The 115,790-nt window shown below is 41.7% G+C and overlaps 2 protein-coding genes and 1 non-coding gene across 9 annotated transcripts; 1 reads left to right on the top strand and 2 right to left on the bottom strand.

Moving 5' to 3' along the window:
- Positions 1–21,798: 21,798 nt before the first annotated feature.
- UBXN8 (UBX domain protein 8) lies at positions 21,799–115,538 on the bottom strand. 5 transcript variants are annotated; one of them, XM_077849057.1, is made up of 10 exons: positions 115,411–115,531; positions 112,154–112,225; positions 53,950–54,392; positions 49,859–49,981; positions 45,294–45,364; positions 37,554–37,676; positions 34,636–34,773; positions 32,438–32,479; positions 26,189–26,263; positions 21,799–22,905 (listed from the first exon to the last, which is right to left on the bottom strand). In XM_077849057.1, exons 3-10 carry the CDS (start codon positions 54,035–54,037, stop codon positions 22,738–22,740), a joined length of 828 nt encoding a protein of 275 aa, XP_077705183.1. In that variant the 5' UTR covers positions 54,038–54,392; positions 112,154–112,225; positions 115,411–115,531; the 3' UTR covers positions 21,799–22,737. The 5 variants fall into 5 exon arrangements, with proteins under 5 accessions (XP_077705183.1, XP_077705185.1, XP_077705187.1 ...); XM_077849059.1 differs by lacking the exon at positions 26,189–26,263 and having other exon boundaries at positions 115,411–115,538; XM_077849061.1 differs by lacking the exon at positions 37,554–37,676 and having other exon boundaries at positions 115,411–115,538.
- Positions 65,540–113,215, top strand: GSR (glutathione-disulfide reductase). Of its 3 annotated transcripts, none has more exons than XM_077849056.1 (13): positions 65,540–65,608; positions 83,438–83,464; positions 86,130–86,218; positions 88,298–88,367; positions 91,320–91,467; positions 94,843–94,897; positions 98,670–98,769; positions 100,273–100,359; positions 101,617–101,775; positions 104,972–105,083; positions 107,853–107,984; positions 109,808–109,941; positions 112,035–113,215. In XM_077849056.1, exons 1-13 carry the CDS (start codon positions 65,555–65,557, stop codon positions 112,182–112,184), a joined length of 1,317 nt encoding a protein of 438 aa, XP_077705182.1. In that variant the 5' UTR covers positions 65,540–65,554; the 3' UTR covers positions 112,185–113,215. The 3 variants fall into 3 exon arrangements, with proteins under 3 accessions (XP_077705182.1, XP_077705180.1, XP_077705181.1); XM_077849054.1 differs by lacking the exon at positions 65,540–65,608 and adding an exon at positions 65,980–66,297; XM_077849055.1 differs by lacking the exon at positions 65,540–65,608 and adding an exon at positions 77,770–77,850.
- Positions 105,705–105,777, bottom strand: TRNAD-AUC (transfer RNA aspartic acid (anticodon AUC)). Its single transcript has one exon. It is a non-coding gene; the product is annotated as a tRNA-Asp (tRNA).
- Positions 115,539–115,790: the final 252 nt, after the last annotated feature.

Raw genomic sequence — 115,790 nt, 5'->3', positions numbered from 1 at the left:
CTCAGTCGGTTTAGCATCTGCCTTCAGCTCAGCCTGGGATCCTGGGATGGAGTCTGCTTCTCCCTCTCCCTTAGCAGCTCCCCCTGCTTTGTGCTCTCTCTCTCAAATAAATAAAAATCTTTTTTAAAAAAAATTAGGTAATTTGTGTTAATATATTCAAGTATGGAGTATATACTAAAACTGTAGAATGTTCTGTAGCTTAGAAGACTCTTAAAAGCCAAAGTATATTTTTATCCATTGGCTTAGAAAGAAGAGGAAATTAATCTCCAAAAGAAAATTTAGTAGAAGTAGTATACTAATAGCACCATTACTAGCGTATAATATAAATTCCAAGTAGGAGGAGGAAATGTTGAGGGTGAGTGGGAGGGTGGAAGACACAACTAAATTTAAGTCTATAGAAGAAAACAAGATGATAGAGTAACAACAATGGACAGAGTTCTCTAGTTAAAAGAGGGCCAAATTTGATTTTTTAAAATCCAACTATAGGGCTGCCCTCAACTCTATTATTAAGTCAAAGATGTAGGTATTTTTAATAAGATTGTTATAATAGAGGGGCAACTGGGTGGCTCAATTAAGCTTCTGACTTGATTTCAGCTCAGAATCATGAGATCGAGCCCCACATCAGGCTCCACTCTCTCTTCCTCTCCCTCTGCCCCTCCCCATCCTTGGCAGCAACCTCTTTGACATCAGCTGTAGCAACTTCTTACTAGGTACATCTCCAGAGGCAAGGGAAACAAAAGCAAAAATGGAATATTACGACTTCATCAAGATAAAAAAGCTGCACAGCGGGCAGCCCGGATGGCTCAGCGGTTTAACGCCTGCCTTTGGCCCAGGGCATGATCCTGGAGACCCGGGATTGAGTCCCACGTCGGGCTCCCTGCATGGAGCCTGCTTCTCCCTCTGCCTGTGTCTCTGCCTCTCTCTCTCTCTCTCTCTCTCTCCCTCTCTCTCTCCTGTGTCTCCCATGAATAAATAAATAAAATATTAAAAAAAAAAAAAGCTGCACAGCAAAAGAAACAACAAAACTAAAAGGCAACCTACAGAATGGGAGGAGATATTTGCAGATGACGTATCTGATAGAGGGTTAGTATCCAAAATCTATAAAGAATTTACACACTCAACACCCAAAAAAACAAATTATCCCCAGTTAAGAAAAGAGCAAAAGTCACATTTTTCCTTTAAAAAAAAAAAAAAAATTTTATTTAGGGATGCCTGGGTGGCTCAATGGTTGAGCGTCTGCCTTTGGCTCAGGGAGTGATCCTGGGGTCTGGGATCGAGTCCCACATCGGGCTCCTTGTGGGGAGCCTGCTTCTCCCTCTGTGCTGCTGCCTCTCTCTGTGTGTCTCTCATGAATGAATAAATAAAATATTTTAAAAAATAAAAGATTTTATTTATTCATGAGAGTGTGTACACAGAAAGAGAGGCAGAGACACAGGCAGAGGGAGAAGCAGGCTCCTCACAGGGAGCCCAATGTGGGAGTCGATCCCAGGTCTCCAGGGTCACACCCTGGGCCAAAGGCAGGCCCTAAACCGCTGAGCCACCCGGGCTGCCCCACAAACATTTTTCCAAAGAAGATGTGCACATGGCCAACAGACACATGAAAAGATACTCAACGTTAGGGGACTACGAATCAAAACTGAGATACCACCTCATACCTGTCAGGATGGCTAAAATCACAACATGGGAAACAACATGTTGGCAAAGATGTGGAGATAGGGAAACCCTTACACTGTTGGTAGGAATGCAAACTGGTACAGCCACTCTGGAAAACAATATGGAGGTCCCTCAAAAAGTTAAAATTAGAACTACCCTATGACCCAGCAATTGCATTGCTAGGTATTTTCCCAAAGGATACAAAAATACTGATTTGAAAGGATACATGCACCCCGATGTTTGTAGCAGCATTATCAACAATAGCCAAATTATGGAAAGAGCCCACATGTCCACTGACTGATGAATAGATAAAGAAGAAATGGTATATGGGGCATCTGAGTGGCTCAGTTGGTTAATCATCCAACTCATAATCTCAGCTCAGGTGTTGATCTCAGACCCAGGGTGGAGCTTACTTAAAAGAATAAAAAGGGATGCCTGGGTGGCTCAGCAGTTGAACGCCTGCCTTCGGCCCAGGGCATGATCCTGGAGTCCCAGGGGTCGAGTCCCACATCAGTGTCCCTGCATGGAGCCTGCTTCTCTCTCTGCCTATGTCTCTGCCTCTCTCTCGCTGTGTCTCTCATGAATAAAAAAATAAAATAAAAGGGTTTTATATATATTTATATATATAAAATAATATTCCATTATCTCTCTCTACCGATAGAGATTAACCAACTTAGCCACTCAGATGCCCCATATACCACCTCTTCTTTATATAGATATCTATATATACCTAGAGATAGATAGTGGAATATTATTCAGCCATAAAAAGAATGAAATCGGATCCCTGGGTGGCGCAGCGGTTTAGTCCCTGCCTTTGACCCAGGGCGCGATCCTGGAGACCCGGGATTGAATCCCACATCGGGCTCCCTGCATGGAGCCTGCTTCTCCCTCTGCCTATGTCTCTGCCTCTCTCTCTCTCTCTCTCTCTCTCTCTCTCTCTCTCTCTCTGTGTGACTATCATAAATAAATGAAAATTAAAAAAAAAAAAAAGAATGAAATCTTGCCATTTGCAATGACACAGATGGAGCTAGAGAGTATAATGCTAAGCAAATAAGTCAGAGAAAGACCAGTACCACATGATTTCACTCCTATGCGTAATTTAAGAAACAAAACAGATAAACATGAAAGAATAAAAGAGATGAAAACCAGAAAACATACTCTTAACTGCAGAGAACAGAGGGTTACTGGTGAGTTGCTTCTAATTTGAGCTGAGGAGGGCGCCTGGGAGGCTCAGTGGTTGAGTGTCTGCCTTTGGCTCAGGGCATGATCCCGGGGTCCTGGCGAGTCCCACACGGGGCTCTCTGCAGGGAGCCTGCTTCTCCCTGTACTTATGTCTCTGCCTCTCTCTGTGTGTCTTTCATGAATACATAAATAGTTTTAAAAAAATTACAAAAACAATCTTGAAACAAGTAACATTGTGAAAACACAATGGTCCAAAATTTTTGGGATGCAGCAAAGAAGTTCTAAGAGGGAAATTTACAGCAGTATGTGCCTACCTTCCCGACAAGAAAAATCGGGAACCCTGGGTGGCACAGCGGTTTGGCGCCCGCATTTGGCCCAGGGCGCGATCCTGGAGACCCGGGATCGAATCCCACATCGGGCTCCCGGTGCACGGAGCCTGCTTCTCCCTCTGCCTATGTCTCTGCCTCTCTCTGTCTCTCTCTCTCTGTGTGACTATCATAAATAAATAAAAATTAAAAAAAAAAAAGAAACAAAAATCTTAAGTAAACACAACTTAACCTTACCCCTAAAGCAGCTAGAAAAAAAACAAAGCCAGTGGAAGGATAAATATAATAAAAATTAGAGCAGAAATAAATGAAATAGAAACTAAAAACACAATAGAACAGATCAATAAAACTGGGAGCTGGTTCTTTGAAAAGATCAACAAAATTGATAAACCTTTAGTGAGACTCATTAAAAAAAAAAAAAGTGAGAGAACTCAAATAAAATCAGAAATGAAACCCTGGGTACCTCAGCGGTTGAGTGTCTGCCTTTGGTTTGGGGCATAATCCTGGGTCCAGGGATCAAGTCCCACATTGGACTCCCTGTGAAGAGCCTGATTCTCCCTCTGTCTCTGTCTTTGCCTCTCTCTCTCTCTTTTATTCATGAGTAAATAAAATCTTTTATAAAAGAAGTGAAAGACGAGAAATAACAATTGACACCACAGAGATACAAAGGATTATAAGAATATTATGAAAAACTATATGCCAACAAATTGGACAAACTAGAGGAAATGAATAAATTTCCTTCCAAAACTGAATCAGGAAGAAATAGAAAATTTGAACAGATAGGTTACTAAGCAATGAAGTTGACTCAGCAATCAAAAAACTCCCAAAAAACAGAAGTCCAGGACCAGATGGTTTCACAGGTGAATTCTACTAACAATTAAATATGACTTAATACTTCTCAAACTATTCCAAAAAAACACAAGAGGAAGGAAAGATTCCAAATTCTGAGGCTGGAATTACTTAGATACCAAAACTAGATAAAGTCCTAACAAAAAAAAAAAAAAAGAGAGAGAGAGAGAGAGAGAGAACTACAGGCCAGTATCTCTCATGAGCATAGATGCAAAAATCCTCAACAAAATGTTAGTGAACTGAATCCAACAAAATATTTAAAAATCATTCACCACAATCAAGTGGGAATTATTTATTACAGGGATTTATTTATTACAAGGGTGGGCTCAATATTCACAAATCAATCAACATGATATATCTGATATATCAACAAAAGAAAGGATAAAAAACATATGAACATTTTAATAAATGCAGAAAAAATTTCAACAAAGTACATCTATTCATGATAAAAACTCTCAACAAAATAGGTTTAAAGGAAATATACCTCAACATAATAAAGGCCATATATGAAAATCCCACAGCTAACATTGTATTCAATGGGGAAAAATAGATTTTCCTCTAAGATCAGGAACAAGAAAGGATGCCCACTCTCATCACTTTTATTCGACATAGTACTGGAAGTCCTAGCCCAGCAATCAGATGAGAAATATAAGGCATCCAAATTGGTAAGGAGGAAATAAAACTTTCACTATTTGCAAATAATATGATGCTATATATAGAAAACCCTAAAGACTTCACCAAAAAACTACTAGAACTCATAAGTGAAATCAGTAATGTTGCAAGATAGAGTGTTAATATACAGAAATCCACAGCAGGGGTGCCTGGGTGGCTCAGTTGGTTAAGCATCTGACTCTTTACCTTACCTCAGGTCTTAGTTCAGGGTTGGGAGCTCAAGCTCATGCTAAGGCACAGAGCCTACTTAAAAAGAAAGAAAGATGGGACACCTGGGTGGCTCAGCAGTTGAGCATCTGCCTTCAGCTCAGGGCTTGATCCTGGGGCCCGGGATCAAGTCCCACATTGGGGTCCCTGTGTGGAGCCTGCTTCTCCCTCTGCCTGTGTCTCTGCCTCTCTCTCTCTTTCTCTGTCTTTCATGAATAAATAAATAAAATCCTTAAAAAGAAAGAAAAAAGAAATCCACTGTCTTCCTATACACTAATAATGAAGTAGCAGAAACAGAAACTAAGAAAAAAAAAACATTTACAAGTGCATCAAAAAGAATAAAATACTTAATAAACTTAACCTAGGAGGTAAAACACCTGTATTCCAAAAAAACTGTAATAAAACAATGATGAAAGAAATTGAAGATGACACAAATAAATAGAAAAATATCTATGTTCATGGATTGGGAGAACTAATATTGTTAAAATGTCCCTACTACTCAAAGCAATCTACAAATTTAACGTAATTCCTATCAAACTACCAACAGCATTTTTCACAGAATCAAACAAATAACTGTAAAATTGGTATGGAACCACAAAAGACTCCAAATAGGCAAATCAATCTTGAAAAAGCAGCACAAAACTTAAGTATCATAATCCCAGATTTCAAAGATGTACTAATCAAAACAGGAGGATATTAGCACAAAAACAAACACACAGATCAATAGACTAGAGCGTCTAGGGCAGCCCGGTTGGCTCAGCAGTTTTGCGCCACCTTCAGCCCAGAGTGTGATCCTGGAGACCCCCGGGGATTGAGTCCCTTCATGGAGCCTGCTTCTCCCTCTGCCTGTGTCTCTGCCTCTCTTTCTGTGTCTCTCATGAATAAATAAATAAAATCTAAAAAAAAAAAAAAAAAAAAAAAAAGAATACAGTCCAGAAACAAACCCATGATTCTATGGTCAGTGAACCTATGACAGAAGATGCAACAATAGGAAAAGGAGGGGCATCTGGACAGCTCAGCGGTTTAGTGTCTGCCTTTGGCTCAGGTCATGATCCTGGGGTCCTGGGTTCGAGTCCTGCATCAGGCTCCTCACAGGAAGCCTGCTTCTCCCTCTGCCTATATCTCTGCCTCGCTCTCTGTGTCTTTCATGAATAAATAAATAAAATCTAAAAAAAAAAATAGGAAAAGGAAAGTCTCTTCAACAAATGGTACTGGGAAAACTGGACAGCTACATGCAAAAGAATGAAACTGGGCCACTTACACCATACACAAAAATAAATTCAAAATGGATTAAAGACCTAAATATGAGACCTGAAACCATAAAATTCCTAGAAGAAAACATAGGCAGTAATAACTTTGACATCAGCCATAGAAACGTTTTTCTAGATAGGTCTCTTTTGGCAAAGGAAATGAAATCAAAAATAAACTATTGGGACTACTCCAAAAATCTTTTGCACAGTGAAGGAAATTATCAACAAAGCAAAAAGACAATCTACTGAATGGCAGAAGATATTTGTAAATGATATCTAGGATAAGAGGTTAATATCCAAAATATATAAAGAACTTAACTCATTACAAAAAAAAAAAAAGATCAAATTAAAAATGAGCAGAGAATACAAATGGACATAGTTCCAAGGAAGATACATAGATGTTCAACAGACACATGAAAAGATGTTCAATCATCACTTACCATTAGGGAAATGCAAATCGAAACTACAACGAGATACCTGTCTTAAACCTTAACCCTATCAGCATGGCTAAATTAAAAAACAGAATAAGTAAGTGTTGGCAAGGATGTGAAGAAAAAGGAAATGATGGAAATGCAAGCGGGTACAGCCATTGTGGAAAACAGTATGGCAATTCCTCAGAAAATTAAAAACAGAATTACCAGGGCACCTGAGTAGCTCAGTCAGTTAAGTGTCTGCCTTTGGCTCAGGTCATGATCCCAGGGTCCTGGGATCAAGCCTCGCGTTGGACTCCCTGTTCAACAGAGAGCCTACTTCTCCCTCTCCCTCTGCCTGATGTTCCTCCTACTTATGCTCTCTCACTCTCTCTGTCAAATAAATAAATAAAATCTATTTTTTTAAAAAATAGAATTACCAGGCAGCCTGGGTGGCTCCCCGGTTTAGCGCTGCCTTCAGCCCAGGGTGTGATCCTGGAGTTCAGGGATGGAGTCCCACGTCGGGCTCCCTGCATGGAGCCTGCTTCTCCCTCTGCCTGTGTCTCTGCCTCTTCCTCTGTCATGAATAAATAAATAAAATCTTTTTTAAAAACATAGAATTACCATGTAAGCCAATAATTCCACTACTCGGTATTTACCCAAAGAAAATGAAAACACTAGGGACGCCTGGGTGGCTCAGCGGTTGAGCATCTGCCTTTGGCTCCAAGCATGATCCTGGGGCCCTGGGATCAAGTCCCACATCGTGCTCCCCATGGGGAGCCTGCTACTCCCTCTGCCTGTGTCTCTGCCTGTGTGTGTGTCTCTCATGAATAAATGAACACACAGAGAGAGGCAGAGACACAGGCAGAGAGAGAAGCAGGCTCCCTACAGGGAGCCTGATGTGGGACTCGATCCTGGGTCTCCAGGATCACACCCTGGGCTGAAGGCAGCGCTAAACCGCTGAGTCACCCGGGCTGCCCTAAATAAAATCTTAAAAAAAAAAAAAAAATAGAGTACACTTATCTTGATGAGCATTGAGTAATATGCGGAATTTATGAATCACTCTATTGTACATCTGAAACTAATATAACACTGTATGTTAATTATACTTGAACAAAAAAATAACAAAAGTTGTGAATGTAGAGAAATTGGAGCTCTCTTATGTACGATGATACAGCCCCTTTGGGAAATGTGGCAGCTTCTTAAGTATAAAATTACCTTATGACCCAGCAATTCCACTCCTACATCTACCCAAGAGAAACTAAGATAAATGTTCACATGAAGACAAGTATGTAAAATATTTATAAAAACATTAATTGTAAAAAAAATAATAAAAAAACATTAACTGTAAAAAAAAAAACATTAATTGTAACAGGTGAAAACTGGAGATAATCTAAATGTCCACCAACTGCTGAATGGATAGACGGAAATGTTATATTCAGGGACGCCTGGGTGGCTCAGTGGTTGAACATCTGCCTTTGGCTCAGGGCATGATCCCCGAGTCCCAGGATCGAGTCCCGCATCCGGCTTCCTGTGTGGAACCTGCTTCTCTCTCTGCCTGTGTCTCTGCCTCTCTGTGTGTTTCTCATGAATAAATAAAATCTTTTTTAAAATGTTATATTCATACAATTATAAAGTACCATTAGTAAAAAAGAGTGAACTGAAACATATTACAACATGGATGACCTTCACAGCATGCTGGTGACATGAGAAACTACATATTTATGATTCCATTAATATGAAATACCTAAAAAAGATAAATTTAGGGACAGAAGGAGATTAGTGGTTGCCTTGGCTGGCCATGGGAATGAGAAGCAACTGTAAATAGGCATGAGGAGTCTTATTGGAACAATGAAAGTGTTCTAAAACTGATTTATGGTCATAGTTATTTCTCTTGGTAAATTTATTTAAAATATTTTTAATTTATTGTATTTAAATGCAATTAACATATAGTATATTATTAGTTTTAGAGGTAGAGGTCAGTGATTCACCAGTCTTACATAACACCCAGTGCTCATCACATCACATGCCCTCCTTAATGCCCATCACCCAGTTACCCCACCCTCCCACCCCCACCTCCCCAGTGACCCTGTTTGCTCCCTATGATTAAGAATATCTTATGGTTTGTCTCCCTCTTTTTTTAAAAATTTTATTTATTCATTCGAGACACAGAGAGAGAGAGGCAGAGACACAGGCAGAGGGAGACGCAGGCTCCATGCAGGGAGCCTGATATGGGACTCGATTCTGGGTCTCCAGGATCAACGCCCTGGGCTGAAGGCAGGGGCTAAACTACTGAGCCACCCGGGCTGCCCGGTTTGTCTCCCTCTTTGATTTCATTTTTATTTTTCTTTCCCTTCCCCTATGTTCATCTGTTTTGTTGCTTAAATTCCACATATGAATGAGATCATATGATAATTATCCATCTCTAACTGGCTTATTTCATTTAGCATAATACCCTCTAGTTCTATCCACATTGTTGCAAATGGCAAGATTTCGTTTTTTGATGGTTGAATAATATTCCATTGCATATAAATACCACACTTTTTTATCCATTCATCTGTCAGTGGATATCTGAGCTCTTTCTATAGCTTGGTTATTGTGGACATTGCTGCTATAAACTTTGGGGTGCAGGTGTCCCTTCAGATCATATTTGTACCTTTGAGGTAAACTCCTAGTGGTGCAATTGCTGGGTTGTAAAATAGCTCTACTTTCAACTTTTTAAAGAAATTCCATACTGTTTTCCAGAGTGGCTGCACCAGTTTGCATTCCTTATAAATCTTTTTTCTTTTGAAGATTTTAAGTAATTTCTACACCTAATGGGGCTTGAACCCATGACTCCAAGATCAAAAGTCACATGCTGTAATCACATGCCAGCCAGGCATCCCCAAAAATCTTGTGTTGTACCCTTGAAATGGGAAATCTTTATATATAAACTATACCTTAGTGAAATTATTTACAGAACAAAATAAAACTTGCGCAATGCAACCAAACTATGAATGGAAAATTTATGACTAAATGCTTGTATTGTAATAAAAGAAATGCTGAAAATTATGACCTAAGTGTTTTTGACTCCAGACAAAGTAAAAGATTGGAGCAAATATAAAAAAAAAAAATAGTTTCCAGGGTGCCTGGGTGGCTCAGTGGTTGAGTGTCTACCTTTGGCTCAGGTCGTGATCCCAGGGTTTGGGATCAAGTCCCGCATTGGGCTCCCTGCAGGAAGCCTGCTTCTCCCTCTGCCTATGTATCTGCCTCTCTCTCTGTGTCTCTCATGAATAAAAAATAAAATACAAATAAATAAATAAATAAATGTATGTATGTATGTATCCAAAGAAAAGAGCAACAGAAGGAAAGTTGGTCCTTGAAGACCAACAAAACACAAAAGAGAAGGGGGCACAAAGAAAACTGTGAATTTGCAAAATAAAAGATACAGAAGGCTAAAAAAAATTAAGAGAGTCTATGAATAATATTTGCCAATAAATTGAAAACAGAAGCAATGAGCAAACTACTAGAGTATCTTGACCTTATGGAACTGACTTAAAAATAAATGCAGCCTAAATACTTATCTCACCATTAAAGTAGTTGAATCCCTCATTTAAATCTTATAAAGAATACACTAAGTACCAATGTCTCTAGCAGCATTAGTCACAATAGCCAAAAGGTGGAAACAACCAAAATGTCCATCCACAGACAAATGGATAAACAAAATGTGGTATAAACATCCAGTGCAATACTATTCAGCCATAAAAAGGAAATTGATTTATTTTACAACATGGATGAACCTTAAAAACATGCTAAGTGCAATAAACCAGACACAGATTGACAAATATTGTATAACTCCACTTACTTGAGATTCGTAGAATAGGCAAATTCATAGAGACACAAAGTAGAACAGAGATTACGATGCCCAGGGGAAAAGGAGAAGGAGGTAATGAGTTATTATTTAATGGGTATAGAGTTTGGGATGATGAAAAAGTCCTGCAAATAGTGGTGATGGTTGCAAATTATTGTAAATATACCTTATGCTACGGAAGTGAATACCTTAAAATCGCTAAAATGATAAATTTTGTGACAAATATTTTACAATGAAACAACTTAGAATCAGCTTTTTTTTTTAATTTTTATTTATTTATGATAGTCACCAAGAGAGAGGGAGAGAGGCAGAGACACAGGCAGAGGGAGAAGCAGGCTCCATGCACCAGGAGCCCGACGTGGGATTCGATCCTGGGTCTCCAGGATCACGCCCTGGGCCAAAGGCAGGCGCCAAACCGCTGCGCCACCCAGGGATCCCAGAATCAGCTTGTTATATTCACACCCGGAGAAAACAAATAAACAAACAAACCTAGTGAGATTTTCACCAGGATTGTATTGCATCTCTATTATTTTGGGGAGAATAGACTTTTTCACAATGTGCCGTAGCATAAGTCAATGAAGATGACATAGCTCCTTTAAGTCTTTCTTAATTTCTCTCAACAATGTATTAATATTTGGTGAATTCCTGCCATATAGTTGATGGTTCTTAAATTTTTATTTATTTATTTGAGAGAGAGAGAGAGAGAGAGAGCACAAGCGGGGAGGTGGGGAGCAGAGGGAGAAGCAGGCTCTCCGCTGAGCAAGGAGCCCCAAGGTGGGACTCGATTCCAGGACCACAACCTGAGCAGAAGGCAGACGCTTAAAAAACTGAGCCATCCAGGCGCCCTGCCATATATTGGATTTTAGAGTGTTGTCGGGATGCAACGACCAGTGGCTCAGCAGTTGAGCGTCTGCTTTCGGCTCAGGGCATGATCCCAGGATCTGGGATCGAGTTCCGCATTGGGCTTCTTGAAGGGAGCCCACTTCTCCCTCTGCCTCTGTCTCTCATGAGTAAATAAATAAAATCTTTTTTAAAAATGTTGTCGGACAGCCCCGGTGGCTCAGCAGTTTAGCACCGCCTTCGGCCCAGGGTGTGATCCTGGAGACTGGGGATGGAGTCCCACGTCAGGCTCCCTGCATGGAGCCTGCTTCTCTCTCTCTCTGTATCTCTAATAAATAATATTTTTTAAAATGTTGTCAATGACCCTTTTCTTTCCATTTATTTTCCAATTGTTTATTGATAATAAATAGAAATGTGATTTTTAAAAATACATATTGTGCCTGTATCCAGTAGCCATACCAGAGGCACTTAATTCTTATACTTACCAAAAATTATTTTAGGGGTGCCTGGGTGGCTCAGTTGGTTAAACATCACTCTTGATTTCAGCTCAGGTCATGATCTCAAGGTTGTGAGATTGAGCCCCATCTCGGGCTCTGTGTTCAGTGGGGAATCTGCTTGAGATTCTCGCTCTCCCTCTGCTCCTCCACCTGCCCTTTCCCCCTCTCTAAAATACATACATACATACTTTGGATTTTTTTGTTATAAAATCATGTTTTCATGAATACAAAGCTTTTATTTTTTCCTTCACAATCTTTATTTTTTTTAATTAAACTTTAATCCCAACGTGGGGCTCAAATTCACAACCCCAAGATCAAGAGTCACACCCTCTATGTGCTAAACCAGCCAGGCGCCGCCCCTTTAGCTTTTCTTATGTGTTTCCTATTGCATTAGGTAAGACAACCGGTATTTCATGTTAGCTGTAGGTTTGGGGGCTATTTATCTATTACCATTATTTATTTTAGACAGCATCTAGTTGGGCATTATTTTTTAAAGATTTTATTTATTTATTCATGAGAGACACAGAGAGAGAGAGAGAGGCAGAGACACAGACAGAGGGAGAAGCAGGCTCCACGCAGGGATCCCGACATGGGACTCCATCTGGATGGAGGATCATGCCCTGGGCCAAAGGCAGATGCCTGACTGTTGAGCCACCCAGGTGCCCCTGGTTGGGCATTATTTTTAAATCCAATCTAACACTCGGTCTTTAACTGAGGTATTTAAACCATTTAAATTTAATGGGATTATTGGTATGATTAGTTTAAAATATATCATCTTACAATTTTTTTTCTATTTGTACCATACATTCCTTTTATATATATATAATTTTGGATTAAATATACTTTATTTTTATTTTAAATATTTTATTTATTTGACAGAGAGCGTGAGAGAGCACAGGCAGGAGGAGAGGCAGAGGAGAGAGAAAAGCAGGCTCCCAGCTGAGCAGGGAGCCCCAGTACAGGGCTGAATCCCGGGACCCTGGGATCATGACCCCAGCAGAAGGCGGTCGCCTGATTGTGACCTCGGGGTCCTGGGATGGAGTCCCGCATAGGGCTCCCCGCAGGGAGCCTGCTTCTCCCTCTGCCTGGGTCTCTGCCTCTCTGTGTCTCTCATGAATAAATACAATCTTAAAAAAAAAAAAAAAAAAAAGGCGGGGCAGAGGGGGGAGGAGGAGGCGGAAAACTAGTCGTAATCAGTTAATTGCTCTACCAGCTGAAACTGAGATCCTAAAAATAACAAGTTCCAAACCATGCAGCAGTTTTGGATTTCTGCTTAGGCTCATGAAAGCTGCAAAGAATGTTTCTCTCAATCTAACAAGGAACAGCTGGATGCTATACAAAATCATAACCTCTTTGCGCCTCAGATTGCTGAGGCTGCAAAGAATCCATGGAACCTGAATTCCAGAGAGGGGTAATCCACCCCCAGGAGAGCCAGGACACCCCCACGTTCTTCCCTTTGGCAGAACAGGACAGAATTGTGGGGGTTCTACAAGCGGATAAGAAAAACCCAGGGAAGATTTTAAACATTTTTTTAAAGATTTATTGATTTATTGATTATTTATTGATTAGAGAGAGAGAGTGCATGAGAGAGCACAGGCGGCGGAGAGGGAGAAGCAGGCTCCCCACTGAGCAGGGAGCCCAATGCGGGGCTCAGTCCCAGGACCCTGAGATCATGACCTCAGCTAAAGGCAGACTCAACCCACTGAGCCACCCAGGTGCCCCAGATTTTAAACATTTTTAAAGGGGTGGGCTATGCTATCACTTTGGAATGGGACTGGCTATTTGTGGGTCTTGGTGCTAAATAAAAATGTGGGAAACCTTGCTGAACAAGGAAGAGTTCAAGATGATGCCGGCCGAGCATTAAATCAAGCATAAGGACCCGCTCAGTGTGGGTGTGTAACTGCCCAGGGCACAGCCGTGGGGCCAGCCCTGCCGCGGCCTCAGCCGCGGAGTTTCCGCTCACCTGAAAGCCCTTCACAGGTGTTCCTGGGACGGGGCGAGAGCCTGCAGGAGGACCCGGGCGGGGGTGGGGGGCACCCTGGTTGCAGATCAGGCGACTGGCGGCTGTGGAGGAGCAAGCCTAAGCTCCCTAGCTTTCCGGGATCCTTCACCCCTACAAAGCCAGAGTCCTAATCCACCGCAGGCGGTTCACCGAGAACCGTGACCACAGGACCCTGGCATGGATTGTTTCCGGAGAAGCTGTAAAAAGCAAAATCGGGGATCCCTGGGTGGCGCAGCAGTTTGGCGCCTGCCTTTGGCCCAGGGCGCGATCCTGGAGACCCTGGATCGAATCCCACGTCGGGCTCCCGGTGCCTGGAGCCTGCTTCTCCCTCTGCCTATGTCTCTGCTCTCTCTCTCTCTCTCTCTCTCTCTCTCTCTCTCTGTGACTATCATAAATAAATAAAAAAATTAAAAAAAAAAAAAAAGCAAAATCGATCCGCCTCTCTCGAGACACAGGTGAAAGATGCGTTGCTGCTGGAGGAAGCGCAGAAGCAGAAGTGTTCTGGTAGATGCAGCCCAGGCCGCTGCTCCTGCGGGGTGCGCACAGCACAGCCACCCTCCGCCGGCCCCAGGCAAAGGCGGACTTGGGTGCCACAGGTGGGAGGAGCCCGAGTCTTCCTCGGGAAGCCTCACCTGGGAGGCCGGAGCGCACCCCCCCCCACCCCTCACCCAGCACGAGCTGGAGGCCGCGGCAACGCGCAGGGTCAGGGCCTGCGGGAGGGGGGCGCTGGGAAGCGGAGGGGAGAGCCCCGCACAGGACACCTAGGCCCCAGCCCGCCCCGCGATTCAAGGTGGTAGCAGCAGCCCCCCCCCCCGTTGGCGGAATTGAGGGCCCTGGGCTCGGAGTTTGGGGAATGATAGAACCCTACCCCTACTGAAAACATGTGCCAAAATGCAACAGGTCAGACGTACAGACACGCAAGGACTTCATCACCCGCAGACTTACCTACAAGAAATATTCTTTAATATTTAATACTCTTTAATACTCTTTTTAAAATAAAAGTCTTTAAGGCAGAAGAAAAAAATTTATGTAAGATTTATTTATTCATGAGAAACAGAGAGAGAGAGAGGCAGAGACATAGGCAGAGGGAGAAGCAGGGTCCCCATGGGGAGCCCGTTGCGGGACTCGATCCCAGGACCCTGGCCTGGGATCACGACCTGAGCCAAAGGCAGATGCCCAACCACTGAGCCACCCAGGCATCTCGCCTCCCCCCTTAAAGGAGAATGGCACAAAAAAAAATTTTTTTTTAGAGATGGCTCTATGCTCATTTTCCCCCATGACAAGATACCCCTTAGTGTCGTAGTCGTAACAGGGCAACCAAAAGTGACATTTATGTTGTTTTGATAACAGGTAGCTATTGTATTACCAAGTTCAAATGAGTCACCTGCCACATGAGTCCATTACAGTGCAGTTTACAAAGTAAAGAGTACCTGGGTGGTACCTGGGTGGCTCAGTTGGTTGAGCATCTGGCTCTTGGTTTTGGCTCAGGTCATGATCTCAGAGTCTTGAGATCAAGCCCCACATCAGGCTCCATGCTCAGTGGGCAGCCTGCTTGAGATTCCCTCCCTCTGCCCCCATGCCTTCACTTTCTCTCTCAAATCTTCTTTTGGAAGATTTTTTTTTTTTTTTTGGAAGATTTTATTTGAGGCCTTTGCCTCCGGACTTCTCTGGGGCCAGCAGCCACCCGACCAGGGGCCCGGGGCTCAGCCGACTCCCGTGGGCTCTGCGTCAAACCAGCAGCCAGCAGGTGGCTGCGCGGTGCCCGCACCTGTAAGTGGGTCAAAGTGCACAGGGGGCTCGGCTTCCTGTCCTTGACCCCGGGTGGGTGTCTGGGGCACCAGAGCAAGCTGCACATGGAGGGCTTCCGGAGCCTGAAGGAGGGTGAGGCGGGGGGCCCACCTTTAAGACGTCTGCTAAAGGCTTGGAGCCTATCCGGGTCACCGCCTGCTGGGGTATTTGTATTGGGAGTGGGAGGCCGCCCAAAGGGAAGAACACGCAGACGTGCAGGTCACCGGGACACAGGTGCTACAACTGTGGAGGCCTAGGCCACCATCCAAGGAGCGCAAGCTGCCACCCCAGCCCAAGAAGAGCCACTTGTGCCAGGGCATCAGCCACAGGGTGGCCTCGTGTCCACTGAAGGCCCAGCAGGCCCCCAGCTCGCAGGGAAAGCCAGCCTACTTTCTGGAGGAAGAAGAGATCCATAGCCCTGCCCTACTCCCAGAGGCCCAGCATTGAGCTACAGTGGGTGGGGGCAATCCTTTTGTGATCAGGAAGTTTGGAGGAGCAGGCGTCAATGGGCAGAGTGGAGAAAGTGGGGACAAGGTGGTAGGGGGCAGCTGGCTCTGCCATAGATCTCAGGCCGGGGTCCCACAACATCACCCCCTCTTCCTTCTTGGCCCAGGGTAGGGGGGAAGGGGTGAGGCAAATGAACTACAACCATGCTCTATCCAAATGCTTATGGAGGGTTCTGGAGAAAATCCCTCCTCATGTGCTTTACCTGAGTCTCCACCCTCAGATTTCCAGCTTTTGAAAGTGGCCTGGATAGGGAAGTTGTTTTCCTTTCAAAGAAGGACATGTAGGGCAGCCCGGGTGGCTCAGCGAAACGTTTAGTGCTGCCTTCAGCCCAGGGCGTGGCCCTGGAGACCCAGGATCCAGTCCCACTGTGGGCTCCCTGCATGGAGCCTGTTTCTCCCTCTGCCTGTGTCTCTGCCTCTCATGAGTAAGTAACTAAAATCTTAAAAAGAAGAAGAAGAAGAAGGAGAAGGAGAGAAGAAGAAGAAGAAGAAGAAGAAGAAGAAGAAGAAGAAGAAGAAGAAGAAGAAGAAGAAGAAGAAGAAGGAGGAGGAGGAGGAGGAGATGTAATAATAATTTTTCCCAAGCCAGAGTGTAGAGTTGAAGCGTGAGACCAGATTGGTGGGCCCCACCCATGAACCACTAGACTCTGTGGGGAGGGAATCTCTAAGGCGTAAGGCAGGGGTTTTCCCACGTCGTATCCCATAACCCACTCTTGGGATAGGGTGTGGAGGACAGTCCCAAGCAATGGGTTGTGATATAGCCACAGGGATTCTTGGAGGAATAGCTACAGACCTCCTGTTCCTAAACTTAATCCCACCCCATTCTGGGCCGATAGGATTTTATTTATTTGCTCCCTTGGACGACAGCACCTTGGGCCCCACTTTCTCCAGGACGCCAACTGCACTAGCTGTGTGCGAATGACGTATCTTGTTCATTTTAACTTTTTTTTTTCCGTAATATAAATATTCTGGTTTTTGTATTTTTGTGTATTTTAATCTTAAGGCCCTTGTTCCTGCACTGTGTTCTCAGGTACATGAGCAATCTCAGGGATAAGTCAGCAGCAGCTCCAGGTCTGCTGCTGGGGCGTGATCCCAGAGTCCTAGGATCCTAGGATCCCGTCCGCATCAGGCTCCCTAAAGGGAGCCTGCTTCTCCTCCCTCTGCCTATGTCTCTGCCTCTCTCCCTGTGTCTCTAGTGAATAAATAAATAAAATCTTAAAAAAATAATAATGAAGCTAAGTTGAAATAGGATTCAAGTTAGTGTTCCCTGGGGCTATTTTTTTTTTAATCTAAAGCTATTTTAAGTCAGCTTTCTCATATATCACTTGACAAATTTACAAGTCTGTCCTTTTTTTTAAATCTTAAGCCAGTTAGTATCATGGAAAATTATACAAAATTAGAAAGAAGCGTGTAAGGTACCCCAATGTATTTTTCCTTAAGCAGGAATACTTTTTTATTACCAGGGAGAACTATTTGGAGTGCATAGCCTATTGAATTACCTCATTTTTGCCAATTAGAGCTGGGTTTTCTGCCACAGTGTTCTCTTGAAACCCCTCTACCTTCAGTGTTTCATGGGAGATGAGGTTTTAACTCAGTTGCCCCATGACTTAATCTCCTTCTAGTGGAAGATTGGAAATTGGTCTAAACAGGAAAAGCTGGTACAGGAAGGAACATTAGGAGAGGCCGCACCAGCTGAAAGGTGCAGAGGGGAAGCCAGGATTAGTCAAGGGTTGTCTATACGTGTAATAAAAGATTCCTGTTCCAGATTTCTAATCCCAGGGCATGGGACTCACTTTACATACCAGATCCATCCCTCGCTGGATTGGGCTAGGCCTACCATGCACAGCAGGGTGTGTGTGTGCATGCGCGCGCGTGTTTTAAAGATGAGTTGGTAAGGATAGGTTTAAGAATAGAAACTCTGGAACCCACCTTGAGCTGCACAGGGATGGGGTGTATGAAGCAAAGGCTAACTTTCTTAACCTTTATAAATTCTGGGCTTTTCTTGTTGACTTCCAGAGAGACCATAAGCCATGGCTCCCTTGCAGTGTCCAGAGCCAGTGTCCTGCACTGCTGCAGCAGTGATTAGGGTCTTGGTAGCTAAAGGATAAAAGACGGTTTTACTTAATATGCTGTGAGATCACCACAAACCTACCTGACGCTGTTGAAATGGGGCAGATGCAATAGAACACATTGGTGATGTGTGTATGATCCTGGGTTCTTGTCTCCCCTGCTTGCTGCCTCCTCTAGTGATTGTATTTGTCTGGGTTTTGTAGGTTTTCATGAATAGCTGATTGGGTGATGGCTAGGTGGCCTGGTTTGTGTAAATATAATGTGTTGGTCTTCCCCCACCCCCGAAAAAAAAAAGGATTTTATTTGAGTGAGAGAACGAGAGAGAGACAGAGAGAGCACATGCGCGAGCATGAGCAGCTAAGAGGGGCAGAGGGAAAGGGATAAGCAGACTCCCCACTGAGCAGGGAGCCCAGCTCGAGGCTTAACCAAATGCCTATCCAGATGCCCCTTGAATAAATAAATCTTTAAGAAAAAAAAGTAAAGCATGCACAGAGATGAAGAGTAATAAAATTAGGAGAAATTAAAGATACGCGGCGCATGTGCTAGAGAGAAATAGGTTGTATAGTGCCCTCCTGGTCATTTTGACTACATGCTACATTTAAATACTCAGAATATTATTTATTATACTTAAGATGTAGGTCTTTTAGTTCTTCAATTTCAGTTCTTCACTCAAGTGTTTTTTTTTTTTTTTTTTTTTTTTACTCAAGTGTATTATTAAAACAATAGGGGCTCCTGGTTGGCTCAGTGGTTGAGCGACAGCCTTTCGGTTTGGGGCGTGATCCCAGAGTCTCAGGATCAGGTCCTGCATCAGGCTCCCTGCATGGAGCCTGCTTCTCCCTCTGCCTATGTCTCTCCCCCCACCCCGTCGCTCATGAATAAATAAATAAAATCTTAAAAAAAAAAAACCAAAATAATAATAAGCAGGCTAAGTTGAAATAGGATTCAAATTAGTGTTCCCTGGGGCTATTTTTTTTTTTAATCTAAAGCTATTTTAAGTCTGCTTTCTCATATATCACTTGACAAATTTACAAGTCTCTCCTTTTTTTTTTAATCTTAAGCCAGTTGGTATCATGGAAAATTCTACAAAATTAGAAAGAAGCGTGTAAGGTACCCCAATGTATCTTTTCCTTAACTTTATTTATTCAGCTAAATCTCTACCTACTGTCCTCTCCCCATTATTTTGAAGCAAAATTTTGCCCTAATTCCTATCATACTGTAGCATGTATCTGTAGAGAGATTCTTTTTTTAGATTTATTTATTTATTTATTTATTTATTTATTTATTTATTTATTTATTTATTTATGATAGACACCGAGAGAGAGAGGTAGAGACACAGGAGGAGGGAGAAGCAGTCCCCATGCCGGGAGCCCGACGAGGGACTCGATCCCGGGACTCCAGGATCACCCCCTGGGCCAAAGGCAGGCGCCAAACCGCTGAGCCACCCAGGGATCCCCTTTAGATATTTTTTCTATCGCACACAATGCCATTGTCACACCTAAAAATAATTCCTTAATTATGTTCCTAACTTTTCCAACTCATTGCAAGAAGACTATAGTATAGAATAGTAGTATTACCGAAGAATTTAAAGATTTAAGGCATCTCTAATTCCCTTCCCTACACCCAGAGGGAAGAATTAGCTTTTGTAACCAAGGAAACAATTAACCATCTATCATTAGCACTTCAGCTATACATGCAACATAGTGTTTTTTGTTTAAAGAAAAATGTATTGCTACGCAAAGAAATTGGCCCTAATGATTTTTGTGTTAGAAATTGGAGGAACAGGGCAGCCTGGGTGGCTCAGCGGGTTAGCACCACCTTCAGCCCAGGGCCTGATCCTGGAGACCCAAGATCGAGTCCCACGTCGGGCTCCCGGGATGGAGCCTGTTTCTCTCTGCCTGTGTCTCTGCCTCTTTGTCTCTCTGTGTCTCTCATGAATAAATAAAAATCTTAAAAAAAAAAAAGAAAGAAATTGGAGGAACAGAAGGAAACTTTATTCCACAAATTTTAAGGACTATTTGTTAATTACTAAAATTTTGGCTTTTTAAATGAGAATTTTTTTTTTAAGATTTATTTTGGTGGGGGGGGGGGCGGGGAGGCCAGAGGGAGATGGAGACTCTCAAGCAGACTCCCCACTGGGTGAGGAGCTCCATCCCACAACCCTAAAATCAGGACCTGAGCTGAAATCAAGAGTCCGATGCTTAATTGACTGAACCATCCAGGCGCCCCATATATATATAAATTTTTTTAAAGATTTTATTTATTCATGAGAGACACAGAGAGAGAAAGAGAGGGGCACAGACACAGGCAGAGGGAGAAGCAGGCTCCATGCAGGGAGCCCGATGTGGGACTCAATCCCGGGACTCCAGGATCAGGTCCTGGGCTGAAGGCAGCGCTAAACCGTTGAGCCACCCGGGGATATATATATATTTTTTATGATAATCATTTTCTGTAGTCTGTATCTTTGGACATGTTTGTGGATGGACAACTGAAAATAGAGCTTATGAAAGTCTGTGATTGGAACAGGTAAATATGGAAGTGTTCATTTTCTTTTGTATTCCTATCTGCATTTGAGTCTACTTCAAATAATAATGGAAGCTTACTGACTCTTCAAAGGAATTCTAAGACAAGTTACCAGCCACTAAAGAAACTAAAGAATCTATCCAGAACAGTAAAAGTCGTTCATCCCAAGGATATCTTATTCCACCCCCCGCCAGGACATCTTTTAAAAAAAAGAAAAAAAGAAAGGCCAATACACAGAGGAGTCAACTTTTTTTTTAAAGATTTTATTTATTCATGAAAGACAGAGAGAGGCAGAGATACAGGCAGAAGGAGAAGCAGGCTCCATGCAGGGAGCCTGACGTGGGACTCAATCCCGGGTCTCCAGGATCGCACCTTGGGCTGAAGGTGGCGCTAAACCGCTGAGCCGCTGGGGATGCCCAACTTAACTGACTCTTAACATAGAACATAAGAAAAGAAAAAGGGAGTGACCAGAACAAAGAGCTTTTTAGACCACACTTGTGAGCTGAACTTGGTATTATAGCATATGAATATACCACTGCAGGAAAATGAAATAACCAGATTTAAATATAATATATATACATATATACACATATATTTAATTTACCTATAATGTTTTCATTGTTTTATTTTTAAAATACTGATCCTGGAACTTGTGAATGTTCCAATTTAATGCAAGGTGAAGTTAAATAAATTTTGACATTAATTCAGTAAACAATTCAGTAAAATTAATTCAGTAAAACATACTTATCAAAAAACTTTTTTAAAACTTTTTTTCATTTTTTTTGTCACCCAGCACTCACAAGGGTAAGTGCCCTCATTAATCCCCATCACCTATTTCATCCATCCCCCCGACCTCCCCTCTGACAATCATCAGTTTATTCTCTATAGTTGAGTCTGTTTTTTTTCCCTTTGCTTGTTTTACCTCTTAAATTCCACGAGTGAAATCATGTATTTATCTTTCTCTTATTTTGCTTAGCATTATACTCTCTAGCTCTATCCATGTCATTGCAAATGATAAGATTTTGTTCTTTTTTATGGCTGAGTCATATTCCAGTGTGTGTACCCACCTCTTTATCCATTCATCAACTGACAGGACACTTGGCTGCTTCCAGATCTTGGCTGTCGTAAATAATGCTGCTATAAACATAAGGGTGCACGTATCCCTTTGAATTAGTATTCTTGTATTCTTTTTTTTTTTTTTTTTTTGTATTCTTGTATTCTTTGGGTAAATACCTAATAGTGCAATTACTAGATCACAGGGTAGTTCTATTTTTAATGTTTTGAGAAACCTCCTTCCATACTGTTTTCCACAGTGGCTGCACCAGTTTGCATTCACACCAAGAGTGCAAGAGGGCTCCTCTCCACATTCTTGCCAACACCTGTTGTTGTGTTTTTGGTTCTAGACATTCTGACAGGTATGAGGTGATATCTCATTGTAGTTTTGATTTGTATTTCCCTGATGATGAGTGATGGTGAGCAGCTTTGCATGTGTTTATTGGCCATCAGGATGTCTTCTTTGGAGAAATGTCTGTTCATGTCTTCTGCCCATTTTTAATTGGATTATTTGGGGGGTTTGGGGTATTGAGTTGTGTAAGTTCTTTACATATTTTGGATACTAACCCTTTATCAGATTATCGAAAAGAACTTTAGAGCATTAAAGACCTTTGAAATGTCTTTAAGGTTTAATTTCTAGAAATACAGCAGAACAAACATTCCTACTTAACAGGCATTAGAGAATTTGACTGAATTATGAAATGTTCAGTGTGACAGGTGGACCAAAGAGGCAGCAAACCGAGTCATATGACTTTGTTTTTCAACACAGCGATAGATGATGTCGGCTAGGAAAAATACAAATCTTTGAGTGCTTACCAAATACATCTTTATCTAATTTTCATTTGGTACACTGTAAAATGGCACATTCCAAAAACTATTATGTATATAGAGTAATCCTTTTCTAATCCTCTGTCCCTATGTTCCCAAGGATATCAACATTACAGTGTTTATCTACTTGAGCTGAATCAAGCCAATGGCGTAATTTCAATGTGAATCCTTTATTGTCCTGTAAGGTCATGGCATAACTGATTTTATGTAGAACAGGTAGTTCTCATTTCTGAATTAGCTGCTCTGCTCTCTCTCTTCCACGTTGAGTACAGTATCCACGGTTATTCCTATGTCCTGCAGTGACCAGCCTCCCCCCACTTCCAGAGGCCGTCTGGGAAAGGAAGTAGAAAGGCTGTATTGGGATGTGTGGTACCCTATTTTCTTCATCCAGTCAAATAAGACCTAGAAGATAAAAAGTTTAGCTATCAAATACGGAGTACAGTTGTGCCCCTCGAGGTCACCAATGATATTTTATAATTCATTCACTGTTAAATCCTAGGGGTAACAGCATGATTACCCCTAGGAGTAATGAAACAGAACCTTCTAGAGTATAAAGGAAAGTAGCATGCCAAGAATCGTGAAATGCAAATACCTTTTTTGTTTTGTCTTTCTAAAGATTTTATGTATTTGAGAGAGAAAGTGAGAGTGTGAGAGAAAGCATGAGCAGCAGGGAGGGGCAGAGGGAGAGGGAAAAACAGACTCTCCACTGAGCAGGGAACCCGATTTCAGGTTTAATCCCAGGACCCTGAGATCATGACCTAGTGGAAGGCAGATGCTTAACTGACTGAGCCACCCAGGCACCCCTGATGCAAATACCTTAAATACCTTTCCAAAGTTTCAGAGAAGGCCTAGGGACTAAAGGCACTGATTGACAGCAGGGACATTTAACACTTAGGAAAGACCCAACCATAGAGAATAAAAAGGTTATTCAATTTAAAAGTTGAGAACAAAAAGTAAGCTTGGAAAAAAGTTATTTAGAACAAAATCTAAGCCAATAGTCCACATCAAAATGACTCAGGAACTTTGTCACCAGAGACCTGTCCAGGCCCCAGTGACTCTGCCTTATGATCCCCATTTTCAATGGGCTATTCCTATAAATTGAAGACATTTCCTGTTATGAAGATTTCCACAGTAACTGTCAAAACTTCCAGGTACTACTGTCTAAAAGTGTCTGCCAAACGGCTGTTTGCTGCTTTCGGAAGAAAGCTGGATCCTAGAATGTTCTTGGGGGAAGCTAGAGTATCAATTACAGATACTCAATTATAGATAATCTCTGACTTCTCCGGGTAACCACCATCCAAGAATCTACTGATATTCCATGTAATAAACATACATCTAAAAAAATAAAAAAATATACATCTAGGTCATAAAGCTTCGTAATTTTCCAATATTTGGTTATGCCTTAATTCAACCAATCCCTATATAAACACACACCTTTGATCATTTCACTTATTTCCATAGAATAGATTCTCATAATGAAATTAATGGGAGCACCTGAGTGGCTCAGTCAGTTAAGTGCCTGCCTTCAGCTCAGGTCAGGATCCCACAGTCTTGGGATAGAGCCCTACATCAGGCTCTTTGCTCAGCGGGGTACCTGCTTCTCTTCCCTCTGCCCTTCCCCACCCTGCTTGTCTTCTCTGGCTCTCTCTCTCAAATAAATAAAATCTTTAAAAAAAATTAATGAACCAAAAGATATAAAGATTAATTATCCTTAGGAACAGAGGCCCAATTTATATTCACATGAACAATTAAGGAGAATCACTGTTTTCTCCACACACAGGCCAAAACTGCGTACTCATCTTTTTAATCTACAACAATCTAATAGGTAGAAAATTGTGTCCCATTTCAGTTTGCACATCTTTGATTCTAAGTAAGGCCAAAATTTTTTATGTCACTTGTTTTTTTCTTTAGGAAATCCTTCATTTTTTTTTTAGCTGCCATTCTACTAATTTCCTTGATTTGTACAATACCTCATCATAAAGAAATGACTATCATATATAGATGTAAAATATTTTTTTCTGAAGTTTTAGTTTTATGAACTTTCTCTCTTTTTTTAAAACAAGATTTTATTTATTTGAGAGAGAAATCACAAGTGGTAGGGAGGGGCAAAGGAAGAGGGGGAAGCAGACTCTCCCCTGGGCAGGGGGCCTGATATGGGGCTTGATCCCAGAGCCAAAGGCAGATGTTCAACCAACTGAGTGACCCAGGCGCCCCTTAACCTTTCCTTTATAGAATTTTATATTTCAGGGCACTTGGGTGGCTCAGTTGGTTGAGCATCTGCCTTCAGCTCCGATCATGATCCTGGGGTCCTGGGATCCAGTCCCATGTTGCGCTCCCTGCTCAGTGGGGAGCCTACTTCTCTCTCTCCTCCCTGGCTCATGCTCTCCTCGCTATCTCTGTTGCTATCTCTGTCTCTCTCAGATAAATAAAATCTTTATTTTTTATTTTTTAAAAGATTTTATTTATTTATTCATGAGGGACACAGAGAGAGAGAGAGAGAGAGAGAGAGAGAGAGAGAGGCAGAGACACAGGCAGAGGAAGAAGCAGGCTCCATGCAGGGAGCCTGATGTGGGACTCGATCCCGGGACTCCAGGATCACGCCCTGGGCCGAAGGCAGGCACCAAACCACTGAACCAGCCAGGGATCCCCCAAATTTTATTTATTTATTCATGAGAGACGCAGAGAGAGAGGCAGAGACACAGAGGGAGAAGCAGGCTCCATGCAGGGAGCCCGATGTGGGACTCGATCCCAGGACCCCAGGATCATGCCCTGGGCCGAAGGCAGGATAGGCTCTAAACTGCTGAGCCACCCAGGTGTTCCAGATAAATAAAATCCTTTTTTTCCCCCAGATTTAATCTTAAAAAAAAAAAAAAAAGAATTTTATATTTCTATGTAGTCAAATCCTTCAATATTTTCCATTATAGTTCTCAGCATGCTCTTCATAGATGGCTAAATCCAACAATCAGGACAGAAAACTGTTTAGACATACTTTTTTCTTTTTTTGGAGTGTTTAGACATATTTCTAATAAAATGCAAACTTAAGTGTGCTTAAAAGTAGAAATATGCCAAAATATTAGCAATCTGCCTTGGTGTCAAACAGCAGATCAAGTCTTTTTTCTATTTTCTATTTTTCTAGATTTTCCAGAATATGGCTAATGAATACAGCATTGATTTTAAGAGAAAAAAAGACCCCTAAAGAATGATCTAAAAATTACATAGAGATTTGAAAGCATCTTGTCTTTTTAAAGATTTTATTTATTTGAGAGGGAGACAGAGATAGCAAGAGGGTAGCAGAGGGAGAAGCAGGCTTCCCACTGAGCAGGGAGTCTGATGCAGAGCTCAATCCCTGGGATCATGACCTGAGTGGAAGGCAGACGCTCTACTGACTAAGCACCACAGGTGCCTGGATTTGAAAGCATCATATCTACCAAGCTGTGAAAAAGTAATTAATAACAAAAACAAAAAATAGGAAAAGAACTGAAAAAAAAGAAGTGTTGCAATCACAATTCAGAAAGATCCAGCATGCCGAATTATCAAATTTCTGCAACACAGAGTACATATAATCCCCTCTACCCTCACCTGAAGGGAGTACCAGACAAGAAAGTGGTAATACCTCCCCCACTGCATGAGAGTAAATTACTGTCAAATTCAACAAAAGAATTTCTCAAAATAGGGATTTCCTCACCTGTGAACTGCAAGACTTCAAAAATCTTCTTCTCAGGACATTCCCGCTTGGACATCGGAGAGCAACAGCAACTACCTAAGGAGTAAAAATGTTCAAATAAGAATTCCAGTGCATAGGGCAGCCCTGGTGGCCCAGTGGTTTAGCACTGCCCTCGGCCCCGGGTGTGATCCTGGGGACCTGGGATCAAGTCCTGTGTTGGACTCCCTACACGGAGCCTGCTTCTCCCTCTGCCTGTGTCTCTGCCTCTCTCTCTCTCTCTCTCTCCATGTCTGTCATGAATAAATAAATAAAATCTTTTTAAAAAATGATAAAAAAAAGAATTCCAGTGCACTGCTCTTGCAATTCCAAAATTGCTACTCTTGTGAAACGTCCATAATTCTAAACAGTTTGTGTGGGGGGTTTGTAGGCATTTAGCTCTGAGAGTAGTAGGCCAACATAAAGATCCACATAAAATTCACTCTGAATATAAAAATGCCTTCTGAAATGGAAGAACATCTTCCTACTGATGGAGATCAGTGACAAAGCCCTCCAGAGAGGACAACAGAAACTACATGCTTCTGTCTGTCCAGATGGTATCAAGGCTGCACGTGGGCTTCAAAAATTCATCTACCAAACCAAGAAGATCCTGTGCCATCCCAGTCTAGAGACAAGAAAAACACTGGACTGGAAGGAAACAGTTTCCCAAGTTACTCTATCATTCCAGCCTGGAGTTGGTCCTAGGAGCTGGGATAGAGCTCCTGCTCTATCTGCATTATGTACTGAGTTTCCCCCATCATTTCTCCTTGAGTCAACAGTTAAATAGCTAAAAAGAGCTTGCAAATGGCTAGTTAATATTAAAAGACATTTAAAGGGCAGCCCCGGGGATCCCTGGGTGGCGCAGCGGTTTAGCGCCTGCCTTTGGCCCAGGGCGCGATCCTGGAGACCCGGGATCGAATCCCACATTGGGCTCCCTGCGCGTGGAGCCTGCTTCTCCCTCTGCCTGTGTCTTTGCCTCTCTCTCTCTCTGTGACTATCATATATAAATAAATAAAAATCAATAAATAAATAAATAAATAAATAAATAAATAAATAAATAAATAAATAAAAAAAATAAAATAAAGGGCAGCCCCGGTGGCTCAGCAGTTTAGCGCCGCCTTCAGCTCAGGGCGTGATCCTGAAGACCGGGGATCAAGTCCCATGTCGGGCTCCCTGCACGGAGCCTGCTTCTCCCTCTGCCTGTGTCTCTGCCTCTCTCTCTCTCTGTGTTTCTAATGAATAAATAAATAGAATATTAAAAAAAATAAAATAAAAGACATTTAAAAAAAAGAAGTAGTCATTTTTTTCTTTTATTAAAAAATAACTGTCAGGAAACCCTTTCTTATGGTTAACATTATCATAACTGTCTTGGGAGTTATGCAGGCATCATAGGACATAGAAATGGTGGTTTTGCAGCAGCACCTATCCTCCACAGGAAAGCCATGTTAGAAAATATTTCCATTCAAGTAGGTATCTGATTCATATCCAAACCAGTGCAATGCTGTGTTGTTAGTACTTCTAATAAGTTTTATAATAAAAAAATCACAAAACAACTAAATCATAGATTAAAAGCCAATTTTGCTTATTTTTAGAAACAACAAAATTTAACCTTTATAGTGAGGTTTCGTTCAAAGGTTAATGATCTGGAAGCAGAATTAAAGCCAAATGGTTTATGAGAAACTAGGGTTAAAATCTAGTGAATTAAAAATATATATTATAGTGAATTAATGTTTCCCATTATGATTAGATTACTCAAGGGAAATCAACTATCATTGTTTGAAATCTAGCAATTCTTCTGTTATTACAATTACTATGAAAGTTGGTTGTGCCATTTCTCCTAATGTTACTGACAGCGTATGGACAAATGAACAGGGGAACACAATCCAAATTGGAAAGTAAATCATTATGCCAAACACAGATTGTTAAATGAAATCTAAATTAAAAGTGGCAGCAAGGATAGCTGGCTGGCTCAGTCTGTGGAGCACCTGACTCTTGATCAAGTTCAAACCCTACGCTAGGTGTAGAGATCACTTAAAATTTTTTAAATATTTTTTTTTAAAAGCAGCAGGAATAATTAAAATTTGATTCCCAGGGACTCCTTAAAATGAAAGATAGTATACATAATGAAAATAGTTGATGGTAATATAGTTACATAATGATTTACAAAATTTTCAAGTCATCTTCAATTCTATAGTTATTGTCTTTTCAATTTAAAAGTATAAGTTATATCTGGTAAATATTCTGGATTCTAGACTACCAGGACTTATTTCCTCTACTCACTTATTTTTTTTTAAAAGATTTTATTCATTTATTCATGAGAGACACAGAGAAAGAGAGAGAGAGGCAGAGACACAGGCAGAGGGAGAAGCAGGCTCCATGCAGGGAGCCCGACGTGGGACTCGATCCGGGGTCTCCAGGATCATGTCCTGGGCTGAAGGCGGCGCTAAATCCCTAAGCCACCCAGCTGCCCCACTCACTTATTTTTTTTAAATTTTATCTGTTTGAGAGGCAGAGAGAGAGAGAGCGCGCATATGTGCATGCATTTGAATGGGGGTGGGAGAGGCCAAGGGAAGAAGGAGAAGCAGACTCCCTGCTGAGCCTGGGGTCTGACCTGGGTGCTGGAGCCAGAAGCAGATGCTTAACCAACTGAGCCACTCAGGTGCCCCTCCTCTCATTTCTAAATTCTTACCATATTATTTTAGAACTCTATGGATGGTTGCAATACTAAATAAATAACAGGCACTTAAAAAAGTCAGAGTGTACTGCTCAAGCGAGAATAGCATTACTTATATTTCAAAATCTTTCCCTTACCTATCAGAAATCCATGGAGTCATTAGTTTGCTCATCTATTAGTCCACTCCTAAATCCAAGCAGCCTTCCACCAGAATAGGAATTTCTTATGGCTCACTATCATAGAGTCACAGCTACCATATACAGGAATATACATACATATATAGTAAAAGCTCCATCTAGTTCTGAAAACCTTTTAAATTAATCTTAGGGGGCAACCTAGGTGGCTCAGTTAAGTGTCTGTCTTTGGCTCAGATCATGATCTCAGGGCCCTAGGATCAGGCCCCATGTGTTCCCTGCTCAGTGGGGAATCTGCTTCTCCCTCTCCTCCTTGCTTGTGTTCTCTGTCTCAAATATATAATTTAAAAAAAAGTTAGTCCCTTCCCTTAGCAATACAGAATTATAAAGATGTTTCTCTATTCTGTGGGTGACACCAGACATTTAATGGGACTAACTTTAATAAGGAAATAAGAGATTTCATGAAAATCATAATTTCCAGCATCTCTAAAGGTAAAATTATTTGTATTCATAAAACAGTTATATAACTTAGGGATTAAAATATATTTGTTATAGGGGGATGAGGGTGGAGGGATAATTTTAAAATATATATATATATATATACACACACACACACATATTTGTTATGATGGAGGCAAACTTAATATATGATGATAGGGGATAATAATGCAATATGATAGGTAATGACTGTTAGTTGCCAGAGCAAAACTGTTAAGCTGACAAAATAGGAAACAGCATTTAGCCAAGAGGACTACATAACTTAACAGATAAATATCCTAAAATCTTGAGTAACATGGTATATCTCTCATTCTCTATTTCAGGCATGCCTGTTTTACTCTGAAAACACTTTATTAGGGTGATAGGATAGGTTGGAAAGGCATACTCCTCAAAAGAGAATGCTTTCTCTCGTTTTTAACTTTTTTTTTTTTAAATCATATTTTTCTGAGAATGGGGGTGCAGGGAGGGCAGAGGGTCAGGCAGTCTCCCCGCTGAGCACAGAGCCCAATGCGGGGCACAATCCCACAACCCTGAGATCATGACCTGAGAGGAAATCAAGTCGGATGCGTAAGTAACTGAGCCACCCAGGTGCCCGTTTTCATCATTCTGAGTAAGTTGGCTGTGAGGGAGGGCAAAAGCCAGGCAGAGAAGTCCAAAGGGACCACACTAACTGCCCAGAAGCAGGTCTTTAGATCAAAGGTAGGATTAACAAGATCTAAGTCAATGAAAGATGGAATGGGACATTTAAAGTCATCTATGGAAGGAAAATTAACAGCCTGAGAATGGTTGGTGGGAATTAAGGATTTTTGCATTGAATTCTTAGAAATCTACAAATAACAGCAACTGCACAGATAGAAAATACCTCCCCAATGAGGACTGATAAAAATATTTTAATATTTATATATTTTTCTTTTTTCTCGCTAGTTTGAGAAATAACTGACATACATCACTGTATGAGTTTAAGGTGGTTTGATTTACATATATTGTGAAATGATAACAGGTTCTTATATAGATAAAATAAAAAGTAAGAAACAAACAAAAAAATTTTCCTTGTGATGAGAGCTGTTATGATTTACTCTCCTGTGTATCATCCAGCAGTGTAAGCTATAGGCATCATGTCACACACAGTTTTTCTCATGTAATGTAGAACAGGCTACAACGTAAAAATATCAAGTAGTACCAGCTGCCCATTAGTGGCATTCTTGACAAAATCTTATTATGAAATCTCAAAGTCGACCGCAATGATTAATACAATATATACATATGGTGCATATATGTTACATGTCATTTTATGTAACGATTATTTGCCATAATTTTATTGACTTGATTTACCAAAAACAGAGCTAAGAGGACCAAAAATGAGTGTAGAGCCAAAGCAGGGAGAAAGAGGTAGGGACAGTGTTGCTTACAGAATGAATACGGGAAGAGCAGAGGCTGAGATCTCCCAGCAGGCACCGGGGACGCTTCCCACCTGTGCCTTCAGCTTTAGGGAAGGAGATGGGATGAGATGGTTTTTGAGGTTCATTCTATGACTCTGACGAGCACTTTAATGAGTAAACACAAAATACCATCTATCAAGTATTAGAAAAGGTTAGAGAAGAACCAAAATGGAATGGCCATAAATAACTTATAAAAAGGGTAGTAGTATTGGCTTGCCTGTTAGAGGTTTCTTTTTTTTTTTTTTCTTTCTTTTTTTTTTTTTTTTTTTTTTTTTTGTGACAGAGGTTTCTAAAGCTTATAGGGTCATAGAGCTGAGATCCTCAAGAAACACCTGACTGCTACCCACCATCACAAAAAAGGTGCAATTTAAATAAAGCACGCATTGACAACATGACCTCTGTGATCCATGCACCTTTGGTGACAGACTGCTGTCCTGTAGGACTGAAGTTATGTGTTTTAAAGCCAAGAGTAAATTCATAAAAAAGTAAATTCATAGACAGGTATTCCCTGTCAATCCTGAGCTATATTTAATTACTTCTGTGTTATAAATGGTCGTCATGGATACCAACCCAGTGCTTGATGAGAAGTGAGAATATAGAGTGTGCAGGTCAGGATGGACAAATCACAGACTTGAATTTGTTGGATATCACAGAAAGGAATTAGAAGTTGTTTTTCTTTTTTTAATTGTGTTTCTCCTGGAGGGTCAGGATCTGGATTGTACACTTCATTGTCTCTATTTTTGTATGACTTTGGGATTTTCCTCAGATGTCCAACATACTCAACTGAATTGCTGAGAATGTGTTGATAAAAATGAGATCCTCCCAGTGGCTTTCCTGGCAGCCTCAAAACCGGTTTTCAAGGAGTAGAACAGCCCAGTTTAGAGCCCTAAAACATGGAAAACCATCAAGGCTTTCCTTCACCTAAAGGACTTTTTGGCTTTAAAGACAGGTGCCCCCAGGACATTGGAGACCCATCTGGAACTCAGCTGGCCAACTGGAGGAAGGCAGCAGACACCATAGCAAAGCCGCCAGGCAGAAGGCTCCTCTACCCTGAGTGGAGGTTCAGTGAGACCCTGCCCCCAAACCCGCACACTATCCTTCAATTCAAACATCTACACAGTAGCTGCATTCTTTAGTTCCTCTATTTTAAGTGGAAAACCACAATTTTAAGTAATCCTATTATCCTGATTCTGTTTAAGTAACTCCTTTGCTGACCTAACGTTCTAGAAAAGCCCAGGTATCCTCCCTCTGCCTGATGCAGTGGGAGGGCTCTGAAACCCTTCAGGGTAAAGCCAGCCACTCCAAAGCAGGTCGGGAGTGGAGGGGTTGAGATTACAGCACATTCAAAACAGGCCTAGTTACAGTGTGATCGCATAAACATGGGTGCTTTCTTCTCTTTCTAAACTCAAACTGAGATCAGACATACTCACTTGATGTTAAAGAAAACAGAGAATATATTTAATTTCCAAAGGAAAAAAAATAAGCTTACTTCTTCAGCTGCTTCAGGAGGTTCTTCAGGTAGATTAAGAACCTAAAGAAAAGTGAGGGTGTGTAAGAGGAATGTAAATATTTTGAAGAAGAAAAAAAATCAGTCACAGTGAGAAGAGTTCCTTTTAATACAGAGTTTAGGTACATTTAAGCTTAGTGAAGTCTTTTAATAGACATTTATAAAGAATTTACAATATGAAAGAGCTCAATAAACATTTTTGGACAAGCAACTTTGTGCTAAGTAGATTATAATAACAGGATGTGAGATGACAGCTACCCATCTATGTGCATGTAAGAATCTTATTTTTATGATTTTCTAAGATATATAATATTTAAAGAAACAAAGGATAAATATTAAGTTTAACAGACCCCAAATTATTTAGGTTCATACATATACACACTTAAAGTGCATATTTTTCTTTATCGGCACTCGTCAGGGGCTGGGTAACTACCATTCACTTTGGTTGTCTTCACAATTTACTCACATTTCCCTAGTTTTACTTATCCATGACAAAACCAGGTGTTCAGACCATTTTCTCTCATTAAACACCGTTGCCAACAATTTCATCTTTGGGGATGCTTTTTGCTTTTTCATACTACTCATGTTTTATAGCATTTTATCTAACCAGCATTAATTGCATTTTATCAAATAAACCATCTGTTTTCCTTTGGTATCAAAAGCATATGACAGTCACCAAAATTTACCATCAACATGAGACAAATCACGTTAGTAACAAAAAGCAAAGTATCCTAAATTTTTACTTAGTCCTCACAATTCATTAGATCTTTGTGAAATGCTAGAAATAGTTCAGTGACCTGATTGCCCCCTTCATGCCCCATTAAGGGGCCAAGAGTCCTCAGACACAGAAGCAATACATGAGAAACTATTTTCAGGGAATATATGGCCTCCCAATTTTCCCTAAGAGCCAGTGCAAAGAGACTTATTTCCAACCTTTGCCACTTCCAAATGAGAGAGAGGAGACAGGATTGAAGATTGTAAAGAACAGAAGAAATAGGGGCAGCCTGGGTGCCTCAGCGGTTTAGCGCCGCCTTCAGCCCAGAGCATGATCCTGAAGACCCAAGATCGAGTCCCACGTGGGGCTCCCTGCAGGGAGCCTGGCTTCTCCCTCTGCCTGTCTCTGCCTCTATCTCTCTCTCATTCTGTGTATCTCATGAATAAATAAATAAAATCTTTAAAAAAAAGAACAGAAGAAATAATAAATCTGAGCACTGTTCCAAAGTGAATGGTTGCTAACCCATTTCCTAGGAGGGCCACTAAGAAAAATGATACTCACGTGTTAATAATATTACCCACTCACTAGGGACGCCTGGGTGGCTCAGTGGTTGACATCTGTCTTCGTCTCAGGTCGTGATCCCATAGTGCCAGGATGGAGTCCCACATTCAGCTCCCCACATGGAACCTGCTTCTCCCTCTGCTCATGTCTCTCTCTCTCTATGTCTCTAATAAATAAATAAAATCTTGGGGATCCCTGGGTGGCTCAGTGGTTTGGCACCTGCCTTTGGCCCAGGGCGTGATCCTGGTGACCCAGGATCGAGACCCTCGTTGGGCTTCCTGCATGGAGCCTGCTTCTCCCTCTGCCTAGTCTCTCTCTCTCTCTCCTGGTCTCTCATGAATAAATAAAATCTTAAAAAAAAAATTACTCACTAAATAGGAGCCAATCATGTCTTAGATACCCACAGGAATGTATCCTTTAGTAATCATTATATTTTTCATTTCTACATAACTGAATTCCTTCATCAAAAAGAACAGAGTATCTTCAGGATGCCAGGGTGGCTTAGCAGTTGAGCATCTGCCTTTGGCTCAGGGCATGATCCTGGGATCCAGGATCGAGTCCCACATTGGGCTCCTTGTGGGGAGCCTGCTTCTCCCTGCCTGTCTCTCTGCCTCTCTCTGTGTCTCTCATGAATAAATAAATAAAATCTTAAAAACAAAAACTGAGTATCTTCAAAACCTATTAGCATTTACTTTCATGTCTTCCTTCTATGTGGGGTTCACAGCATTAATAGCAAATAGGAAAAGTGATTCTCAATGAAGCTGATCCCTTTGTAAGATAGTGGGAAGATACCACCTGGATTAAAAGCCAGTCCTAGTTTTCACCCAGTATACCACCTGGCCCAGAGAACAATATTCCTACTGCACACTGATAAAATTAAATGAATAGGCATTCGGTAATGAACCTCCTTCTGCGTAGGCTGCTCAGCAGATGGTGAAATTTTGGTTAGAGGCTTAGGCAAGTTCCTTCTCTTTGCTGCTTCTCTGTTTGATGTTTCAAAAGATGTCTGGCTCTCATTTTCAAGCCCCAAATCTTCGTCACCCTGGTCAAAAATAACAGACAATTTCTAAATGCTCTCTATTACCACCTTTATTCCATTCACAGTGGTTATTTCTTTCACTATGATGGCATTTCAGTAGAAAAACAGAATTTCGTTGGGGTGCCTGGGTGGCTCAGTCATAAAGCATGGAGCTCTTAATCTCAGGGTCATGAGTTCAAGCCCCACATTGGGCATGGAGCCTACTTAAAAAAAAAAATAGGGATCCCTGGGTGGCGCAGCGGTCTGGCGCCTGCCTTTGGCCCAGAGCACGATCCTGGAGACCCGGGATCGAATCCCACATCAGGCTCCCGGTGCATGGAGCCTGCTTCTCTCTCTGCCTCCCTCTCTCTCTCTCTGTGACTATCATAAATAAATAAAATAAAAATTAAAAAAAAAAATAATTTAGTCATTATTAGGCCCAGAAATTTAAGGTATATCTCCTTAGACAAGAAAACATGGAGTTTAACATCTTGTGGAAACTACCCTTATCTAGCTCTGGGGCTCTCTCTGATAGATAGGCCAAGACAGCTTCTTCCATTTTAACAGATCCCCAAGTTTTTTAGTAGGATGGAAGAAAGAAGAAAATCTGAATATCGTTTTCTCCTTTCATGAAAGGAAGCAAGACTAGTGCAAGGGATTATGCCTTAAAAGGCTGTGGAAATAGAGCATGTACATAAAAACATGTCTGTATGTGACCAGCAATACTTTCATAGCTGAACGTGGCCCTGTCATATATAAACATATTTTAGTTATATATGAATGTATTTTGTTCTCAAATTCAAACTCTGACCTTTCTTTTGAATTAATCACTTTAGAAGGAAAAGGATTTTATTCCAGAAATCATAAAGATTACTTTATTAATATTATTCATTAAAACTTTTTCACACGCAAAAAAATTGTCAAATTCTCAGATACATTTATTAGCTCAATAATGCCTTTTTGCCAATCTACTGACCTGTAAATGTTCCCTTCATCGGATTAAAAAGGCCACCATTTTAGTGGGCTTTTCCCCCATTCCTTTGCCCTAAGAAAACTTGGAAGAAGCAAGGTCAATGGGAATCAGGAGGTCTTTATGCTCAATAATTAACTGGCCAAACTTAGGCTGTCTGACTACAAATTGCCAGGTTTCAGCTGATGCCCATACCTCCTCTTGGCAATTAACATTCCAATTCTCACATTCTCAATTAATTGTCCTAAGAACCTTAAGTCATAACAATGGCAACGGTCTGCTCTGTCCCTGACTTCTTGTCCTCGCTAACTAGATTAAAATATATACTAGAGGGACACATGGGTGACTCAGTGGTTGAGGTCTGCCTTTGGCTCAGGGCATGATCCTGGGGTCCTGGGATCCAGTCCCACATCAGGCTTCCTGCAGGGAGCCTGCTTCTCCCTCTGCCCAAGTCTACTTATTCTCTTATGAATAAGTAAATAAAATAAAATATATACTAGTAGTGCCATGAAGACACAAGGCTAAAAGCAAGGGGCAGAATGACTAATTCACACTGTGACCATTTCCAAAAAAGATGTGGCCAGCTAAAATCAGGCTGTCAGTGTCCAACACCAAAAAAACAAACAGAAGACAGACTCAGAAGTAAAATCACTTCCCAGAGCAGGTGCATTTCACGTTGCACATCTTTCACAGTAATTTCATTACTCACTCTTGATTGCTTTATTACCTATTTAGCATTACAAAATGAATAAAACCTGATTCTGCTTCACTATAAGAATCTTGCTAACCTTTACAGGATCATTTTCTTTACAAGATGGTAAAAGGCATGATAGAAACAGAAAGCAAAAAAGAAACAAAACCCCAAAAAGTGTTTAGGACAGATATGACCTTATACATAAAATCTGTGACCAGTTACTCTAAAACTTCACTCCTTTATGAATATCCCTTTTCCTCTGTAACAAAACTTGAAATTGTTGGGACACCTGGGTGGCTCAGCAGTTGAGCACCTGCGTTTGGCCCAGGGCATGATCCTGGAGTCCTGGGAATGAGTCCCACATTGGGCTCCCTGCATGGAGCCTGCTTCTCCCTCTGCCTACGTCTCCGCCTTTCTCTCTGTGTCTCTCATGAATAAATAAAATCTAAAAAAAAAACAAAACCTTGAAATTGTAAACTTCCAGTAGCAAATGACAAGTTCATACACAATGCCAAAAGCAAAAAAGAGTCAATAGTTAATTTGACTTTATAGAAACAAAGCCAAACATATTGAGTATCATGTGAGTTTATAGTACCAGGAAGATCTTACTTAAGGAAAGATCTGAATTTCCTCATAAAACATATGGTGACTGATCAACAGTTTTCTCAAAGACTACCTTATGTGAGAGCTTCTCAGGCATCTAAGTTATACACTCTTTGGGCAACAAAAGCACTTAATTAGCCCTTCAACACACAAATATGCTCTATATACAATCATAATAAATAAAGACTCCTAAAAAACAGGCCAAAAACTGTTAAACCAACAGTTTAACATCATTTGAAAATTTTTAAAAATCAATATATATGATGGGACACCTGGGTGGCTCAGCGGTTTAGAGCCTGCCTTTGGCCCAGGGCATGATCCTGGGAGTCCCGGGATCAAGTCCCATGTCGGGCTCCCTGCATAGAGCCTGCTTCTCTCTCTGCCTGTGTCTCTGCTTCTCTCTCTTCTCTGTGTCTTCCATGAATAAATAAATAAAATCTTTAAAAATATATGTGATATACATTATACATTGTATGTAATATACATATGTTGCATATATATGAGAATTCAAGAAAAGAGTGAGAATTATTTTCTAACCCCAAGTTTATGACCGGTGCTTAACTTCCAGGTTTCACCTGTCATCTGATAAAAGCGCTCTTCCAGTTTTCTCAATTTCATTTCCTGGTGAGGTTTTAGAACATTCTCTATGTATCTGCTGGCCTGTTCAAAAAAAAAATAAATGAGGCATTGTTACTTTAACATTCCTAAGATTTTACGTCTATAAAGTTATGAAGATGAAGAACCAGGTGAAGAAACTGGGTTTTCACACTAACTCAATTTTGCCAAAAAAGCAGCATCTTCCATGTTTACAGTACTCTCTAAAAATCTACATTTATACATAATGCAGATAGAAACAAATGTTCTATATTTATGCTTATCTGGAAGTCTGTCTCTATAGCCTTTAGTGTGTTTTCATTTCTTTTTGTTTTAATAAGATTTTGTTTTTTAAGTAATTAAAAATGACTTTTAAGTCATTTATTTTTAAGTCATCTCTACACCCAACGTAGGGCTTGAACTCACAACCCTGAGATCAAGAGATCACAAATTCTGTGCTCCACCAACTAAGCCAATCAGGTGCCCCTTGACTGTGTCTTCAAGGCAATGAAAACTAGGTGTTAGGGACATAAAGATGCATAGGATGTGATTCTTGACTTCTAGGAGCTTCACATCAACACCATCTGTTGAAGGCATGATGCCCAACACATGAAGTCACTTGGAAGAACGTTCACTGAATAGCTTAATCATAGGAAAGTTAAACATATTTTTGGACTTAAAAGAAATGGAGAGTCTGGTTTTAAGATGACACAGTGAAATTATTTCTGCCTCCTTCTCCTCTTGAAACTCATCCCTAAAACCAAGAAACAAGAAAGAGAAACCTAAATTCCATCACTGGTGAAACAAAGAAATACTACAGGCACCAAACCCACTGTGTGTAAGGACCTATGGAGGAGTGGGGTAACTGATAGCACACAGTGAGAAAGCTGCAGCCTAAGTGTCTCCAGAAGAGGAGCACAGGAAAAAGAAAGCCAGAGTGCTCCACAGATGCAGAACAATTTAGGAAGAAGACACACCACATACCATGGCTGGGATGTGGGGTGAGGTGCAGAGCTGAAAATGGGGAGTGGCGGAGGAAGCCACACATCAACCAATGATGAGATTGTAGTGAACCACAGATGTCTTTGTATCTGAAGGAAAAAAGGGAGGTAAAAAGGTACACCCAGTACCCTACTGCTACCCAAGGATGGAAGGTTTATTCTCTGGGAATATAAACCAGAGAGGCTCGAGAGTCCCAGATCCCAGGCCGAGTGCGAGCAGGAGTGCAAACTGGAAGCACGTTGTACATGAAAATGTACAGATCGACAATTGAGACTCCCAGCCGCCTTCCCCACTTGACTCAGACTGCTGCCAGTCGGGCTTTCGCTCCCAAGGTGAGAGAATAGAGGTGCCCCTTCTGGAGAAGGTGAATGGCAAAAGAACAAAGAGACAATGACAAAGTTAAACTACTCCTCCATGACCCAAAGGGTAAACTGGTGTACACCCGACACCAGCAGACAACCATCAAACCCTGCCCCCATACACAGAAATTCCAATTAGCTTTATTTTCCTTTTGTTTTATTTAAGTGCAACTTACAAACACTAAAGAATCCAAAGCTTAAAAAAAAAAAAAAAAAAAAAAAAAAAAAAAGAATCCAAAGCTTGATGAAATTTTACAGATGCATATTCCATCAATAAACTTTTTGGTGCATCTTTCTTAAAGCTCAAAGGACAGAGCCAAGAATTACCACACAATTAAAGTCTCCAACACAAAAAATGGAGACTACAATTAACAGAGAAAATGGAACCTGAAAAACCACACTGGAATTTTGAGGTTTAATGGTGCAGTATCTCAAAATTCTAGTGATTTTCAATCTGCAATTCTGTGCCAAATCAAACTATCAATCAAGTGTCAGAAGAGAAGACTTACCTTTTTACAATGCGAAGCCTCAAAATTTTATTTATCAGCAGGTATGTATCTGTACAAGTTGGGCACTTCACCATGCACACAGACTATACCAAGATACTGATTTATTAATTTTCTTTTTTCCAAAGAGAGAACTTCAATGAGTTAAAGACTTTTGCCAAACTAAAGAATCCTAACTTTACATACCCTTAGGAATTACCCATGCCAATTACAGATAGTTGGCCCCTAGATGTAATTATAATACTAATTATCATGGAAGGCTTTACAATTAATAGTTACTTCCACAGGAAATAACATTAAGCTTCAAAAGTTCAAATATTAAAAAAAAAAAAACAACAAAAGTTCAAATATTTACAAGATAGCTTCTTACAAAAAGATCTCACAACAACACTTACTGTTCTAAATTCAGATCAGGGTAGTTACACGTGTAGTAATCTCCCAACCCCTAACAAATACATAGACTTTTACTCTTGTGATTTGTTTTCATTCTTCACTTGTTTACTTAAAAAGGAATCATCTGTTCACCAGAAGAACAAGTTGTTTAGATGTTGAAACACGTTGATAACAAATTGAAAACAAGTTGATAGCTTTCAAAATATTAATGTCCTTGTACTAAGACCTTTGTAAAGAGTTTATGTTTTTAGGGACACCTGGGTGGCTCAGCGGTTGAGCGTCTGCCTTCAACTCAGGGCGTGATCCCACGGTCCTGGGATCGAGTCCCACATCGGGCTCCCTGCTTGGAGCTCGCTTCTCCCTCTGCGTATGTCTCTGCCTGCCTCTCTGTCTCTCATGAATAAATAAATAAAAATTTTTTTAAAAAGTTTGTTTTTAGGGGCAGCCCCGGTGGCGCAGCAGTTTAGCGCCACCTGCAGCCTGGGGTGTGATCCTGGAGACCGGGGATCGAGTCCCACATCAGGCTCCCTGCATGGAGCCTGCTTCTCCCTCTGCCTGTGTCTCTGCCTCTCTCTTCGCTCTCTCTGAATTAATAAATAAATAAACCTTTAAAAAAAAAAAGAAAAAAGTTTGTTTTTAATATTTAGGTGGAAGTCCACAGGAGTCTCCTCTTTCACAAAGGTTAATCATCAATCTGCTAACTACCTGAGTGCTTACAGTTCAAGGTCAAGAAATAAGTGTTAGATAATCATCCATAGTAAATGTAATTCCTAGACAGCAAACACAATCTTCAATAGGATATGGCAAAAGCAATGCTAAAAAGGAAAGTTATAGCTATGAACATCTAATTAAAGAAGAATGATTTTATTTATTTTTATTTTTAAGATTTTATTTATTTATTCATGAGAGACATAGAGAGAGAGAGAGGCAGAGACACAGGAGGCGGGAGAAGCAGGCTCCATGCCGGGAGCCTGACGTGGGACTCGATCCCGGGACTCCAGGATCGCGCCCTGGGCCAAAGGCAGGCACCAAACCGCTGAGCCACCCAGGTTTCCCAAGAATGATTTTAAATCAACAAGTTATCTTTACACTTTAAAAAACTGTAAAAAGGGGATCCCTGGGTGGCTCAGCGGTTTGGCGTCTGCCTTTGGCCCAGGGCGCGATCCTGGAGTCCCGGGATCGAGTCCCACGTCAGGCTCCCGGCATGGAGCCTGCTTCTCCCGCCTCCTGTGTCTCTGCCTCTCTCTATGTCTCTCATAAATAAATAAATAAACAAACAAACTGTAAAAAGGACAAACTGGGACACCTGGGTGGCTCAGCAGTTGAGCGTCTGCCCTGCGCTCAGGGTGTGATCCCAGAGTCCTGGGATCGAGTCCCACATCGGGCTCCCTGTATAGAGCCTGCTTCTCCCTCTGCCTATGTCTCTGCCTCTCTCTGTCTGTGTCTCTCGTGAATAAATAAATAAACCTTAAAAAAAAAAAAAAAGAACTAAACAGAATAGAAAAAACAACCAGAACCAAAATTGGTTCTCAGATCAACAAACCTGACAAAGCTTTAACTTGACAAAGAATAAGAGAAGGCAAATAACTAAAATCAGAAATGTGAGGTTATTACTACCAACCTTACAGAAATAAACAATTGCAGATCATCAAATCAGAAAACCAAGATGAAGTAGACAAATTCCTAGATACATACAAATTGCCTAAACTGATTCAAGAAGAAACAATATCTCAACAGACCTAATAAACATTAAACATTAAAAACCTCCCAATAAAGAAAAGTAGGACCAGATGGATCTATAGGTGAAAGAATTCAAACCTTTAAGGAAGAGTTACCACTGATCCTGTTGAAATCCTAAAACATACAGGTAAGAACAGTTCTTTCTCAATTAATTCCATGAGGTCAACATTATCCTGATATCAAAGCCAGGCAAAGACACTACAAGGAAAGTACAGACCAATATCCCTTATAAATATAGATGCAAATATCCTCAACAAATTCTAGCAATGTAAATCCAATAGCATATAAAAGGATTATAGGCCAGCTAAGTGTGATTCACCTCAAGATGTTTCAACATAAGAAAATCAATCAGTGTAAGACATATTAATAGACGGGGAAAATACGTTATCATCTCAATTGATTAAGAAAAAGCATTTTACAAAATTCAACACTCTTTATAATAAAAATACTCAGAAACTAGGAATAGGAAAGAACTTGCTCAACATAACGAGTGTCTAGAAAAAACCCATAGCTAACATCACATTCAATGGTGAAAGACTAAAAACTTTATAAGACCAGGAACAAGACAAGGATGCCTGCTTTCACCACTGCTATTTAACACTGTTTAGAAGTTTTAGCTAGAGTAACAGGCAAGAAACAGAAACCGTGCCATTTGGGAAAGACGAAAATAAAACTATCCCTATTCTCAGATGACATGATCTTATATAGGCATAAACTGGAGATACTACAGGTTCAGTTTGCAATAAAGTGAATATCTCAATAAAGCAAGTCAAATTAATTTTCTGCTTTCCCAATGCATATAAAAATATTTATACTACATTTATACTATAGTCTACTAAATATGCAATAGCATTACATCTACAAAAACAGTACATACCTTAATTTAAAGATACTTTAATGTTAAAAACAATACTAACCATTATCTGAGCTTTCAGTGAGTTGTAATCACCGATCACAGATTACCATGATAAATAATGAATAAGTTCGAAGTATTACAAGAATTACCTAAATGTGACAGAGACATAAATTTACCAAATGCTGTTAGAAAAATGGCACCTACAGACTTGGTTGATGTAGTTGCCATAAACCTTCAATTGGTTAAAAAAAAAAAAAATAAAGTAGCTGAAAAGCACAACAAAGTACAATAAAACAAGATTTGGCAGTATATAGAAAATCCAAAATATCCACACACAGCAACCATTAGAGCTAATAAATAATGAACAAAGTACCCGGTACAAGATTAACATGCAAAAATCATTTGTATTTCTATACACCAGCAATGAAAAATCAAAAAAGGAAATTAAGACAACAATTATATTTAGAACAGCATCCAAAATAAAATACGGGAAATAAACTTAGCCAAAGGGTGAAAACTATGTACACTGAAAACTGTAAAATACTACTGGAAGAAATTAAAGATATAAAATAAATGGAAGGACATTACAGGTGTATGTACTGAAAGACTTAATATTGGGACGCCTGGATGGTTCAGTGGTTGAGTGTCTGCCTTCAGCCTAGGACATGATCCCGCAGTCCTGGGATTGAGTCCTGCCTGCATCGGGCTCCCTGCATGGAGCCTGCTTCTCTCTCTGCCTGTGTGTCTGCCTCTCTCTGTGTCTCTCATGAATAAATAAATAAAATCTTTAAAAAAATAAAATAAAACACCAATACTTCCCAAAGCAATCTACGGATTTTGTTGTAATCCTTCTCAAAATACCAGTCTTTTTTTTTCTTTAAAGATTTTATCTATTCATACATGATAGACACAGAGAGGCAGAAATACAAGTAGAGAGAGAAGCAGGCTCCATGCAGGAAGCCCGATGTGGGACTCGATCCTGGGACTGCAGAATCACTCCCTGGGCCAAAGGCAGGCCCCCGACCGCTGAGCTACCCAGGTGTCCCCCAAAGGCCTTTTTTTTTTTTCCCCAAAGGCCTTTTTTACAGAAATGGAAAAGCAAAACAAAACAAAACAAAAAACAAAAAAGGAAAAGCCAACTCAAATTCATATGAAATTGTAAAGAACCACAAATAGCCAAAACAATATTGAAAAAATTAAATTGAACCCCTACCTCAAACCATATACAAAAATTAACTCAAAGTGGGTTAATAGCTTAAATATAAAAGCTAAAACTATACAACTCTTAGAAGAAAATATATAGGAATAAGGGACGCCTGAGTGGCTCAGCAGTTAAGCCTCTGCCTTTGGCTCAGGGCGTGATCCCAGAGTCCAGGATTGAGTCCCACATCAGGCTTCTTGCATGGAACCTCCTTCTCCTTCTGCCTATGTCTCTGCCTCTCTCTCTCTCTCTCTCATAAGTAAATAAAATCTTAAAAAAAAAAAAAAAAAAAAAAAGGAATGAATTTTCATGGCTTTTGATTTGGCAATGGATTCTTTTTTTTTTTTTTTGGCAATGGATTCTTAAATAGGACACCAAAAACATGAGGATCAAGAGAAATAAACAGATTTCATCAAAACTTTTGTCATCAAAGAACACTATCAAAAGAGTGAGGGGATCCCTGGGTGGCTCAGCGGTTTGGCGCCTGCCTTTGGCCCAGGACGTGACCCTGGAGTCCCAGGATCGAGTCCCACGTCGGGCTCCCTGTATGGAGCCTGCTTCTCCCTCTGCCTGTGTCTCTGTCTCTCTCTGTCTCTCTCTCATGAATAAATAAATAAAATCTTAAAAAAAAAAAAAAAAAAAGAGTGAAAAGATAACCCATACAATGGGGGAAAATACTTGGAAATTATGTAACTGATAAAAGGCTAGTATTTAGAGTACATAAAGAAAAAGAACTCATAAAAAAAAGATGGGGGCAGCCCAGGTGGCTCAGCAGATTAGCGCCTGCCTTCTGCCCAGGTCGTGATCCTGGAGACCTGGGATCGAGCCCTACATTGGGCTCCCTGCCTGGAGCCTGCTTCTCCCTCTGCCTGTGTCTCTGCCTCTCTCTCTCTCTCTCTCTCTCTCTCTCTTTCTCTGTGTGTCTCTTTCATGAATAAATTAATAAAATCTTAAAAAAAAAAAAAAAGACAGGATGCCTGGGTGGCTCGGAGGTTGAGCTTCTGTCTTTGGAGTCCTGGGATCAAGTTCTGCATTGGGCTCCTTCTGCCTATGTCTCTGCCTCTTTGTGTGTGTCTCACATGAATATTTATTTATGAGTAAATATTTTTAAAAAGACAAAACTCAATCCAAAAATGGGCAAAGAACCTGAACACGGTATCACTGTAAAGATATAGGAAGAGACATTTCTCCAACAAGCACACAAAAAGATACTCATCATCATTAGTCATTAGGGAAATGCTGATTAAAACCACCGTGTTATAACACTTCATACTCATTACAGTGGGTATCTAAAAGGAGGTGGGGATGGGATAATAAATATCAGTAAGGATATGGAGAAATTGGACCCCTCAGAAACTGCTGGTGAGAATATAAAATGGTATAGCTGGTGTAGAAAACAGTTTGGTGGTTCTTCAAAAAGAGAATACAGGGGGCATTGGGTGCCTCGCTCAGTGGCTGACTGTCTGCCTTCAGCTCAGGTCATGATCCCAGGGTTCTGGGATCAAGTCCCACATCAGGCTCCCTGCATGGAGCCTGCTTCTCTCTCTGCCTGCATCTCGCATCTCTGCCTCTCTGTGTGTGTCTCTCATGAATAAATAAAATCCTTAAAAAAAAATTATGCTGTACCTTTTCACCCTGTGCCTCTTGTTGTTTTTTTCTGACAAGTTTTTGCCGTTTCTCATTCTTCTCTTCTTCTTCTAAAACAGCAAACATAAAAGCGCTTTTTATTTCCAAATATCATAAATTGAAAGTTTTCTCTGAAAGTAGTCTGTAGACAACATTTTGGAGACAAGAAGAGACAACCTTTCAAAACACAGACTATTTTTCAAATAATGAAAATGACATATATACAGACAGTTCAAACAAAGAAATCCACAAGTAAAATCTATAAGAAAAGGTCTGAGACAACAATTTTCTGACATGTATTAATATTAAATAGTTGTGTTTTTGGTAAGGAGGCTTCAAGAATGACTATGGGTGTGACTATGGGTGAAGTACCTGGGTGGTTCAGTCATCTACATATCTGCCTTCAGCTCAAGTTATAATCCCAGAGTCCTGGGATTGAGTCCCAAGTCAGGCTCCCTGCTTAGGGGGGAGTCTGCTTCTCCCTCTCCCTCTGCCCCTCCCCACCTCATGCTCTCTGTCAAAACAATAAAATCTTAAAAAAAAAAAAAAAAAAGAATGATTATCTTGGGGAGCACCTCGTTGGCTCAGGTGGTTAAGCATTCGACTCCTGATCTCAGCTCAGGTCTTGATCTCAGGGCTGTGAGTCCAACCCCTACATTGGGCTCCACTTTACTTAAAAAAAAAAAAAAAAAAAAAAGGGACTCCTGGATGGCTCAGGAGTTGAGCATCTACCTTTGGCTCAAGTCGTGATCCCAGCGTTCTGGGATCGAGTTCCACACTGTGCTCCTGGCAGGGAGCTTCCTTCTCCCTCTCTCTGTTTCTCATGAATGAATAAATGAAATAAATAAATCTTAAAAAAAAAAAAGTTGGATTTTTCATGTAGGCCCTTATAGGGCTTCAGCAGCTTCAAGACATGCCATGGAAACTCATTACTGCACATGAAGTGTGGAACACTGCACTATAGACATGAGTACCATTTGGTCACCCTTGGACATGATCATAAAAGCAACATGCCTGGGCACCTGGCGGTTCCAGTCAGTAGAACATGTGACTCCTGATCTCGGGGTTGTAAGTTCAAGCTCCACATTGGATGTAGAGATTTCTTAAAAATAAAATCATAAAATCATTAAAAAAATAATAAATGCAACATGCATATACTCTAAAGCTGGGATGTTTGGCAACTCCCATGACTGAACCAATATTAGGTTATTAGCTAAATGGCAAGAGAAAGGATTTTTGCTGTTGTATGACCTTTTATATTCTGGGTACACTAAGTTAGTTAGTTAGTTAAAGTAGGCTTGAGTTCACAAACCTGAGATCAAGACCAAAGCTGGTATCAAGAGTCGGATGCTTAACCAACTGAGCCATCCAGGAGCCTCTACTAAGTTTCATTTAAATTAATTTCATTTAACTGTGTTCTCTTAAGGAATTATCCATCCTTTTGAAAAATATATCCCTTAATGTGCCTGGCTCCTTATTTTTTTTTAAACATTTTATTTATTTATTCATAGAGACACACAGAGAGAGAGAGAGGCAGAGACACAGGCAGAGGGAGAAGCAGGCTCCATGCAGAGAGCCTGATGCGGGACTCGATCCAGGGTCTCCAGGATCTCCAGGATCCGCTGCACTACGGGGGCTGCCTGCCTGGCTCCTTAAATAGGAGCATGTCCTTTGTCAACTACTTTCTTTCTTGGCAATAAATATTTCCTCAAGTTTATTAAGGGGAAAGATTAGGGCAGTAGCAAACCACATAGGAAATCAGGAGGCCACTAATCTGCTGTGTGATGAGTCAGACTTAATGATCTTAAGACTCCCTCCTGAACTCTGAGTCAAAGAATACAGCTTCTAAATAAATCAGTAACAGGTGGTTAAGGGGCCTTAATCCTTTTTTTTTTTAAGGAGACTCCATGCCCAATGTGGGGCTTGAACTCATGACCCTGGGATCAAGAGTCATATAATCTATCGACTAAACCGGCCAGGTGCCCCAAGGAGCTTTAATCCTTAAAGCCATTGAGAATTGACTACTTCTGAACTTTGATAGACTTCATCATGCAAATCTTTATAAAATATGGAGGATTAAAATTTTGGATGAATCTGAAGTCTTGTATCTCAACATCTGATGACACTAGGGAAGATAGTGTATAAACAAGCTGATTTTTTACTAATTTGAAGAAAATCTGACAATACTTAAGTACTTTATGCAGTTTTAATTACTTCTTTTTTTTTTTTTTTTGGAAGATTTTATATATTTATTTGAGAAAGAGAGCAAGAGCAGGGGGAGGGAGAAGCAGTCTCCCCACTCAGGAGGGGGACCGACATAGGGCTCACTCCCTGGACGCCAGAATCATGACCTGAGCTGAAAGCAGACATTCAACCAACTAAGCCACGCAGGCACCTCTCTCTCTCTCTCTCTCTCTCTCTCTCTCTTTTTAAAGATTTTATTTATTTATTTGAGAAAGAGAGCACAAGCAGCATGGAGAGGAGGAGGAGGCTCCATGCTCAGCAGGGAGCCCAACATGGGGCTCGATCCCTGGACCCTGGGATAGTGACCTGAGCTGAAGGCCGACTCTTAACAACTGAGTCACCCAAGTGCCCAGCTTCTAACACTTTTAATACTATTAAAGGCTTTTAACAGTTAAACATTTTACTCATCAAAAATAAGAACAAGCATGGTTTCCTAAAGTTAGGAGTAAGCACCTAACTCTACAGATAAATAAGTGTAAAGAAAAACTACCACAGTGAAGTGAAAGATAAACTAGATTGAAAAGCCTTTACAAATTAATGGTAGATACAATTACCAATTGTTGAATAGTTTATAAACTGAAAACCTCAAAGAACAATTAAACTGCACAATTTAGGGGCATCTGGGTGGCTCAGTTGGTTAGGCATCATGGGCTCAGGTCATGATGTCAGGGTCTGGACTGAGCCCTGTGTCAGGGTCCCTGCTCAGCAGGGAGTCTGTGTCTCCCTCTCCTTCTGCCCCTCCCCCTCCTTTCCCCAACTCCTGCACCCATACGCATGTTCTCATTCTCTTTCTCTCTCTCTCTCAAATAAAATCTTTAAAAATAAATAAACTGGGGCATCTGGAAGGCTCAGAGGTTGAGCATCTGCCTTTGGCTCAGGTCGTGATCCCAGGGTCCTGGGATCAAGTCCTGCACTGGGCTCTCTGCGGGAACCCTGCTTCTCCCTCTGCCCCTCTCTCTCTCTTTCATGAATAAATAAAATCATTTTTTTATTTTTTTTTATTTTTTTTATTTATGATAGGCACACAGTGAGAGAGAGAGGCAGAGGCAGAGACATAGGCAGAGGGAGAAGCAGGCTCCATGCACCAGGAGCCCGACGTGGGACTCGATCCCGGGTCTCCCGGATCGCGCCCTGGGCCAAAGGCAGGCGCTAAACCGCTGCGCCACCCAGGGATCCCCAAAATCTTTAATAAATAAATAAACATGGGGATCCCTGGGTGGCTCAGCGGTTTAGCGCCTGCCTTCGGCCCAGGGCATGATCCTGGAATCCCAGGATCCAGTCCCACATCAGGCTCCCTGCATGAAGCCTGCTTCTCCCTCTGTCTGTATCTCTGCCTCTCTCTCTGCCTCTCATGAATAAATAAAATCTTAAAAAATAAATAAATAAAAATAAATAAGCTGCACAATTTAAAATTAGAGAATTTGCAATGTATCAATATAGAAATGGTATCATTTCAAATGCATATAAAGGATAATGTACAATTTCCATATAAAGGATAATGTACAATTTCCTTTATATGCATATAAATGTTGGGTTTAGGAGCAACTGGGTGGTTCAGTTGGTTAAGCATCTGCTTTCAGCTTAGGTCATGATCCCAGAGTCCTGGGATTGAAGGCCCACGTCAGGCTCTCTGCTCAACAGGGAGTCTGCTTCTCCCTCTACTCTTCCCTGCTCATGCTCTCTCTCAAATAAATAAATAAAATCTTTAAAAAAAAAATAATGTTGGGTTTAAGGGCATCTGGGTGGTGCAGTCAGTTGAGTGTCAGACTCTTCGTTTCAGTTCAGGTAGTGATCTCCAGGTGATGAAGCCCCTTGTCGGGTTCCATGCTCAGGAAGGAGTCTGCTTGAGATTCTCTCTCTCTCTCTCTCTCTCTCTCTCTCCCTCCCTCTGCCCCTCCCACTCATGCTCTCTCGCTCTCTCTCAAAATAAATTTTTTTAAAAAAATTTTAACTGGCGATTTATCGTCCATTAAAAATCAAGAAGAGGGGCACCCAGGTGGCTCAGTTGGTTGAGCACCTACCATCGGCTCAGGTCATGATCCCAGGGTTCTGGGATCCAGCCCCCCACTTTGGGCTCCCTGCTTTGTGGGAAGCCTGCTTTTCCTTCTCCCTCTGCCTGCCACTCCTCCTGCTTGTGCTGTCAAATAAATAAAATAAAATCTAAAAAAAAAAAAAAAAAAATCAAGACAAAAGTTGCAATGATTACCTTGAAGTGGCATATCACAAATTAACAGTAAATGGTTCTTGTTATGCAAAGTTCTAGAATCAACAAAGAATTTAAGTATAAAATTATAAAAGGGTAGCATAAACAATAAACTTACCTTTCAGATATACTTGAGATGATTTAAATGAATTAAGCCATGAGGTAGTCACAGAAATAATTAAAGTAAGAAGAGCAAGCAGTAAGAAAATCCGACCACACAGCAAAATTAGATCTTTAACTCCTTATAAAGGTAAAGAAAAAAAAATTACTATTAAAATTCAAGACACTTTTCTTGATATTAATAATAAAGAGTAAGGTATTAAGATTATTTAGAGTAGTAAAGTACAGTAAAAGCTAATATATGCAACTGTCTTACAATTTTTTTCATATAGTCTCCTTAGTAAGCTAAAACTCATGGCAGATATCATTACCAAAACAAGTTTTCAGAAAACAATTTTAGAATAGCTTCTGTCTCAGAAATATAATTCAAGTGACTGGCTACATTATAAACATTATGACTATCAATAACGCATAAATTCTGGTTTCCCTCTGTCCAGAGGAAATAAAATTATCCCATTGGGAATTAAATTTTGACAATATCATCTTGTCAAATTCTCATTCTATTTAAAAAGTCATTCTGAGGGATCCCTGGGTGGCGCAGCGGTTTGGCGCCTGCCTTTGGCCTAGGGCGCGATCCTGGAGACCCGGGATCGATTCCCACGTCGGGCTCCCGGTGCATGGAGCCTGCTTCTCTCTGCCTGTGTCTCTGCCTCTCTTTTTTTTTTTTTTTTTTTTTTCTGCCTCTCTTTCTCTCTCTGTGACTATCATAAATAAATAAAAATTAAAAAAAAAAAGTCATTCTGAAACACGAAATTCATATTTCTCATAGTTAAATTATGTTCCTGTATACTTCTCTATTCCTCAATATTAATTCAGTCATTTGCAAAGAAAATTTTTTTTTAAATTTTTATTTATTTATGATAGTCACACAGAGAGAGAGAGAGGCAGAGACACAGGCAGAGGGAGAAGCAGGCTCCATGCACCGAGAGCCCGACGTGGGATTCGATCCCAGGTCTCCAGGATCGCGCCCTGGGCCAAAGGCAGGCGCCAAACCGCTGCGCCACCCAGGGATCCCCGCAAAGAAAATTTCTATATACATCCATGTTTGCCTAGAAAAAAGTAAAAATTCAGTATTTTGTCTCATTTTAAGAATAAATATGAAAATCTGGGATCCCTGGGTGGCACAGCAGTTTGGCGCCTGCCTTTGGCCCAGGGCGCGATCCTGGAGACCCGGGATCGAATACCACGTCGGGCTCTCGGTGCATGGAGCCTGCTTCTCCCTCTGCCTGTGTCTCTGCCTCTCTCTCTCTCTCTCTCTCTCTCTCTGTATGACTATCATAAGTAAATAAATAAAAATTTAAAAAAATATATGAAAATCAAATGAGCAAAAGTGTAATAAGCACCTGCACTTCATGTAACACAATTTGCTATATGGTGAGGGAGCAAAAATAAAGTTGGGTTAAAAATAATTTCTATGCTCCAGGAGTTTTTAGTTTTGTAGCTCTAAAAGTTTCCAGGCAAAGGTACAGAAAAACCATCACATTCAGGGCTGGTAATTAGTCAATTTAAGATTAATGAAGAAAATATATATACAGACTTAAATCTTTCTTTCTTTCTTGAAGTATCATTGACTACACTTGTGATAAAGATTTTATTTCTTTTAATTTAATAAATTAATTTATTTTTAAAAAAATTTTATTTAAGTAATCTCTGTACCCAGTGTGGGGCTCAAATTCACAACTTGGAGATCAAGAGTCACACACTCTTTTGACTGAGCTAGCCAGGTGCCCCATAAATATTTCATTTTTAACTGAAAAGCGATATATGTTATCCTTTTCAAAAATAGCAATTTAAAGTTGTTTAGAGAAGAGATACTTGTTTTGCCTCACAGTCCTCCAATTTTTGCCAGCATTAGCTGTTGATTTAAGTGTTGTTCAAAACAACACCTAACTAAGTCTAGGGTATTAGAAAAGTAATTTAATACCGACAATACTGGGGACCCCTGGGTGGCTCGGTGGTTGAGCATCTGCCTTCAGCTCAGGTCGTGATCCTGGAGTCCTGGGACTGAGTTCCGCATCCGGCTCTCCGCAGGGAGCCTGCTTCTCCCTCTATGTCTCTGCCTCTCTCTCTTTCATGAATAAATAAATAAAATCTTAAAAAAAAAAAAAATACCTACAGTATTGGTATTTAGAGAAATCACTAAGTTATAGGATTTATGTTCCATAATACTGCTTTTGTGTTCTAACAAGCAAGCAATTTGCAAATGTCATATGGGAATATAAAAGAACTAGATTTGTGTGTACATCTTTCAAGTAAAAAATTACTTAATTAAATCGATTTTTTGGATACTTATTCTCAAGAGCCCATGTGCAGGGCAATCAACACTTGTAGTATTTGACTCCTTCCTGGGTGGGGGAGAGAGAAATATACAAAGCTAGGTCCCATCGTGGTCTCTACTTCAGAATTAAACATAAAGGGCAGCCGGGGTGGTTCAGCGGTTTAGCGCGGCCTTCAGTCCAGGGCCTGATCCTAGACACGGAGGATCCAGTCTCACGTTGGGCTCCCTGCATTGAGCCTGCTTCTCCCTCTGCCTGTGTCTCTGCCTCTCTCTCTCTCTGTGTCTCTCATGAATAAATTTTAAAAATATAAAAAAAAAATTCAACATAAAGAGGGAAACATGAAGGTTAAACCCACCACTAATATATCCAAAAACGGACTGATTCTCCACAGGTCCACCATTTTTCCTGTTTTCCCTTTATCACTCCAACAACCAACTACTTAGGGTTGTTCAATTTCATAGGTAGGAGTCATTCTAGTCATTCTTGATCCCTCCTCTCCCATTAATCCATCCACAAATCCTGTTGATTCTACTTTGTAAATATTCCAAATCTGTGGCACCTGGTGGCTCAGTGGCTGAGCATCTATCTGCCTTTGGCTCAGGTCGTGATACCAGGGTCCTGGGATCAAGTCCTACAGGGGGCTCCTTATAGGGAGCCTGCTTCTCCCTCTGCCTGTGTCTCTGCCTGTGTGTGTGTGTGTCTCATGAATAAATAAAATCTTTAAAAAAAAAAAAGGGATTCCTGGGTGGCCCAGCGGTTCAGCGCCTGCGTTTGGCCCAGGGCGCGATCCTGGAGACCCCGGATCGAATCCCACGTCGGGCTCCTGGTGCATGGAGCCTGCTTCTCCCTCTGCCTGTGTCTCTGCCTCTCTCTCTCTCTGTGTGTGACTATCATAAATAAATAAAAAATTTTTTAAAAATCTTAAAAAAAAAAATTCTAAATCTGTGAACATTTTTTTCATCAGTTATCATCCTAGTCTAGGCCATCATCACTACTTGCCTACTTCACTCAGAGCCTCACTTGCTTCACTGCTTCCACTACAGCCTCCTTTCCACACATTCTCCACAGAATCCACTGACTGACTAATAATCTCTTCGCCCACTGTGGAGCTTGAACTCCCGGCCTGAGATCAAGAGTCGCACGCTCCACAGACGAGCCAGCCAGTCCTCTAGTGACTCTCAAAGCCTTAGGGATGCGCTTAACCTCCGCCAAGTCTTGTTTCCTCAAGCGTAGGATGAGGATTCTACTAAGTACAGACACCCCCACCCCCCTCCCCCATAGTTATAATACAGATTGGATAAGATAATGAACAGCACTTAGAGCGAGGCTTGTAACAGATGCCCAGTGACATGTTATCATCTCAAGCCACTCTCCCCCTAAGTCTCCCTGATCCATCAACAGTGGTCTTCAGCCCTTTCCTCCAACAGGTCACAATTCCTTTCGTCTGGAATGTTTGGACTCTGGCTCCGTAGCATTTCCTTATATTCCTTAGAAGGCCTCTATCACCTCACCCTACTTCTTTGTGAGCGTTCAAGACAATCTGAAAGTAGCGTCTACGCGCGTCCTGCGCTTCCCGCCAGCCTGCGTCCCCTTGCACGCGAAACCAGACGGACGCCTCCTGCGCGAAGACCGTCGTCGACCTCCCTCAGAGGGGCTGCGGACCCGGCGCCAGAAGAGACGGGCGCGGTGCAGTCTGGGAATTGTAGTCCCGGACGCCGAAGAAGACGCGACCGCGAGACTGGAATTCGATACAACATTCATGGGAAAGTTATGCGGCTGTGAATGCCAGAAGGGAAAAGACAACACTTACCTAGATCAGGGCTCCCACGCCGGAGCTCCAGACACAAGATGGGGAGAGCAGAGAGGAGGAAAATGCCTACAACCCCACGAGAAGCCATGGTGGCGGGAGCGCCGCGTCCGGGCGGGAGCCCCGCCTCTTCCGGTTGCGCCTTCCTCTGGACGGTGAGGAACGGAGCCCTTAGTGAGGGAGCGGTTTTCGGGGTCGGCTAGACCCTGAAGCCCGGTCGTTGGTTCGGCTACGATAGCCCCTGTTTTTGAACTCATACCCTGTAGCCTTATATCAGAAGAAATGCAGATCATCTCCCCACGTCACATTATGTCCAGAAGAGATGGCGTGCCTGGCAGCCTCCCTCCCTGGCCAGATGTGAGAAAGCAGAGCTTGGGCGCTGGCGGCTGCACCCGGGAGGCCGGCCCGCAGCGCTCGTCCCTCGGCGGCGAGCTGGACTCCGGAAGCTGTGAAAAAGAACTCTGAAGAGTAAAGCGTATTGGAAGATAAAGTGTAGTGTTACTGTGAATGACTTACCTTGGCGTCATGGTTCTATGACCTCATTGCCATCCCATGACTCGCCTCTATGGCGCTTCTGCCCACCTGCAACTCTTAAATGACAGTGGTCTCCACAGTTTACAAAGTTTCTTGCTTTAAAGTTTTGTGTTCTGGCCCATCCATCAGTCCTCCCACCTCACCCTTCTGTGGAGTCCAACACATTTATTGAACTCCACAGTGTGCCTGTTACTGTAGAACTGTGGGAAATTCAAATATATGTAAGTTACTAAATTTGTCCTCAGGAAACTCAATTTACTAGCCCTGCCTGTAAACAGATAAATACAGGGACGCCTGGGTGGTTCAGTGGTTGAGCATCGGCTTTCAGCTCAGGGCAGGATCCCAGTCTGGGGATGGAGTCTGCATCCCGCTCCCTGCAAGGAACCTGCCTCTCCCTCTGCCTATGTCTCTGTCTCTGTCTGTGTCTCATGAATAAATCCAAAACAAAACAAAACAAAACAAAAAACAAAAAAACGGATGAAAACAATACAGCACTTGAGTGCTATGATAGGGATACCCACCCGGTACAATGAAGTCTACCCCAACGGTTTGGGGGGAAAGCCTTCAAATTGTGTTGTAAATGTCAGGAGTTGAGTGGAGGATTGGCAGTGAGGACCAAAGGAAGAGTGGGATTTTTTTTTTTTTTTTTTTTTTTTTATGATAGTCACAGAGAGAGAGAGAGGCAGAGACGTAGGCAGAGGGAGAAACAGGCTCTACAAACCGGGCTCCCGACGTGGGATTCGATCCTGGGTCTCCAGGATCGCGCCCTGGGCCAAAGGCAGGCGCCAAACCGCTGCGCCACCCAGGGATCCCTGGAAGAGTGGGATTTCAAATTTAGGAAGCAATGCAGAGGAATTACCAGTTTAAGTATATAATGGTTTAAATAGTTTAAATATTAAATACTTAATAGTTTAAAATAATGCAGTTTAAAGTTTGAATGGAGGGACAGCTCAGTGGTTGAGCATCTGCCTTTGGCTCAGGTCATGATCCCAGGGGTCCTGGGATCGAGTCCTGCATCAGGCTCCTCACAGGGAGCCTGCTTCTCCCTCTGCCTATGTCTCTGTCTCTCTCTCTGTGTCTCATGAATAAATAGTAAATCTTATAAAAATTTTTTTTAATTTAAAAAAAGTTTGAATGGAGGGACACCTGGATGGCTCAGCGGTTGAGCATCTGCCTTTGGCTCAGGGTGTAATCCCAGGGTTCCAGGATCAAGTCCCAGATCAGGCTTCCTGCATGGAGCCTGCTTCTCCCTCTGCCTGTGTCTCTGCCTCTCTCTGTGTGTCTCTCATGAATAAATAAATAAAATTTCAAAAAAAAAGTTTGAATGGAGATGTATACACAGGTTGGAGGTAGGCCCACAGGGAACTTTGCTTTGTATATGGGCTAAGAACTTTGTCCTGAACCTGAAAGTGCAAAATAGGAAAGCACAATCTCAAAATCAATTCGGTGAAGTAATATAAATTATAACATGACATACCAATTAAATAATTAAATATATTGACTCACTAAGAGATTCTTATTTGTTGTCTGTATGAACACAGGAAAAGAAAGTTCCACAGTTCTTACCATCTTCATTTTTATACAGTTTCCTCCTTTAGGTATTTTTCTTGTTATTGTTCTCTGGCTTTATATATTCCTTTTTTTTTTTTAAGATTTTATTTATTTATTCATGAGAGACAGAGACAGAGAGAGAGGCAGAGACACAGGCAGAGGGAGAAGCATGCTCCATGCAAGCAGCCCGATGCAGGACTTGATCCTGGGACTCCAGGATTATACCCTGAGCTGAAGGCAGACATTGAACCGCTGAGCCACCCAGGCATCCCTGGCTTTCTATATTCCTAATTTCATCTGTTGATAGCGCCAGTGAATTTCTGTCAAGAGAGTAAAGTGGAGGCTTGCAAGTACTCCAGGGTCATACACATTTTCCAAACTTTGTCCATTGTGAAATCTCTCTCTGTCCATTATGATTATCTATGCTAACTCCTTGCAAAAAGACCAGCAAAATAATCCGTTTTAGTAAAACCAAGTTTCCCATCTACTACATTAAGGGAGAATACTATCTTGACAAAGTCTTAATAGTGTCTCAGAGAAAAGGTCAAGGATTTTGAAGTTTAGATTGGAGTGGTTTAAGGTGGGCTTTTCGATTCTTTTGTGGGTACCTCACCGGGATTGGACATAGTGCATGGTATAATAGTTTAGTACTGGTGGGCTGAGCAAGATACCAGACTTGACAGCAGGTGAGTTTCCTTTTTTTGGTAAAGAAGGGGATTTGCCAATTGAGTGATGAGTTCAACTTCTCAGTACCTGAGAGGGAAACTTTTTACCCAGATGAGCAACCTATTGTTCAGATAAATGGATTTTCAGGAAAATTTAAAGTTAATGAGTTATGTACTGACAGCCTACTTACGGGCAAGAATTTCCTGGAACAATAGTAGAGTCATTATGGTGATTTATGTAATTCTTTTTTTTTTTTTTTTGATTGATGTAATTCTAAGTGATTATAACCCATGGGCTACAGATGTCTCAGTTCTCACAATACAATCTTATAAACATCCTTGGGTATAGTATAAGAGAAAGAGATTTTAAAATCTACATACTTCATATTAAATTATTAACATTCTTAAAACACAAATTTCACATTTTTCTTAACAAGTGATGCAACCTGTTCATGTATTAAAAAGTAGGATTGCAAAGAAAAAAAAAGTAGGATTTCCAACATATTTAAAAATTATATGTAATTGGGCAGCCCTGGTGGCTCAGCGGTTTAGCGCCACCTTCAGCCTGTGGCGTGATCCTGGAGACCTGGGATCGAGTCCCACGTTGGGCTCCCTGCTTGGAGCCTGCTTCTCCCTCTGCCTGTGTCTCTGCCTCTGTGTGTGTGTGTGTGTGTGTGTGTCTCTCATGAATAAATAAATAAAATATTTTATTTTTTTTTAAATAAAATCTTTTAAAAAAATTATATATAATCATATTTGGTAAGGGGACTAATATTTATTAAAATGTAGCCTGAATTATATACATTAAGTGTATCCAAAATGCTTTTGTGATGAAATTTTGGAATTTTGCATTTTAAAAACTCAACTAGTTGGAGCGCCTAGCTGGCTCAGTCAGTAGAGCATGCAACTCTTGATCTTGGGGTTGTGAATTTGAGCCCCTGTGGAGTATGGAGATTACCTATTTTTAAAAATACTGTTTAAAATTTTTTTTCAGGGCAGCCCAGGTGGCTCAGCAGTTTAGCGCCGCCTACAACCTAGCGTGTGATCCTGGAGACCCCGGATCGAGTCCCACGCCAGGTGCCCTGCATGGAGCCCGCTTCTCCCTCTGCCTGTGTCTCTGCCTCTCTCTCTCTGTGTCTCTCATGAATAAATAAATAAAATCTTGGGAGGTAGGCGGGGGGTGGGGGTGACTGAGGTGAGCACTTGACGGCATGAGCACTGGGTGTTATTCTGTATGTTAACAAATTGAACACAAATAAAAAATATTATTTAAAAATAAATAAATAAATAAATAAATAAAATATTTAAAAGTAAAATAAAATAAAAATAAAATAAATTTTTTTCAATATTTTATTAAGTTATTTTTCAGACAAGGGGTGCCTAGCTGGTTCAGTCTGAAGAGCATGTGACCCTTGACCTTGGGGTCATAATTCAAGCCTAATGTGGGGAGTAGACATTACGTAAAAAATGAAAAGATTACTTAAATAAAACTTTAAAAAGAAAAAAAAATTTTCAGACAAGAAAGTTAAAAAATGTAGTGAGTATCCATATACCCACCACATTTTATTATACATATTTTAATCACATATCTATGAACCTGTCTTCTCTTTTTTTAACTTGTCTTTTTTTTTGAGACATTGCAAAGTTGTAGACATTAAGGGCTCCTGGTGGCTTGGTTAAGTGTCTGACCATTAATCTCAGCTCAGATCTTGATCTCAGTGTCATGAATTCAAGCCCCACATTGGGCTCCACGCTGGGTGTGGAACCTAGTTAAAAATTAAAACAGGGATCCCTGGGTGGCGCAGCGGTTTAGCGCCTGCGTTTGGCCCGGGGCGCGATCCTGGAGACCTGGGATCGAATCCCATATCGGGCTCCCGGTGCATGGAGCCTGCTTCTCCCTCTGCTTCTCCCTCTGCCTGTGTCTCTGCCTCTCTCTCTCTCTCTCTATCATAAATAAAAATTAAAAAAAAATTAAAACAAACAAGCAAATAAACAATAGGTGCCTGCATGGCTCAGTCAGTTAAGCATCTGCCTTCTGCTCAGGTCATGATCCCCCAGGGTCCTGGGATTAATCCTGCCCTGTGGATTAATCCTTGCTCAGGATTAATCCTGAGCTCCCTACTCAGTGGGGAGTCTTCTTCTTCTTCTTCCTCTCCCCCTCCTTCCTCTCAGGCTCTCTTACTTTCTCTTTCAAATGAATCAATAAAATGTAAAAAAAAAAAAAAAAAAAAGTTGCAGACATTAGTACACTTCCCCCAAAATACTTCAGTGTGCATATCATTAACTGTATGTTATGAATATGTATACTTGACATGATATGCATACTCTAGCATGCCTATCATTAACTACGAAAAAACGTAAATATCTAAACTGTACATTGCTTGAGTTCCAGTATAAACATTGTTAAAAGATAAACTAAAGGATATTAAAAACTTTAGGTATTTATTTGAGCAAAAATCTATTCGAATTGGGCAGCATCCGATCCAGGAGACACAAAGGAGCTCTGAGACTTTTATAGCCAGAGGAAGAGAGAATAAGGAAGTTATTCTAGGCAAAAAATAGGTTGGTTATTGCAAGATTACTTTCCTTTAGGCAATGGCAGGGGTCTATCAAGCAGATTACCTAAGTAGTACTGATGTAGTTTTGGAATATAAGTGAGGTTTAGTGAGATGAGGTCAGGAGCCAATGACCAAGAAAGAATTCTTTTTTTTTAATAATAAATTTATTTTTTATTGGTGTTCAATTTGCCAACATACAGAATAACACCCAGTGCTCATCCCGTCAAGTGCCCCACTCAGTGCCCGTCACCCAGTCACCCCCACCCTCCGCCCTCCTCCCCTTCCACCACCCCTAGTTCATTTCCCAGAGTTAGGAGTCTTTATGTTCTGTCTCCCTCCAAGAAAGATTTCTTGAGACATCTTTGGTGCAAAATGGTGGTTTTATTAAACCATGGGGCAGGACCCGTGGTCAGGAAGAGCTGCTGCCCGGGGCCTGTGAGGGGTGACTGATTATACACCTGGGAGTTGGGAGGGGTTTGAGGATAGTGTACTCTCTAAGGAATTTTGGAAGCAAGATTTCCAGGACCTTGAGGGGGCTAGCTATTGTTGGGAAAAGGTCACTTATTACCATCTAATAAAACCTGAGTCAGGAGACCCTTCAGATGTATATAGGTGGGCCATGTGCTTGGAGGATGATTACCAACACATATCTTGGGGGTTTAGAGATAAAGGGACATTTCTAAAGAAATTTGTTGTTGTTGTTGTTGTTGTTGTTGTTAAAGATTTTATTTATTCATGAGAGACACACACAGAGAGAGAGAGAGAGAGAGAGAGAGACAGGCAGAGACAAGGCAGAGGGAGAAGCAGGCTCCATGCTGGGAGCCAATGTGGGACTTCATCCCAGGACTCCAGGATGGTGCCCTGAGCAGAAGGCAGATGCTCAACCGCTGAGGCACTCAGGCACCCTATTGCTAAAGCTTTTTATGATCTCCCCCTTCTTTCAAAATACATTGCTAACACAATTAAGTAGAGATTCAAAGGGTGAAAGAGCTATTGAGTGTCTGTGTGATTTCCCCCTAGATTTGTCTTCTGAGATAGTATCCAAGTTCCCCACAAAGCGGACTTGCTGTTCTTGTCAGAAAGATTCCTTCTGCTTACTGTCAAATTCTTTGTGTTAATCTCACTTTCAGTTACAGCTATTCTCTATCTCTTCATGATTTATCCTTTCCTCAGTATTACACACTGAAATTGTGTAACTAGTAATATTTGTTTTATTCCTTCCTCATATTATTTTATCCTCATAAGTGACTGCAATTATCTTTACATATGCATCATAAGAAATGCATGTCATTGAGCAACCTGGTTGTGCAAGATTCTTTGTATACCATTATTTCCTGTACAGACTTCTCAGATTGTTTATAGAAGTACTATTACCACCTTCCATCTAGTATAATAGCTCTTGATCTGTAACCTCAAATAACACGAAGTTGTGATATAAATTAGTCACTGATGAGTCATGAATACATTTCCTACAAATTATACTATAGAGAGAATGCAGAAGGAGAAAGAGGCTACATTTTAAAAAAGGGGGGTATAATGCTAAGTGAAATAAGTCATTCGGAGAAAGACAAATGCCATACAATTTTAGTCATATGGGGAATTTAAGAAACCAAGAAAAAATGAACAAAGGAAAAAGAGACCAAAAAAACAGACTCTTAATTCTAGGGAACAAACTGATGGTTACCAGTGGGGAGTAGGGTAGGGGAATGAATGAAATAGGTGATGGGGATTAAGATTATGATGAGTATTGAGTAATGTATGGAATTGTTGAATCACTATAAATATGTAAATATGCATATATACGTATACATATACACATCATTGAAACTAATATAACCATATGTTAATCATACTGGAATTTCAAAAATCATGCACTTGTACCCACGTTCAGTTGGTAAATTTTATGTATGTAAATTCTCAATTTTTTAAAAAGATTTTATTTATTTATTCATAAGAGACAGAGACAGAGAGAGAGAGAGAGAGAAGCAGAGACATAGGCAGAGGGAGAAGCAGACTCCATGGAGGGAGCCTAATGTGGGACTTGATCCTGGGATTCCAGGATCACACCCTGAGCCTAAGGCAAAAGCTTAACCACTGAGCCACCCAGGCGTCCCCCAGTGGTTTTTAAAAATGGGTAAATGAAGAGATAAAAAATGATATTTGACATTTTCTCCTACACAAAATACCATGAAAAAATATTGGCTTCTTTAGTTTTTACCATAGGACACTATCTATAATGGTTTCTCTCCAGTAATTGTTAAGAGAATAGACTTCAGAGTTAGGACTCTAGATTTGAATTCCAGCTCTACCGTTTACCAGCTGTGTAGTCTTGTACAGGCTATTTATCTTCTCTGAACCTCAGTCTTTTCATCTATACAATGGAGATAATAATGGTATTTATTTCTTAGGTTGAGGAAGAGATAACATAAAGTTCTTAGCATTACACCTAATAAAGCTCTTAAGCATAGTACTTATTTATATGTTAGTTGTTGGTTTATTTTTTTTAATAATTTTTATTTTTTTTGAAGATGTTATTTATTTATTCCTGAGAGACACACACAGAGAGAGGCAGAGACACAGGCAGAGAGAGAAGCAGGCCCATGCAGGGAGCCCGATGTGGGACTCAATCCCGGGTCTTCAGGATCATGCCCTGAGCCAAAGGCAGATGCTCAACTGCTGAGCCACCCAGGCATCCCTAATTATTGGTTTATTATTTTGACAAATATTTCACAGTGTCTTGGTGGAAATCACCTAAGTTTTCTAATGTTCGAAGAAAAATTCAATGATGAAATTATTAAGAGATGAAGTAATTGCTTGGGGTTCTGCTATTTTTCACAAAATAACTTAGTTTTCATTCTTGTCTTATTTTAAAAATTTTTTTAAAGATTTTATTTATTTATTCATGAGAGACCGAGAGAGAGAAAGAGGCAGAGACACAGGCAGAGGGAGAAGCAGGCACCCTGCGGGGAGCCCAATGTAGGATTGGATCCCTGGTCACCAGGATCACGCCCTGGGCTGAAGGTGGCACTAAACCGCTGAGCCACCCGGGCTGCCCCATTCTCACCATTTTTTATTTTTTATTTTTTTTTAAGAAAAACTAATTTTTAAAAAGATTTATTTATTTATTTATTTATTTATTTATTTATTTATGAGAGAGAGAGAGAGAGAGAGAGAGGCAGAGACACAGGAGGAGGGAGAAGCAGGCTCCATGCCGGGAGACTAACGTGGGACTCGATCCCAGGTCTCCAGGACCGCGCCCTGGGCCGAAGGCAGGAGCCAAACCGCTGAGCCACCCAGGGATCCCCCAGTTCTCTCATTTTAAAAGTTTGTTTCTTTTATTTATTGATCTCTACACCAAACATGGGACTCAAACTCAAGACCCAGAGACCAAGAGTCACATGCTTTTCCTAATAAGCCAGCGAGTTGCCTCCATTTTCAGCATTTAATATCCTAAATCTACCTCTTATTAACTACCCTGACTATATTTTTAGTATAGCTGATAATTTTTTTCCTTGAAGAAAACTTAGAAACAGTCTGAAATCTTCAAGTGCTTGGGATATGGCTACCTGTTCCCCTTCCCATGTAAGTCAGAACCAAAACGTAAAAACACTTATATGAAAATAAAACATTTTAGTCCCAAACAATACCTTATAAATCTTTAGTTTCAACATATTGCATGGGTTTATGTAATTAGGTGGCAAAATATTCTTTCCTCCTTTGCAACTAGCAGGGATTTATATAGATCTTTACCTTCTTTCATCTTCTTTGTGTAGTTTTATGGTGTCATCTTTCTCTCATATTTCCTGGTTCAAAACTTGTCATCCTTGACTATTGTACCCTCCCTCCAACCTTCACTTAGTTATACCTGTCCAATCTGTTTCTTCCTATCTGTTCTCAAAACGGCCTTGGGATCCTATACAGTCAATTTTAACATCTCCAGTTCATGTCAGATATTTCCAGGGAAAGATATCTCAGAAATTTTCAGCAACTACTTATGGCCTCTGGACTAATGTCTAAACACCTTAGCCTGGGTACAAGCAAGACTTTCCAGGACTCCACCCAACTCCCATTACCCCCTTTTCACATTTCCTACAGTCCAATCTGTACTCCTCTACTGATGTATCTATCCACTCATTATCCTACCCCTATGGACTCATTTCCTACAAAGTTATCCTCTTTTTTTGACATGCCTACCTCCTTTTTGCCAGCCTTCCCATTTCACAATTGAAGAAGTGATTATGACAATGTCTGTGGTAGGAAATGAATCCAAGTTTCTCAGACTTTTGACTCCTAAATACTTCAGTGATTCCTTAATACTCCAGTGTGTATCTCTTAAGAAACAAGGATATTGTCTCACATAACCACAGTACAATGATCACAGGAGGAAATTTTGCATCAATGTGGTACCAGGATATATTATATAGGCCACACTTCAAATATCACCAACTATTCTTTATAGTGAATTTTCCCCAATTCAGAATGCCATCCAGGATCAAGCCTGGTCTTTATTTCTCATATTTCTTCAATATTCTTTAACCTGGAATAGATCCTTTGCCTTGCTTTATTTTCAAGACATTGCTAGTTTCTTTTTTTTTTTTCCTTTTTAAAACTATTATTTGAAAAAAAAAATTATTTGAAAGGAGGGGGGGCAGAGGAAGAGAATCTTTAAGCAGACTCCCCAGTGGAGCATGGAACCCATGGTGGGGCTCAATCCCAGGACCCGTGAGATCATGACCTGAGCTGAAACCAAGAGGGGGACACTCAACTGACTGAGCCACATAGGCGCCTCAAGACATTAACATTATTATTTTTTTTTTTTTAAAGAATAAGGCTAGTTGTTTGTAAAATTCTCCTCAGTGTGGGTTTTTCTGAACCTTACCTCATGATTAGATTCAGATTAGGGGGCAGCCCCAGTGGCTCAGCGGTTTAGCGCCACCTTCGGTCCAGGGCGTGATCCTGGAGACCTGGAATCGTGTCCGGCTCCCTGCATGGAGCCTGCTTCTCCCTCTGCCTGTGTCTCTGCCTCTCTCTCTCTCTGTGTTTCTCATGAATAAATAAATAGGACCTTTAAAAAAAAAATAGATTCAGATTAGGGATTTCCATCAGGAATACTACGTAAGTGAAGTTGTGTACTTCTTACTGCATCACATCACAGGGCACACTATGACAACTGTCTCATTAGTGACAATATTCAACTTCAATCACTTGGGTATGACAGTGTCTGGACCCCTGTAAAGTTGCTTTCCTCCCTTTGTGATCAATAGTAATCTGTGGAGGCATATTCTAAGACTGTCAAATTTTCACCCAAGGGGCTTTAATATACACTGATGTTTAATGACACACTTATCACTATGATAGTTGCAAAATGGTGACTTTCCTAACTGTTGCTCCTTCTACATTTATTACATGGATTTGTACTGGAGGAACTTTCCCTTCTTCCCCTATCTTAGTTTTTAAGCAGGATTTTAAAAACCTTAAAAAATAAAGTGGAGGAGTGTGTGGGTGGCTCAGGGGTCAAGCATCTGTCTTTGGCTTAGGTTGTGATCCTCTGGGCCTAGGATCAAGTCCCCTATCAGACTCCTCAAGGGAGCCTGCTTCTCCCTCTGCCTATGTCTCTGTCACTCTCTGTGTCTCATGAATAAATAAAATCTTTTAAAAAGAAAAAAAAAAAAAAAGGAAGAAGTGGATGCCATTTTAACCGGAGTGTAGTTAGTTCCCATTCTGCTTCAAGGTGCTGGGTGAGTTTCTCTGGACACGGACTTTCATTCCTGGGCCTCCAGTTGAGGGCTCTCAGCCTGTGGGTGATGGGCTGGGTCATATTCCTGCAAAGGGTGGACTATCATCACACAAATTCGAAGCCCACTCTTGTGTTGTGTATGCAGTTGGCAGTTCCAGATATTCGAAAAGGACGCTCGAGGTGCTCCTGGGTGGCTCAGTGGGTTAAGCCCTGGCCTTCCCATTCGTCCGCTCAGTGGGGAGTTTGCTTCTCCCACTTCCTCTGTGATCTCATACATACATAAAACAACACTCAATTGTTTGGGAATAAAATGCCTTTGGTCTCCATCTCTACCCTACCTTTCTGCTTCACTCGGGGGTCACAGAAACATTTATTCCAAATGTTTCCCAGACTAAATGTGCTCTACAGTCACCTGAAGGCTAGAGAATTGTTTAAAGCATGGATTGCTGGGGTTCGGCACCCAGAGAGTCCAATTTAACTCAGTAGATCTGGATTAAGGCCCAGGAATCAGCAATCCGGGTATAGTCTGCGGATCACACTCAGAAACATCACCTTCCAAAAGGATGAAGGGCAAACCTCCCTTCATCCAGACGTTGGCGCCACTGGCAACTCCCAAGGTGCCCGCCCGCTCAGGAAAAGGCGGGGGGGGGGGGGGGGGAGACCAAAGCAGGGCTTTCACCCTCCCGCGCCCCGCGGCCTTCGGAAACCCACATCCGGTTGATGCGGGTGGGACGCGAGGTCCCAGGTGCGGGGTGAAGGCGGAGGAGTCCGCGCCGCCGCTGGGTGTGGGCAGGGCAGGGCCGGCGGGCGCGCGGAGGGCGGGGTGGGGGCGGGTCCCCCTCGGCGCCCGCGGGGCCGCGGCCCGGGAGCCCCTCCCCGGCCCTGCCCCCTCCCCCCGCGCCCGGCCGGGTGCTTAGTCACCGTGAGGCTGCGCTCGCCCGGGGCCCGCGCACCCCCTCCCCGGCCGCCCGCGGGCCGCTCCCCTGCGCGCACTTCCGCGTGCATGGCCCTGCTGCCCCGGGCGCTGGGCGCGAGCGCGGGGCCGAGCTGGCGGCCGGCGGCGCGCGCCTTCCCCGGCTTCCCGCGGCCGCCGCCCGCCCGCGCGCTCTCCCGCGCCATGGCCTGCAGGCAGGAGCCGCAGCCGCAGCCGCAGCCTCAGCGCCCGCCGCCCGCCGCCGGCGCCGCGGCCTCGTTCGACTACTTGGTGATCGGCGGCGGCTCGGGCGGGCTGGCCAGCGCGCGCAGGGCGGCGGAGCTGGGCGCCCGGGCCGCGGTGGTGGAGAGCCACAAGCTGGGCGGCACATGCGTGAGTACGGGGCCCCGCAGCCCGGCGCTCTCTCCGCTCCGTGCGCGCTGCCTGTGCTCTTTGCCCGGTGCGGTCCGGCCGTCCGCGGCGGCGGGCGGGCTCCCGGCCGGTGTAGAGGAGCCCCGGCTCCGTTGTGGGGCCCCCGGAGCTAAGCCCGGGTGCAGCCCTAGCCGTAGGTGGTGCATCTAACAGAACTTCCCCGCATCCTTCCTCCTCCAGTGGGAAGGGTGCCGTAATCCCCCGCTCGATCGCACCCCCAGATCCGTGGAACAGAACTGCCCGTGGAAGAATTGCAGCCGGGCTCGGGGGTCCGGGTGTTGGGGAGCGGAATGGGGGACATGCCCTTGAGAGATGCGAATCCTGATCCTCTCCTTTCAGTTTCAGGGGCAGAGTGATTTTACGGTAGTGGTTCTCGCCCTTGCCTTGCGCATTCGGAGCACCTGAGGAGTTGGAAAAATTCTGCTGTGGGTTCCACTCCCGTGGCTTCTGATTTCACTGGCCCGAGGTGCAGCCTGGGCTTTGGGAGGTTTAGAAGCTCCACAGGGGTTCTGATCGCAGCCAACGTTGGTAATCACGGACTGTAGGTTACTCCAGAGTAGGAGTTACTGAATTCTCAGACGTTTGTTTGTTTCTTTGTTTTTCGTTAAGTCTTTTCTTTTTTTGGGGGGGGGGGTCACAGAAACATTTATTCTGGGTGGCTTTAATATGGGGGCGGAGGAGAGCGGGTTTTAAAACTGCTTCCAAAAAAGAGGGTCGTAAATCTTAACGATTGAGAAACCTCATCACATGTATTTATTTTTAAAGATTTTTATTTATTTATTCATGAAAGACACAGAGAGAGAGAGAGGCAGAGGGAGAAGCAGGCCCCACGCAGGGAGCCTGACCTGGGACTCGATCCTGGGTTTCCAGGATCATACCCTGGGCTGAAGGCGGCACTCAACCGCTGAGCCACCCAGGCTGCCCCAAGAAACCCCATCATTTTTTTTTTTTTTTTTTAACCCCATCATTTTTAAAAAAAATTTTTGTTCCCATGTTATCGGTGTGACCTTTTCTATCACAAGACTTGGGTGAGGTACTTGCTGTTAACATTAAAATTCTGTGTCCAAGACTAACCTGGAATTGGGAAGGGTTCTCCAAATTATTTTGGAAACTGGTGTTTAAATTATACCAAATTGGGAACTCCTTAAGGGCAGGGATGGGTTCCTGTGTTTGTGCACCTCTTATCATCTTAACAAAATATCTTGCTCAATAACCATACGTGTAATGAATCAAACTCAGAATTGACAGTTTGTGAAAGGGCTGACTCCATTGTCCAGTACTTATTTTTCAAATTCAAAATGAAAGTGGGAATAGAATGGAGGAAAGGAAAAAATCCCTGGTAATGATCAACTTGCACCTTGACATCTTAGTACATACCTCCACTAGAAGTCTTGTGTCTGCAGAAAGCAGATTGAGGGGTCCCCCTGGGCAGCTTGTGAGAGCACTTGATGACTTCTTTGTATTCCTTTACTTTTCTTTGTCTTTTTTTTTTTTCAGATTTTATTTTTTAAGTAATCTCTACACCCAACGTGAGGCTCGAATTTATAACCCCAAGATCGAGTCACATGCTCTACTGACTGAGCCAGCCAGGCGCCCCTGTACCTCTTTTCTCAGTTTTCCACCTTGTGCATTATATCATAATCTGTTTGTGGCATCCATCATCATTGTCTGGTTCCACTGATATTAATCAAGAGAAGGGGCTGGCCTCATTTTTAGGTACTTGTTAGGAATATGAATTCACTAAGAGGTAAATTACTTCTGAGAGCGAGTGAAGGACAGGTTTGGACAGCCAGCCATTTACTGCTTCCTTATACAGTGCCTGGCCTTGCTTGTATCATTCTGCTACAGCAACTTTTGTTTTCCTGTGAGCATTGGTATCTTGAGGAAATCCCCTATTTCCCATCTTTATGACATTCCATTGGGGTTCTTTTCAAATTGGCTTTTGGTGTTGAATACAAGGAAGGGTGTAGGTATGTGTTGAATATAAGAGAATATATTACAATCAATAAGACCAGAATTTAGATTTAAGAATTCCAATTATCTGGGGCACCTGGGTGGCTCAGTTGATTGAGCATCTGCCTTCAGCTCAGGTCATGATCTTGCAGTTCTGCGATCTGGCCCCACAGGCTCCCTGCGCAGTGGGGAGCCTGCTTCTCCCGCCTCCCTGCTCTTCCTCTCTCTTGGTATCTCTGCCACTGTCTCCATTTCTCTCTCTCAAATAAATAAAATCTTTAAAAAAAAAATTCCAGTTATCTAGGCTATCACTAGTTGCAATATTAAACTTATGATATCCGGGATCCCTGGGTGGCGCAGCGGTTTGGTGCCTGCCTTTGGCCTAGGGCGCGATCCTGGAGACCCGGGATCGAATCCCACGTCGGGCTCCCGGTGCATGAAGCCTGCTTCTCCCTCTGCCTGTGTCTCTGCCTCCCTCTCTCTCTCTCTGTAACTATCATAAATAAATTAATTAATTAAAAAAAATAAACTTATGATATCCAGTGATTTCCAAGCTGGTGTAGGGAACATAGGCCTTCTGAAACACATTATTTCATTTGTTCGAGTCCTCATTTCCTGTATTCTAAGTGCTAAGTACTTGGATTGAGGCTGGCGGAGAGAAAAGGGTAGATACAAACATATGTAAGGCAAAGATCCCCTCCCACAGGGAATTTGCAATATGGTGTGGGAGCAAAATGTGACGTCAGCTCCAAAGTGAGATGGTCTGTGTTAATTGCTGCAATAGTAAACAAAGTAGTTGAGAGTGTTGGAATCATCTTTTCTGCCTGGTTACCACGAGATGGATGGTTCTGTGAAGGAGAGAGTATCCTTCTGAACTTGAATGAATACCATGTTTTGATAGGGTAGGGTCAGAGGCAAAGGCAGAGAGGCAGAGTATGTTGTGTAATTGGATTTGACTGGAATAGGGGTGTCTCTTATAGAAGTAAGATAGGGGGAGCTGATGGGTTGGTTGTGTTAAAAATATGAAGTTTCCGGCAGCCCTGGTGGCTCAGCGGTTTAGTGCCGCCTTTGGCCCAGGACGTGATCCTGGAGACCCGGGATCGAGTCCCACGTTGGGCTCCATGCATGGAGCCCGCTCCTCTCTCTGCCTGTGTCTCTGCATTTCTCTCTCTCTCTCATGAATAAATAAATAAAATCTTAAAAAAAAAAAAAAAAAAAACATGTTCCCCCCCTTTTTTTTTTTTTAAAAAAAAAAGAAGTTTCTAGGGGTGCTTGGCTGGCTCAGTCCGTAGAGCATGTGACTCTTGATCTTGGGGTGGTGAGTTTAAGCCCCACATTGGGTGTAGAGTTTACCTTAAAAAAAATGAAGTCAATTGTGTGGAAGGGGTTTTGAGTAGGAGGAGTGCATCAATAAAAGTGGTTTTGTGATAGTAGTACTATTGAGAGCTGTCCTTTGGGGAAATCAAATAGAAGTTTCTTTAGTATTGATAGTTTGACCATTTTTTTTCCTAAATAAAATATTTTGATTCTGGACCTTGGTGAATATTTTAAGTTGCTGTGGGTGAATTCACATTGAAGATTCAAATTAAAGTCTTCCAGTAGTTAATGGGATTGTGTTTTTGTTTTGTTTTTTTAAATATTTAATTGATTTATTTATTTGAGAGAGAGAGCGCACAGCCAGGGGGAGGAGCAGCGGGAGAAAGAGAGGGAGAAGGAGAAGCAGACTCCCCACGGAGCAGGGATCCCGATATGGGGCTGGATCCCAGGACCCTGAGACCGCAACCCGAGCTGAAGGCAGATGCTTAATTGACTGAGCCACCGGGTGCCCAGTGTTTTTGTTTTATTTTTGTTTGCTCATTTACTAATTCTTATGCCAGGTATACAGGTACTTTTTTTTTTCAGGTACTTTTTTAGATGCTAGAATCATGGCAACAAACAAATCCCTGTCCTTGTGGAGCTTACTTGTTATCTGTAGTTTCTAAGTTTTCCATGCAATATTTTTGTAATTTTTTTTTTAAAGACCAAGTTCTTGTTTTTAGGGTTTTTTTTTTTTTTTTTTTTTTGCTTTGTTTTTTGGTCTGTTGTAAACCTTCCTCCGTGAAAGTTTAGACTCATGGAGTGATAGAGCTGGAAGTGATTTTGGAGAGCCAATAATCCAGATTGACTACAGTCTTTTTTGAAGATAGAAGCACTAACATAAGCTTGCTGACTTAATTTTTTTAGAGTAGTGGTCTTTTTTTTTTTTTTTTTTTTAAGGATTTTATTTATTCGTGAGAGGCAGAGAGAGACACAGGCAGAGGGAGAAGCAGGCTCCCCATGGGAGCCTGATATGGGACTTGATCCTAGGACCCTGGGATCATGACCGGAGCCAAAGGCACTCAATCACTGAGCCACCCAGGTGCCCCTAGTGGAGTGGTTATTAAAATTTTTTTCTGGAAAAAAAAATTTTTTTTTTCTGGGAGGGGATGCCTGGGTGGCTTAGGGGTTACATGCCTTTAGCCCAGGATGTAATGCTGGAGTCCCAGGACCAAGTCCCACATCAGGCTCCCTCCTCCTCTCTCTCTCTGTGTTTCTCATGAATAAATAAATAAAATCTTTAAAAAAAATTTTTTTTCTGGGCAGCCTGGGTGGCTCAGGGATTTAGCGCTGCCTTTAGCCCAGGGCATGAGCCTGGAGACCCTGAGATCGAGTCCCAATTCGGGCTCCCCGTGTGGAGCCTGCTTCTCCCTCTGCCTTGTGTCCCTGCTTCTCTCTCACGCTCTCTTTGTCTCTCAGGAATAAATAAAAAAAAAATAAATTTTTTTTAGATTTTATTTATTTATTCATGAGAATAAACACACACACACACACAGAGGCAGAGACACAGGCAGAGGGAGAAGCAGGCTCCATGCAGGGAGCCTGACCTGGGACTTGATCCCAGGTCTCCAGGATCACACCCTGGGCTGAAGGCGGCGCTAAACCACTGAGCCACCCGGGCTGCCCGAGCAGATGTATTTTTAAAAAAGAGCTCCATTCTGGTTTTGGTGTAATGTGAGCCAGACACAGTGGCAGGGTCTTCATGGGAAGAAGGGACAGTATGAAGCATTGGGACGAAATCTCGTAAATTCTGCATAAATGTGCAGGTCAGATGACAGTGACTTTGGTTGTAGAGTCATTCATTTCCTGGTTGCATTATTATGCTTCTGAAGCAGCTAGTGGAGAATGCCCTTGAAGGTTGTCTCTACACCGTGTGACTGTCTGCCTTTATTTTCTGACTCTTCCTTCCTAGGAGGCTTTTTTTTTTGTAAATTTCTGCAATCTGATAGGGTAGATGCCTTCAAGAAGATACACATTTTCAAGATGAGTGATGCATCTTTGTGTTCGTAAGAGTTCACCTTTTGGGGCACTTGTAGGACAGTTGGTTAAGCATCTGCTTTTGGCTCAGGTCAGGATCCCAGGGTCCTGGGATTGAGGGCCCCCTCCCCCTGGCGTTGGGCTTCCTGCTCAGTGAGGAGCCTGCTTCTCCCTCTCCCTCTGCCTTTCGCCCTGCCGGTTCTCTATCTCTCAAATAAATAAAATCTTTAAGAAAAATCATTTTCATTTAAAAAACTGAATTTTTTTAAAGATTATATTTATTCATGAGAGAGACAGAGAGGCAGAGACATAGGCAGAGGGAGAAGCAGGCTCCCTATGGGGAGCCCCATGTGGGACTAAATCCCAGGACCCCGGGATCACACCCTGAGCTGAAGGCAGCTGCTCACCACTGAGCCACCCAGGAGTCCCAAGTTCCTTTTTTTTTTTTTTTTTTTTTATAATTTTTTAAAGCTGTTAAATTCAGGTATGAGATGACTTTGTCCCATATTGTGTTCTGTAGGGGAGGAAAAACTTTTCCTCTACCCTTTGAGGTTCAGTAGCTGGATCCTGCAAATTAGACCAACAGAAGGCAGACTCTCAGCCCCTCAGATATGTAGATATACTCAGATATACTCTCAGATATACTCTCACTCTCAGATATGTAGGAGTTTATTTCACATGCACAAGAGTATCACAGAGGGGAGGTGGTGGTGGTGGTAAAAGGAGCACTCTGGCCTGGAAGCTTAATACCAATAGAACAAAGGGTGATAAATTATGGAGAAGTGACTAACAAAGGAAAGGGGGTTTGGGCTCCTAGTAGCAGTAAATTGTGGGAAGGTAAATACATGAGGGGAACATATGAAAGATAAAGGTTACTTTTTTTAAAGATTTTATTTATTTGAGAAAGAGAGCGAGAGCGCGAAAGAGAAAGAGAGCAAGAGAGTGGCATGCAAGGGGCGGGGGTGGTGGAGAGGGAGAACCAGACTCCCCGCTGAGCAGGGAGCAGATTCAGAGCTTGATCCCAGGACTCCGAGATCATGACCTGAGCTGAAGGCAGATGCCCAACTGGTGCCCCATAAAGATCACTTTAATAAGATTTTTTGTATAGATTCAGCTCAGTGTTAATTTTTCCATCTTTGGTGATAAAGGTTGTTCGCCTCATCCTGGCACAGAAGAGGGATGAGGGATACCTTCCCAAAGGGAAATGTATGCCCTGCTTTTAGCAGAAAGGGGGAGGGAGAGAGGTCCTCCTTTGCTCTTAATTATCTTTAGCTCAAAATGATCTGCATGCCAAAGTAGCAGGGTTTGGGGTAGCATATCCTGATCTTCTTTAGTTCAAAGTGAAAGAAGCAACAGAGGCCAGAATTGCTACTAAACTAATGAATAAACCAAGTCAAGAGACATGTGTAGCTCTAATAACCTGATTCCACCCTTAAATTGGTCTTTATTTTTTCACCATTAGGCAAAAAGTTGTAGGGTATTAGGTTAGATGCTAAACGTGGGAAACTGAAGGAAATCATCTACTTTTCCCTAGAATTCAGTAAGGATAATGATCTCTTGTTGCATATTGCAATTAAGTCATTTCTAAGGGCAGAAAAAATAAAGGAGATGACCTTCAAATCTAGTTTCTGGCATCTCCAAAAAGTTAAATGCAATACTTCTCTCGTGACCAAGGAGAAATGCAAAGATTGCCCACAGCCAAGGTAAATGAGAGCCTTCTGGGAGCTTTGTCTCTGCGGTTCAGTTTTCTGCCTACGCAGACGCAGGAGGAATCAACTTGAGGAGTTGTTTCTGATTTACTGCTCCCTAGGCCCCAGGGCCTGTGGGAGCACAAGTTCCAGTGTTCTTGCTGAGTGTGCTGATTTTGTGATAAGGAGTAACCGGGTTCTTGTGGTATACGCGTGCAGTTCTCACCAATGAGAGTTGGTACTAAGGGTTAATTACTCGGCCAAAAGTTTTCTTTTTCTTTTTAATTGAGGTATAGTTGACATCTAACACTGTTATTAGTTTTGCTGTACAGCATAATGATTTGGGTATACTGTGGAATGATCACCAGCAGAAGTCGAGTTAAGCTTGTTGCCATACATAGTTACAAATCTTTTTTTCTTGTGACAAGAGCTTTTAAGATCTACTCTCTTAGCAACTTCCTAATAAGCAATACGGTTATTATTAGCTCCAGTCACCATGCTGTACATTACATCCCCATGACTTATTGATTTTCTAACTGGAAGTTTGTACCTGGTAAAGACTTGATTATTAATGTCACTGTGAATGGGGCAGCCTGGGTAGCTCAGTGGTTTAGCGCCGCCTTCAGCCCAGGTTGTGATCCTGGAGACCCGGGATCAAATCCCACGTCGGGATCCCTGCATGGAGCCTGCTTCTCCCTCTGCCTGTGTCTCTACCTCTCTCTCTGTGTGTCTCTCATGAATAAATAAAATCTTAAAAAAAAAAAAAAAGTCACTGTGAATGGTGTTGCCATTGGAGTGCCAGTGGAGATGCCAGCAGGAAAGGGTGGGGGCTCATTCATTCATTCATTCATGAGAGACACAGAGATTGAGGTAGAGACACAGGCAGAGGGATAAGCAGGCCTCCTGCAAGGAGCCCAATATCGGACTCGATCCCAGATCCCTGGATCATGCCCTGAGCCAAAGGCTGACGTCAACCACTGAGCCACCCAGGCGTCCCAAGGCGGGGGGTTTTAAAAGATGTCTGAAAAACAGGCTTCTTAGTAGACTGTTGTTTGTATTTATCTAGGCTGAAAACAATGACTTAGCAACATGTAAATCAACCTAACTTGATGTGATAGTGTGTACTTTGATATTATGATGTCTGTATCTCTACATAAGGCTGAATATACTTCTTAAAAATTTTAATGGTAAGAATACTTAACATGAAATCTATGCTCTTAATAGATTTTTAAGCATACAATACAGTATTGTTGACTACAGTACAATATGGTAAAGCAGGATACCTAGAACTTACTTATCCTGCTTCACTGAAATTTCGTGCCTGTTGATTAATAACTTCCCATTCCTCTCCCACATCTGCCCAGACCCTGGCAATCACCATTCCATTCTTTGGTTCTATGAATTTTTTTTTTTTAAGATTTTAAAAGATTTTTTAAGATTTTTTAAAAGATTTTAAATAAGATTTTATTTGAGAGGGATCCCTGAGTGGCTCAGTGGTTTAGCGCCTGCCTTCAGCCCGGGGCCTGATCCTAGAGTCCCGGGATCGAGTTCCACATTGGGCTCCCTGCATGAAGCCTGCTTCTCCCTCTGCCTGTGTCTCTGCCTCTCTGTGTGTGTGTCTCTCATGAATAAATTAATAAAATCTTAAAAAAAAAAGATTTTGAGAGAGAGTGAGAGAGAAAATGAGCTGGGTCAGGGTGGGGGAATGGAGGGAGAAGCAGACTCCCCACTGAGCAGGGAGCCTGATGTGGGGCTTGATGCTGGGACTCCGGGATCATGACCTGAACAGAAGGCCAGACGCTCAATGGACTGAGCCACCCAGGCACCCTGAATTTGACATCTTTTTTTTTTTTTAAGATTTGATTTATTTATTCATGAGAGAGAGAGAGGCAGAGAGGCAGAGACATAGGCAGAGGGAGAAGCAGGCTCCATGCAGGGAGCCTGATGCGGGACTCAATCCCAGGATCCCGGGATCATGCCCTGAGCTGAAGGCAGATGCTCAACCCTTGAACCACCCCGGCATCCCTGAATTTGAACCATTTTAGGTATCTCATGTAAGTGGAATCATGTAATATTTGACTTATTTCCCTTATTTTAGTATAATGTCCTAAGTTGAATGTGCATTTTTAAATGTACATTTGCATAAAGAAGATCACACACCTTCAGTTTTTTTGTTGTTGTTGTTTTGTTTTTTTAAGATTTTACTTCTTTAAGGGAGAGTGTGTGCACACGCATAACCAGTCAGGGAAGGGCAGAGGGAGAAGCAGGCTCTCCACTGAGCAGGAAGCCTGATGTGGGGCTCCATCCTAGGACCCTGGGATCATGACCTGAGCCAAAGGCAGATGCTTAACCAACTGAGCCACCCACCCAGGTACCCCAATACACTGTCAGTATTGACAGGTAGCCCTCAGAAACAGAAAGTTACCCTAATTTGTTTTGTGGGTTTAGAGGTTCATAAAGTGTGGCACACCTATATTCGTAAGTGCCAAATAAAGGAGTGATCAGAAAGGGTGGGGTTAGTTGAAGTAGGCAAATCCTAATGTTGAAATTGGTCTTTTGATTTACACCGTTGATTGTTTAATTTTTTGCACTAGGATTAGTATGATATTACTTTGCTATCTGCCTTAGAACCCACTACATCTTCAGAGCCAGAAAAGAAAGGCTGCTTCTGAATCCGTCAGAGGTCCTATTTCTAAGAGGCACTTTGGGCTCAGCGGTTTAGCGCCGCCTTCAGCCCAGGGCCTGATCCTGGAGACATGGGATTGAGTCCCACGTCAGGCTCCCTGCATGGAGCCTGCTTCTCCCTCTGCCTGTGTCTGCCTCTCCCCCCCTCCCGCCCCCACCGTGTCTTTCACGAATAAATAAGTCTTTAAAAAAAATAAGAGGCACTTTGAACAAGTCATAGCAGACTATTTTTTATAGAGTGGGATTGAAGGAATTTTGCGGAAAGACTAAAGACCTTATAATTAATAACCATTTATTCACTAGTTATTACAACATTAGATATTAAATTAGGATATAGGATCCTAGATCTTTTTCTTTTGGTGGGGGAGTAGGAGATGTGAGGCCAGATGTTACTCTGAAGCACAGGTGACAGCTGGACTTGTGGATTAACATGTGAAGTAGGGGCAGCCAGCAGGCTTGAAGGACCAAACCCTCAATCTGTGGGAGCTGATGTTATCTCCAGGTAGATAATGTCAGAATTGAGTTAACTGGGGCACCTGGGTGGCTCAGGTCGTGATCCCGGGGTCCTGGGATCAAGTCCTGCCTCAGGCTCCTTGCAGGGAGCCTGCTTCTCCCTCTGCCTATGTCTCTGCCTCTCTCTCTGTGTCTCATGAATAAATAAATAAAATCTTAAAAAAAAAAAAAAAAGATTGAGTTAATTGCTTGATGGCCTGGAAAATTTTACACACTTTGGAGTTGGCATCAGTGTTGTACAGGCCAAGGGCCTTTAGTCACTGTTGGTGTGAAGCTGATGAAACTTGACAAAGACAGAGATCTTTGTTCTGCTTGCCTACTTATTCCAACTCCTAGGACAGTCAGTCATGCATTAAGTGGGTATTCAGTATAGAGTTGCTGAAAGAATGAGTTGATGAATTGATAGGGTTTTGGTAGTGAATGATGACTGGTTCATCAGACTCTCCGTGTTCCTTCCCTATATTCATCTTGAACTAGATGGTAGGATGCAAAACAGGAATCTGAAGACTAGTCTGTGACAGGAGACAGAAGGGGTAACCAAAAGGAAGTTTACGGTTAAGCACAGGTGGCATTCTTGACAGGTGCAGTTGTCAATGGAACAAACCCTTGTTTTACCACCAACATGGGCAGTGGGAAGTTTTTACTTAATTTCAGCTGAACTGAAGGTGAGAGAGCCCAGCCTATAAAAATGGTAAAGTGCGGGATCCCTGGGTGGCGCAGCGGTTTAGCGCCTGCCTTTGGCCCAGGGCGCAATCCTGGAGACTCGGGATCAAATCCCACGTCGGGCTCCCGGTGCATGGAGCCTGCTTCTCTCTCTGCCTATGTCTCTGCCTCTCTCTCTCTCTCTCTCTCTCTCTGTGTGTGTGACTATCATAAATAAATAAAAATTAAAAAAAAAAAAGGTAAAGTGCCTGAATGCTGCCACATGTATCATCGGACTCTTTACACGTTCTGTCCCTATTGGGAGAGGCCCCTGTCTTTACTGTGAGCGGATGCTGGCAGGCCGATGGGACAGGGAGTTGTTAGAGACGGATTGTCAGATTGCAAAGGAGACAAAGCTACCGGAGTGTCTCTGGCATTGGGTGTACTCAGGAGTTCGAGAAACTTGTCTCTAAGGCTTATTGTTAGTTAATGCCCCCCTAGGGAATGAGGGCTCTGCAGGGAAATTTGCCAGGTGGCGAGTGTTGTTTCAGGTCTTATTGGCTGTGTGCGCCCTTGGAGAGTCAGTGTCCTGAGAACCCATCATCGTGGTGTGCCAGCCTGGGAGACAAGCTTTATGCCATCAGTTGATTCATTCCTGAAGGGAGCCAGCCACCAGGGACGTTTATCTCCTCTCTTTTCAGTAAGCCTTTTGTGAGCTTGGGGATCTAGCAGAGTGCAGAAATAATTCAGGGGAGTCAATCTCATCGTCAGATCTATTATAAATGAGAAAAGAGGTGCTTTATTTGCATTATCTCTCATCTTCTCAAAACCTCTATTATATATTACCATTCCCGTTTTATGGACTTAAGAAACTGAGCTCAGACATTTAGAAATTTACCCACCAACAGCCAGTAAATGGGAGGGAAGGTTGGGATTCAAACTCATGTCTGTCTGACTCTATGCTTGTGTTCTTTCTGATGACCTAAGGCACTTGTCAGCTAGAGAGGAATAAGGTCGAACATGACCGTACAGAGCTTTCCACCCCTGGCTTCCTCAGCTCGTTTGATAACTAAAAGCTGTTTTCATCCTCACAACTGGCCATCAGTTGTGTTGTGCCGAAGTGTAACTAGGCTTGTAAAACCAGTGGAAAGCCCTAGAGGCCTATTAATAGGAGCTGCCAAAATAAATAAATAGATTGTATCTCCTCTCTCTCTCTCTCTCTCTCTCTCTCTCTCTCTCTCTAAGATTATTTGAGAGAGAGAGCAAGCGAGAGAGAGGGAGAAAAACAGACTCCATGCTGATTGGGGAGCCGAACACAAGTCTTTATCCCAGGACCCCAAGATCATGATTTGAACTGAAATCAAGTCAGCCACTTAAACAACTGACCCACCTAGGCACCTCAGGGCGAGTTATATTTCAAGGTCATGGGTTTCTTTTCCATTATAGCCCCAATCACAGACCCAAAGTATACTGTGGTCTCCTTGGCCCAAGAAGGTCACAATTATCCTCTCCCTCAAGATTTCTAGCCCAAGGCTTCAAAATTGTAGGGAATGGGGGCTCCTGGATGGCACAGTTGGTTAAGCATCTGAATCTTGGGAGGCCCGGGCAGTCGATGGCGTCCGCGATGGCCCTTTGGAGCTGAGGCTGGCCCGGGCCTTCCTTGCAGGGGTCAGGAGAGGCTAACTGACAGTGGCGGGGGAGGGGGGGCGAAGGCCACCCAAGATGGGCAGTGGAGGCTCGTCACTGTCACCTTCAGGCCGACCACCCGCCGCTTCTAGCTCCCTTCCCGTGGGCCCATCTTGATTTTGGCTCAGGTCATGATCTCAGAGTCTAAGATTGAGCCCCAGGTCAGGCTGCAGGCTCCAGGCTCAGCATGGAGTCTGCTTGAGATTCTGTCTCCCTCTCCCACTTGTTCTCTCTCTCTTTCTAAAATAAACAAATATTAAGGAAGAAAACACCACGAAATTTTAGGGATTGGAGTGATTCTGCTGCTGCTGCCCCTTGAGTTAACATCTTGGATAGGCTGAGACTCTGTTTGGAACTGTAGGTTCCATGAGAACAGGGACTAACTATACCTATTGAGGGCTTTGTTTTACATAATGCCTGACACAAGTGAATGAATGCTTGATCAATACTTCTTTTTTTTTTTAAGATTTATTTTATTTATTTATGATAGAGAGAGAGGCAGAGACACAGGAGGAGGGAGAAGCAGGCTTCATGCCAGGAGCCCAACGTGGGACTCAATCCCGGGACTCCAGGATCGTGCTCTGGGCCAAAGGCAGGCACTAAACCACTGAGCCACCCAGGGATCCCCTTGATCAGTATTTCTGAATGAATGAATGGTTGCAAGTTAAAATGTTTTAGAAGGCAAAAAAGGCAGAAACTTCTAAAAAGTAAACCAAAGTTAGTCATAACATTTGGCACCAATGAAAGTCAGGCCATCTTGGCCCTTAGAAGTAAAAGCCTGTCCCAAAGGTTTTTTTTTTTTTTTTTTTTTAATTGCCTTAAGTAACTTATAGATATCATCAGATGTACATGAAGAATAAATTGATGATGCCTGAGAGTGGTTCAGAACAGTTAGTACCTTAAGATAATTTAAATTGCTTTTAGAGGTTCCTGGGAAGCTGGAGACGGTTGACTATAGGACAAATACAGTGTATTTATTTCGTGTGTTGAAATCATCTCTGCTTTTGGAGAAATTAGTTTTGGAGTCTGTCATCATTGAAGCCTCTTAGTGAATGTAAGCTTTGAACTGCAGAGTGTAGAGATGTGGATAGACAGAACCAGGAAGCACTCTGCCTGCCAAATGAACTGGAAAAGGCAAGTCTGATGATAAAATCTTTCTCACAATGGGCTGGGATTCAGCTGGCTTCCTCTCTTCTACCACATGGGAAGCACCTGTCCTCCTCTTAGAATTGGCTCATTCCATCTATTCTCCTAACTCAGATACTTGGGAGTTGAGAAATAGCATGTCCTCTGCTTAGACAGATGGCAGGGCAGTGTAGGGAGAAAGCCATAAATTATTCTACTTGCTAATATAAAGTACTTTCTGAATAGCCTGCTTGTAATGCTATTGTAGGTGTGATTCCTGTATTTTATGAGGCTTGAATTCTGCACCCTCTTAATCCTGTGAGTTCCCACTTCTATTGCCTTCTGAAACCTCACTATAGCAAGAGCTCATAAAAGATCCAAGTCCACAATGACCTGTCTCTTTCTAAGAGAAAAACCTCCAAATGACTGATAGCTTGAAATTGTATGGAAACATAACTCTCACTCCTTTATAATTCCTGAGTGCAATATAATAGGATTATAATGAAATTGCAGGTAGGTATGCTGCTAGCAAGCAGCATGTGGAGCAACTAGAGTAATAGCAGGTGACTGTTCATAAGACCTTCTTTTTCAAATATACGAGATCTTAATGAGATTTGGGCAGGATTTTTACTCTAGCATTTCATATAAAGTCCCTTGTCAAGTGCGTATATAGTTCAGACCACAGGATGCCCAGAAAATATTCTGTGAGAGATAGGCTTGTGGGGTTCCTGGGTGGCTCAGTTGGTTGGGTGTCTTCAGCTCAGATCATGGTCCTGGGATCCTGGGATTGAGCCCAGCATCTGGCTCCCTGCTCAACGGGGAGTCTGCGTCTCACCCTCCACCTGCTTGTGCTCTCTCTCTCTGTCAAATAAATACAATCTTAAAAAAAAAAAAAAAGTACTTATAGGGAGCCAACCTAATTCCTCAGGGTCATGATCAGCAGATCTGCAAGCACCTAGTATAAATTATGTCCAGAAGACACCAGTATTTAAATATTTAGTCTTTACTCCATGCCAATAGGCATGAGGGAACATAACTGACTTTTTTAAGGATATACAGTTGAGACCTCATTTAAATCTCATAACTTCAGGGGCACCTGGACTTTTGATTTTGGCTTGGATCATAATCTCAGGGTTGTGAGATCGAGCTCCATGTCAGGCTCTGTGCTGGGTATGGAGCCTGCTTAAGATTCTCTTCCTCTCCATCTGCTCCCACCACCCCCTCCTGTCCCCGCTGTGCTCCTTCTCTCTAAAAGAATTTTTAAAAGTCTTATAACTTCATTGTAATTCCCAATATGTCACCAATACCTCCTAGGCAATATTTTAAGATTAAAGGGTATCTGCAATACATATTATATGACAGGTTTCCAGAGCTGAGGGGGTCTCTAATTTGCCCCTCAAAAGAGTAGGGAAGCCCAGGTGGCTCAGCGGTTTAGTATCGCCTTAACCCTGGGGCCTGATCCTGGAGACCGGGATCGACTCCCACATCAGGCTCCCTGCATGGAGCCTGCTTCTCCCTCTGCCTGTGTCTCTGCCTCTCTCTCTGTGTGTCTCTTATGAATAAATAAAATCTTAAAAAACAAACAAAAGTGTGAGAGTCTAGTTTTCCTTCTGCAACCAGCTCCTCTGCTAAGATATACCCAGTGTGTAACCATTTAGCTGAGTACAAATTTCCTCATCTTTGGGGCAGTTTTAATCAGTTTTACTGGGGACCCTGGGTGGCTCAGTCAGTTAACCATCTGCCTTTGGCTCAGGTCATGAGTCCTGGGGATCGAGCCCTACATCAGGCTCCTTGCTCATCCGGGAGTCTGCTTCTTTCCTGCCTCTGCTTGCTGTTCCCTGTGTTTGTGCTCTGTCTCTCGTTTTCTTTCTCTCTAATAAATAAGTAAAGTCTTTTTTTTAAATCACTTTTACTCTTTATTTTTTTATTGAATTCATTTAACGTGGGATCCCTGGGTGGCTCAGCGGTTTAGCGCCTGCCTTTGGCCCAGGGCCGGATCCTGGAGTCCCGGGGATCGAGTCCCACATTGGGCTCCCTGCATGGAGCCTGTTTCGCCTTCTGCCTGTGTCTCTGCCTCTCTCTCTCTGGGTCTCTCATGAATAAATAAATAAAATCTTAAAAAAAATTGAATTCATTTAACGTGTAACATTTGTGGAAGTTTAAGGTATACAGCATGTTACTTTGATAACATTTATATATTATAATGTGATCTTCAATGTAATGATATTTATCACAGTACATAATTATATACAATATTATGGTCTATATTATAATTAATCTTACTCTTACACTCTTAATCTTACGCTTTTTTTCCATGTTATAAATTTTAGCATGCAATCAAAAGGAAATAAACAGATGTAAACAAAAATTTGTGTGTAAATATATATCACAGCTTGTTTACAGGGACTGATGAGAAGAATTTGCCTTTAGTCTGAGGGGTATGAATAGTTGTTTTCTTAAACAATTGGCTAGTTTTTTTGTGAAATCTTAACAACTGTTTGTTTTCCTTTGTGTTTTGGCAGCTAGAAGGCTAAGGATCAAATTTGTGGTCTGTCTCTATCAAGTATATAAACATGGATATATATCAGCATTCATTCATTTGTTTACTTTTTATTTAAAGATTTTTTTTTTTTTTATTCATGAGACACACAGAGAGAAGCAGAGACAAAGGCAGAGGGAGAAGCAGGCGCCCTGTGGGGAGCCCAATGTAGGACTCGATCCCAGGTCTCCAGGACCTGGTCTGGAGGCAGGCGTTAAACCGCTGAGCCACCCAGGGATCCCCTCAGCATGTATGTGTGTGTGTGTATGGACACACACACACACACATATACAGATGTATATACATACATAAATACATACATATATACGTATATAATAGCATAGATGAACCTTACTGCTTGATTCTTCGTTGTCCTTTGGTCCTGAAAATGAATGTAGATTTCTGCTAGAGATTTTTCCAAAGGGGCATTCTGAGGGTTTTGCCCAGCATATACCAGAATAAGTTTCCCAGAAATCCTCTAGATTAGCTGCTCAGATGTTTCAATTGCCCTTATTCAGCTAGTGGGTCCTCTTCTTGCTGCTGTTTCTCTCTCTGACTTATACCAACCCTGCCCTGCATGGCGCCATGGACATGGAATTAATTTCTCTCTTTTTCTCAGTGACTATTTTTCTTGGGAAGATGCTGATGAATAAAATTTTCTGCCTCATCATGTAAGAAAAAGAACATATCTTGGGCAGCCTTTGTGGCTGCCTCTGCCTGTGTCTCTGCCCCCCCCCCCCCATGAATAAATAAATTTTAAAAAATTAAAAAAAAACATATCTTTAACAACTCTGTAATAGAAAAAAGAAAGTACCTGTAGATTGTGACTTAGAACTTAAGGAAATCTCCTGGGTTGATGCTTGGGGTTCATTTCTTAAAGGTTTATGTGATGATTTGAGTTTAATATTCTTAAAATTTGTTCCTTTTTCCCCCCTAGGTGAATGTTGGATGTGTACCCAAAAAGGTAGAATTTTTATTTCTTCTTCCTTTCATACTCCTTTTACATATTTGATAAAGAAATGTATTGTTTATTAGCTTAGAGTGAGTGAGCGAGATTATATCTAGGTCCATTAATTAGGACTGGTCAATCTGTGCAGGATTGCTTTTTCTCAATTTAATTTACTGAATGGAATCTTCATAAGTATTCCCATTTAATTCTGTAGCCTCATGGATTCTCTTAACTATGGTGATTTTCACTCCTAGTATCTGTGGTACAGGGCACACTGAATGAACTTGTCCTTTACCTGTGACAAAAGAGGAAGAAATGGAAACTCTTATTTCCAAAAGCTGCATCTTGCTTATACTGGCAAATTATTTTAACTCTACATTTAAATGTGCTTTCAAAACATGTTATAATCCTAAATTTAGAACCTTTTGTTACTGAGATTTCATTCTAAACTGGCTTTTTTTTTTTTTTTTTTTTTTTTGGTAACAGGTAAGCAAATGTTCCTAATCTCATCAGTGACACATACCTGAGTATAATGGCAGAAGGGTTTTTTATAATCTCTTCCCTAGTATAAGTAGGTGGGGTTTGGGTTTGGGTGTGTGTTTGGGGGGGGGGGGGTGTGAGTGTGTGGGTGTTTTATCATAGGAAAGTTTCTTTTTTCTGTGGGACACTTTTCCTCAATTATTTTCTTTCCCTTTGGTCTTTGATTTTGGAATATGTTTTAATTGGAGTCATGCAATTATGATACATGAATTATGTAAATCAGTTATAAGGTGGTTTTATGTAGTTTAAACCAGTTATGGTAGAAAATCTGTTGATTGGTGCTACCTCATTATTTAAAAATATTATCTGGGCATAATAGTAGCCTGAGATTGTAATATTTTGTTCCCATATATTATATGTCATTTATTTCTTCTGTTCTGATGATACATGCAGGACACTTACCTAATATTTTCATAGGGCTCTACTGACTTCAAAGCGCTTTTGCATTTTTGAAGATCAGTTGGTAATTGCCTCTTGTTTTCTAGAACAGCCTGAAGCCTGGAGTAACTGCCCTCTAGAAGGGTGTAGAGTGAGACAGCAGTAGAAAAGGAATCAGATGGATAGGCCTGCTACTACCCTCATTAGGATGAGCCTAGAAGTCCAATGTAGTTCATATAGAGCACCTTCTCCAGAGGGTGTCTGATGCTGTAGCATCATATATAACATGAATTGGAAAAGAATAAATATGATACCAGGACACCTGGGTGGTTTAGTGGTTGAGCGTCTGCCTTCGGCTCAGGGCGTGATCCCAGTGTTCCGGGATCGAGTTCTGCATTGGGCTCCCCACAGGGAGCCTGCTTCTCCCTCTGCCTGTGTCTCTGCCTCTCTCTCTGTCTCTCATAAATAAATAAAATCTTTAAAAATAAATAAATGAGCATAATACCTCATGACGAGATGCTGTATAGTGTTTATTAAAATAACTTATTTTGTAGTATTGACAAACCTTTCATATGTATTATTTAAGATAAACAATCTAGCGGATAAAATGGTTAATTTTGTATCATGAATTTCACCTCAATTTTAAAAAAGGAGCAGAGTCCAACAGGGTCATTGCTTCTTCATCTTTAGACATAAAGGGAGAACAGTACAAAGAAGGAATCTAAGGCTTGTCAAAAATGGAGTCTCAGGCTTGTCTGACAAAAATGATAGTTTGTCATCTAGAGTTTTGGCTGCCAACTTGAATTCAGTCATCATGATGATCAGTCGGCATAAAAGGCCTTTACAGATGTTAGGCTACATTCCTCAGAGATGCAACAAACCTTTGAGTTCCAGGTGTCTGATTACACAGGTCCTTAAAAGGATATGTTCGTAGGTACCGAGTTTATGATAGGAATTCATTCTCTTAAGGTTTTTAGTCCTCATCCTGATCCCATAGCTTCTTCTAAATCACTTTACTATAAATATAAAGCTGCAGATGCAGTTCCATTTCCTAGAACTAATCACAGAAGATAGGGCTTCAACAAATCTGAAAATGTAAGCAATAATAAAATTTTTTAAAGATTTATGTATTCATGAGAGACACATAGAGAGAGGCCGAGACATAGGCAGAGGAAGAAGCAGGCTACCTGCAGAGAGCCCAGTGTGAGACTCGATCCTGGGATCTGGGATCACCCTGAGCCAAAGGCAGATGCTCAATCACTGAGCCACCCAGGTGTCCCAGCAATAATAAATTTTACCGGAAGGCTTGGGAGGTTTATAGCATCCTGCCTCTATAGGGTTTTTTTTTTTTTTTAAGATTTTATTTATTCATAGAGACAGAGAGAGAGGGGCAGAGACACAGGCAGAGGGAGAAGCAGGCTCCACACAGGGAGCCCGACGCGGGACTCAATCCCGGGTCTCCAGGATCACACCCTAGGCTGCAGGCGGCGCCAAACCGCTGCGCCACCAGGGCTGCCCTATAGGGTTTATAATGTAGAGAATTTAATAGAAATAATTCCCCACGACATTTAGCCGCTTCCCTGCAAAATCTGTCTGGTCATATTTCTGAACTTTTCAAATGTTTAGTTTTGTTTTTAGTTTAAAGTTCATTATTTTTATTTGCCATTATATAGTTACCTTTCATACAGGATTTCTTTTTTTTCTCAGGACTCATGTACTACTGTTGTGGCTACTTTTTTTTTTCTTTTTCTTTTTTTTACAGGTAATGTGGAACACAGCTGTCCACTCTGAATTCATGCATGATCACGTTGATTATGGCTTTCAAAGTTGTGAGAGCAAATTCAATTGGCGGTAAGAGTTAATGCTCAGAGGGCTCTGTTTACAAATATAAATATTTTTCTTTCATGATTAAATGAACCATAAACTTTTTTGGGTGGGTGTTACAGTGGTAAAATCTATATAACCTAAACTTTGGAGGTGATCCATGTATCTGTGGCCTAGCTTGTGATGCTAGTTTTACAGGTATATGCTTCTCTCTAAACTCCTCAAGTTGCGTACAGTAAATATGTACAGTTTTTTGTATGTTGGTCTTACCTCAATAAATGATTTTCAAATACACACAGGGTCCATTTTAGTTATTTTTAAGTTGTCAATACAAAGTCATTAAGTACATTCCTAGGGGGATGCCTGGGTGGCTCAGCAGTTGAGCATCTGCCTTCAGCTCAGGGCATGATCCCGGGGGTCCTGGGGTCTACTCCTGCATTGGGCTCCTGGCAAGGAGCCTGCTTCTGCCTCTGCCTATGTCTCTGCCTCTCTGTGTGTGTGTCTCATGAATAAATAAATAAAATTTTTTAAAAAGAAAAAAAAAGTACATTCCTAGTGATGTGCAACCATCACCACCACCCCTTTTGAGAACTTTTCCATGGTTCAGAACAGAAACAAAGGGTTTGTTAGATAAGAACCCCTTCTCTCCCCGGTATCACTATCCTACCTCCTGTCTCAATGAATTTGCCTATTTTAGGTACTGCATACGATATTGGTCCTTTTATGCCTGGCTTATTTCACTTAGCATATTGTTTAGAGAATTTATCCACGTTGTGGCATGTGTCAGAATTTCATTCCCTTGCAAGGCTGAAAAATATTCTCTTGTGTTCAGACCACATTTTGTTTGTTTATCCATTCATCCTTCAGTGGACTTCAAGGTGGTTTCTACCTTTTGTCTACTGTGAATATTGCTGCTGTGAACATTGATCCACAAGTCCCTGCTTTCAGTTCTTTCAGGTCTATACCTTGAAGTGAAATTGCTGGTTCAGATGGCAATTTTATTATTATTTTTTTAATTTTTATTTTTTCCCCACTTCCTCAAATGACAATTTCATGTTTAACTTTTTTTTTTAAGATTTTATTTAGGGGATCCCTGGGTGGCGCAACAGTTTAGTGCCTGCCTTTGGCCCAGGCCGCGATCCTGGAGACCTGGGATCGCATCCCACATCGGGCTCCCGGTGCATGGAGCCTGCTTCTCCCTCTGCCTATGTCTCTGCCTCTCTCTCTCTATCTCTGTGACTATCATAAATAAATAAAAATTAAAAAAAAAAGATTTTATTTATTTGGGATCCCTGGGTGGCACAGCGGTTTGGTGCCTGCCTTTGGCCCAGGGCGCGATCCTGGAGACCCGGGATCGAATCCCACGTCGGGCTCCCGGTGCATGGAGCCTGCTTCTCCCTCTGCCTGTGTCTCTGCCTCTCTCTCTCTCTCTCTCTCTGTGTGACTATCATAAATAAATAAATTAATTAAAAAAAAAGATTTTATTTATTTATTCATGAAAGACATAGAGAAAGGCAGAGACACAGGCAGAGGGAGAAACAGGCTCCACGCAAGGAGACCGATGTGGAACTCGATCCCGGGTCTGCAAGATCATGCCCTGAGCCGAAGGCAGACGTTCAACTGCTGAGCCACCCAGGCATCCCTCATGTTTAACTGTAAGGAACTGCCATGAACTTTTAGAAGCCATCAAATTTTCAAAAATTTGCAAATCCAATCATTTATTCAACACATATTTATTGACTAGCCACTCAGTACTAGGCACTGTGCCAAAGCAACTCTCCCTGTCTTCTCTGCAGAAAGAAAACCACATACTGTGGATGCCACCTGAACATGTCCCTGGAATAAGGGTTCTCTATGTGTGGCAGGGCAGACGGACACAGGGGAAAGGGCAGCTGCCTTCAGATATACTCACCCATGGGGTTCTCGTTGACTGTTCTGTGTGTGATTCTCTGCTGACAGAGTGTTCAGGGACAGGTGCTGTTCAGGGACAGTTAGTGTTCAGTAACTAACTATTAGTTAGTTAACTGTTCAGGGACAGTTAGTGTTCAGTAACTAACTAAAAGGAGAGAATCCTGTTTCTCAGTACTGACTCAAGTTTCACTGCAGGGTTATAAAGGAAAAGCGTGATGCCTACGTGAGCCGCCTAAATACCATCTATCAGAATAATCTAACTAAGGTGAGTGTTCTGGGTTTGGAACTTTGAGAAGGAGCTGTTGTCTCTGCTGGAGTAGGTTATCAGTCTGGCTAGACAAAAACATAGCCTTTGCACATATTTCTTGTTGTTTCTTTTATTTCTTTTGCAATTAATGATTTTGAACAAGTCTGTGACTCAGTAGGCCTGTCTTTTTTCTACAGAGTGGGCAGTGCATACCATGATTGGTAGACCAGGTCTCACATGATGGCTGCGCCTTGAATAGGTCTGGCCTGCAGTTAGTTCTAGAAACCAAAAATATAAGAGACTGATTTAGGGACACCTGGGTGGCTCAGTGGTTGAGCATCTGCCTTCAGCTCAGGGCTTGATCCCAGGTCTGAGGATCGAGCCTGCGTCAGACTCCCTGCAAGGAGCCTGCTTCTCCCTCTGGCTAGGTTTCTGCTTCTCTCATGAATATATAAAATATTTTTTAAAAATAAATAAATGTATTTAAAAAAAATAAGAGCCTGATTTATATATAAATCAGCATTTATATAACAGCATGCCAGCTTATTAATTAAAATCAGAAGTACTGCCTGGCTGGAAACCTTCCATTGTTCATTTGCTCACAGCAATCTCGTCCTTGGCTACTTATACTCAAGAGAAAATTATGGTTCAGAAGGTTGCTTTTGTGAATGAAGTCTGATCAAGAACATGGGGCAAAGGTGTGTTTACCTTCAGCAAATATATATTGTCCTTTGCTGGTCTGAGGCTTTTTTCTGCCTTGGTGCTTAAATGTCATACTTCTTCCCCTAGGGGCTACTGGAGACATCGACAAACAGTGTACCAGCCAGCTGTCCTTCTTGACAGCATATGTCAGCCCACCCTTCATTTGCCTTTGTGGTTTCACTTTGCAATTTCTAAGATTTCTGCCTAGCTTTTTTTTTTTTTTTAAGATTTTTTATTTGTCTATTCATAGAGACACAGAGAGAGAGAGAGAGGCAGAGACACAGGCAGAGGGAGAAGCAGGCTCCACGCAACAAGCCTGATGTGGGACTCGATCCCGGGTCTCCAGGATCACACCCCGGGCTGCAGGCGGCTCCAAACCACTGCGCCACCAGGGCTGCCCTCTGCCTAGCTTAGATTGTATTTAGATCAGTAGGTTGTTGGTGCTATTTGAGCCACCATCATCTGATTGGCAGCATGTTTATAAACCAACTTTTAGGGTGAATTAGTTCTATAAATGGCTCATGTATTTTTATATTGATTCTTGTTCATGGGTTTATTTTTTGGAGAGTGATATTTTCTGATCTTTATCACCAGTTCAAGGGGGAATGTTGGGGGGCCTTCACCCCCCTTTGCACTGCTGACAAGAGATTTTAAGACTGTTAGACATGACCACAGAAGTACTACTAGCTATATACTAAAACACCGACATCAATTTTTAAAGATTTTTTATTAATTTGTTTTTAAATATTTTATTTATTTATTCATGAGAGACACAGAGAAAAAGGCAGAGACATAGGCACAGGGAGAAGCAGGCTCCCTGCAGGGAGCCCAATGCTGGACTTCATCCCAGGACCCCGGGATCACGCCCTGAGCCAAAGGCAGATGCTCAACCACTGAGCCACCCAAGTGACCCTCAGTTTTTTTTTTTTTTCAAATGGAGCAAGCTAAAACACTTTTGCCAAAGAGCTAGGAAAATTGCTCAGGGAACAGCTTTTTTTTTTTTTAATCACAAAATTTTTTTTAAAGATTTTATTTATTTATTCATGAGAGATGCACACACACACACAGAGGCAGAGACACAGGCAGAGGGAGAAGCAGGCTCCATGCAGGGAACCCGACGTGGGACTCGATCCCAGGTCTCTAGGATCACACCCCAGGCTGCAGGCAGCGCCAAACTGCTGCGCCACCAGGGCTGCCCAATATTCACAAATGTTGGTGTGTAGTCGAACTTACTGTGTGTGACCTCATGAGAAAGGAATTACTTACTGTCGATCCAGAAATTCTGAGTAGAAAAGGCAGCTTTCTGTCACATATCTTAGGAAATGAAAATAAAAATTGTATCAGTTCCTCCACCAAATGATTACTATTGCCAGTTGACGCATACCCCCTCTTTATCTAGCATCCTATGGGAAACCGGTTGTTCCCTCCTGAGGAGGGTTTTTCTTGTAGCTTCTGGCACTGATCTTGATTTAGCTTGGTTAAGCAGAGCATCTGTAGAATAGGCCTGATAGGCTGTTTGGGAAGAAGGAAATGACTTAATTCCAAACGAAGCATTTTCTGGAATGTTGAAACATGCTATTTTGTGATCAGGCAATTCCACTATCACGATTCCACTATCCTGGTTAAGTTGCCTAGATTTGCTTGTCCATACATAAATGTGTCATGGCTTCAGAAGCTAGCCCGCAATCCCCAGATGGAGCCCCTGGCACAGAGGGTGCCCCAGTCTGAATTCTCAACATCTCTAGCATAGAACTTCATTTTTGAGGTATTTTGTGGTGTTCTTCCATCTGGTTTAAGAAAACAGAAGCATTGCATTTTCCTCCGTTGGCCAGAGTGTTTCTCTTTTTGCCTCCACTTCCTTCACCTTTATCCTTTTGTCTTTCTCAGACTTTTCTCCCTCTTCTAGACATAAAATTCTTCAGTGTGATTTCATTACAAATGAGGAGGACTTTCTCAACTCCTGGGGACAGAAATGTAATGTTTTTCCCTGTGGAGGTGATTTGCACATGTTTTTTGGTCCCTGGATTTGGGCCCAAGATAGCATCTTTTATTTCTTCTTATGGTATGCTTCCTTCATTGAATGGCAACCGCCTTACCTAAGGATCAATGAACAGAAATTCTACAGAAACTCAGACATTAGAGAGCTGTCTTGGGATCAGCAAACTTAAAATCCAAATCCTCCGTAGAGAAATGGGAAGAGCTTATACGTTGCCACAGGTGTTTTTCTTTTATCACGAGAACAGACTAATGTTGCGGTTCCTTCTCCAGTCCCATATAGAAATCATCCATGGCCATGCGGCATTCACGTGTGATTCTGAGCCCACAATAGAGGTCAATGGGAACAAATACACTGCCCCTCACATCCTGATTGCCACAGGCGGCGTGCCCTCCCGTCCTCAGGAGAGCCAGATCCCTGGTAAGTCTTGTTGTTAATAGTCAAGCGGAGTTTACTGTTGTCTTTAACCTATTACAGTCCATGCCAGGGGATCTGTCTGAACCAGTTCTTTCTCTTGGACAAGGCCACACGGCCCTGAGAGGTCTCTGCAGAACCGAAATGTAATTGGCTTAACTGGTGCCCAGCATTGGGACTGAGAAAGGTATCTCTTCCAGCTCCAAGCTCACACTGACTACAGGTAACACAAGGAGAAAAATCAGGGAAGAGTCTCATCCTTTCCTTCTCAGCATGACAGATCACCTGCCTGAGTTTGTCACATGGGTTGTTATTTGTTAGACATGTTCTGTAGTTACTATTTTGTTCAAGAAGGTGAAATCTTGTAGGGATGTAACTTAATGACTTATTAAGCCTTCTTTGTATGCATAGTTTTCTCATATAGAGAATGATAAAATTAAAGCAGTAAGGAATTCCAGATAGTCATATTTGCTGTTACATTTTATGCACACAGGGATAAACCATGAACATACTACCTTATTCTCACATAAGAAACGTGGTTCATGGACAGTTGCGTGGCTCACTGGTTTAGTGCCACCTTCAACCCAGGGCGTGATCCTGGAGACCTGGGATCTAGTCCCACGTCGGGCTCCCTGCATGGAGCCTGCTTCTCCCTCTGCCTGTGTCTCTGCTTCTCCCTCTCTCTCTCTGTGTCTCTCATGAGTAAATAAATAAAATCTTAAAAAAAAAAAGAAAGAAACATGGTTCATGTCTTTCTCCCTAACTAGATTATAAGGTCTTTTTTTGAGTGTATATGCATTTATGTATTTTGTTCCCTTGGGGGAGAGGATCCAAAAGTTTTCACTAGCTTTTTTTTTTTTTTTAAGATTTTATTTATTCATGAGAGAAACAGTGACAGAGAGGCAGAAGCACAGGTAGAGGGAGAAGCAGGCTTCATGCAGGGAGCCCCATGTGGGACTTGATCCCAGGTGGATCACACCCTGGGCCGAAGGTGGCGCTAAACCGCTGAGCCACCCGGGCTGCCCAGTTTTCACTAGCTTTTAAAAGGGTTTCATGACTCCCAAAAGGTCAAGACCAACTACTGTAAAAGACAGTAAGATACTGTTCTCAAGTACCTTAAAAATTAATTGGGAAGATTGATTGTTAAGTGAAAAAATTAAAGTGTGGAACAGTGTGTATAGTATGCTACAATTTGTGTCTTTTTCAAAAGGGGAAGAGACTGTACATACGCACCAGGATATCTCTGGAAGGATACTCAAAGCCCTGTCATGCTGACTCCCTCTAGGGAGAGGACTAGAGGTCGGGGGTGGGAAAGATCTATGCTTTTCACTAGATGTTCTGTTGTGCTTTTTGAATTTTTAAAATATATACATTTATTAATTTAAAACCTAGAATAACAAATGAAAAGAAATAATAAAAGGTATGTGCCCCCAGGTTATTTCTAAACCATGAGGCTTGGGGTGCTCACAGATGGGACAGATTACTATGGAATGGTATAAACCAAAAAGACTTCCCAGAAAAGGGGCTGGAGTGATATGTGCTGAGGAAGAGGAAGACTGAAAGAGCCAGTGGGTAATAAAGATGTCTTCGAAAAATATCCAGCCGATTCAACCAGTTTTTCCAGCATTGACGTTCTGGGGTCGCATTCACTAAGCTGAAACCAGAAGAGGTTAGGGCCAAATTGTAGAGACTTACAAAGTCAAATGAAAGAATCTCTGTAATTCATGACAACTGGGTCAAATAACTAACTGGTGGCTTATAAATAGGCTTGTGTCAAGATCTTAAGTGATAATTTTAGAAAACTAATCTGACAGTGACTCACAGAGGATGGAGATCGGTATAGAAAGCTGTGGCTGTAGAATGTACAGGAGGTGATGATATGGTTCTGAACCCCAGCGTTAGCATCTGACCTGTAAAGGAGAAGCTCAGATCTGCAGCCGGTCACTGAGCCACTGCTAGGGGCCAGCCCTTAGCAAGGAGAACAGGCATAACAGCCTCAGAAGGAAGAATCTGCTACTGTATACTTTTTTTTTTAATTTTTAAAAATTTTTTAATTTATTTATGATAGTCACACAGAGAGAGAGAGAGAGAGAGGCAGAGACACAGGCAGAGGGAGAAGCAGGCTCCATGCACCGGGAGCCCGATGTGGGATTCGATCCCGGGTCTCCAGGATCGTGCCCCGGGCCAAAGGCAGGCGCCAAACTGCTGCGCCACCCAGGGATCCCCTGTATACTTTTTTTTTAAAGTATATTCATCCCATCTGAAATCAGGATGTGTCCTTTATTTTTTATTTTTTTAAAGATCTATTTCTCTTAGAGAGGGAGAGAGAGAGAGAGCACAAGTGGAAGGGCCAGGGAGAAGGAGAGAATCTCAAGCAAACTCTGCACTGAGCACAGAGCCTGATGTGGGCCTCAATCTCACGACCCCGAGACACGACCTGAGCCAAAACCAAAAGTGGGATGCTTAACCGACTGCGCCACCCAGGCGCCTCTGATAAGTCATTTAATCATGGCACCTCGAATTTGGTAAAGTGCAACATTTTTATTAATTGATGAGATATTGTGGGGGTCACTGAGAGAAGGAATTATAGATTGACACCTCAGGATTTCACTTGGGTTATTGGTTGGAAGGTGCTCCATTTAACTCAAGTGATAAACTTGAGAGAGGGAGACAGGACATGAAATTAAGGTTCAGTTCTAAACATAGTGAGTTTGAAGCAAAAGTGGGATTATATAGCAGGGTAGTTAGAAATATGGGACTCGGTGGGGGGGGGGGGCACCTTGGTGGCTCAGTGGTTAAGCGTCTGCCTTTGACTCAGGGTGTGATCCTGGGGTCCTGGGATCGTATCCCGCATCAGGCTCCCCACAGGGAGCCTGCTTCTCCCTCTACCTATGTCTCTGCCTCTCTATGTCTCTCATGAATAAATAAACTATTTTTTCTTAAAAGACAAATATTGGACAGGAACTTGGGGAAAAGGTGAAAACTCAAATGTTTGAAAGTCCTCCGCAGTGAGGGGGAAGAGTTGGTTGAAACCTTTGAAGAACACAGAAGAGAGCCAAGGCTGAGCCAAGGGGTTCATGCCTACATTTGAGGGCAGGAGAATGGAGCAGAGCCAGCAAAGTCTCATCATGAGAATCAAGAAAGTCTTAGTTTTCAGAGAAAGGTAATCAATAGTCATCACTGCTCTTATTTCTAGAGAGAAAACTGAAGTGTGCACTCAGGGAAGACTGGGTTGGCAGCTTCCCAAGTGGAGACTTTGACAAAACTTGTCAAAACAGTGTGTGATGGCAGAGAACGTGTCTGGGTCCTATACAAAATGTTGATATTGTTTTACAAGAGAAAGCTCAGTCTGTGTGATCAGTATTGCATTTTCCTACATAGGTGCCAGCCTAGGAATAACCAGTGATGGATTTTTCCAACTGGAAGAATTACCTGGGTAAGCCGGCTCCCTTTCCAACCTGAGTGTTCGTTCTTCCCCAGTCTCTCCAGCTAACATTTCTTCTACCTTTCCCTCCCAGCCATTAAGTGTGGGCTTTCCTTGAATTTTTATCACCTACTTCTCTTTTTATGACCTTGGGTATCTCATCCACTAATACCCTGTGTGACTTGAGTTGGTCTTTCTTTCTTTTTTTTTTTCTTTCTTTCTTTCTTTCTTTCTTTTCCTTCCTTCCTCCCTCCCTCCCTCCCTCCTCCTCTCTCTTTCTTTTCTTTTTTAAAGATGTTTTTATTTATTTAGGGGGAGAGAGAGAAAGAGCATGGGCAAGGAGGTACAGAGCAAAAGGGAAAGAAGCAGGCTCTCTGTTGTGCGTGGAGCCTGACACAGGGCTCAATCTCATGACCCTGAGATCACCACCATGAGATTACAACCTGAGCTGAAATCAAGAGCCAGGTGCTTAACTGACTGAACCACTCAGGTGCCCCATGACTCAGACCTTTCATCACAGTTTTTAGGACCAGAATAAATAGAGGGTTAAGTCCTAAAACTCTTCTTTCTTCACCTTAGTACAGCATCAACTGATGATGTGTCTCAAGTAACTGACTCTGTTTCCAAAGCAGCTAGTTTAGGGGAAATCTTCCTAAATGAAGGCTCTGCCACTTTCACAAAAAATAGGTTTTCTGAATCCATCTTTTATGTGTGTTGGTCCAAACAACCTTAATAAACATCTGTCATAGATTTAGATACTTAGAAAAAGATATACTGAGGAAGATTGTTTCTCTAACATGAAGAAGGTGCCAGTTGCGGGATTTCTAGGTCGGAGGGAGCCTCCTTTCACTCATGATAAGTGAAGACACCTTAGAAGCTGGAGGAGGGATCCTTTTCTTTTGGCCTAGGACTCGCCTTTATCTCCCTCTGAGGAGTTCTCACTCTGGAATCAGTATTACTCAACGCTGCTGCTCCCTCCCTCGGCAGTGCTGCCAACGCAGTATGAGGTCTTAATCCTGTAATTTTATTAAGTGCTTCATGGAGGGTGACTAATAATCCATGTTCATACCTTTATCTTAGTTCACCTGGAGCCACAGATGGTTACTAAGGGGCAAGAGGGCTTCTTTGAGTTCCACAGCGGTGGTGTAAATCTCCCATGAAGGTGCAGGCAATCTTCTGACTTCGAAGAAAACATAGTTGTTTTAGATTTGCTGTCTGCAGGGCATGCAGCTGTGTTAGAGAACAGCTTTTCTTTCCTCATGATCTACTGATCTACCCTGTACTGTTTGGTTTTAGGGTTGAATGATGACACATGTGAGAATGTTTCCAGAAATGTGGTCATGACTCATCATGTTTGGATGATACAAGTCAATCTAGACTCACCCTCATAAAAGCTTCTTTATAGATACTTGTCCATTAAATACTTTAAAATAGGGATCCCTGGGTGGCTCAGCAGTTTAGCATTGCCATCAGCCCAGGGCCTAATCCTGGAGACCCGGAATCAAGTTCCACGTCAGGCTCCCTGCATGGATCCTGCTTCTCCCTCTGCCTGTTCTCTGCCATCTCTCTCTCTGTCTCTCATGAATAAATAAAATCTTTAAAAAAAAAAGTATTTTAAAATAAATGATTTAAAAATAGAGTCATTTATTTTAAAATATTTAAAATGCTAGCAACACAAGCTTAATAAGTGAATTTATGCATCTTAGGACCAAAAGACTCTGGGAAATAGGAAATGAATGGACAATATTTTTCTTCTTTTAAGATTTTATTTATTTTAGAGAGAGAGGGTGGGAGTGTGCAAGAGCGGGGAGGGGTGGAGGAGGAGGGAGAAAGATTGAAGCAGACTTCTCACTGAATGGGGAGCCTTGACACAGGGCTCGATCTCCTGATCATGAGAAAGGAGAAGAGGTCAAATATAATAGGAAAGAGTTAGGTAGAGATGGAAGAGCTATTTCATAGTTTATCTAGACTGTGTAGCCATTTCTCTTCAAATCCTGGGTTGTAAAATAAGCTGACTTGTAGCTATTTGGGTTCACACTTTGTCCTCTATCTAGACCAGACCCCTCTGATGGCACAGACTCACCACATGGATGTCTTACCTTTGGAACATAGTAAAGAAAGTTTTTCTTTTTCTTTCCAGATTGGTTACTTCTCATCCAAGCATTGTCATGATGATAGAGCACTCTGTTTGAAGCATTAGAGAACTCCAGCCCCAAACAGGGCGGCTCTGGCTAAGAGGCATTTATGACTCAGGCTGCAGCATAGAAGTAATCCTCATTGCTCTAGGGCCAGGATTGACTTCACCAATGATTCAGACTTTCATTAGCATTTATCTAGTGTTTAAGATGCCTTCTTAGACCGAAATTTATACAGGGAGTCTACTTTTTCAGATCTATCATATAACTTAAATGGCTTGCTTAGTTGGCCTTTAACCTATTGCAAAGATGGGTAGAATTGAATAGTGATCAAGAATTTCTAGGGCACCTGGGTGGCTCAGTCAGTTAAGCGTCTGCCATTGGCTCAGGTCATGATCCCAAGGTCCTGAGATCGAGTCCCATATCGGGCTCCTTGCTCTAGGGGAGCCTGTTTCTCCCTTTACCACTCCCCCTGCCAGCACTCACTTGCTTGCTCTCTGTCACTCTCTTCGCTCTTTCTCTGTGAAATAATAAAATCTTAAAAAAAGAAGAAGAAGAAGTTCTGAGCAGGGAAGAATCAGGGTAAGTGTTGCCAGTTTTAGTTTTAGGTGCAAATGTTACTCATAAGGAATCATCTCTAGTTTCAAAGGGTTTTTTTGTTGTTGTTGTTTCTTCTCTGAAGAAATGAGACTAAAGAACTTTTTTTCTTAAAGGTTTATATATTCATATGAGAGAGAGAGTGGAGTGTAGGGGAGAGGAGCAAAAGAAGAGTGAGAAAAAAATCTTTTTTAGCAGACTCCACACTGAGTATGGAGCCTGACATGGGGCTCGATCTCACGACCCCAAGGTCACCACCCTGAGATCATGACCTGAGCTGAAACCAAGAGTCGGAGGCTCAACAAGCTGTACCACTCAGGTACCCTGAAGCTGAAGAACTTTTATTTTATTTATTTATTTATTTTTAAGATTTTATTTATTCCTGAGAGACACATACACACACACACAGAGGCAGAGACACAGGCAGAGGGAGAAGCAGGCTCCCTGCAGGGAGCCCGAAGCGGGACTTGATCCCCAGACTCCAGGATCATGTCCTGGGCTGAAGGCGGCGCTATACCGCTGAGCCACCGGGGCTGCCCTGAAGAACTTTTAACAACTAAAAATATATTTCCCTTTCACAAAGAGGTATTTTCTGCATAAAATTGCAATGTGGGGGCAGCCTGGGTGGCTCAGCGGTTTAGCGCCACCTTCAGCCCAGGATGTGATCCTGGAGACCCAGGATCGAGTCCTGCATCGGGCTCCCTGCATGGAGCCTGCTTCTCCCACTGCCTGTGTCTGTGCCTCTCTCTCTCTGTGTCTCTCATGAATAAATAAATAAATAAAATATTTTAAAAAATTGCAATGTGGTATCCAGGATTGCATCCTAGAGCAGAAAAAGGAAATGAATGGAAAAACCGGTGAAGTCTGGATAAAGCCTGGAGTTTGGTCAATAGCAAATAGTTTCTTAGTTTTGACAAGTGTATCATGGTTATGCAAGATGTTAACTTGCAGAGAAGCTGGGCAGAGTGTATACAGGACACTACTATACTATCTTTTCAAAATTACTTCAAAATAAGCTTATTTAAAAATATTAACCCTCTCTCTCATTTTAGCCGCAGTGTCATCGTTGGTGCAGGTTACATTGCTGTAGAGATAGCTGGGATTCTTTCCGCTCTGGGTTCAAAGACATCACTAATGATACGGCATGATAAGGTAAATTCTGTCTTTTTCCAAAATTCCCTTTGCTTGACACTAATCTTTTAAAAAAAATCTGCCCTGAGAATACTCTCATGTTGTCATTAAATTCTAGGGTGTAGAGTACGTGGGCATCAGCTGGTGTGTGCTGCATGGAACTACGTATAAGCTATTTGGGCCATATGTTCCTCACCAGCTGTCAGTTGATAATGATTTTGATTTGATCAAACTGGCTGGTATTTTCATCGTGAAGCAGTGGATAGTATCAGGTGCCTTAAAAGGAAACAGGCAGGCTTAAATATAAATATTAGTTTAATTGAATGGACTGTCAGGTTAATTTCTTATTCTAGAAATCAATTTCACATGCTCAGAAGGTAGTGTTGGATTAAAAACACTCAGTCAAAAAATTTACTATATTATTTGCATTAAAAGAAAAACATATCAGGGTGGTTCAGTGGTTACACATCTGCCTGTGGCTCAGGGTGTGATTCTGGGATCTGGGATTGAGTCTCACATCTGGCTCCTTGTGGGGAACCTGCTTCTCTCTCTACCTATGTCTCTGCCTCTCCCTCTCTGTGTCTCTCATGAATTAAATAAATAAATCCTTTAAAATATAAAAAGAAAAATGTATCAAAGATATTTGCATACCTATGTTCATGGCAGCATGATTCACAATAGCCCAGAGGTAGAAGCAACCCAAGTGTCCATTGACAGATGAATGAATAAACAAAATGTGTATATTTGTATGATGGAAGGACATTTTGACACCTGCTACAACATGGATGAACTTTGAGGACATTATGCCAAATGAAATAAACCAACCACAAAAAGACAAATATTGTGATTCCATTTAATCTGAGGTATCTAGAATAGTCAAACTCATAAAAACAGAAAGTAGAATGGTGGTTGCCAGGAATTGAGGGCAGAAGGAAATGAGGGGTTTAATGAGTATAGAGTTTCAGGTTTGTAAGAAGAAAAGTTCTGGAGAATAACTCATGACCTCCCATCTTTTACCCTGCCTGAGGTTTGTTGCATGTGGATTATTCCAAAAACTTCTCCAAGGCCATGTTCTTGACTTCTTTGCTTAGATAAGGAGATTTTTCCCAACGAGATCTTCCCTTAAATCATATCAGAGTGGAAGCTGCCCTGCAATACTGAAAGGGGAAGGAGAATTTCTGGTCCCAAAACATAATCATAGAAAAAAGACGCAACCAATAAAAAAAAAAATATCAGAAAAAAGACGCAAGCTTGGGAGGAGAGGGACATGGTGAAGAGAGTAGAAGCCTGAAGGTTGCCTGTCTATTTAACTCTAAAACTGGAGTTGCTGAAATCAGACCTAATACAGACATTGGTGGTGATGTAGGAAAATAGATTAAAACTCCACTTACAATATAGCCATGAATGAAGGAAGAGAGAGGAGGGAGGATGCTAATATTTGGCCCCCAAGTTTATAACCTATCTTCAATCAAGTTTTATTACTTTTCCATCACTCATCTCTCAGGTGTCTCTGTTTATATACAGGTACTTAGAAATTTTGACTCAATTATCAGTTCAAACTGCACTGAAGAGCTGGAGAATTCTGGCATAGAGGTCCTGAAGTACTCACAGGTATGGCCGAGTCCGGGGCATGCTTACTACCCTTCATCATCTGAGTGTCTTGAACCACACTTTCTGCTTTTGGTTTCTACCTGGGTGTTTCATAAACAAACACCGTGTCTACCCCAGTCATTGTGTGGCTTTCTAGAGTATTACCAGTTCTTTTCTTTATCCTAAGAAGCTATATTTCTCGATATATTAGTAAAAACAAGGTATAAAAGAATAGAAATCTGGTAGTTGAATTTAGTTAGAAATAAAACTCATGTTTTGTGCTCAAGTGCCTTATTGAACATGCTTATTTTTCAGGAAATAATATTTTGAAATCTATTTTTAAAGTATACCCTTTTGGGATCCCTGGGTGGCGCAGCGGTTTGGCGCCTGCCTTTGGCCCAGGGCACGATCCTGGAGACCCGGGATCGAATCCCACGTCGGGCTCCCGGTGCATGGAGCCTGCTTCTCCCTCTGCCTGTATCTCTGCCTCTCTCTCTCTCTCTCTCTCTCTGTGTATTACTATCATAAATAAATAAAAATTAAAAATAAATAAATAAATAAATAAAGTATACCCTTTTGAGTCTGCAAATGGACAGAATTACAGGCCACTGGAGCTGAATTACAGAGTACTAGGGAATCACTAAATTTCAGAATTGTCTTGGAGTAATAATAGGCTTGTAATAACTGCACCCTCAGCAATGGCCTTATCAAGTAAAATAACAAATGTGAAGTTGCTTTGTGAATGTAAAAGTGCTAACCTAGTATTGGGGTCAGAACCCCTTGGGATCTTCACCAAGCTGTGTGTACCCAACTCTTCTGACCCAATTCTCATCCCCTCCCTGTTCTGATTTAGAACATCCAGGAGAAGTATCAATTGTGAGGTATGAGCAAGTTTTCTAGCGATGTTCCTACAGCCCATTTCCTTCCTATACTCCAGTCACCTATCACTGTGCTTATATTTGTAACTTAAATTTTATCGTGGTTTTTAAGAAGCACAGTTTAAAAAACTTGCTTTTAGGCTGAAGCAGTAAGGTGTAAGTTGACACAAGCAGACATTTCTGGCCATCAGGTGGATGATTTAGGGCAACCTAGGAAATGGTCTCAGCTCTTAGGAGTTGTAGTGTTAGTGTCCTTTGGGTAAAAGTGAATATGTCAGCATGAAGGATCTCCACATATAGGATTTGGTGAAGGTTTTTTAAATGTTAAGAATTCTGATTTCTTCTTTGTTCTCCACCTTCTCTCCCTCTCCCCAAATTAACACATTTTATTTGCCAATAGGTCAAGGAAGTTAAAAAGACATCCTCAGGCTTGGAACTGTGCATGATTACTTCAGCTCCTGGTAGGAAACCCACCTTGACCACAATTCCAGATGTTGACTGCCTGCTATGGGCCATTGGGCGGGACCCAAACTCCAGTGGCCTGAATTTAGACAAAGTGGTAAGCTGACTTGATCTAACCAAAACATTCTTGAATCTGTTAGCATTCCTGTGTTCCCCACCCCTTAGCCCCCTAAACTTTGGTGAGTTCTGTTAGATTTTTTTCTTTTTATTTCATGCATCTAGTTTGTCATCAAATCCCATTATTTCTTTGAAATTAAAAACAAAACAAAACAAAACGATTTTCCCTGTTTAGTGTGGTCACTCTAAATCAAGTCTTTGCACCTCAAATCTAGATTGTCCAGCAGTGCCCTGACTAGCCTCTTCCTTACAGGTTTCCTTTTTACAAGGATACTTGTCTTTTTAAAGTCCTGTAATTATTCCTTATCATCTGCAGCTTTAATCTCGATTGCTGGAGGTGTGTCAATCATCCTGGACATTTGGAGCACTTGGGGATAGAAATGAATGTGAAGCTGATCTACCAGTGTTACGATTAACATTCTTAGTTCTTTTAAAATTTTTTAAAATGTATTTATTTGAGAGAGAGAGAGAATGGGCAGGGAGGAGAGGGAGAAGCAGGCTTCTTGTGAGCAGAGAGCCTGATGTGGGGCTTGATCCCAGGACCCTGGGGATCCTCACCTGAGCCATAAGCAGATCCTTAACTGACTGAGCCACCCAGGTGCCCCTGTTCTTTTGAAAAAAATTTTTTAAAAGATTTTATTTATTTAATCATGATAGATCCACAGAGAGAGAGGGAGAGAGGCACAGGCACAGGCAGAGGGAGAAGCAGGCTCCATACAGGGAGCCCGACGCGGGACTTGATCCTGGGTCTCCAGGATCTGGCTCCGGGCTGAAGGCGGCGCTAAACCGCTGAGCCACCGGGCTGCCCTGTTCTTTTGAATTTTGAAAAAAATTCTACTGTAGTAGCTTGGGGTCCAGATCCCAGAGTTTGATCCAATTTTGAATCTTAGTTCTGTTACTTACCAGTCGCATGGCCTTAAGCAATCAGCTTAATTACTGTTAAGTTTCAATTGCTTCATTTAAGTACAGGAATAAAAATAGTACTTGTCTCACTGGCTTATAGGCTACAGTAGATGATGAGAAAGTACATGCAAAGTAATTAGTTTAGATGCTGGCTTATAATATGAACTCATTCCACGTTAACCATCTACTGTTGTTAATAATGATTTTCCTGATACACTATACTACTCTACAAGTGATAATAGAATTATTTTATGTTTGAGGTTTACATATTTGATGGAACCTCTTGAGCAGTGTGTCACATTTTGATTTGTTCTAAGTAATATTATTGTGTGGATTATTTTTCATTTCATTAAAGGTATTTTTCAGCATTTTAAAAAAGTAAAATATCCAGGGAGATGTTTTTCTTGTTTTTAATCTTCATATTTGGTGAAATTTAATAAAAGTTGTTATCTATTTTCCTATTAAAAAAACTAGTCATCCAGATTTTCACCTTTCAAGAGATAACTTTGTCATTGTACAGATATAGGCTTTGGTAGGTCTAGTTTTTTTTCTTTTTTTAAGATTTTATTTATTTATGAGTGACACAGAGAAGCAAGCAGAGACATAGAGGAAGAAGCAGGCTCCTCTTAGGGAGCCCAATGCAGAACTCGATCCCAGGACCCCAGGATCATGACTTGAGCCAAAGGCAGATGCTTAACTGCTGAGCCACCCAGGTGCCCCAGGTCTAATTTTCAACTATGTTTGCTGAATCTTTTAAAAATGAGATAAAAGTTTTAAGTCTTATTCAATGTTAAAATATATTTGTAGGGATCCCCGGGTGGCTCAGCGGTTGGAGCCTGCCTTCAGCCCAGGGTGTGATCCTGGAGTCCCAGGATCAAATCCCACATCAGGCTCCTGCATGGAGCCTGCTTCTCCCTCTGCCTGTGTCTCTGCTTCTCTCTGTGTGTGTGTCTCTCGTGAATAAATAAATAAAATCGATCCACAGAGAGAGAGGGAGAGAGGCAGAGAGGCACAGGCAGCGGAGAAGCAGGCTCCACACAGGGAGCTCGATGCGGGACTCATACAATATATATTTTGTATGATGCAAATGGAATTATTACCATGTGTAGGTCTTGTCAACATATTACTAACCTACTTTAATCCTGTCAACAACTCTTTGAGGTCTAAGGATGAAGAAAGCACATAGATAATAAACAGCCCACCAGACTGTAATTCTATTGACTAGGCAGGATATCTGTATTATTTATCACTATTTAGAGTGAGTAGGTTAATGCCTCATTTGTACTAGAAGCTTAAGTATTTGTTGATAAATCGGCAGTTATACAAGCCTATACTAGCTAGTATAGGCATAGCTAGTAAGTGGCAGAACTGGGTTTTGAACCTAGGTCTCTCTCCTTCCAAAGGCTGTACTCTTAACCACTATGCTACCTATTTCTACTCTCTGTCTTCTCACATGGGAGTTTATACACATGGAATCTGCAAAGCCACAATGTAATCATGGCACATCTTTTTGGAGCAAACACTGGCCTCAGGAAAAAATTTTGGTAAAGAAAACATCAGTATGTTTTAGAGAGAATACCATATTTCCTTGGATTTTTTAAATTAAAATGGTAAGCCTCAAAGAAACCTGCTTTTAATGATTGCTTCAGGTTGTCCCCGCTAAGTTATGAGTTAGCATGTGAGTTAGCTGCCAGAGGAGTACTTCAGTGGAAAAAGTTTTTTTTTTTTTAAATGTTTTTGTGGGTTTTTAAAAAAATGTTTTATTTATTTATTTGAGAGAGAGAGAGAGGAAGGGAAGAGAGAATCCAAAGCCGACTCCATGCTGAGTGTAGAGTCTGACCCAGAGCTTGATCCCTAAATAGGCAGATCTTGACCTGAGGCGAAACCAAGAGTCAGACGCTTAAATGACTGAATCACCCAGGCATCCCTTTCAGTGGAAAAAGTTTGAAAGCACTATCTTTGGTGGACTCCACAGTGATAGAAAATAGCACATCTGATAGTTGAGTGTTTCCTTTTCATGTTTCCCTGGTGAGTTGATTTGTATAGCAAAGGCAAGACCTGTTAAATATCTCAAAATTGGATAAAATACCTTTTAAACTAAGCAAAAGACATGAACTTGTCAACTTGTTAAGATGTTTTTTATCTTTTGCTTGAGTGTTGTGGTTTTTAAAGATTCAGGCTGAAGAGGTTCTTGAAATGAAGATCCAGGGATTTGATCTGTCATTTTTCCTAGATATATCAAATACTGACATAACAGCCTTTCACTTTTTTAGGGAATTCAAACTGATGACAAAGGTCATATCATAGTAGATGAATTCCAGAATACCAGCGTGAAAGGCATCTATGCAGTTGGGGACGTGTGTGGAAAAGCTCTTCTCACTCCAGGTACTGTGTCTTTTTCTTGGGTAAGAGAGGCTGTGTGTGTCATATAAAACCATTCAGCTTTTTTCACAGTCAGATCAGCTTAAGCAGAGTGGAAAGGATGAGTGACTTACTGTTGTCAGAATAACAATGTATTGAAATAGCTTGGTACCTGATGTTTTCTGAATAATATTAATTTTTCCTTAGAAGGCTTTTAAAATGCTTTAGTGAAGACTGAGATTGTTAGAGAGATGATATGATCATCTTCTGAAGATTGCTGTAAGATAGAATCTGAGTTACATATGGTGACAGTGGAAGGAAGTGGCTTTGGAAAGAAGTAATTTATTTTATTTATTTTTTAAAATATTTTTATTTATTTATTCATGAGAGACACAGAGAGGCAGAGACCCAGGCAGAGACAGAAGCAGGCTCCATGCAGGGAGCCTGATGTGGGACTTGATTCCGGGTCTCCAGGATCACACCCTGGGCCAAAGGCGGGCGCTCAATCACTGAGCCACCCAGGTGTCCCAGAAAGAAGTAATTTAGAGTGGCATTCTTATATGATTATTTAGTCTATTTTTTGGAAGATTTTAATTTTTATTTGTATATACATATTTTTTAATTTGTTTTTTTAAGTAGGCTCCATGCCCAACATGAGGCTTGAACTCATGATCCTGAGATTGATAGTCACACACTCTACCAAATGAGCCAGCCAGGTGCCCTGATTATTTAGTCTTGATAACGACTGAGATTGACCTATCTCCCCTAATCCTATACCTCAACCTACTTTCTGAGTTAACTGGCACCATTTCAAGCCCTTTGTCCCACTTTTATTACTGTTATCACTCCTTCTGCTTTCACTCTGTACCCCTGTGGTACATATGTCACCAGCCTTTCTAAAATGGCCGTGGGTCTTTCCTCAGAATGGAAACTCCCCCCAGTCCCACACCCAAAGCCTTTTAGTTCCTTCAGGAAGTTCTTTTAACAGTAGCAAAATAACAAGCAACATTTCAAAAACTTGATAACATAATCTAAGAGTCAAAAATGTTATCAAAGTGAAAAAAAATTTCTTATGTATCCTTTTGATACCTTATTTTGGGAAAAATCTGTCATTTTGAGGTCAACAAAAATTTTTTTTAAAGATTTTATTTATTTATTTATGAGAGACACAGAGAGAGAGAGAGAGAGGCAGAGACACAGGCAGAGGGAGAAGCAGGCTCCAAGCAGGGAGCCTGATGTGGGACTCGATTTCTGGTCTCCAGGATCACACCCTGGGCCAAAGGCAATGCTAAACCACTGAGCCACCAGGGCTGCCCTGAAATCAACAAAATTAAGAACTGGTGCTTTTACTGAATGTAGGCATTTTTTTCTGCGTACAAGATGAAAACAGGCTAAGGAGAATAAACTTTAAAAAAAATGAGAAGTAAAAATAATTTTAAAAAATAAACTTGGGGAGCCCGGGTGGCTCAGCGGTTTAGCGCTGCCTTCAGCCCAGGGTGTGATCCTGGAGACCCGGGATCGAGTTCTGCATCAGGCTCCCTGTGTGGAGCCTGCTTCTCCCTCTGCCTGTGTCTCTGCCTCTCACACTCTCTGTGTCTCTCATGAATAAATAAATAAAAATCTCAAAAAAAAAACAAAAAAAACAACTTGGGCAGCCCGGGTGGCTCAGCAGTTTAGCGCCGCCTTCAGCCCAGGGCATGATCCTGGAGTCGCAGAATCGAGTCCCATGTCATGCTCCCTGCATGGAGCCTGCTTCTCCTTCTGCCTGTGTCTCTGCCTCTCTCTCTCTCCTCTCTGTGTAGTCTCATGAATAAATAAATAAAATCTTTAAAAAAATAAAAAATAAACTTAAAAAAATCTGAGAGCACCTGTGTGGCTCCATCAATTAAGCATCTAACTCTTAATCTCAGCTCGGACCTTGATCTCAGGGTCATGAGTTAAAGCTCCCTGTTGGGCTCCACACTGGGTGGAGCCTGCTTAAAAAAAAATACTCTGTCAAGTCCGTAGCAATATGACTATGTGTTTATAACGTGATTGTCTGAGAACCATGGTCATCAGAAGTCCCCTTGGACAGCAAGGGAGAATGTGTCATTCACCATCCAGGATTGTGGTCTTTATCCTTATCAACCAGAGCCCTAATCTGTCGGAACCAGCCAGAGAAGAGGAGTCACGATATAACCTGACAGAGAGGCTGAGGCTGGGGGCCTTCTATGGAATTAAATGAAAAAAAAAAGTAGAGGTTATAAAAGTACAAATGAAGTTGCTCAAAACTAAAATAGTTTGCTTCATTAATATTGTATCAAAAGGCTAATACTCTAATTAGGTAACTGCTAGATGATCAGGAACTAGTAAACATATCCCGCCCCCCCCCCCCTTTTTTGCCCTGATAGAATTTACAGAATTTATATAAGCTAGTAGTTTTTTAAAAAAAATATTTATTTATTCCTGAGAGGGTGGGGTGGGGTGGGGCAGAGACACAGGCAGAGGGAGAAGCAGGCTCCATGCAGTGAGCCTGACGTGGGACTCGATCCGGGGCCTCCAGGATCAGGCCCTGGGCTGAAGGCGGCACTAAACTGCTCAGCCACCAGGGCTGCCCAAGCTGGTAGTTTTGAATTGTTAACTAAGGCATTGTTATGTCTTCATTATATTGACATAGATGCTATAATGAACATGAGCATGAAACTTTGTCAGAAGTCGTACACTGAGCCAGATGAGGAAATGGTTAGTGGAACCATCTGGTAGTTTTAAAATTGAGTAATAAACTGAAACACTGATTTAAAATTATGTTTGTAGTTGCCATAGCTGCTGGCCGAAAACTTGCCCATAGACTTTTTGAATGCAAAGAAGATTCCAAATTAGACTATGACAACATCCCCACAGTCGTCTTCAGCCACCCCCCGATTGGGACAGTGGGACTCACAGAAGGTAGGTATTTAAAAACATGGGTAATTTATAGTTTCTGTCTTCCCCCAAATGCAGGGGGAAGTTACTGACTAAATCTATCTTCACTCCCTAAGCTACACTCCTTCCTGGTTGGCCTCTTCTCACAATTCCAGTTTTCTCCCTAACTGCTAACACTTGGGGAATAGAATTCCTTTTCCTCACACTGCCCTGTGTGTCTCTGCCTTTTTTTTTTTTTTTTTTTTTAGCTTTTTCTATGTGAACTAATTTCAAGTTTAAAGAAAAGTTGCAAAAATATAGTAGTTCCCTTTATCTGTGGCTTCACTTTCCATGGTTTTGTTACCCATGGCCAACAGTGGTCTTGGAAGATGATCCTCCTGACTTACTCTCAGATCAATAGTAGCCTAATGCTAGGTCACAGTGTCTACATCACTGCCTCACTTCATCTCATCACATAGGCATTTTATCATCTCATGTCATCACAGGAAGAAGGGCAAGTAAGTATGATAAGGTATTTTGAGAGAGACCACATTCATGTAACTTTTATTGTGCATTGTTTTTTTTTTTTAATTTTTTATTTATTTATGATAGTCACAGAGAGAGAGAGAGGCAGAGACACAGGCAGAGGGAGAAGCAGGCTCCATGCACCGGGAGCCCGATGTGGGACTCGATCCCGGGTCTCCAGGATCCCGCCCTGGGCCAAAGGCAGGCGCCAAACCGCTGCGCCACCCAGGGATCCCTGTGCATTGTTTTTGTTTTTATTATCTATTGTTAATCTACTGTGCCTAATTTATAAATTAAACTTTATCATAGGTATATATGTATAGGAAAAATTTATATACATAGGCTTTGGTATTATCCACAGTTTCAGGCATCCACTGGGGATCCCTGAATGTTTTCCCGGTGGATAAGAGGAGACTATTATAGTACAAAGGACTCCTGTGTATAACATTTTTGCTATACCATAGTTTTTCTCTATACACACACACACACACACACACACACACACACACACAAACACATACTAGTATCTATTTCTGGGGAACAAGGCCATTCCTTTACATAAGCAAGCCACAATTTTCAAATGGATAGCATTTAAATTGATATAAAATTGGATGTAGGGATAGACAAGATAGGTAAGGGGAAGTAAAAGGGTAAAGACCTCGATTTATAAAATAAATAAGTCATGGAATGAAGAACACAGCATAGAGAATATAGTTATTAATATTATAATAACTTTGTATGCTGACAGATGGTGACTACACTTAATCATGGTGAGCATTTTGTAATGTTTATGATTGTCAAATCAGTATGTTGCACACCTGAAGCTAACATAATATTGTATGTCAGTTATACTTCAGTTTACAAAAAAGTTATTAAAAAAGAAGTAAATTGATACAAAATTATCCAAACTTTAGATCTTATTCACATTTTGCCAGTTATCTCAAATATCATTTTTCTTTCCTTTCCATTTTTTTAAAGTAATCTCTGTACCCAATGTAGAGCTCACACTCACAAACCCCAGATCAAGTCATATGCTTCACTGACTGAGCCAGCCGAGTGCCCCTCAAATAATGTCATTTAACACTTTTTCCCCCAGGGCCAGGATTCAGTCCAGGGGATGCATTGTATTTAGTTTTCATACCTCTTTGGTTTAATTGAGAGACAAAATTCCTTAGCTTTTCTTTCATCTTTCATGATATTGGCATTTATGTTATAGAATGTCCCAGGATCCTTGTAGTTTTGTTTGATATTTCCTCCTGATTTGATATTTCTGGCCATCTCTTCAATAGCTCACTGGAATTGTTTAGGTTTTTGACAGACACTTTTTTCCCTGTGCATTATAGATGAGGCCATTTATAAATATGGAAAAGAAAATGTGAAGACCTATTCAACCACCTTTACCCCAATGTATCATGCAGTTACCAAAAGGAAAACAAAATGTGTGATGAAAATGGTTTGTGCCACCATGGAGGAAAAGGTATGGGAAAAATGCGGGAAGCTAAAGGATATCTTCAGACTTGGCAGGGATTGTGGGGGGGCGTATTTTGGTGAGGTGGGGGGTAGAGAGACCAATTAAGGAATTAAGCCTTCTCTGTTTCAACTAGTACAGTCCCACTTTTATCTGCCTACATATACTAGAGTTCTTTGTAATAATTCATATAGAAAGAAGGTTCCAGGGGCACCTGGGTGGCTTGGTCAATTAAGTGTCTGCCTTTGGCTCAGGTCATGATCTCAGGGCCCTGGGATTAAGTCCTACGTTGGGCTCCCTGCTCAGCAGGGAATCTGCTTCTCTCTCTCCCTCTGCTCCATCCTACCCCCACCACTGTAAATGTAGCATTCAGTAGTATATTCTTGATTTATTTTTTTTTAAGATTTTTATTTATTTATTTGGGAGAGAAAGAGTAAGTGTAAGCGCACAAGTGGGCAGAGGGGCAAGAGAGGGAGAAGCAGACTCCCTGCTTAGCAGGGAGCATGACTTTATGACTCTGCTCAATCCCAGTGCCCTAGGATCATGACTTGAGCTGCAGGTGGATGCTTAACCCACTAAGCCACCCAGCCACCCTTATTCTTGAATTTTATTTTATTTATTTATTTATTTTTAAATATTTCATTTATTTATTCGTGAGACACACAGAGAGAGAGAGAGTGGCAGAGACATAGGCAGAGGGAGAAGCAGGCTCCACGCAGGGAGCCTGACGGGGAACTCAATCCCAGGTCTTCAGGATCAGGCCCTGGGCCAAAGGCAGCGCTAAACTGCTGAGCCACCTGGGCTGCCCCTGGAACTTTTTTTTTTTTTTTTTTTTTAATTTATATGATAGTCACAGAGAGAGAGAGAGAGGCAGAGACATAGGCAGAAGCAGGCTCCATGCACCGGGAACCCGACGTGGGACTCGATCCCGGGTCTCCAGGATCGCGCCCTGGGCCAAAGGCAGGCGCTAAACTACTGCGCCACCCAGGGATCCCTGATTTTTTTTTTTTTTAAGATTTTATTTATTTATTCATGAGAGACACAGATAGGCAAAGACATAGACAGAGCCTGATGCAGGACTTGATCTCAGGACCACAGGATCACGACCTGAGCCAAAGGCAGACAGACACTCAACCACTTAGCCACCCAGGTGTCCCTTGATTTATTTTTAAACAAAATATTCTTGAGCTAAATTTTATACTTTCTAACTTTGCTAAGGGTATTTGCTAGAGGTGAACATTAGCATAGTTTTGAAATTATTGAGAAGCCCAACTGGAAAATACAATATGAAACAAATGCCTCTAAGTGGTCCTTCAAGCAGTTGTCCAGTATGTATGGACTGAGCACCATCTTTTGCTTCATTGTATGGCGAGAGTGGGAAGCAAATGTAGGCAGGTCCCCTCTGTCTAGAGAGTAAAATCTGCAGGGAAGATGGGACTCTAATTTTCCATCTCCACATAAACAGAACATTGTGGTTGTGATAGAGTCATGATGGAGAAATATTGGTGCTGAGAAATCACATGATAAACAATTTAACTTGGTTGGGAAGGCAAGTATGGCCATCTGAAGAATGAAGGAGCTTTAACTCCAAAGGGGAGGAAGAATTGCCCAGACAGGGGTAACAACTTGTATAAAGGAGAGAGCATGGTGAATACTCAGGACAGAAGGAAAGCCAGTGGGGCCAGAATGAGGTGAGCCTGAGCAGGGAGGGTTGTGTGGGGTGGGCCGGGAAATATGTGGACGCAGGACTGCGTAGCACCTTGTACGCTGTGGCATGCCATGTCCAGATAAGAGATTCAGGTTTTTTAGAGGTTTTAAAATATCACATATCTTGCATGACGAATAAAAATATATTAGTCAGGGATCCCTGAGTGGCGCAGTGGTTTGGCACCTGCCTTTGGCCCAGGGCGCGATCCTGGAGACCCGGGATCGAATCCCACGTCGGGATCCCGGTGCATGGAGCCTGCTTCTCCCTCTGCCTGTGTCTCTGCCTCTCTCTCTCTCTGTGTGTGACTATCATAAATAAATAAAAAATTTAAAAAATATATATATATTAGTCTACCTAATAAAAACTTTTAAGAATTTTTCCTCTTTACCCCCAGGTGGTTGGGATCCATATGCAAGGAATTGGGTGTGATGAAATGCTGCAGGGTTTTGCTGTTGCGGTAAAAATGGGAGCGACCAAAGCTGACTTTGACAACACAGTTGCTATTCACCCTACCTCTTCCGAAGAACTGGTCACACTTCGTTGAAAACCCAGAGACTTGTATGGCCAGCAGCTGGACCAGTAGACCTAAAACGAACCAAATAACATGTTTTCTAACTGTTCCCATTTTATGTATCTCTTTATTGTAATCAGAATATTCTGATAGTGGAAATTTTCAGTGCATAATAGAACTTATGTATGTAATTAGAAATTTGTTTTGTCATCCGGGATTGATTTTCATTTGATTGCATCTCACAGTAATCAATATTTTAAAGGTGGTTGTTTTGTTTTGTTTTGTTTTTTTTCCTTATTAACAGCTCTTTGCTAGCTGTTTTTTTTGTTTTGTTTTGTTCTATTTTGTTTTTGTTTCAGCCTTATCCCAGGTAGAAGACTATATGAAGTACAGGTAATTAAAGTACTTGAAAGAATTTTACTTGCTAATTTTTATAGATGAAGATGACAACAGCTCTTCACATTTAGATGATGCAAGTGCACAGTCATGTTAACTTTTGAAGCCAGTACTGTGCTCTGCATATTGCAAAGCTGCTTCAAAGATGTGACCTTTTTCTAAAAGCATATAACATGAGAGACCCACCTTCCCTATTTTATTTTTGTTTTAAATGATTAAAAATCGTGTTCCTTTTATGAAGTGAAGTACATCACACTTGGAAAAGATGTGTGCCTCATAAGTGAGGGACATTTTGGAAGTAGTTTCTACTTTCAGAAGGAGAAGAATTCAAAGTCTCTTCCTCTGCTAAGAGTTCATAGTTCAATGAATGATTTCAAGTTTTTATGTGTTCTTGTCATTTTTTTTCCTGAAAACTATTTCCAGAAACCTGAAAATAAAATCATAGCCTTTTCTTCTTATAAAATTTGTTATTATGGGCAGCCCCGGTGGCCCAGCAGTTTAGCGCCGCCTTCAGCCCAGGGTGTGATCCTGGAGATCCAGGATAGAGTCCCACGTCGGGTTCCCTGCGTGGAGCCTGCTTCTCCCTCTGCCTGTGTCTCTGCCTCTCTCTCTCTGTACCTCTCATGAATAAATAAATAAAATCTTTAAAAAAAACCTGTTATTATGAATTTATAGCTAATTGTTCGTTTTCTAAGACTATTTCATGTTGGAGATTACATGCTAATAGTGAGCTACCTTACGTAGGCTTAAGGCCTTATGAGAGGTGGATTTTTATAGATTGAGAGCAGAAGTATTCAAGAGAAACATTTAGGGACACCTGGGTGGCTCAATGGTTGAGTGTCTGCCTTTGGCTCAGGTCATGACTTTGGGGTCTTGGGATCGAGTCCCACATTGGGCTCCCACAAGGAGTCTGCTTCTCCCTCTGCCTAAGTCTCTGCCTCTGTGTCTCTCATGAATAAATAAATAAAATCTTAAAAAAAAATAAACAGCAGAGTTAATGATTGAAAAGGAAGAACAGTTTAGAAATCACTTAGTTTTTAGCATTTTATTACCATTAGCTTGTACCAACTAGGTAAGTTAGTTAAATTTTTCCATAGTTTTCATTAGTGACATAGTGCTACTGACTTTTTTCATGAAGCTTTTACTGAATGTCTTTCTGGTTAGCCATGGCCAGGTCGCTGCCCTGACTTGTTGAGTAAGTCCAATGTCAACAGAAAAAAAAAAAAATTACTATGTTAGTAACTAGATTATGTAACTGTTGCAGCAAGAAAATAGGATCCAAAAACCTGGGCATGGACTGATATCCCCTCTTCACCACCCTCGAGTCTCTTTGCCAATAGCCTAAAAGGTAGTGGACTAAGGTTCTTGGCTCTGCTGACCTGGTTTGTTTCTTATTCTGCACAGGGCCCAGACTTCGGGTGTGACTTTGTAAAGAATAGGGGACACCCTCCTAGTTACATCCACTATAACACCATATATTTTTTATCTTCAATGTTCTTTGCACTGCTTTTTACTGGGTCTGTAGCAAACCAACATACAGAAAACCCTTTCCAAGTTGTGGCCTTCATTCTTATCAGTTCCCAAATGGGTCTAACCTGTGAGTTGATCTAGCACCACAGGCTTGGTTACACAAAGCACTGGGCAATGTGAAGCTGTACAAGGTAGCACATTGTATAACCTCTGGCACATTATTGGTCCTCAGTAGAAACTTGCTGAGGGAAAGGTATGGTACAGTTGACCCTTGAGCAATATAGGTTTGAATCGTGTGGATCTACTTATATGTGGGTATTTTACAGTACTGTGAATGTATTTTCCTTTTGATTTTCTTAATAACATTTTGTTTTATCTGTTTTTTAGTGAGCTCTACACCCAATATAGGGCTTGAACTCATGACCCCAAGATCAAAAGTCACAAGGTCTCCTGCTCTACTGACTCAGCCAGTCAGACACCCCTCTAGCTTATTATTGTAATAATGCAGTATATAATACATACAACATACAAAATAATGTATTAATCAACTGTTTAGGTTATCGGTAAGGCTTCCGGCCAACCATAGGCTATTAGTTCAATTGATGGGGAGTCAAGTTATTCAGGTGTTTTACTACATGGGGGATTGATGCCCGTAACCCCCTCAATCCATTGTTCAAGGATCAACTGTATTTTCAAGTCTAGAAATTAGAGATAAAATTCTACACGAATAACTCATTCAAAACAGTGTGCTAATCACAGGGTGACCATATGATCTATTGCCTAGAATAGGACACCGTTGGGAGTGAAAGGGGGGCACAATTAATTGGAACCACAGGCATTAATTTGTACCATTGTAGAAAACAGGACAGTGCCACTCTAAGCATTATTGGAAGAGGTAGAAGTATGCAAATTAAGAGGCAGAAAGTGCCATTTTGCTGGGAAAACTGAAGGGCATGATGAAGAGATTATATAGGGTGTGGAATTTGGGATTGTGGAGAAGACCAGAACATGTTGAAGGCGCAGTGAGGCAGAACTGGGCAAAGTACATACGAGAATAATAGAGTTCAATTTGATTGGAGCATTAGAGTGGATGTTGGTTTTATGTAGAATGTTCTTCCCCACTTATTTATCTGATGTTCTGGTTATGTGTTGCTCCATAACAAACTTCCTGAAAGCTTAATGCCTTATAGCAACTTTTTTTTTTAATGTATTGCAATTTTGTGGGTCAGAAATGGGAGCAAGACTCAGCTTGCAAGGATGACTCTTCTGTTGCTGTTGGCAAAGATCATTTGTTGGTATTCAAATGGCAAAGGGGCTGGTCTAGAGATTCTAAAATCATCATTCATTCATCTGGCACTTAGACAAGGATGACTGACTAGAAGACTGGCCTTACCTGGGACTGTGAACTGAGTTGCCTGTATGTAGATTTTTCCAGCCTAGCAGTCTTAAAAGTTGGTAGATTTACATGGAAGCTCAGGGCTCTCAGAGATTGTTTTCAAGATTCCTACACAGATGCTGCAAGCCTTATGATCCAGCCTCAGAAGTTCTAGAACATCACCTGTGCCACATGCTATTGGTTAAGCAAATCACTAAGGCCAGCCCAGATTTATGAGGAAGTGAATCGGACTTCACCTTTCAGTTGAAGGTGTGGTAGAGTTTGTCCATCTTTAATCACACACCTGCCAACTTAGTTTACAAGGCTTACCTTAAACCATCTTTGTGAAGACTTCTATAGTATTTCTATAGTAGTTTTATGTATTCTATATTTCCATA

This window comes from Canis aureus, chromosome 15 (assembly GCF_053574225.1).
Source record: "Canis aureus isolate CA01 chromosome 15, VMU_Caureus_v.1.0, whole genome shotgun sequence".
Taxonomy (NCBI): Eukaryota; Metazoa; Chordata; class Mammalia; order Carnivora; family Canidae; genus Canis; species Canis aureus.
The sequence above is the reverse complement of the archived record's forward strand: the minus strand, read 5'-3'. Positions and strand labels throughout refer to the sequence as shown.

What these genes read in the sequence shown, in the direction of transcription:
- UBXN8 (XM_077849057.1), bottom strand. Translation starts at nt 54,037, where the DNA reads ATGGCTTCTCGTGGGGTTGTAGGCATTTTCCTCCTCTCTGCTCTCCCC. An exon ending in AAGAGGCACAGGGTGAAAAG is followed by an intron (nt 37,677 to 45,293) that starts GTACAGCATAAT and finishes TTTTTTGAACAG; the next exon opens with GCCAGCAGATACATAGAGAA. An exon ending in CTCCTGAAGCAGCTGAAGAA is followed by an intron (nt 26,264 to 32,437) that starts GTAAGCTTATTT and finishes TTTACTCCTTAG; the next exon opens with GTAGTTGCTGTTGCTCTCCG.
- GSR (XM_077849054.1), top strand. Translation starts at nt 65,995, where the DNA reads ATGGCCCTGCTGCCCCGGGCGCTGGGCGCGAGCGCGGGGCCGAGCTGG. An exon ending in ACAAGCTGGGCGGCACATGC is followed by an intron (nt 66,298 to 83,437) that starts GTGAGTACGGGG and finishes TTTCCCCCCTAG; the next exon opens with GTGAATGTTGGATGTGTACC. An exon ending in TAATGATACGGCATGATAAG is followed by an intron (nt 98,770 to 100,272) that starts GTAAATTCTGTC and finishes GTTTATATACAG; the next exon opens with GTACTTAGAAATTTTGACTC.